Genomic DNA, 144,179 nt, shown 5'->3' with positions numbered 1-144,179 from the left:
CAGGCTTGGTGGCAAGGTGGCAGGATTCCGAGAAAGAGCGAAAGGGTGTGCCGTCACTTCCCCTGCCTGCAATGGCCAAAGCAAGTCACAGGCCCGGTCCTTATTCAAGGGGCAGGAATCGCTTTCATCTCTTAACACTCTCAGTGAGAGACTCTGCGAGCTCCCGCTGCAAAGGGAAGCGTGAGAAGTTGTCTCTGTGCTCCCCCAGCCAAGGGCTTTAAGGCCGGCTCCGGGCAAGGCTGTGTGGGCTGGAGCAGTGCCGTCGGTCTGCTCTGTTCACTTCAGCCTCTGCCGGCTGTTGGCGCAGCAGTTGCAGTGCCCACGCTCAAGTCTCGGGAAAGGACAGCCCTCCGGTCACTTACTGCTTCTCCGTCTCACGGACCATGTGGCTGTGACTAGGCCATCTCTGTGGCCAGGGGCGTGCAGGGCACTGACCGGCTCAGGCTGGCCCTGCTCCACCCTGGCACTGGGCATGGGGCCCTAGGAGAAGCAGCAAGGCTTTGAGCAGGGGAGTGACGGGACCTCAGGTGAAAATTGGTGGCTCTTTCCAGGTAAAGGAACAGGCTGTGCTGGTGGCAGTGATAATAGGGGGACGCCAGCAGGCATCCACAGCGTGCCCGTAACAGAACATGGTTCATTTGCTGAGCCGCCCTTTGCTGCATCCATAGGTCACGCAGTGAGTTAGGTGAAGGGCCATGCATCCAGATTTGAACCCAGGCATTTAGATACCACATCCTGCATTTTGACCCGAATTATTTTTCCCAACACTGGGCATAACTCTACACAGTGTGAGCGATAGACGGTCCTGCCTGGTGCAGCTTTTATTTTGCAATAGGAATGCCACCCCGACGGCAGCTTTGGCTTTTTGTAACCATCTTCTACGTGTTGCGGGATCAATGCACTTTCACATGCTTGCCCATTCACCGAGGCATTATCTCCCCAAACTTCTTTGTCCCTGCTTATATTTGTCAACTTTACAATCCTTTTATTGCCAGCAAAGGCTTTGGGAAGCAACAAGTAAAAGCAGGGATTATAAAAGGATTCCTATTAAAACGTGCTTCCTTTGAGGCGCCGAGCACAATGCCCTCCGCTCTCCCCTTGTGAAAAGATGTGTTTTCTTGTTTAATTAGAACAGACCTCCATTCCATTAGAAGAGGGCAAGTGGGGCAGCAGGCCTGAGACTCCGGGCCCCAAGGAAGAAAGGGTTATTTATTTCGGCTCCAGCCCACTTCAGAGCGCACGCAACTTGGTGAAACCACCCGTCATATTCTGAGATGCATGAATGCGTGGAAAGCCACGTAGTGATTGGCCATAGTCTCCATTTTGTTGTTGGTTTTTGTTGCTGTTACTTTGCAATTAAAGCTTGCGTTGGAGAAGTGCAAAGCCAAGTATATCAATTAGGGTCCTAGCAGGAAACAGATGGCACACTCAGTTTGGATAATTCGAGGGGAGCTTGGTAAAGAGATTGTTTGCAGAGCCCTGAGCAGGGTTAAAGGAAACGACATGGGACTGTGTTGTACCCTGGTGTCAGCAGCTGTGGGGGACTGACTCGCTTAGAACAGGGCTGGCAGACCGTGGCCCATGGGCCACATCTTGCCCACTACCTGTTGATGAAAATAAAGTTTTATTGAAACACAGCTATGCCCCCTTGCTTATGTACAGGGTGGGGCAAAAGTAGGTTTACTGTTGCGAGTACACAAAACACAGAGCTTATTCTTTTATTATTATTATTTTTAACATGTCTTTATTGATTTCAGAGAGAGGAAGGGAGAGGGAAAGAGGGATAGAAACATCAGGGATGAGAGAGTCACCGATCTGCTGCCTCCTGCACCCCAGCCCCCCAATCGGGGGTGGAGCCCGAAACCCCAGGCACGTGCCCTGACCTGGAATCAACCACTGAGCCACACCGGCTGGCTTGTATTATTATTATTTATTAATTATTGTATTATTTTCCACATGAACAGCTGTGAACCTGCCTTTGCCCGCCCTGCACTACCTGTGACTGCTTTCACATGCCAAAGGCACAGCCGAATACTTGCGTCAGAGGCTGTATAGCCTGCAACACCTCAAATATTTATTATTTGGGCCTTTATAGAAAAGATTGCTAGGAGAGCCCGGACAAGATATGATGAGAGCTGGAACTTCCTTAAATTTCACACGTGGCCGCCTCACTAGCCTCACCCTGGTCTCGGCCTGGCTTGCCGACCCTGGATCCGGAGGGGAGCTCTATGAAGAAGGCTACCCGGCAGGTGCGGTGGCTTTCCGGAGACAGGTGCACCCAGCCCGGGGCTGCTCTGCAGACCGGGAGGTGGCCAGCGAGCCTCACTGCCTTTGTTTCAGCCTGTCTCTCAAGCCCTCACATGGCCTCAGGCCCTTGGAAGGCTCCGGGCCAGGATGCCAGTTAAGAGGGTCCATGAAGATCAGCATCTTGGGCACTGAGTAGCATGGAGAAGGAGGAGGAGATTGTCCTGGGGACAACCGAGGGCAAGGAAGGAAAGAAGTGAAAGAACCTGCTCAAGATCCAGCCACTGCAGAGTCTCAGCCTGGCACGGCAGGGCCGGTGCTGATCGCTCAGCCCCAAGAAACTGCCTTATCAAGATATCAAGTTGCGTTAAATACATTTTTTATTTGTAAGTTCTACTCAGCAAAGCAGGAAAAAATTGGAATAAAAATGGAATCCAAGGAATGAAAGTTGCCTCCTTGTTTATTCAAACAACACTCATTGTACCCTCCAAAGGAGAAGACGCATCCCAGGTCTGAGCTCTACAGAGGCAGGGTCGACCCTACCCTCTACACCCACACATCACAATTATTATTAAATGATGGTTCTGCGATCGTTTACTTAAAGTCTGTTTTCCAAATGTGGGCTCTGTGGTTCACTGATCTATCCCCACACCCAACCCAGTGCCTGGCATACAGCAATTGTTCGATAAATATATGTCAGATGAAGACTATGTGAGAGACCTTGAACTTGAAAATAGCACAGGATGTCTATGGGATGGAGAGGAGAGAAAATGGCAAATGGCAAGCATGGAAAGTAGTAACAGGAGAGTCCTCTTATCAGGAGCCCTCTTATCGGCAGGGTTGAAATGAGGAATGATTTTAAAAGACACATACCTTAAATATTTAAATTTTTTCTTAATTCAACACACACACACACACACACACACACACACACACACACACACACATTTTGCCAAGCATTTTGCCGAGCATTTGGTGTAGGAGGACTTGGGCCTTTTTTTAAAGGCTGCATTACATTGCTCGGGGTTCTAGGGTATCCTTCTTCCATAAAGCACACTCACAATGTATTACCTGAGTTTCAGTGTCATTTTCTTTAAAATGGAATATGAAAACTTTCGAGACTAAAAGCACATTCCAGGGCTGTTTCTGTATCATTCTTCACAATTTTCCTCAATTTTTGACAGATTTGCCAACACTCTGTAGTGACTTCCTTTATCAAATATTTCCAAAGCATCCAATCTAGTTTTCACAGAAACACCTTTTCCTTCGTTGCTCACATTGCATTAATGTACATATCACAATAATGAATGTGACTGAAATTAGCGGGTTTGGGGATGCACATGCTGGGTTCCTAGTAAAAATCATAGCAACTCAACCGATGAGGGAGGGACCAGGGACACACTGGAGAGGAGCCTGCTTGCCCTTGGCCTGCAACCTGCTGGGAGCATGGGAAGTGTGCTTGACAGGCTGAAGGGAGAGCTTTGGTAGATTTGGTGAATGTATTAAATGGGGTTTATTTAAGAGAAATTCTACTGTATGTAAAAGAGCACTCAGTATTTTTGAGCTCATGTTGCAAAGGACTGTCCCTTCATCAGTGACGTTTACCCTTCTAGCCTCTGACAACTCACAACAATCCCAAGAAAAACCCAAAGCAGAGAGTGGAGCCGCAGGCAGTGGACCACAATGGGGCTGACACTCTGGACTTTCTCTGGTGGTTTCTGCCCCAGCACAGACCCTGAGCAGTCATCTGCTGACCAATATACACACACCCATTTTCCTTTGGCCTGATTTTTGCCCAGTTACTTGGATCTCCCCCCCTCCCCCGACTGGTGAGGGAAAGGAAGCTTGAGTCCAGAGCTAGAGGCGCTGCTCTGGGGCTTGAGTTAACTGAAGGGCAGGAGCAGCTCCAGCCCTTCCTTGGAGGAAATATTCTGTGCTGGAGGGAAGGGAAGGTTAGCCATCAGGTGACAGGTGTTTCAGGTGACAGGTGTTCCAAAGCTAGCACTGCTACTTATAACCTTGGTGACTTTGGGCAGGGCACTTGAACGTTTATGTCTTTATTAAAGTAAATGATAACTAATAACTATGTAATAAATAACACCCATGCCCTACCAGTTGTCTGGAGTGAAAAAAATGCAGTGTACAGGTGTTACATATTTCCCTCTTCTTCCCTCTCTCCCCCTCCCTCCCTCCCTCCCTGCCTCCCCGCCTCCCTCCCTCCCCCTCCCTCCCTCTCCCCTTCCCTCCCTTCCCCTCTCTCCCTCTCCCTCCCTCCCTCTCTCCTCCCTCTCCCTCCCTCCCTCCCTTGCTGGCTCTCACTCTTGTCTTATGTTCTTAGATAAAATGTAGTACAGTGAAGCTACAGTCTTTAAAACCAAGCACAACCCCATCTCTTACCAGCTCGCAGGCCACTTTGGGCACACCACTTAACCCCGTTGTCAGGCGCCTTACGTAAAACAGGTGTTTATTGTGAAGATAAAATAATACGTGGACAAAGGACAAACGTCTGTTTCCTTCCTTAATCCGTCAGGTTCTCCTTTCTCCTTCCTCTCCACTAAAAACATTCTCCTTGAAGGGAGCAGCGAGGGCTTGGGGGGCAGGTGTGGGGCTGGAGAGAGAAACCATTTCTGCTTTTATCACACCCTCTACCTCCAGCCACGTCTTCAGAGGACACGGCCGAGGAAGCCAGAGTCAGCCCTGAGCACGCGAGGTCATCTCAAGGTCACCTCAAGGTGCTGAGCGTTTCCAGGGAATGCTTCTCCAGGTAGCTGCTATGCCGGCTCCAGAAAACCCTCTCCCTGGGGGGCCTGCCTGGGCCGCTGTCCTCCCGGGAGGGGCGCCGTGGGATCCGCCGTGTGAGCGCTTCTCGGCCTCTGCGAACATCCCAATTGCTGGGGACTGTGCGCTCCTGACGGGCCCCCAGATGACCCCAAGGCTGCTGGTCTCGGGACCACACTGAGTAGCGAGTTTCCAGGGCACAGAAGCGAAGATTTAAGGGCTGTGGACCTAAATTAGAATCTTGGACCTGCTGCTGGTGAACTTCGAGGCTTGGGCACAACGCTTGCCCGGTGCCAAACTCCGTTCCTCATCTGCGAAGCAGGCGCCACCTCCGAGCGCTGCTGCGACGCTTGAATGGGGTCCTACACCCGAACAGCTTTGTCCCCTGGGAAGCGCTGGGAAGCGGGAGCTTGGGCATCTCTTCTGGCTTCCAGCGCGGGCCGTCCCTCTGGCTTAGCCCCACGCAGCAGGCCTGGCAGCAAGTCTCCCGTGTGCTGTGTGAGCACATCCCGCCTCCAGAGAGGTTTACCTTGTGCATTGACAAGTGTGGGGGAAATGCGGGAGGGGGTGCCAAGTCTCGACCGTGCACATGTGTGCGTGGGCAGGAAGCTTGATGGGGGGGCTGGGGGGGTCCCCAGCTAAGGAAAGTTGGTTTTAAGTGCTCAGCCCGATGGCATCTGAACCAAATGGAACCTGTTAAACCAGGCCGCCAGCAGGGAGACCCTCCTTTTGCTTATGGGATGCGGTGATAAAGAAATTACATAGTTATTTGAGAGGAACATAAATAAAGATTAATAGGTTAATGAGTTATTTTCCTTTCATTACTAAGCTATTGTACTTTATTATAATTGCTTTGCACTCATTTAATTAAATTTGAACTGGGGCCAACACAAGATAATTTGTTTTCCCTGTACCGAACAATGAGTGTGCAGATTGGATGTACTGGAGCAGTAATCAGCCCTCTGTTTGCAACACTTTCCTACGCGGAGTCGACATTATAATTGATAATTTGATTGTTGCGGCACTCTGTGCAATATATTTTAAAGCAACATTAACATAATGGAAATTATGTTGTGAGCTTAATCTCAGCTTTTCACTGAGAGGCGATTATCTGGCTCCTCAGTGGAAGCCAGTGAGGGTGTGACAGTCTCCATCCCTCTCGGTCCCCTTCTCTCTTCTTCCCGCCCTCTGCCCCTCGCCCCCTCTGCTTTCTGTTCTCTCCCTCCCTCCCTCCTCTCCCTCCCCCTCTTTTCTGTATTTCGTCCATCCATCCCTTTCTTTTCTGTCGCCTCCGCTTCCCTCCCTGTCCCTTTCCTTCCTTCCCTCCTCCGGCAGCCACGCTCGCGCCCTTCTCCTGCCAGCTTCTCTGGCCCCACAGACGGAGGCAGGGGATGGGGGACGGGGGACGGGGTGCTGGCCGCAACCCCTCCTCAGCCGCATTTCCTAATTTTCAGACCTGTTCACATCGGGGACATCGGGGAGCAAAGGCAAACAAGGGCCTTTGCCACAAACAACCAAGCGAGGGACCATGCAAGGTGGTGGGCCCGACAGCCCGAAGCACACTTGGTGCTGCTGATAACCGCGTGGGATCGACTCCCAAGGGGTCCTGAGAGCACCCGGGCCAACGTGGGCAGGCGAGGAGCAGGCCGCAGGCGTCCTCTGTGTCTAATTCCCCTTCTTCCCCGGCACCGCAAACACCTTCTTGAAGAGATGCGGCCTCTGCCCTGAGGAGTACATTCTGGGACTAGCTCTCTTTGGCCCAAGGGTTTCGTGTCCCACAGTGGACACGAGGCGTGACGTTCTGTTTAGGCTCCCAGGCTGGAGATCTTGGGCACAGGTGGGGAAGCCTTGCACCCAGGTGACTTTGGCTGAATTTCCATAAGTCTGTAAATATTTGTTTCTGTGTTTGTTTTGGGAGGGAAAACACCTGTGGGGGCTTGGAAGCGACTGTATTTGTTTTGGAAAAGCCGAAGAGGAGGGTCGGGGTGCACTCTGTGCTCCTCTGAAGGGCGCAGGCTCAGGATCTGCTGCAAAGCTCCGATTGCTTTGAAGGAAAGCCTGCTTTGGACCTGCCTTCTCCAAGGCCTGGGGCCCACACTCTGGTCTTCCGTCAGATTTTCTAGCTGTCGGCGGACGGGCCGCGAAACGCCGCAGCCACTTTGGGGCGGAGGCGGGTTTGTCTCTGCAGCGCAGTGTCCCCCGGGAGCACCGGAGGGTCAGCGAAGGCTCTGAGTGACTTGGGTTTTTTCTCTCTCGACAGTTTTATTTTTGACAGAAAATTAAGCTAGAACTTATTCACACGCCAAATACCCAGTTCAGAAGCAGCACTTCTAAGTTTCACTCTTTACCTCACCGTGCTAAATATTTTATATATATACGTATATTTACCGAAAAAGGGCAGCGGGACTTGTGTTTTTACATTTTTACCTCCGCCTCACACACACGCGCACACACACACACATGCAGAAAAAACACCAGTTTGCCGGGATGGTGTTGGCTGGCCCCGGTTCACAGATGCTGTGTTAAGCCGGAGAGCCCGCCTTGGGGATGTGGTCCCAGCCCAGAGACACCCCCCAGTTTCCTGCATCAGCCCACGCAGGGCTCCCCGCCCCAGGGACACTGCCGAGGAAGCCTGCTCCCAAAGGGGACAAGGGCCGCAGAGTGGGGCGGGGCCGGGGAGTGTAAGAGCCAGGTGCTGGGGCGCACAGCAGCCCCCCCCAGGAAACCAGGGCGAAGGGCCTCTCTCGGTGCCAACCATGGGTCCCTGGCACCTGCCGTCTATACACACGTCATAGCGCTCTGGGTTAGTCAGCTGGGCCCCTCGGTTGGCATCTATCGTAATTTGGCTCCTAAGACAAGGAAAGTGCATGTAACTTGTTTGGAGATGATTCCAGTAAACCCCAGAGGGGGGCGAGGGGTTGGGACAAGGCGGAAAGTGAGCCAGTGAGGAATGTCAAGGCAGTGGGCCGGGGGCTCAGTCCTGTCCGGGAACCCCAGGGTTATCTCACTGAGGTGGGGGGAGCTGCGGTGTGTGTGCAGCAGCCCCGGCCAGTCATTAGTCCTCTGGCATTTCTGCCCTGCTGAGCACAGGGGCAGAGCAGGCCCTGGACACCAGAGAAGGATCTCAGGTGAGATCAGAGGCTGGCAATGCCCATGAGCCACAAGACTAAGACCCAAGGGGATGCGGGTGGGCGGCGCAGCATCCGCTACGGCTTCTCTGTAGGAAATGTCATTGGCGCTTATTCTGTCTGAGGAGGTCAGCTCCACAGTGACGAGGGCTGAGCCTCAGCCTGTCCGTGCTCCACGGCGCTCACCTGGGTAATCATGTTCACCACCCAGCCGGCACGCATGGTGAGAGCGATGCCCAGCCCAGCATGGCTTAGCGCCGCCCATCCCCCAAGGCCTCGCGGGGCGGGCACCCTGCATAATCTCCATGTCGCAGGGGAGGAAATGAAGGTAAGCCACCTGCCTAAGTGGTAGTCAGGGTACCCAAACTCAGTCCGCCTGGCACGGGGCCGGCCCTTAGGAACGCTGTTAGCGTCAGAGTCTGGAAGCTCTAGGGATCCTGCTCCCCCTGCCCCAGTTCCATTGGTGACCACTTCTCATGTGCCTCGGCCTGGGGCAAATGCTTTGCTTTCATGACCTTGTCTTAACTTGCTCATTGGGGCTGACAGTTAAGGACAGTGAGGTTCCGAGAGGTCACACAGCTGGTGGCTGGAGGAGTTGGGGTTCAGACAGAGGTGCCCACCAGACATCCAAACCAGGACGTCCAGATGCTGAGTTTTCTACCTGGTCCTCCATGGCAGGGAGTGGGCAGTGGTGAGGGAAGTCAAGAGGGACAGTTGCATCCCCTGACGTGCCCCAGAGAGAGCAGGGGAGTCAAGAATTCGGCGAGAAGTGAGGATCACTGAGGATATCACAGGCCGCCCCCCCCCCTCTGCTTCCTATCAGGATGTGGCACAATCGGGAGGTGGCTGCTGCTCTTTAACAACCCTTGATAAGGCCCAGAGTGCTTTACAATCTCCTTCCCCTTCACCCGGCATGGCGACAGGGCTCCGGGACCACAGCCGACCTGGCCAGGCTGTCCCAGGCTATTCCTCATGCACTTTTGTGAAAACTCACCGTCAGTGCAGGGGACTAACAGCACAGCCCCGTGTCATGCAGCTGGAGGCTGGAAGTTGCGTGCATCTAGCCCAACGCAGGGTGGGGGGGAACCGCCAGACCCTGCCCGGAGCGCTCCATCAGGTGGGGGGTGCTGGTGCAGATGAGGAAGGGGGGCCCGCCCAAAAGGCATGCTGGGCACTCAGTCGGTACTAGCCAGAGGCCTCCCTCTCTTCTTCTCTTCTCTTCTCTTCTCTTCTCTTCTCTTCTCTTCTCTTCTCTTCTCTTCTCTTCTCTTCTCTTCTCTTCTCTTCTCTTCTCTTCTCTCCTCTTCTCTTCTCTTCTCTCCTCTCCTCTCCTCTCCTCTCCTCTCCTCTCCTCTCCTCTCCTCTCCTCTCCTCTCCTCTCCTCTCCTCTCCTCTCCTCTCCTCCCCTCCCCTCCCCTCCCCTCCCCTCCCCTCCCCTCCCCTCCCCTCCCCTCCCCTCCCCTCCCCTCCCCTCCCCTCCCCTCCCCTCCCCTCCCCTCCCCTCCCCTCCCCTCCCCTCCCCTTCCCTTCCCTTCTCTCTTCTCTTTCTCTGTTCCTACTCCCCTTTGCCTCTTTATTTGCCCCTGTTCTTCCATTTCCTTCCTAGGAAGGAGCCCAGTGTGCTGGGGCAAGCACCAGGGAAACCAGGAGGCCTGGCTGCGGCCGACTTCAAACTAGAGGCCCCGGCTCAGGGCCTCAGCTGCTCACCAGCCAAGCAGCCCTCCCTCCATAACATGGACAGACAGACCAGTTTATGGTTTTGAAAAGACAATGGAATTTCTCCTATGTTATTTACATATTTGTGGCTGATTTTACATTAAAGAAATTCAAAATCATTGGCATTGCTTGAAAAACTAGATATGGTCGCACTGGACCTACCCCCCGCCCATGCCACTGTGGGTTGACACTGAGTTCTGCTGACCCTTGTAGGTGGGGTGTGCACTCCACACACACAGCCCACACTCACTCTGTCTCACACCCACCCTGCTTCTGGGCTTGTAAGAGGCTGGGGAAAAATATTATCCCAAAGGGACCTCAGATGCTCCTAAAAAGGCATATGGATGGGGAATTTACATGTCTGTGTTTTACTGCGTGAGAAAGACTGAAAACAAACAAACAACAAGGCAGTGTAACTCGGGGTGACCTTAGACAATGGCAGAAACGGTGTGTCCTGTACACGGTTCTCCAGGTGCCTCACATGTGGGGCTCACAGGCCCTCCACCCCGACAGCCAGGGGCTGTCTCGCTCACCGCAAGACGAGGAACCCGAGGCGCAGAAAGGTGGGGTGACTTGCCCACAGTCATAAACCTCAGTTTTGCTCCCACCTAGCCCAGTGGAGCTTTGCTCCCCTCTACCAGGAAGCATCTCCATCTCGATTTGAATACTACCTGACATTTCCCCTCCGCCTCAGCCATTTGGCTCCTCAAACCACTTGGCAGGTGTGTAAGGCAGCTGTTGCTAAACACCTTCCAGCAGATAAGGAACCTGAGGTGCTGAGGTCAGTTGGCATAAATGCAGAGGAAGGAGTGGACCTCCCTTTCCCCCTCTCTCTCCCCCATCTCTCTCCCCCTCCCCCCTCTCTCCCTCTTTCTCTCCCTCTCCCCCCTCTTCCCCATCTCTCTCCCCCTCTCTTCCCCTCTCCCCCTCTCCCCCTCTCTCCCTCTTTCTCTCCCTCTCCCCCCTCTTCCCCATCTCTCTCCCCCTCTCTTCCCCTCTCCCCCCCTCTCTCCCCCCCTCTCTCTACCTCTCTCTCTCCCCCTCTGTCCCTCTCTCTCTCCCTCTCTTGAGGGGGACACTCTAATACACTCCCTGCTTTTTAAAGAAAAATAAAGGGACTGGGAAAGGAGAGAGCCAAGAGCACCAAACCCCAATCTTGCTCACTTTGCAAATTTGGACACATCAGTCCTGAATTTTGTTCTCTTTTTCTCCCCCCACTTCATTTCTTTTCACTATAAAGACAAAGAATACTTCGGGTTTTCAAATCACTGCATGGACTTCTCAGTCACTCTTCTCAAAATACAGAAAAGGCCAAGCGGGTGATGAGGCCTCCTTCTCAGCGCGGGATACTGAACCAGCAGTGGAGCCAACAAGCCCGCTGTCGCTCAGCGGCTTAGACACGCAGCTGAGACTGGACCCCAGATCGCCTGGGATTCCCACCTGGGCCCCTCTAAATCTCTCAGAAGAATCGCTGCTTCTGTTTCAGGAGCATCTGCAATGTACCAGTCATCTCCTGGGTCCTTTATATACAAAAATCTCATCAATCCACAAACTATACCTAGGGAAGGGTATTGCTGTCTCCATTTCACCACTGAGGTGAGAAATGCCCAGGATGCTGCCCAAGCTCATCCCACAGGCCCGGGTCTGACTCCAAGGCCCACTCCCCCCACCAGATTGATTCTGCAACAGAAATAAAAGTCCCTAATGCACCCCGTCCACCAATAGTCCTGTACATTGGGATCTTTCCTTAATGCACTTATCCCCAGCGACCCCTCCTGGGTGTTTGGGGTTGCCTGCGGGTCCTCCGGGACTGTCCAAAGGTTAGATAATGTTTGGTCCATTTTGCCGTCAAAGAATCTTCAGCAGTGAAAAAGGAAAGACATCATCCTACGCGGAAGCCAGTCATGCACCCGAGTCAGCGCTTGGCCCTCCATTCAGCTTACAGCGGCCACTTTCAATGTCCCTTTGAAAGGGACCAAAGCTGGTTTAAACTGAGTGAGGAACTTTCAGGAAGCAGAAGGCCCACGCCACACCCTTGACGCGGTGTGCCAGGGGCAGGGAGTAAACATTAACCAGAAGGCAAACACGGAAACATCGGAGCGAGCGGCGGGGGAAAGCCGGCCCGGCTGGTACCGGAGCCAAGCTCCACTCTTGGAGACCAGCCAAAGCCTTGGTTCAAATCCCTTCTCTGATACGTACTAGCCGCGTGCTATTAGGCAAATTACCTAACTGTTTTTAGCCTTAATTTTCTCTGTAAATCTGGGGGGGATAATATATTCCTGAGTCATGTTAAATAATATCCTGTACAGAACATGTTAGGAGAGTGCCTGGTATTATTACGGGCTCAATCAATGATAGCTGTCATTATATACAATTAAACGACAATGAACCTATTTTCAGGCTCTCTCCTCTCACATTTCTTTGCTATACTCATATTTCAAGAAAAAGTTCACATAGGGATTTTTACGATGGCTTCCTTTGCAATTTCTAGAGCATGTCCTCTGGCCACTGCATCAGGTCACATCCCCTACAATGGGAATCTATCATCCCTCACAATGACAGTGGCTCCTTTATGATGAGCCAGGGAGCCCAGAGAAGCCCCGAGGAAAAATGATGTGGCCCTTGGACTCCGCGTGTGGAGGAGGGAAGGTAGGCCGGACGCCAACAGGGTTTTAGAAATATATGCGGAGGGGACTTTTGGGAGAATGCCAGCCATCGATTAACCCAGAACTCAGTCCTGGGGAGGGACATCCAGGTCAACCGATGTCATGCAGAAATGAAAACTGGCAGAGACAGGGAAATGGCAGCCACAGGGCTTAGAGAAAATAAGCTCCTGGTTCGTGAGAGGCAGCGTGAAAGGCGACACCAGTTCCTCCCGAGAAGAGAAAATGAGGGACGGTGCGCACCGCCTGCGACGGATGCGGTGATTCTGGCCGGGCACCTAAGTCTTCTGTGCCACTTTGGAGACCTTACTGTGAAAAGGAGACTGTGCCACTAGTGACGCGGGGCACTGCAGCCCAGGCGAGCCAGGCTGGCGTCGAGGGGAGGGGAGTCCTGGAGTGACACAGCATCCTGAAGAGAAAACAGGATAAAAGCTGAAAAGGCTGTGGGCTTTCCCCTTACCTCCGTCCACCTACCTTCCCAGAAACCCAGACGAGGCAGGGAGCCCAGGAGAACTGTGTTTCCGAGGGCGTTACAGAATTCAGGCAAGGAGAGCCTATAGCGACCATTCTGATGATTTGGGGATAGCACTGAATAATTGGAGAAAGGAAAAAAAACACACCTAAGAAATACCAAGTGATATGCTCCACAACTGGCTTCAACCCTCACTCATTAGCTGTGCAACTTTGAGCAAGTCCCTAATGTCTCCGAGCTTCAGGGGCAATGCAGGGCCCTACCTTATTGTGTTTTTGTGAGGATTAAAAATAACAGTGGATATTAAATACCTAGAATTGCGCCAGCCGTGGAACAGGCGCTCACTAATGATAGTTATTATCATCGCAGCTATTATCAGGTTGGTCCCCATAGCTTTCGTGGAAGATGGCCTATGTTTTACACATGAGGAAGGTTAACTATTTTACCCAAGGTCACACATATTGGAGCTTGTATTTGATCCCTGGTTTGTCTACACATTCCCTCCCTTTCCTGCCTCATGGCAAGTGATAAAAGGAAAGATAGAATCCTACATACAAGCTAGGTGTAATCCATGCTTCCTTCATAGGTATATTTTTCTAGGAACCTAACTAATTAGCACATACTGATATGATTGCTACACCTATAAGGGCTTTGCAGGCCTCAGTAGAAACCCTATTTATATTTGGGGATCCCGGGGAAATGAACATGCTTAGAAGTTGAAATAAGTGGGGCCTGGGGACTACATGCACTACAATCGGGTGAAAGTAGCATTCGAGGCGATGGCTTGGAGAGAGAGGGTTCAGCAAGTGCTCAGGGAGCATCCCTGAAGACTCACAAAGCTCCAGCGGGCGTGGACCGGTTCCTGCCCTCAGCAGGCCGACTGTCCCCTGGGGCATCCGTGCATACAAGCTGCTCTCCTTAGGGTCCGTTCCCCCTTCTTTCTTGCTTGGAGTTCAGTGTCTAGGTTTCGTTCAGGACAGTCTCGCCCCAACAGCAGATCACGCTTGGCCTAAAGCCATCCGAACAACCCATTTTCCTTTGTCAGTGATACGTCGGGGATGGGTGTGTGACTCAGTTCTAGCCAATGAGATGTAAGTAGATGACTCTAAGAAACTTCTGAGCTCTTTTCTCTGTCGAGAGAGACATGTGAGAAGAAAACTCCTCCCATGGCTGCTTTGTTCCTGCTTGGTATGCTGGTGTGAGGATGTGATGCTTGGAGCCATAGCAGCTGTTTTGCAATCATGAGGCGCAGAGACACTGCTGATACATTAGGAATGGCAGATCAGGGAGGCAGAAAGAGCCTAAGTTCTGTGTGGCATCATTAAATGTTTGTGCCAATCCTGGAATGACTTACTACCCTATACCTTGCTATGTCAGGCAACTAAATGTTTTTATTGCTTAAACTATCACTCTTGGTTTCTGTTACTGTACAGGGCCTGGGTATGTATGTTTTAAATATTTCCCAAATCACCTTAATAGGGTTAGGGTTGAGAACCATTTTTCTACCCGGTAACAATCTTAAGCATTATTAGAAGTGTTAGAACTACTCTGATGAGGAAGAGTGAAAATATCTCAGAGAGGGCAGTGTGTGCTTTTCCCTGGGTGGGACGGGTAGGATCTGGGTCAGTGAGGAGGACAGAGGATGGTATTTGAGTGAGCAGAGCCCTGAGGAGCACAGGCTGCCTGGGGGTCAGTCAAGTATCTCTCTTTGGCTGGACCACAGGGTATGAACGGAGGGAGAGGAGGCTGGAAAGACAGTTTGGGGCCAGAAAGGGTGTTGGATGGTGGTTTAATGTTAAGGACTTGATGCCTGACACTGAGCTAGTGGTCATAGGTGACGATGAAATGCTCCCAAAGCAATTGTGAACACAAGGAACACACTTGTGAAACTCTCAGGGAAACAAATACGCTACATACAATGTAATTAAGCTTCCCAGGGGGTGTCTCAGGGGGAAATAGGCCCGGAATATCAGAGTCAGGAGAGAAGGGTGTGGTGTGGAAAGGATCATGGGCTTATAGGGTATTAGTCCCCGAAAGATACCGACTGGCTCAGTGTCTGACTTTCTAACTGATCCTGGAATTTCATTTATGACGTTCGTCCTTAGGAAATGAGTCATTTGATTCTGTCTAACCTCCTCCAGAGCAAGGATATCACTAGTTTGCATCTATCATTGGACAGTTTCAATGATCGCTTAGTTTTTTATTACATTATCCAGAACCCATCTTCTCATAACTTCAGCCCACGGACCCCAGCTGGCCCTACCAGTGTGGGTGGGATGCGCTGACGGCCCCCGGACTCCACGTCCAGCCCCCTCCCCGGCCTCACAGTGGGCGAAGCACGCTCCCCTGACCCTGGGCTTCGGGGTGGCTTGGCTCGGGCAATCGACGTGTTGGTGGCTATGATGCCAGCAGAGGCTCGGTGTGTGCCCCTCTGGAAAGACCCTTTTGTGCTGCTTTCATCACTATGAGAAAAATATTCCCCGGGGCACCTACTGATTCCCAAAGAAAAAGAAACATAAGGAACAAAAGGGAGCCCAGACCACCCCCCGCGCCAAGCGCAGCCAGGCCTCCATCACATCAGGCCAGCTCCCGTTCCCCGGTGGGCACTGAGACGGGAAGAGACCTGCTTATAAGCCAAGTGGCACTGATGTGGCACAGCCGCGAAGGACGGGCTTATGCCCTTTCCCACCTGGCTGCTCTTCAAACAGACGGCGGTCACTAGTATTTGCTGAAAACACTACGTTTTGTTCTCATCTGTCTCCAGTGCTGATGACCATTCTTCAGGTGACATGCTTTCCACCCCCCTGGGGGCCCCGGTCACCCTTCACTCAGAACTGAGCCCCGCGCTCCAGGGCAGCGTGCCCCTCCCGGAACCTGAGGATCCTCACGGCTCCTCCGCTGCAAAGAACGCTTTCTACTGTGGCCTAAAATCGCCTTAAATAGGAAAGCAGCTCCAGCGTTGGATCACATCGAGCTTTGGGTTCGTCAAAACCCTCCTGTCTTTTCTGCCTCCATTGGCGTCAATCCAGCCCCCAGCCCCTGCATTTACGCAGCTGACTTTTTGATGTTAAAGAGATAACTGTTACTTTTCAATTGTGTGGGGTTGGTTTTGACCTACTGACCCGGATTGTCAATACCAACTGAACCCTTATTCTGCCACCAAACATAGCAAGTATTCCTTTTCTGTTTATGCCCCCCATAAATCTGGCGAGTGAGTGCTCCTGCGGGGTCTCCGTTCAAATCACGGACGGAACAGGACGGGTGAAAATGGGACCTTGCGGCCTGTCTCTAGGGACTTCCAGGTTGAGTGTGAGTGCGGCTGGTTGAAATTGGGAACCAGTCTCTTTGTAATTATACAGTCACCCTACCTGTGTTTTGGCATGCTGACCACAAGAATATCATGAGTGGCATGGCCAGACGCCTTGCTTAGATCAGCGTTGACCCGTGAAATAACAATAAAACGCGGAAATTTGTTGGTACAATATGATCTGCTCTTGGAAAACCGATATCGGGTCTCAGTAATTACTTCTTCCTTTTTCTAATTATTTCCTCTATTCTTGTATACTGTTTCAGAGGAAAGTTTAATAAAAGACCTAAGTCATCATGGTTAATATAATCGTGTGTGACCATAGTGTTGCAGCCCATTATCAGCAAAACTATGTTAGTTGAGCTCACTTTTTGTTTTGTTTTTGTCAAAATGTTATTTCTATGATTTGAATAGTCAATAAGTGGGAACATTGTAAAAAAATTATATACAAAAGGATAGAGAGTGAAAATAGGTCCCCCCACCACAAGTCTACCATTCGGTTACTAGTTTCTTAAGTATTTTTCCAAAAATATTTTATATTCTATGCATACATACTCTTCTGAATGTTGCTTTCACATGTGGCCCTGAGTCTTGGTGACCATTTGTATTAGCAAACCTAGGCTGGCTTTATTCTTGTAATAGCTGTGCAGTTCTTCACTGTATGGATCAATTTTGTGTTGATGGCTATGTAGGTAATATCACTTCTTTAACAGAATCTAAACTCTAATATAATCTAAAACCTTAAAACAACAACTGTTTTATTTGTTCACTACTCTGCAATCTGAATTGGGTTTGGCTGAGTAATTTTGTTGGTCTTGCCTGGGGGTCATTCCCATAGATCAGCGATTTTCAACTGGTGAGCCACAAGAATTTTTAAACCATGCAGTACCTGACTACTTAGTCAGGGGCCCTGCCCTCTTTTCCCTAACATTGTCAATAAATTAAAAATATGACAGCCATCAGAACAATAGCTGTCCAGTGTGAATGAATAAAAATTATACCCATTTTGCCCTACCCAGTTTAGCTCAGTGGTTAGAGCGTCGGCCCTTAGACTGAAGGGTCCTGGGTTCGATTCCGGCCAAGGGCATGTACCTTGGTTGTAGGCTCGATCCCCAGCCCCAGTTGGTGTGTGAGTGGGAGGCAACCAATCGATGTGTCTCTTTGGTCAGATTGGCTAAAAATATATTTTTTGGTGTGCTGCAGAATTTTAGCAATGAGTTTATGTGCCATGAGATGAAAAAGGTTGAAGAGATGCATTCAGCCAGCAGGCCAACTTGGGGCGGGCTCAGCTGTCACACTGGCATGGCTGGTCTCTCATTCGCACCCCATGGAGTCCCAGGGCCTCCCTCTTTCCTCGTGTGCCCACCGTAGCCTTTCTGTGGCCCCTCCAGCAGCTCACGGCTCCCGAAACCCCCGAACCTTCTTAGAGCTTAGGCCAGAGGCCGGCCTGTCCGTACCTCTGCTATAGTTTCTCGGTTGGGCCAAGCCACAGGCTTAGCCCAGGTTCAAGAGGAAGTGACTTCACAAGGGTGTGGCTTTGGGAAGATGTGGTTCACTGGAGTCACCAATCTGATTGGCCACTGCAAGGGATTTAGGGGAAACTTACTCGTTAAGGGATCAGGGCTCCCGACAGGTGTACAATTGCCTTTTATTGGATTTGAGATATTTGGTTTGAAGAGATAGTTATACTTTTTAATGGCTGAAAATCACTAATTTATATCATGGAGTTATAAGAGAGTTTAGAGAGATCATCCAACCCTTCCCCTTCACTTGACCGATGAGAGATCAGAAAATCAGACAGTTTAAGAGACAAAAGAATTACAGCCTTCGCCTGACTCCTGGTTCCAGGGTCAACACTGCCATCTTTATATTCCTCCTTTCTGGCTGCCCACTGACGCCCCGTCTGTGGGCTTCAACCCATTCGGTTCCTACTGAGCGCCTGCCGTGTTCCAGGCACTGCTCCCGAAGGCTGTGATTTCAGCAGGGGAGTAATCCTGGTCCCACGTACGTGAATGAAGCTCTGGAGCCGGCTTGAAACATCTCATGAACCTGCTGATGCTCACCTCCAGCTCCATGTTCAGTGCCGTCACGTTGGTGGCCCGAAATTGGCCACGGTGGGAATATTTACAGCGCAAAAACTGGCAAACGCTATCAATCAGGATTATTTTTTATTTCCCAAAGAGTTGTTGTTAAACATTTACCAGCACACACTGGACTTAGTCTTAAGTCGCATTCTCTCTCAGGCTGAGAGGGCTTCCATGACCGAAGTCCATGCTGACTATAGGTATGTGTATTGTCATGCATTGATTCACTCATTCAGTGAATGTTTATTGATCAACTACGTTGTTACAGGCAGGAATGTGGGCCTAGGGTTGCTAGATCTGATTTTTTTTTTTTTAAAGAGAAGCTGGTAATCCAAATTTTTGTGCAGAATGCCCCAATTTTTAAATGTGAACACAAATTCAAAAAATTTTAAAACTATTGCCTGAGCCAACCTAAACACCTCTTTAAGTAATATTTGTCATGGGAGCCACCAGTTTGCAACCTCTGTTCTAATCCTAACAAAAGTGTATCACGTCTAGTCCCCAGCCTCTCCACTCTTCCATTCCCAGCAGTCTTGCTATGGTTCAACAGCTGGAAGTCCCATACAGCACTACACCCGTACCCTGGGCCTATCATGGTGAGTTTTAGATGCGCATCCTTTGCTTAAAGACCTTTTGGGGCTCCCTTGAAATGCCCACTTCTCTAGCCTCACATTCCACTCTCCACTAAGCTGCACTGGCCTTCTTTTACTTTCCAGAACAGCCCTTGCTGCGTTTTGCCACAGGCCCTTTGTACCTGCTGTTCCCTCTTCTTGGAACCCTGCATCTTCACCTCATTAACTCAACACAAAGATGATTTGCTCAGGGAATCTCCACTCTCTTAGACCAGATCAAGTTCCTCTCATTTATCTTGTTAGTCCCATATTTTGCTTTTTTGTAGTGTTGTGGCAGCCACAAAAATGCACTTCTTAGATGTCTTACCGAGGGGAGCCTCGCTGACGGACATCCCGAGCTTCTGGACTCTGAACCCACTCCCGCCTCTCTTCTGAGGCCGCACGTCCGTAGCCGAGCACGGTAGGAACACCGTGGCAGGTCCACGCTTTGGCAGGACTTCGCTAGAGCTGCGCTGCAGGCTAAGACCACCCCTCTCCCTCCCCCACAGAACTGCTTCACGCTGATGCCCCTCCCAGTCTTCTCTAGCCCCCTCCCCTCACCAATAAATCTCTTGCATGTTTAGTCTTGCCTTAGTGTCTGTTTCTTGGAGGACCTGAACTAGCACAAGCACCTGTTATGGTAGTAAATTTATATTTATATATGCAATATTTGACAAATGCTTACCTCCCAGCCTACACTATGAGGGCAGGATCTGTTCAGGGATGTGTTTTTTGTTGGCTCACTTTCTCCCTTCAGGTTTTGAAGTTTCCACCTGCACCGTGAGAGGGGTGGCCGGGGGACTCCGAGGCTCCTCTAGCTTGGGCAGCCCTGGATTCCACAGGGAGTGGGCAGAGGTCAAGGGAAGAGCATCAGCTTTCTTGTTCCTTTCTGCATTCCCTGTATCCACCACAGCGCTGGGGACCGAAGAGGCTCTCAGGGAGTCTTGCTGGAATGAGGTAATGAAGACATGAATGAAGAACGCCTCCTCTTTCCCCTGGGTACACAATGTTTCGGGGCCCTAATCTGTGCTGGTAGGGAAGTCAGGAAGCAGCTGTTTACCTCCGAGGGAGCGGCTGGGTGATGTGCCTGTGTAAACAGCCATGTACCCAGGTGTCCAGAGGAGCAACCGAGAGAGAATACACATTTATTCCTTCCCTCACGGTAATGATCCAGAAACCCCAGCTTGTTCCTCTGTGTTTTTCCAGGCACTGCTGGAGTGGGAACCTGTTACTTATTTTTTTTTTTTCTCACCTGCCCGGGCAGATATAGAGTAAAGGCAGGGGATCAGCTGCTTTAAAAGCTACTAGGAAGGTTAAAAGACAGAAGTAGCAAAATCAGCTATACCTGTAGTAAGTAGTTAGGGGAAACACAAAACAAAAAATCTAAAATACGACGTCAAAAACAGAGCGTGGGAGAAGGGAAGTAAAAATGTAGCACTTGAAGAACGTGTTAGAACTCAAACGCCTATCAGCTTAAAATAGACTGCTATATATACATTGATATATATAAATCTCATGATAATCACAAACCAAACACCTACAAAATATACACAAAAAAATAAAGAGGAAGCAACCCAAACATAACACCAAAGAAAACCATCAAACCACAAAGAGTCCAAGAGAAGAAGGCGCAGGGCAGAACTACACAAACAACCAAGAAATAACTAACAGCCTGGCCAGCGTGGCTCAGTGGTTGAGCATCGACCTAGGATCCAGGAGATCAGGGTTCGAGTCCCGGTCAGGGCACATGCCCAGGTTGAGGGCTCGATCCCCAGTTGGGGGCGTGCAGGAGGCAACAGACCAATGATGACTCTCAAATCATTGATGTTTCTCTCTTTCTCTCTCTCCCTCTCCCTTCCTCTCTCTGAAGTCAATAAAGATATATTTAAAAAATAATAATAATAATTAACAATATGGCAATAAGTACATGCCTATCAATAATCACTTTAAATGTAAATGGACTAAATGTTCCAATCAAAAGACATAAGGTGACTAAATGGATAAAAAACATGGCCCTTCTATATGTGATCTAAAGGAGACTCATTTCAGATTGAAAGACACACATGGATAAAAAGTGAAGGGACGGACAAAGATATTCCATGCAAATAGAAACAAACAGCAACAACAACAAAAATCCGCAGTAGCAATACTCACATCAGACAAATAGATTTGAAAACAAAGACTGTAAAAAGAGACACAGAAGGGCATTACATAATGATAAAGGAGTCAATCCAAGAGGAAAATATAGCATTTGTTAAATGGGGGAGCACATAAATATATAAAGCAAACATTAACAGAAATAAAGGGAGAATTTGACAGTAATACAATAATAGTAGGATATTTTAATACCCCACTTACATCAATGAATAGATCATCCAGATAGGAAATCACTTAGGAAATACAGGCCTCAACTGACACATTAGATCAGATTAACTTAACAGGAATATATGGGACACTTAATCCAAAAACTGCAGAATATACATTCAAGTGCACATGGTACATTGTCCAAGATAGATCACATATTAGGCAGAAAACAAGCCTCCCTAAATTCAAGAAGACAAACCATATCAAGCATTCTTTCCAACAAGAAGAAAACTGGAAAAAATACAAATGTGTATACTAGAAAACATGCTACTAAACAACCAATGGGTTAACAAAGAAATCAATAGGGAAATTTTAAAAAAATCTTCAGACAAATGAAAGTAGAAACAAAATCTATGAGAGCAGCAAAAGCAGTTCTAAGAGGGAGGTTCATAGTGATACAGGCTTACTTCAAAATACAAGAAAAATTCCAAATAAATCATCTAACTTTATACATTAAAAAAAACTAAAATAAGAACAAACAAAACCCAAAGTAAACAAAAGGAAGGAAATAGGAAGGATCAGAGAGGAAATAAATGGAATAGAGACAAAAAAAAAAAAAATAGAAAAGATTAATGAAACTAAGGGCTGTTTTTTGAAAATATAAATAAAATTGATGAACTTTTAGCCAGACTCATCAAGAAACAAAGAAAGAAGTCCAAAATAAATAAAATCAGAAGTTACAACTGACACCACAGAAATACAAAGGATCATAAAAGATTTCTATGAACAATTAAATGCCAACAATTGATAAATTTCTAGAAACATATGACCACCCAAGACTAAGCTAGGAAGAAACAGAAAACCTAAATAGACCAATTACTTATAATAAAATTGAATTAGTAGTTTAAAAACTGCCAACAAATACAAGTCCAGGACCACATGGCTATACAGGTGAATTCTACCAAACTTCTTAAAAAGAATTAATATCTCTTCCTCTCAAGCTATTTTTTTTTAAAAATTGAAGAAGGAGCACTTCTAAACTCACTCTACAAAGCTAGTGTTACCCTGACACCAAAATCAGACAAAGACACTATAAAAAATGAACATTATAGGACAATATCCCTGATGAACATAGATGCAAAATTTCTTTTAAAAATAGCAAGTTGAATTCAACAATACATTAAAAATATCATACACCGTGATTAAGTGAGATTTATTCTAGGGGAACAAAGATAGTTTAATATTCACAGATAAATTAACATGATAGACCACATAAACAAAATGAAGGCTAAAAATAGTATGATTATATGAAAAGATGCAGAAAAAGCATTTGTAAAATTCAGTACCCATTTATGATAAAAACTCTCAACAAAGTAGTTAGAGAGGAAACACACCTCAACATAATAAAGGCAATATATGACAAACCCAATGCTAACATCATTCTCAACAGTGAAATCTGAAAGCTTTTCTTCCAAGATCAGGAACAAGACCAGGATGCCCATTCTTATCATTTTTATTCAACATAGTATTGGAAGTTCTAGCCACAGCAATCAGACAAGAAAAAGAAATAAAAGGCATCCAAATTGGGAAAAACTAAAACTGTCACTATTTGCAGATGATATGATACTATATAGAGAAAACCCTAAAGACTACCAAAAACCTATTAGAGTTAATAAATAACTGGTAAAGTTGCAGGATACAAAATTAATGTACAGAAATTTGGTGCATTTCTATACACTAATGACAAATTATCAGAAAGAGAAATCAAGAAAACAATCCCATTTACAACTGCATCAGACATGATGAAATACCTAGGAATAGATTTAACCAAGGAGGTGAGAGACCAGTACTCTGAAAACTATAAGGTATTAATAATAAAATAAAAAAGACAAATAAATGGAATAATATATACCAGGCTAATGGACTAGAAGAATTAATATCATTCAAATGTCCATAGTACTCAAAGAAATATGTATATTTAATATAATCCTTATCAAAATTCCAGTGGTGGGGAGATTGGCAAGATGGTGGGGAAAAAAATGAAAGGCATCCAAACTGGAAAGGAGGAAGTAAAACAATCATTATTGGCAGATGACATGATATTGTACATAGAAAAACCCTAAAGACTCCACCAAAGTAATACTAGATTTAATAAATGAATTTGGCAAGGTAGCAGGATAAAAAATTAACATCCCAAAATCAATGGCATTTTTATACACCAGTAATGAACTCTCAGAAAGAGAAACTAAAAAAAATTACCATTTACCATCGCAACTAAAAAAATAAGATACCTAGGAATAAACTTACCCAAAGATGTAAAAGACCTATACTTGGAAAACTACAGGACACTGGTAAAAGAAATAGAGGAAGATTTAAACAAATGGAAGAATATACCATGTTCATGAATTGTAAGAATTAACACCATTAAAATGTTCATACTACCAAAAATAATCTATATATTCAACACAATTCCTATTAAAATACCAACAGCATGTTTCACAGAGCTAGAACAAATATTCCAAAAATTTATGTGGAACCAAAAAAGACGCCACATAGCTGCAGCCATCTTGAGAAAGAAAAACAGAGTGGGAGGGATCGCTTTACCAGATATGAAACTGTACTATGAAGCCATTATAGTCAAAACAGCCAGGTATTGGTACAACAGGAGACATAGATCAATGAAACAGAACAGAGACCCCAGAAATCGACCCACACCATTATGGTAAATTAATATTTGACAAAGGAAGCAAGAGCATACAATGGAGTAAAGACAGCCCCTTCAATAAATGGTGTTGGGAAAATTGGACAGCTACATGCAAAAAAAAAAAAAGTGAAACTAGACCACCAACTTACTCCATACACAAGAATAAACTCAAAATGGATAAAAGACTTAAATGTAAGTCGAGAAACTATAAAAATCCTGGAAGAAAACATAGGCAGTAAACTCACAGACATCTCACGTAGTCAAATTTTCACCAATATATCTCCTAGGGCAAGAGAAACAAAGGAAAAATAAACATATGGGACTACATCAAACTAAAAAGCTTCTGCACAGAAGAAGAAATCAACCTTAAAATACAAAGGAACCCCATGGTTTGGGAAAACATATTTGCCAAGGATACATCTGATAAGGGGCTAATTTCCAAAATATACAAAATACTCATACAACTGAACAAGAGGAAGACAAACAATCCAATTAAGAAATGGGCAAAGGACCTGAATAGACACTTCTCCAAAGAGGACAGACAGCCAAGAGACACAAGAGAAAATGCTCAACATCGCTAATCAGAGATGCAAATTAAAACCACAATGAGGTATCACTTCACACCTGTCAGAATGGCTCCATCAATAAGCCAACGAATGACTCCTGCTGGCGAGGGTGTGGGGAAAGGGGAACCCTAGTGCATTGCTGGTGGGAATGCAGACTGGGGCAGCCACTGTGGAAAACAGTATGGAGGGTCCTCAAAAAATTAAAAATGAAACTGCCAGTGATCCCACTGATCCCACTTCTGACCCAGTGATCCCACTTCTGGGAATATATCCTAAGAATCCTGAAACACTAATCAGAAAGAATGTCTGCACCCCTATGTTCATAGCAGCACAGTTTACAATAGCTAAGATCTGGAAGCAGCCCAAGTGCCCATCAGCAGATGAGTGGATAAAAAGCTGTGGGACATTCACACCATGGAATACTACGCAGCTGTAAAGAAGGATCTCATACCCTTTGAGACAGCATGGATGGACCTGGAGAGTATTATGCTAAGGGAAATAAGCCAGGCAGAGAAAGACAAACATCACATGATCTCACTTATATGTGGAATCTAAAGAACAAAATAAACTGATAAACAAAATAGATCCAGTGACATAGAAGCATGGAACAGACTGAGGAATCTCAGAGGGAAGGTGGGGGGTTGGTCGGTGAGGAGAGATTAACCAGGGAAATTATATGCATAAATTCATAACCCATGGACACAGACAATAGTGTGGTGAAGGCCTGGGGCAGGGGGTGGGTACAGGGTGGAAGGGGTCAATGGGGAAAAAAAGGGGACATCTGTAATACTGTCAACAATAAAGATAAATTTAAAAAAACCACAATGGTATTTTTTACATAACTAGAACAAATAATCTAATTTCTTTAAAGTATCAATCGTGATTGTTTTAAAATCCATGTCTAAGAACTCCAATATCAATATACCCTATCATCTATTTTTTTAGTCCTGTGATTTTGTCTCCTGAAATGACTGGTAGTTTCAAATTAGATACCAGGTGTTGCGCATTAAAAAAATTAAAATAATTTGAGACCCTGGGTAACTTTATTTTCTTACAAAGAAAATTTGCGTTTACTTCCTGCAAACTGCATAGAGGCAAATGATCTAATCCAATCATGGGTTGAGTTTATTAAAACCGGACTGCACTCTTTGGGAGCACTTGTTTATTTCTGGTTCACCTCACCTTTCTTTCTAGGGTATATAGGCTTTTGTGGATGCCAACTGGGTTCTGAACTCCCATGTCCCTCTCGGTTTGGTAAGTCTGTCTTCTTGCTCAGCTTCTCTGCTCTCAGCCACTGCTTATGAATCAAAGACCTTGAGAGAGTGGGGGGGGGGGGGGGGGGGGGCGGGGCGGCAGACTGAATGTTGAGCTAAACTCTTTGCATTTACCTTTGCTCCAGGATCTTAGCCCCTCAGGTCGTTACAGCTTTGGTAGCTCTTCGGTGCCTTTAAACCAAATCAAACACTTTAGCTTTTCTGGTTGTCCTTGGCTGATAGACTAGTGTGCGGGATATATTGTTACATAGGAAACGGAAGTTTTAAAGTAATATGTGTAGTACGAGCCTATGTTCCTTGAAATAAAGATATTAATCATTAGAATACACACAAAAGTCTTAAAGAGGAGTCAGCGAACAGCTTCCAGTGGTTACCCACTATGCAGTATTTCATTTTCTACACTACACAGTTTTTGGGGTGTTTGGACTTCGGTTTTCAGTGAGCAGCTATTCCTACATATGGGGAAAATTACAGGGTCATTTCAAAAAGTAAAGAAAGAAAAGTGGCATGGAAGACAAGGCAGCAGGAAAGTAAGCTTGGTTTTTCCTGTTTCCTCACTTGGGAGAGCCAGGCTTGCAGAATGGCCGGCTGGCGGGGAGGAGAGTAGCCTCACGCTGGACCCCTGCTGTGCTTCACAGCAGCTTCCCCTCGCTGGGCCGCAGTGTGGACAGGCCTCTTGGTTCAGGGATGTTCCAGGTTGGTGAGCTACCTGTAGCGACGCAAAATTACTTACTGCTTCTTATGTACTTGATCTGTAAATAAAAGGGAAGCCGAAATTATAGGCATCTTCCGACTTGAAGAAAACATTTACTTAGCCAAACTAACTTCAGCGTGCAACTAATTAAAAAGAACAGGAAGTTCTTAGAGTGACACAGGCCCATAGAGTGCTCCAATTTACATAAAGGCTCCCTTTGAAAACTCCATTTTTTTTGCAAGTGAATACTGAAATCCGAATTTGGTAGTTAATACTTCTCTGAGCTAATTTTCATCTTATCCATTCTACTTAGGTTTCTAACCCTTTTATGATCAGTTTGAGTCTGAATTTCTCTCCACCTGTGTTAACTAACATTTCCATCATTTTGTCAACTGAAGATTCAGTAGGTATGTCTTCTATGTCCTAATTTAAGTTATTTATTAAAATGTTGGAAAAATAAAAATAATCAGAAACAAGGGCAGAAAAAAATGAGACTTCTCTGCAGGTTGTCAATTATAAATCAACAACACCTTTTGTGTGTGATTGTTCAATCTACTTCAAATACACCTGACTACGCACACTGTAAATGTTTCCACATTTCCCCCATTCCTCTAGGGCTGCCAAATATTTTATTCCCATTCAGATCTTCTCCTTGGTGAACTAACTTAGTCATAGACGGTAAGAGCCAGCCCTTCTGTACCTGACCACATTAGATTGGACCAAGGATGGAGAAACTGGACCAACTGGATTTTCTATCTCAAGAATTTGGTAAAGAGTTAATATGAGAGTAGGTCTTAAAATTTCTTATCACAGCCCAGCAGGGCATGGCTCAGCGGTTGAGCATCGACCTAGGATCCTGGCGATCAGGGTTTGATTCCCAGTCAGGGCACATGGGCTCGATCCCCATTTGGGGGCATGCAGGAGGCAGCAAATCAATGACTTTCTCATCATTGATGTTTCTATCTCTCTCTCCTCCTCTCCTTTCCTTTCTCTGAAATCAATAAAGATATATTTTTAAAAAAATTTCTTATCACAATAAAAAAATTGTAACTGTATGAAGGGATACATGTTAACTAAACTTATTGTGGAAATCATTTAGCAACATATCCATATATCAAATCATTCTGTTGCACATCTAAAACTTATGTAATGTTGTATGTTAATTATATCTCAATAAATCTGGAAACAACAACAAAAAAAGGCATGGAGCCTGAGTCTGTCTGCTGTAGGGAGCCAAAAAGGAGGGTTATGTGACGTACAGGCTGAGACCACCACTGTGGGGCACCCACCATGGCCCTGTACAGCGGAAAGTGGGGGCTGAGCTAAGGCAGGAAGAAAGAAGCAATGCACACACGCTGAGAGAAATAGAAAGTTGAGACCAGAAAGAGAGGAAATGATGACGAAAATAGTTGCCTGTTGGCATCCCACTTCCCATGAGGTCTAACTTTATAACCTGCACTTTGATTTTGTGAGGTTTTCTGTAGTTTTAAAATAAACTCCTTTTTTGGCTTGAGCAACTGTTATGGGCTGAACTGTGTTTCCCTCCCAAATTTATATGTTGAAACCTTAGCCCTCAGTACTTCAGAATTTGACTGTATTTGGAGAGGGGGCCTTTGATGAAATGATTGAGTTGAAATGAGGCCATTAGGGTGGGCCCTGACCCAATCTGACTGGTGTCCTTAGGAGAGGAGGAGCTTGGGACACAGGCTGGGACACTGAAAACGTGTGAGCACAGAGGGCCGACCACGAGAAGAGGCAGCGAGAAGGCAGCCGTGTGCAAGCCAAGGAGCGATGCCTCAGGAGAAAGCAACTCTGCCAGCACCTTGATCTGGGGCTTCCAGCCTCCAGAGCTACAGGGTGTTCCCAAAAATACACATACACACTTTGAATAATTATAAAAGCAGTGTTTATTAAAATACATTTCATTGTGAAAAATGAGCTATCAGCTGTTAAAGTGTGTATACATTTTTAGAGGGACACCCTTATTTACAGAAAATATGTTTCTGTTGTTTAAGCCACCCAGCCTCTAGCGTCTTGCATGGCAGCCTTAGCAAACTAATATAGCAAGTTTAAGTGGGTTTGAGTGCTTTCAGGGCATGTGACAGAAAACTTAGACTTGACTGTATTGAAGAGTAAGAATACATGTTATTCCCATAACTAGAAGTCAGGGGGAAGAGAGCTCCACGGTTGGTTAATTCAATGACTCATGATATCGTCAAGGGTCTATTCTTCCCATGGTTCCCATCTCAGTATGTCAGCTCTGACTTCGGGCTAGATCCTTTCATGCTGACAAGGTGGTTGCAGCATTTCTAGACGTGACACTGTCCGGAAGATGACATTATTATTTATTCTTGAGAGTTTATTTCAAGAACAGAAAAACCCTTAGAAGCCCCCTTACCTCTTTTGCACACATCTCATTGACTGAAAACGTATCACAGCCAAAGGCTAAACTCATCACTGGCCGTGGAAATGGGGCCATTATGGATAGGATCTACCTTGGAGAAATATGGCCCATGAAAGAGCGTGGGGCTGACATAACATGGAGATGGGTGAAGCAAAACGAAGGAGAGTTAACCTGGAGTAGGTAACCAGCAGCTCTTTTGACCAGTGCTCCCTAGATAGCAACTGGATGTAGAAGTTTATCATGGAAAATTTTGACAAACGGGTTCTTGAACCAGAGATACTTCCTTAATATTACTCCTTTGATCTACTGATCAATTAATATATATGAACAAAAGCAAATACAAAATAAGTTTGGATTTTTGTATTTTCATAATCCTATATAATTTACTGAGTTTGTATGCATTTTCTCATTTGCTACAGATAACAATTTTACAAACATGAGAAACTGTGGCTCAGAGGCTTAAAATGATTTGTTCAAGAGCACCCAATATTTACTCCTGAAACAGTGGAAAAATGGCTAGGGGGCAATTGTCAGTGAGTAGTAGTTGATTAGAGTAGAAATATAAGGTAATAAAATTATAGGCATCTAGGTCAGATTATGAGGACCCTGGATGTCAGGGGGAGGAGCTTGAAATTGACTAGATATATAGTAAGACCTTAATTTGAGGAGTGATATGATGCAATGATATTTCAGGAAGGTTGGTCAACCACTGGTTTTCAAAAACAGTTAGTAGGTGGCTTAGCTAAATAGCATATAGCGACCAGACTCAATTTGGATTCATTTATTTTCTTTCAACCAATGTTTATTGAGTATGTACCCTGTGGGAGGCCCTGTGTTTAGCAGTGGGGATCAGGGAATGAGCAAGGTAGACAGGGTGCCTAGCCTCGAGTCAGTTAAAGTCAGAGGACCTGTCTTGATCTGGCTGGGCTACACTGCAGCAACAAATGAGCACTGATATCTCATAGCTCGACATCATAAAAATACATTTTGATCGTGGAAATTCCAAGGCATGAATGGCACTCCTCTACTTGTGCCTATGGCATCTGGAACACTTGGCTTCCACGGACACCACAGTCGGGCAAGATATAGATATATAAACATATATATAAACCATGTAGGATGCATATATATACATATATATTCATATGGAGGATGCATACCAGCTTTCATTGTCTCAGACTGGAAGTGACACATGTCAACTCACAGTCCATTGGTCAAAACTGGTCCCATGACCCCCCCACTGACAAGGAAGGTAATACACGGTGTGGAGGGGGCACAGCACACGGGCATGTAATAAACAGTCACTGTCTCTGCCCCAGGATTTTATATAAATACCTCAGATGAAGGTCTGTTTCTCCTTTATTCGCTTATAAAGTTCAGCTACGCAGGGAGGGGCTGCATAAGCATCGTTTTCCTGACGCCTTCGCGGAGAAGAGAAGGTGCGTGTGAGCCCGGCTGGCGGGCTGTGGGGAGGGAGGCGATGGGGGTAACAGGTGGGCACTGAAGAAAGGCGCCTTTCCGTCCTGTGCCCGCGGTGATGCAGCAGGAAGGGAGATCTCAGCTTGCATCGCGCTCTCCTCCGCGCCACGTTTGTGCCTTTAAGCAAGTCCTTAGCTTCCCGGAGCCCGCTGCTTCAGCTTAACAAAGGGACCCTATCTAAATCCGAGAGAGGTCACGGGACTAGAATACAAGCATGTACGCTGATGTCTGCGTCGCATTGCAACAGGCACACGGCATGAGCTCACCACGTGCTGAATGCATCTGCTGTACCGGGTTCGAGGCCCAGCTGAGACAGAGCCCGGCCCTGTTTCTCGTGCCATCTTCCACGTAGCCTCGCCCTTTAAACCCCCCTGGGCTTCGCTTCTCACGCTGTCCCCAACCCCAGCACCTTGCCTCACCACGTTTATCTCTGCGACACTCGCTCACTCTCCAGCTCGACAATTGTACTTGCTGTCGGGGAATTTTGATACGTCTCTAAAAACACTGTTCCCACACGACTGATGGCATTATTTCAAAATATTGGGGGCCCCTCCTCGCCCGACCACTCCCTCCGGGGGCTGAGACTTTTGCCTCATTGACATCACGCTTTGGCCAAAGAAAAAGAGCGGAAAGGACGTGAGCAGAGGCTGTGGCCCGCACAGCGCGCTTCCGCTGGTCCCTCCTTGGCCACAAGGCCACGGCGAAGCCTCTGCTTGGCTCTGGTCCTGAGGCGACAGCGTGGAGCGGGGCAGCAGCTGGCTGGAGGAGCACAGGCCTGTGGATGAAAACGGTCCTTTGTGGGGGCAACTCATCGAGCAATAGGGGTGGTTACTGCAGCGCAGTCTACCCAAGGATGGCTCGTACAACCCCAGGTCCCCACACGTCCGACCTCTTCTTTCTAACTGTTGTGTTCAAACCTCCAACCCCTAGGGCATTTTTTCACCCCTTATCTGCCCTCAAAGATTTCTACTTTCAAATGCTTCCTCCATGAAGCTTCCCCTGGTCAATAACCTCTGCCTTCTCTAAGCAACACCCACCGTGTTATCTCTAATCATATCTGTAAGTCAATGTTTGTGGACTGCATTGGGAAGGGTGTGCTTCTCCTGTGGCACTGATTACAATACTTCATTCACTATTACACTACTTTCTCCACGTCTTTTAATGTTTACTGTGGACAGGGATCTTTTCTTATTTCCATTTCTGGAACCTCAGCACCACATTACTAGAAAGACACAGTAAACATTTGCTAGACAATAAATGACGTGAGTTTCAGTTCTGGGTAAGATGGAATAATCTTTTCTATGCTCTCTCCCACGGAGCTCAGCTACACACTTGGTACTTCAAGCACACAGTGGGAACTCACTTGGAGATATTTCTAGATTAAGAGAGCTCAGTCTTTCAGTAAAACAATAGCTGACACGTGGGTTTGGACTGAAGAATGGGTTTCTTTAGACCAGTGAAATGCAAAAACTTCTGAAGCTCCTCTCCCTGGGTCTGCGAATCGGCCAGTCCCACAGATGTTAACCAGAAAGTTGGACCTTCAGTGGCTATAATTTTGGAGTTGCCATTGTCACCACTAGTATGTGGCCAACAAAGGTTTGTAGGGATCTCTCCAAATGTGTGGCTGTAGCATCCCCAGTGAAGTTTGGGGGGAAGATGGGCACAGACTCATAGATACAGAGAACAGACTGACACCTGTTAGAGGGGAGACAGGCTGGGGGGCTGGGTGAAAACGGTGAAGGGATTAAGGAAACACACACACACACACAAACTCACAGACTCAGACAAGCGTGTGGTTGTTACCAGATGGAAAGAGGGGGGAGGTAGAAGAAGGTAAAGGGGGGACAAACGGTGATGGAGGAGACATGACCTTGGGTGGTGAAGACACAATACAATATACAGATGATGTGTTATAGAACTGTACCCCGAAACCTATATAATTTTATTAATCTATGTCAGCCCAATAAATTCAATAAAAATAAAAAAGACAAATATATAAAAAAGAAAGTCAGGGAGGGGCACATGATGAGGACCCACGGGTCAGAAGGAAAAGCGGAGGAAGGGGGAGTGTATGCATGTCATCTGTATATCTTGTGAAACTGTCTTCTTTTCACAGTGAAAAAGACACTTTGAGGAACAGTAGAGGGTCCTTCCTAAAAAAACAAAAAACAGTTATTCACTCGTGGGGAGAAATAAAACAGTTAAAGACGTAATCGAGCTGGGCAGACAGGGCAGTAACTAAGCGACTTGAGGGGGGATCAGATTTGGACTTTAAGGTCTGGGAGACTCTGGGCACCCGTGGAATGTGCTGCGGGTTAACAAGGGAGGAGGCCGGAAGCAGGGAAAGAAGGAGCAGGTGGGAGCAGAGGCCAGCCTAGGACCAGGAGGGGTCGCTTTTTACTAGATTTTACCTCCCGATGTTTCAACTAGGCACCAGTTCTGAAGAGCCTTCCATCATGATCTTCATTTCCCGCCTGCTCTGGGTTTCTGGGGTGTGGGTTGGGGTGGGTGGAGGAAGGGACCGGCAGTGCTATTCCATCGCACAACTCTTGGGGGCACTGTCCACACTGCATTTAGGTAACAGGAGGAAGCTGTGCTCTCCTTTCCTACCAGCAGCTGTCGCAAGGAGGAAACACGTTTTCCCTGAGTCGCTGGTCGAGGCCACCTATCTATTTGATGTCTGTGATGTATTTAGCCATTTTTCCAATTCCCGGAGCCCTAGTTCAAAATTTTTAATATTCTTTCCATCATCACGTTGTTGACACAGGACATACTGCGTAGATACAACTAAGTGATTTTACCTGCTGGCCTTAGAAAGAAAAGCTCTCCTGCTAACTACTCTCACTTTCTTTTTTAGGAAAGCACACATCCCCTAATCTGACTGGTAAAATATTTAATATTTTGGATACACGGCTTTCACGACCATCCAAAAGTCAGGCCGCGTGGACAATGGGACCCCGGGACTATTGTTCACTGGCCACAGAGCCACGAGGTGTCTCTTTCTCTGGGGTCAAGAGGTCAAGCCCCCCGCATTAATTTCGCTGAGTTTCTTTATTGTAAATATCAAACCAGGTCATTTATTTTCATCTGCGTGTTTCCGCGCGCAGGTGGCTGGGGGCTGCGCGGGAGCCTGACCCGCGTCCAGGACACGGGCGTCCGGGCCGAGCAGGACGAGCCGGAGCTTCGTCACCGCGGGATGCGCACCTGGGCCATTACTCGCAGAGCAAACACTCCTCTGTTTGGCAAGCACAGATCTATGCAAATGAGGGCAGATAATTTTGCTGCTCAGTCCTCGGCTGTTCTTTGATTAAATGCAACTGTTTCCCATTTCTTAAGAAACACAATCTTTATTGGACTCGGTTCTTTTCTCCGTTATTTTTACAAGTTTATTGTTCTACGGTTATTAAAAATAACACGGGTATAAATGAAGCCCAGAAACACGGGTGCTTATCCAAGAAAGGATGTCATCAGAGGCTCTAACTAGGAGAGATATTTATGCGCAAGGTACACAGATTTGTCACAGAAGGGTTTAATTATTATCTGCCTAGTGATAGTCTCTCCCTCCTTAATGCCCCTATAGCTGTCCCCCAGTGAAGAATAAAACATGGACTGACCCCCACCCATCCCTAAGAGGGTACTGGGTCCTCAGCTTTCATTGTTCAGCCAGTGGTCTTTGTGGGCACCACCCCAGGGCCCCTTTGCTGGAAACCCTCTGAGCTTCCTGATTTTCACTCCAGTATAAACCTCCTCCCCCATCACTACCTTTGTTTCTTTGGGGGGGAAAAAATTCTTTTCCATTTGAGCAAAATAAAAACTACCCAGTATTTGTTTCTGGAGTGTAATTATAAACTTCATTGTACATTTTTCCTGGCTTTGATGCTTATCTTGAAGAGTTCGGTGAAAATAAATTGTTTTTATGAAAGCAGAGAAACCATTTGATAAACAGGCTGTCTCTGAAAATTGTTCCTGCAAAAGAGGTCATTCTTTCACTTTAAAAGAAATAGAATATATTTCAGAAAACAGGCAGGACCACAGTTAAGGATTTCTGTGAATAGAGGTTTGTTTTTTTTTTTAAAGCAGGGAGTAAACACACTGAAAATTGCACACCTCCTGACGGTGTTGAGTGTATTGGTTTTTAAAATAGCTTTATTGAAGAGCTACTTAGGTCACAAGCAAATACTGGCTGCCTTCCTCTTTCTGGGAATGAATTCTCAGCCCGGTACTTTTTGCTACTAGGATTTTGGGGGTTACCATTCCATAATTACTATATATCTGTCAGAACCCATGGGTGTATCTATTCTTAGTAAAAATAATAGTCGGCTGGGAAAATGATTTATTTTCTAGAGCATTTCTTGTGCCTTGTAGCACAGACACCAATATGGCAAAGTGAATGGCAATAACATGAGATTCAACCTCATGCACATAACTGAAGATATATTTATTATCATATATGGGAAGTACACTTATTTTCCCCCCATTTGCTCATGTTTCTATATTTTCTCACCTGAGTAAAAATATCAAAATACTCCACATTTCCAGACCAGAAATGTTTGCACCCATTGAAAACGCACACTAACAATGACAATGCTTGGGGATTTTTTTTTTCCGCACTGTAATTCCTGTGCGGAACTCTCTCCTGGTGATTAGTTTTTGAGCCTGTGCTGGAGACTTGTCATGAGGGCCCAGGGTCAGAATGCTTCCTCCACACCATATGGACGTTCACTGTTGTGGGAGCCTTGGTCTTGACTTGATTTTATCTGCATGTGAGCGGTGATTCTCTGACATGAAACTCTCTTACGTTTCACGGAGATGAGTTGTGCAGATACTAAGAATCCATGCTGGATAGAAACCAATGAAGGCTTTATGACATGAAGCCAAATTCAGATATAAAACCAAACATAAGACATTTTACCAATGTAATGCATTAGCTGTTACTATGGGAATAGATGAGAAGAAACTTGAGTAGCTCTGGCCTTGTTAATTTCCATTTGGAGTTGCTGTTAATTTGGCTACATTACATATTGCAAACAAGGATCATAATATTTGGATAGGACTTTTCATCACCAAACTCAAGAAAATTAAACTCTATCCGATGCTTAATAGTATCCTCACCTCATTGGGGAGGGCAGGACACAGAGGAGTTCAATGACTGCTCATAGATCCTAAAAAGGGGGGAGTCCCAGTAAGATCTTTGGTTATATAACTCCGCAATTTTACTGACGTTCTCTTAGGGACTTTCTTGTTTAATGTGGAGCCAGACAAAATAAAGAAATAAAGTTTTCAGTGTTCTGTCAAGATGTAAAATAGTTTTCTCATTGCAGGTTGTGTATTTTTTCTCATTTTTTAGAGATCCTTGGATGACTCTGACTATTCAATTAGAAACATCAAGCTAATAAGGCAGACTTTTGACCCAAATCATAGAAATACCCTACAAGAGTTTTCTTATGTCCAGAAGCTGGATTTTGGCTACACAACTGATTCTTGTGCTGACCTTCTAAATCAATAACTGTTAGCACTGTTCAGCATAAATTCAAAGCATGTTTAAGATATGTTCTTGGAGAAGTTTCTTCAAATTCAAGGCTAACCTAGTATAAAGGAAACCTTTGTCTATGGCATTTCAGAAACCAAATTGCTGACAGACTGAAAAAGGTGACAAATAGCGTGATTGTTACAATTGCATCAAATTTTTTAAAGCATCATTTTGAAGTTTTTAATGGATGATCTTCTAATCCACTGGAGCCCTCAAAATTAGATGGTATTGTGAATGCAATGGAGAGTTTAATCAGATCAGTTCTAAATGAAACTGATTCTAGTTTGCGTACAAAGGACTGAAAACAGCAGAGTGCAAAAGACCCCCTGCACCCTGTCGCCACCCCCAGCTTGTTTGTGCATATCCGAAGCAGAGTTCCTGGGTTCAGTCTTCTCAAATCTTACCTTTACCAGCTTCCCTGGAAAAGATATTCCGCTATTAAACATTGTTTCTCCCCCGCTTTCCATTTTCCCCTTCCCATTTATCTTTCTTAAGTGAATATTTATTCATCGCGAACCACCTAAGTGCAAGGCATGATCCAAGGTTCTTGGGATACAGCTGTGATCCAGGTGGGGTTCTTGAACAGTGTGTCTTGCCCTCTCCCCTCCCTTGAGATTCAGCTCACAAATACCAGGGAGGCACAGAGCTTGGCATCCCTCATAACACATACAGGTGAGTGTGTCTATCAGGATTGTTTCTCTCAATAGTAGTGGCTGAGTCAGGACAGTATCTCCAGGTGACTGCATGGGACAGAGCATGTGTACATGTGTGCATGTGAACATATGTGTATGTGTGTATCCATGTATGTGGTGACCAATTCATAGTCTCCATTGAGGACTTCCATGTGGCATTTGGGGATCCTCTTTCTCATTCACAAGTGCCTCACACAGTGTCTGGCACAGAGCAGTCACCCCAAAATAGCTGCCCAGCGCCTGGGAAGTCAGCAGCCTCCCCAGATGACCCGCTTCTATTCTAGGAACTTTTGCATTGTAAGGGCCTCAACATACACATCTTCAGACAAACCACAGTTTCTTTGCCCCCTCTCCTTACTCAAGATCTACACTTTGAATTTTCGCTTACCTTGCCTCCTAAGTCATCTTCATCTTAAAACATTCACTGCCAGAAACTGTTTCTACAGAAAGGCATTTGCATCTGAACAGGGAGGGGGATTTTAAAGGTAAGCCTTTCCCAAAATTTCAGCCAAGAGGCTGTATCGGATACGACCGTGGATCCTTAACTCCTGGGAGCTTCCTGGGAGTCTGGCTTGTTTCGAGGCTCCACAGCACAACGCTGAGTGCAACACGTGTGCCCACATGCAATTCCGGATCTCGCAGCTAGTGGGGCTGCCACTGCGAGTGTTTGTATTCCTGATCCGCCAGGTCTGATTACAACTACAGGTCTATTCTCTCTGTGACTTCGATTATCCTTTCCTTCGCCCTCTGTAATCAAGCTCAGACTGCTCCAGACGCACACGATAGCCGAGCAGGTGAGGAATGTGAGTGTGCCAGGAAAAACTCTGCTTCCCAGTCTTTTGGGCTCCTTTTAACAACTATCTGGGAAAAACGAATTTCTCTTTTGGTCCCTCAGACCAGCAGGCTGCGCCTCTCCTGTGGCCAGATGCTGCACTCTACACCATTGTTAAATACTAATAGTGAAACTTAAAAGATGTTCTCTTGCGAGACAACAGGTGGCCACTGCAACCTCCAGCTCTGATTGGTGGAAAGGCCACAGGCGCGCCCAGTGGCCCAGAGAAAGGGCCTCCACTTCTGTGTTTCAAGAACCTGCTCAATGGGGTGTTGTCCTGATAATATCTCAGCTCACTGCCAATTTGTGCAACCCGCTGGGCCATTAGGGAGCGCCGCTGGGTTGTCAGTGTTAAATGGAGACTGGGAGGGGAGACCAAAGCTTATTGGGGGGTGGGAGGGTAGGGAGGGTTGGTGTCAACCCAGGCACAATGTGAGCAGTTGTTCTGTTCCTGAATACACAGGGCTGGCTCTCCTGCAGTCCCCAAGCACACGTTTCTGCTAAGAGACGAGCAAATACACAAACTTTCACCTAATTGAAGTTTATTTTTCCTGCTTGGTTCCGGAAAGATAATATTGAGTGAAGGTACATACACAGGTGTCACGAAGCCCAAGTGCCTACTTTGGAGAACAGAAAAATTGACAAACCCATATGACCCTTGTCTGACAAAGTTCAGGCCCTGGGTCAGCAACGTGTGATCATGGGACAAAGTGTTAGTGACTGTCAGCTACAAAATTTGTAAATTTCACCCTTCCTGTTCAAGTACCTCCTAAATCACCAAATTGGGGAAGGGACTGTCTGGAGGGGATACTTTCCCCTTACCCCATTGGTTCTTCCGGCTGGTCAAGTAATTCAAATGACAGCAGACTAACAGGAGAAAAATTAATTTTAATATGTGCACATGGGGAATTCACATAAGCATGAAAAGCCCAAAGACAGGGAGGTAAAATGAGGTATAGATGTCATTTTGGAGAAAGGCGGGGGAGGTAGGCCAACATTTGGTAAATTCTTGCAGGGACACCCAGAGACAATGGGACACAGAAACCGATTTTGTCCCTGGAACCTCCCAGTCAGTCTGCCACACTGAATTCATATGTGGTACGGTGATTATGCTAAGGTTCCCTTCCTGAAGAATTGCAGCCACCCCCCATCTGAATCTCTTTAGGCAGGTAAGGGGGAGGCAAAAACACTCTTCCTGAGTTTGTTGAGCTTTAACTGTTTTCGTCTCAACATAATCTGCACATTCCAGGGACAGGGCAAATCTCAAAACCTCTCCCTAACTTCTCAACTCCTTGAGAAGTCCCTTCCTTCGCCAGGGCTGGGGGCCACACTCTCAGGAACCCGAGGCACTCAGTCCGAGGGGGGTGAAGAGCGGAGGGGTGCAGCTCGGAGCAACAGAAAGAAATGAAGACGGGTGGGTGAGTTCAGTGCGAGGAAGCGAAGCACCCAGAACCTTTTAGGAAAACGGGGGCATTTTCTCCCAGAGCAGTGAACGATCTGCCTAGATCCAGTTACTCAGATGCCTTCCCAACACAAACAAGAGCAACGAAAACACGAAGGGAACCGACACGAGGCTTAACCCAGGAAGCCTCACGTCTGCCTACCTGTGAAAGGTCAGGCCCGACGCCCTACCACAGGTGCACGTGGGCGGGTCCCGGCTACCCCGAGGTGCTCGTGCAGGTGGGCTGCTGGGTTAGGCGCCTCCGAGCAGGACACAGAAGTGGGTTTAGAGGAAACCGGGGACGGCACCCACGAGCCATCAATGGGGTCGAGGAGAGGAAAACGATGGGAAACTGGGGGGGACGGAAGCCGACGGCGTGGGGTGCGGTGGCCGAGCCGGGGCCGCAAGAAGGGGCGGCTGCCAGGCGGGGGGGGGCACGGGGCACGGGGCTGGCGGCGGCCGGAGCGGCCGAGGGAAGGAGGGAGCGAGGAGCGCTCCGAGGCAGCGGGGACAAAGAGGACCGGGGAGGGAAGGGGGGCGAGGTGGGAGGAACAGGGGCCCCGGAGAGGGGGCGGCCGAGCAGCGGGCGACCGGGAAGCCGCGGGCTGCGCGCGGCGCGGAGTGAGCGGCGAGGGGCCGCGCGGGGCAGGGGCCGGCGGGGCGGGGCGGGCGCGCCCGGAGGCGGTCCGGGCGGAGGAGCGCACCGGCGGGGCGGGCGGCGCGCCAGCTGCCCGCGGTGGGAGGGGCGGAGCGGCGGCGGCGCGGGGAGGGGACCGGCGGCGAAGGCAGGAGGGGGAGCGAGAGGGGAGGGGCCGGGCCCCTTGTCTCCGCGGCTCCTCTCCTCAGTCCGCCCGGGGAGGAGGAGGAGGAGCGGGGCCAGCCGCCGCCGCCGTCCCAGCCTCGCCCGGCGCACCTGAGCTCTCCGCGCCGCCCCGGGCCCCCGCGCCGCGCCCCGCGCCCCCGCGCCGCGCCCCGCGCCCTCGGCGCCCGGCCCGCGCGCAGCGCTGCCTCGGGGTCCCGGCGGGGCGCGTCCCCCGGGCCGCCTCCCGCTCTCCCGCGGCTCGCGTGGCCGCGCCTTTGTGTGCCGCTGCCGCGGCTCCCGGGCTCCTCGGGCTCCGACTGCGGCGCCCCTCCGGCCCGGAGTCCCGCCCGCCGCCTCGGACAACCCCGACCGGGCGCCCTCGACGGTGGACCTAGCGGCTTAGAGGAGGCGGGCACCCGCCCCGGCGAGCCCCAGCGTCGGCCCCCGGCCCCGGGCCCGGCTCCGGCATGGATATGAGGTTCTACCCCGCGGCGGCCGGGGACCCCGCCGGCCTGGACTTCGCGCAGTGCCTGGGGTACTACGGCTACAGCAAGGTGACCGGGCCGGGCGGGGGCGGCGGGGCGGGGGCCACCTTCCCATCCCGGGCGCGCCCCGCGCTCCAGCCTACCGCCCGCTGCACTTTCTTTCCCTTTCTTCCCTCTTTCCTCCCCTCTCCACTCCTTCCCCTCTGCGCTCAGTCTCTGTCCAACTCTCCCTCTGCTCTTCCTGCCCCCTTCCCCCCGCCGCCTTCCCCCTTTTTGTCCCTCCGCCGGCACTCCCCTCGCTGCCCCTCTGCCCTCCGCCTCCCCTTCCACCGTCTCCCCCACCCCCAACCCGCCGGCTCGCCGCGCCCGCCCCGAAGGAGCGGAGCGCGGCCCGAGGCTGGAGGGGAGACGGGCGTGCGAGCCTTTGTTGTTGTTATTAGTAAACACGGTCGCAGCTCCCTGGGGGCGGGGGGCGCTGGAGCCCCCGCTCCGTGGTGCGCCGACCTCGCCGTGCCGCTTCCAGCCCATCCTACCTCCCCCTGCGCACGGAGAGCCGGACCCCGGCCGCTCGGGGAAGGAAGGAACAAACTTTTGAGCGTGCCCTGGATGGGGGAGGGGGAGGGGAGCGGGGGACCCCCGCAGGTGGCCTTTGCTACCCTCTCTGGCAGGGCGCGTTGAACCACTCCTCTCTGTTGGCACGAGCGACTTCTCATCTTTAATTTTTGGGGGGAGGGTGAGTTTTGCCTTTCGGGGAGATCAGGGTTGGAGACCTGCACGCCACGCCCTGGGTCACCCCACCTCCTCCATGTCCCCCTGCGCAACTTGGAGGACCGAGCTTTCCTGGTGGCCGAAGGTGGCTCCCAGAAGGGTGGCCGCGCGGCCGCGGGCGGCGAGCCGGCGCGGGAGCCGCTGCCCTCCGGCCGGGGCGGCGCGCACCCCGGTCTCTACCCTTCCCGACGCCCGCGGGGCCAGGCTTTGGAGGAGGCATCACCCCGAGGGCGGTATTCCGAGAAAGAGCGGTGCCCCGATGGCTCGTGCCCTCTCAGTGCGGGTTTTCTTTCTGCCCTCCCCTGCTCTCCCCTCCTCCCCCCTTTTTCTTCCCAGTCGTAGTTTGTTTACGATTGCTGGGATCACCGAGGAGGAGATCGGAGCCTGCCCGGAGAAAGGTGCCGCGCAAAACTAAGGAATAAATAGCAGGAAGGGGGGCTGCGTGGAGAGCGAGGGGCGGCGTGCTGCGCCCCGGCTGATGGAGCCTCGTGTTCCTGTCTATTTGTTTATACTCCGTGCCCAACTCCAGTGCTGAAGTTTGTGAAGGACTTCAGGGTCTTTCTCCCGCACCCCGTGCCATCGTCGCCTCGTGCCTGGCACCGAGGGGCCTCCCCGCGAGTGCAGAAGGAAGGGTGGTTATTCCAGGGTGCTTTAACCCTCCCGTGGTGGGGGGCAGTCACGCTCTCGGGATTCCTGGGGTGATCCGCTAAGTATCGAGGGCGAAGCAAGAGAGGGCCCTGCAGCCAGAGTTAAGGTTTCGTGTCTGTCCTCTGATTTTGGATTTCCTCGGGTTATTAAATGCTTTAAGAAGTCCCCAATGTATGCTCAGTGAGGGACTCAGGCAGCCTAATTAAGTATGTAGTCTTTCAGAGACTCCACCTAATTGTTCCAGTGGGGTATTATTTATCTCTTTCCAAGCCAGCCTCTGTACGCAGGCCCTGTATGACTGGGCAGGCTCTTATTTTTGGAAGCCATTACCTTGCCTAATGTAACTACTTTCTCTGATTTAAGATCAGCAACACTCAAATGACACCAAAATAGAAACCTTTTGTATTAATCCAGTCACTGCAATGCGTGGCAAATCTCTCTGTTCCCTAGGATCCCAAGGGTACTTCAAGGGACCAGAGGAAATTCTGGGTGTTTTGTGTCCCTTTTTATTTTTTGAGAAAGGCTATTTTCAGTGCATTTAAACTCCAAACATTTATTTCAGGGAGGGTATAGGGAAAGCTCGAGAACAGTCATTTTTCACTGAGGTGCATGTTTCACTCCAGGAGCAAGGATGCAAGTTGGTTTACTATCCTATTTTCTGAATGCAGCTATTTGCCTGAAATAACTTGGTTTGGTAGTAATTCAGCAGTCTGATCATCATAAGTGCTGTGTGTACCCAACTTGTGAAAGTTAGTGCTCAAATTGGTAGAAATCAAATTGTACTTATTTTAAGGGATGTTTGCACTTAAGTCCTTGCAAATTCACACACACACACACACACACACACACACACACACACACACACCTTTAAACTGAGCCGCAAAACTATATTTCCCTACTCTTCATTTCAGGAGCGAAAAAGCCAATTTTATTCCCTGTAATTTCTCTTTATAGGGAGAATGGAGTAGAAGAGGAAGTATTAACTTTATGGGTATAAAACAGCAAGTGCTAATTAAAGGTTTATAGCGTTTGTTTCACAGCTAACTTGTGTGTCTGAAGTGGTGCTGTTCAGTATAGGTTTATACTGAAAATGTAAAAACTAGCCTACAAAGAAGTGCACTTACTTTATATGGAAATACCTGTAATGGTTAATCTCTTTGAGACTTAACTTAATGACGTGTATTTTCTTTCTGGATGGGAAATGATGGATTTGAAAGACAGTAGGTTTCTGCCCTTTCTTGTTTTAATGACCATCTGGGAAACTTTAGGAGAAATACAGAGCCCTCTGCTCCAGGCTTAACAAGTGAAATGTTAGCACTTATCTTTAAATTTATTTACAAACCGTGAATAATAGGGTCTCATTCATCTCTTTAACAAATGACCAGGCTCCTTTGTATAAATTATTTGCGTGTATATTATCTTTACATTCTGTGAGTATATGGATCCTTTTTAAATGTCAGGGCTCATGAAAGTGTACTCTGTCTATGGAGAATGGATGAAAGAGTTTTGAGGGTTCAAAAGTCCTTGCAAGTAGCAAAATAACTTCAAATAAAATATAGCCAGGATCATTAAAATCAGTTAATAATTCATGAACCAGCCACTGATGTATAAACTTAAAGTCATCTCTGTTTTCTAAGGGCTAATTTCCATTTTATTTTCAAGTGGAAAAATCTGTTTGAACAGTTCTTTTTCTGATGTGGCCAACAGATTAAACTAACACACCCAACACACACACACACACATTTATAAAATGCCTTATGTTACTCAAGTGACTTGGTGACCCATTATCCATATATCTAGAATTTTTCTTTCCCTGGGTTTAATTTGTCTTTTCACCAGTAAGAAGGTCATGTACAGCATTTCAATTGGCATGTAATTGTCAGAAGTCTGCCACCCCAAAATAAACTATTGTATTTAATGTGGGTGTAAAGTGAAATTACGCAGTAGGTTAATAATGAACTTGGACTAAACTCTAGTTACTAGCTTTTTCTGCATATTCGTGGAGTCCCCCCCTTTGGAAATATGGCTTTTAACTTCTTAGCCTATGTAGAATAGTCCTGTGTTTGTACTCCTCAGTCCCCAGCCGCGCTTTCTAATTATCGTGCGTGGTATTGATCACTCCGCTTAATGAAGACGTTCTGATGTGAGTGCTTTCACTCTCTCTCATTGAGCCTCTCTGTCTTGGTCAGCTTGAAGGGTAAGAGGACCTGAAAGGTAATTTGTCATTTGTCTATCTTCCTGGAGACTGTGGTTCAGATTGAGACCATATTGAGAGGGGGTTTGATTGAAACTCTTCTTAGGTTGAAACCTCGTGAACTTGACACGTGGGAACTAATGATTTCATTCTAGGGTTTGGAGTATGGGGGTGTTGAGTTTTGAGAGCAGATGAGAGAGAGATTTCAATATTTTCCCATGTCAAGTTTTCAAAGAAGAGGCTGAAGCCCCATTGTGAAAGAGAAATATGACTTTTCTAAGGACCTTAGACAAGGGGTTATAACCTCAAGTGCCTATAGGGACAGCCAGTTACCCTCCGTGCAGACAGGGTTTGAGGTCTCGGGAAGATGTGCCCTGTTTACAGGGTCAGCCTTGTCCAACATTAGTAGATTGTTGCCATGCCAACATTTGGGCCCAGTCTCTCCACATTTTGTAATTATTTTTTCAAGAGAATGATAGTCTGGATTTTTATGTGAAATATTCCGAATTTTAAGTGTTGGCAGGAAATTAACAAATAATTAAAATCGTCCTCTGGGCCCCTTAGAATGTGCTTGTGTACGGCTTCCTTGCCACTTTGTCTTACACAAACTCATATGCAGACAAGGATTCAAAATTCATTTTTTAGTAAGTCATTTCCGGTTTCTGTTCAGCTCTAAGGACAGTTCCAGTCCCATGTCCCGCTGTATGGACAATTCCGTTAAGTGAGTAGAGAAAGTAGAAACTAACCACTTCCAATGGGATTCTATTCTGATCACCTGGATTCTATCCTTGGCCAATTTCATGGTCTCAAGTCAATGGGCTGGTTCTAGATCAGGGGTTGGCAAACAGCAGCCTGTGGGTCACAGCTGGCCTGCTGTCCCTTGTATAGTCTGTGAGTTGAGAATGGGTTATATATTTTTAAATGGTTGAAATAAGTCAAAAGAAGAATAACATTTTATGACTGAAGACTACATGAAACTCACATTTGTGTCCATAAAGTTTTATTGGAACATGGCCCCACTCCTTTGTTGACATGTTTCTGTGGTTGCTTTCATGATACAGGTGCAGAGTTGAGTAGTTGTGACAGAGGCTGTATGGCCTGCAGAACCTAAAACATTTACTGTTTGCTCCTTTCCAGAGAAAGTTTGCCGACTCCTGATCTGGATGGTCAGAGCACGTGATGAGCTTTCTTTGTCCCAAGCCTGAGTGGTAGAAAGAAAATCTAGTTAATAAGATGGAATAACTGGAAAGATTGCTGTCTCAGAGAATGTTTCTCAAAAATGCTTCTAGAACAGTGGGTTCCCAGCCCTAGCTGTTCTTTAGCCCTGGCTGAGTGGGAGAAAGCTTCTTAAAAATAGTCCCGCTTGGCCTTTCCCCAGACCACTTCAGTAAGACTCTTTGGGGAATGGGACCCAGCAGCAGTAGTTTTAAAAGCTTCCCAGGTGATCCCAATGGGCGGCCATGGTTGAAAACCTTGATTGAGGCAGAGGGTCCTGCTTTGGGTGATCAGCCTCGAGGAGCCGGAGGAGCAGGTAGAGAAGTTTGTTATTGCCGTAAGGAAGACAAGACTTCTGGCAGAAAGGTTGGTTCCAGGTTGGCACTTGGGGCCCTTTTTAGACCTTGGCAGGTTCCAAGCACTGTGGATCTGGGCTCCCCTCTACATCGTATCAGACATTAAAATGCATCCACATTCTTCATTTAATATGACACGATACCTTATCTGAGTTGATTAGTTGCATTTTGTAGACATTTAATTAGCATGTGTTAATTTTAATTTTGTAGTGTGTGTGTGTTGTATGCACAATTAGTTTTTTTCTTTTCACATTTTAGATGTTTTTATAGGCCCTCGAGAAGCTCGTAGTTCTAAGTGTCTGGTTTATAGTGACTAATGGATGAAATATTCTTGCTGCCAGTAACTGGAGGCCCAGAGACTCCCCGTTTTGCCACCGGGACAGGGGGATGTTTATGAAAATCCTGTGCTCAGTAGAGGCTAGCCTGCAGTTGGCCACAGAAAGTTAATTTTAGTCATTTTAGGTGAAGTCAGTGCTTGTATGTGGCCACAACATTCAAAGTATGTGTAGGTATTTCAAGAACTAACTACTTCAGGTCATAAACTGTCAAGGGGTGCGCTTGTGTGATCTACACAGTATTTTAAAATATTCAAATAATTATCTGTATTTAAAAACCTTTGCACGTAGATCTTGATTTCCAGATTTTCTTTAGAAAAACACATAAATTTGGCCAGACTGGACCTGTACCCTCACATGGCAACATCTGCCCCTTGCCCTGCAGATGCCCATACCCTTCTCTGTTCCCCGGGGCCCTTCCACTTCTTGTTTCTCAAACTGCATTCCTTTTGGATCCCTGGGGGCTTCGAGTTTGAAAACTTTAATTAAGGAGAGATGAAATTAAACCAACAAAAAATGATGCTCCGACCGAGTGAAACAAGGGCACTGTCATTGGAGAAATACAGACCAAGTGTTCCTCATGGTATGTAGGTTAGCAGATGAAATGGAAAAAAGTGATTTGTGACCATGTTGTAGAGCATTGTTTCTCAAACTTGAACATTCACAAGAATCACCTGGAGAGCTTCCTGTGGCACAGAGTGTTGGACCTTAGTCCCGAGGAGACTGCAGTACAGGCGTGGGGTGGGGTCCCCAGGTGACGCTGATGTGGGGTGGTAGCACAGCACAGAGGGCCTTGAGTGGTAAGGTAAGAGGTGTGTCCTTTGTAAGTGCATCAGTTAGAATGCTTTGGGCTGCAAGTAACAATGTTGAACAAACGGTGGCGTGAACTCTAAGGAAATTTGTTTACTGACAAGCCTTTAGGTAGGCAGTGTTCGGCTGTTTTGGATGGTTCAATCATGTGTTCAAGGACCCTCTTTGCTTTTCTTTCTGCTCTGCCATCGGTGTTCCAGCAGCCTCCTCAGGGTCACACGTTGGCTGTGGTGGCTGAGGCATCACATCCTCATGTGATAGCATGCAGAGCTGGGAGCAGGTGGGGCGATAGCAAAAGACCACTTCTCCTTCTGTGCGTCTCTTACCAAGAACAGCAGGCTTTCTTGGAAACAGTTCCACTGGACTCTTTTTTATCTTACTGATCAGAAATGAACCACCTGTTCACCCTCAGCCGATCATTGACAAAAAAGGAGACTGCTGTGATTGGCTTAGACCAATCCCATGTCACCCGGGGCTGGGCACAGTGTTGCATAAGCAAAATTGATGTTATGCTCTGTTAGCAAGGAAGAAGACCGTTGGAAAGAAAACCAATAGGGTCTACAACTGAGCACATGTGAAGAATTTTTAGTGGGCCAGGGGTGCAGTCGGAGGTGTACTTTGTGAATATAGATCTAAGCTTTCGACTAGACTCCTGTAGCCAGACAAGAGGTGAGGGTTCCGGTGAGGGTGCCGTTACCCCAGTGAGCTAAAGGCGTGAGAAGGATTTGAACTGAGGAGGTGTGAGTATGTGCGTGGAGGAGAGAGGGGCACTTGGGCCCTGGCCAAATGGTAGGACCTTGAACAGAGGTAGAGAGGTCAGAGGAGAGTTTGGTTTTGAGGGAAAGATAGAGCTGATTTTGGGTATTTTGGTGGACTCTCCTCACAGAGACATCAAGTAGGCCCTTGTACCAGTGCCCTGGAACTCAAGAGAGAGCTCAGGGCTGAAGAACCAAAGTCGAGAGTCTCCCTGTGTGCGGTCAAGGGACTCCTCAGACAGTGAGGAGTCGAGGGTTGCAAAGGACATAGGCTCCTTCCTGCGGGTTGGCTGGTGTTTGCTAGTTCAGCTTCCCTGTTAGAGAGGAAGTAATGTGCATGTGGACTCAGAAAAATTTGAAATTCTACTGTACCATTATAAGAATGATATACACAGGAGTGAGAGAGAGAGAGAGTGTGTGTGTGCGCACTTGGGTGATGATATATCCTTTCTATCTTAATAGTTCTTTGGAAAGACACATTCTTAAATGGTTGTTCCTAAGTAGGAATGATGCATAATTTGCAATAACATAATTTAAAGCCCTGTCAGCCACTTATGAATTAAAACTTTATGTTTCTTTTTTTGTTTATGTAAGAGGTGCAGTTTCTAATAGGATTTTGTGACTTGTTAATGATGTCAAGTGTCTTGGAGAATGTTTTGAGTGTGGTTGATAAGGAAGGACAATGTTTGCTAAGCATGTTTATAAATTTAAAAAAATTTGAAGGTTCAGTCTGCGCTTTCCAAAAACTAGAACACACACACACACACACACACACACACACACACCCCTTTGTAAAGTATGAGTAGAAGCTTTTATTTAAGGTCTGCACGAGCTTCTGACAGGTTTTATCTTCTCCCTTTGTAGTGGATCATTTTATTTTCTTTGTTTCCCAAGTTAGTACCTTAATCCCTTCCCCAGGGAGGCCAGTTCTCTTCTGTATGTTCCATGCTTGTGTGAAACGTACCAGCCATTGGAACAGGGCCCTTTTTGTATGTCTAGTGTTCTGTCTTTAATCTTAATTTGACTTTGCTTATAAAAGAATAATTTGAATGTCTTGATAATCCATAAGTTAAACAAATTGGCCAGCATCAAGAAGTATTTGGATTTCACTCTAAATACATATTTGAATGATATAAATTCATTCTTCTAGAGGAGACAGGTTTCAAGCTGGGCCTTCTATTCCAAATGTTGCCAGTTGAATTTGGCCTTTTCTGCATTGACTAAATTGCTTACATAGAGGCATTATATTAAATATGGTGATGGGAGTGAGTTTTTTAATACTTTAAATTGATGATGTGGAAGCCACTGCCCCATACCGAGAGATTTTCTCAGCAATTTCTGTAGCTAATTTGTAATGAGCATGAGATTTTGATGTACTGTAGAATAACCAACGTTTTACACTTTCTTTTCAAAATCTTCCACATATAGGAGATAGAAGTCCCAAATGCTGACCTGACTAGAAAACTTTTATGAAACATGTATAATTGATTGGAAGTTGATTTTTCTTGAAAAGAGCATGAGTTAAATCTAGAAACACTGAGCAGTTAGCACACCTGGTAGCTCTGTTTCGCTGCCCCTTATGCCTGCATCTTGAATGAGAAGCTCAACTATTACTGTTTGGCTTATTTTAAAAATTCTAATAAAAATATTTAATGGAGAAGTGGTTAAAAGTGTTGTTATTAGTGAAAATCCTTTTGATTGCAAGTGGGAAAAAGTCCTCCAACTGAGTTAAATAGGAAAGAGATTGTCAGTTTTGTTTCAGGTATTGCACAATCCAGAGTTTCAAGGGTTGTTATCAAGACTTTTATAAGGTTTGCTTTCATCAGTTTGGCGTCTTTTATCAGTCAGGCCCTCCTCAGGTGACAGGCAGATGTCCTGAAGCAGCTCCCAGTCACAGCCCCACAGCTCAACCTCCCCAAGAGGGAGAGATTCTCCTTCCCACTTGTTCTAGGACCTTCTATGAACCCAGTCTCATTGGGCAGACTTGGGTCACAAGCCCAGTCCCAACATCACCCATCTCAGGAGTGGGGGGGTCCTGCCATCGCCTTAGAAACCATCTGGGCTAATTGTTCCAGCAGTGGTTCCTCAAAGGAAGAGCAAAATGCCGGTGTCATACTGAGGGACAGTAGGTGTGGAGTTGGAAAAAAGCCCATTTAAGCTGCTAAATGAAGTGGAGCTTCACGATTTTCAAGATTTCTGAGGATCTGAGTTGTCCATGCTGCTGCTACTTTGTGGAAACTGGAAATAGCCTGAGCCTATTTGATACAGATATCATTATTATTATTAATTAAGTACTTATTAGGAATGCACTTGTTAGGGGCTGAGATTAAATGTGGTCTGCCTTCAAGAAACCTCTAGTTTGTTGGGGAGCAGATGTGTATGTGTTAGTGTTCATGAAATGTTTGGGGTGTGTGTGTGTGTGTGAATATGTGTACATAAGGGAGATGCTCTAGGCTGAAGCTAGTGATCGGTGTAGGTAAATGTGCTCCAGGAGCAGATTGGATGAGGGAGAAGGTCCCTGAGGGATGTTGTTACCAGGTGATAGAGCTCACAGAGGCCGTCAGGTTAGGGATGGACAAGTGGGACGACTGGGCTCCAGTGGTGGGAGATGTGGTTGGTTGAGACCAAATTGTGGAGGCACTAGGATGGGAAAGACCAGAGGTTTTATTTAGTAGATACTAGTAGAGCAAATTGTATGTGTGTAGGTACATTGGCATGTGCAGGTGTAGGTGTGTATGTACGTAGATGTTTATTGAACGGGGGTGGTTAGCTAATGAGAAGGCATTTTCAGGACGGAACCTGAGAACGTTTGAGGGAGACGTTAAAGAGGCCTGAAGAGAGAGTGATGGAGTAATGGGTAGGGGGGTTGGCTGGCCTCGGAATGAAGGCTGCAGATAAAGGCAACTTAGCCTTGAAATAAATGCTTGCTAACCGTTCTTTGAAATGATCAGAAGGAGAAGATGGGGAGACAGGGGGAAAGTGGGCCGGGAGGGAGAGGGAGAGGGATGAGACTGGAGTGCCCATGCCTTGCCTCTTCCCCCTCCGCCTTGCTGTAGGGTCTCAGTGCCCCAGCCTCGCCCCAGCCTTTTGCACTTGTTTTTACCTCTGTCTGGAACCCTTTCTCCAAAGATCTTTTTTCTCAGTATTCATATCAAAGCCTTCAGGTGTGGCTTGATCATGAAATAATACCTAAATATTTAAAATATTCTTGCTCCCACCCCTCAGTCACTATCTCCCTCCCCTCATCTTTGTGTTTATAGCACATGTCTACTTGAATTTGTGTCTACTAATTTAGTCAGATGTTTCTTGTGTACGCCATTCAGACTTCTTGAGGGTAGGGACTTCTGGTGACTACTGTATGCCTAGCATCTGGAACAGTGCTTGACACGTAAAAGAACATGTGATAAGGAATGAACCGGAGGTGACTAAAACTATCGTTCAGAAGATCTAGTTGTTGTTTAATCTCTGGATAAACATATGTTGGACCTACTATGTGCCAGGCACTTCTAGGCAATGGAATGCAGAGTTGAATAGTCACTTGTCCTGTCATGAAGGAGCTTGCCTGCAGTTGTAATGATTCCTGTTAGAAGTTTTTAAGCTTAAATTTTATTTTCAGTTTCCTCCATCAGTATTCTGTGTGTCGGGGATGATGGGAATGGAGCAGGGGAAGGAAGGCAAGGGTGATCCTAGGGGATCTCGCCTAGGCAGGAATGAGAGGACAGAGGAGAAGGGGAACAAGTGAAGGAGCAAATGGAAGTGGCTCCTCAGTCCAAGTGCTCAGGCTGGTGAAGAAAGGTCAGGGAAGGGGAGACTTCGGTACAGGCAGAGAAGAGCGTGTTATTTAGCATTCACCAGCTAGTAAGAGAAAAAATAATAATTTAAGCAGCAGTGGCTTAAATGAGGCAGATGTTCCTCTCTCTGTCCCCTAGTGAAGCATAGTTGGGGGCTGGTGTGGTGGCTTTGTAGACGGCTGGGAGTCCAGCTCCCTCCAGCTTTCACGTGACCCCTGTTCTCATGGTTCAAGGTGGGGCACCAGCCGTCACCCATGGTCCATCCGGGAAGGAGGAGGAATCGTCACGGTAAAGGGAGGTTTACAGAAACTGCCACATGGCATTGGCGTTGGGATTGGCATGTATTTCACTGGCCAGAACCGTGACACATGGCCATGTCTGTGACTGCAAACTACCCAGGAGACGTGGTCTGTGCTGTGGCTGCCCATGTGCCCGGCGGAGCACTCAGCTGCTGTGTGAGAAGGGGTGAGGGTCGGTGGGCACAACAGGAATTTATAGCAGGTGCACGGGAGTGAGCGATGGGTGAGGTGTGTAGGTTTGAGATTTTGTGTATAAACTACAGTGTTCTATTTTAATGAGCTTCATTCAATATTTTAGTCTTCATTTGCTCCTTGGAGGGTCTTCCTTTGGTGATGCACTAAGATATCTTTTCAGTTCTTTCTTTGGTTTATGGGTTTTACTTAGGGAATGCTCAAAATACCCCATGATTTATATTCTTTGTAGGAACTACAAATCCTGTACTAATGTTAATTGATTATACCTATATTTTAGGCCCGGATTTCTCTTCTTTGCAGAATACTTCTTGAATTTTCATGCTACCATTTCCCAAGTCCTAAGTGTTGGTAACAAAGTTTTGAGCGCTTGTCAGCATTTTCCAAAGTAGATTTTCTTTTAACGTTGATGCTTTTCTTTTCTGATCAAACCCAGCTTACCTCTCACTCCTCATATCCCCACAGCCACCGAATCTTCTCCCCAGGAAATTGGCAGCCCTTTAGGGTCTTTCTCATTTAATCCGCAGGCCCCTCTGGCTCGCCCTCGATCCGTCCTGCAGGCTCAACTACAGAGTCACATCGCTGTCCCCTGTGCCTCGCAGCCTCCTGCGCAGTGTGCTTTGTGTCATCTTTAACGGCAGTCGCATTTCTCAGCTTCAGGATAACTGCAAACTGTGTCCACTTTCCTTGTTAAAAATGAGCGCTGCCTGAATGTGCTTGGGCCTTGCTGCAGAATCCGCGCGTTCAGCTCGGACGTTCTCCACCGTGGGTACAGCCCAAGTCCCCTCCAGTCCCCAAGTCGTGTTCAAACCAGCCCACCCTCGTTCTTAGAGGGGACCTCTGATCTCCCGCTTGATGAGCAGTGGTGATCTTCTGTGATGTGAACCGCTCATATGTCATCCTCACTGGCCTAGAATCCAGTTCTCTCTTCCGAAAACATTGTTGGAAGGATTTATCCCAGACTAGAGTCCAACAATGTTTTCGTTGAATTTTCTGAGTTCTACAGATGATTCCTATCTTTGCTGCTTGGTTCCTTTCTCCTTTGAATGTGCACAGGTTTTCCAGCCTTTAGTTTGAGTGCCACCACCTCCCTGTCATACTTTTGTTATCACATCCACATAATAATATGCTTGACCTTTCTGTTTGACTCACTTTTTCAAACCCTTAAATAAATTAATGTGGAATTAAGACTACTACAAGTGGAAAATTCTATCACCTTCCTTACCTAGAAGAAAACCCTAAAAATAAACACCAGGGGGGTAAGCGGTATTTTGGAGACCTTGCTTCCCCAAGCTCTGCTGTCTGTCATTTGAAGACGGGGCTTTGCGAGTGTTGGGGAGCGTTGAAGGCGGGTTAGCACCAAACTGCGACTTTGTCTCTGATTCTGTCTGGGGGCTTGAGAGGGATTCAAAACAGAATGGCTTTCCCCCGGTCTCTGTTAACTCATGGGGCGGTGCTTCTCGAAGCTGGGTGTGCACGCAGGGCAACTGGGGACTGGGTTAAGGTCAGCTCAGCGGTCTGGGGTGGGCCGGAGCCTTGGTGTTGCCGGCAGGGTCCCAGGTGATGCTGCTCTTGGTGGTTCCTGGCCACACGTGCAAGTGTCGAGTTTCGAGAAAGGACTTTCACACTTTTTTACTTTTGTCTGACTCTGAGGACCCTCTCTCTATATTTCTGAACAGCTTCTCAAACAAGAAATCTTTACCTAGGGTTCCACCTCTCCCTGACTCTGGCCCTCCTTAACGCCTTGTGGTCTATTTCTGCTCCTTGTAAGAATACTGAAAATATCTTCCCTCTTTTCTGGTGAGCTCTGCTTCGCCAGACGAGACTTCATTCATTGTAGAATATGGAATAGCTACTTTAGGCCAGATACTGGACTAAGCCCTGGGGTTATTCTCTTCTGCTGACTCCTTGAAATCTATCTCCACCCTTACACCTCTCCCCATCTCCCATGTCCCTGGTTCCCTAAATGTATTTGGATGCTTGGATGGCTTTTGCTCTGTCACTGTGTCTGTGGCTTTCCCTCTTCTTTCCAGCCATTGGGAATGTCCTGCAGAGCTTGGGTTTTGCCCTTGCCTCTGTATTTTTTTTCACTTTATATGTGGATCTTATTTTCTGCCTTTAGCTGTTCCCACTCTGGGTTTGTATTGGTTATCAATTGCTGTGTAACAAATTAAACCCCATGGCTTAAAACAAAAAACATATTTTGCTTGTGATTCTGCAAGCCAACAGTGTAGGCTGGACCCGGTGGGGAAGTTCCCTTGAGTGTTTCCGGGCTATCTAGGAGGCTCTGCTTCTGGAGCTTGGCTGGGCTGTCAGCTGGGTCCCCTTTCTGTCCCATGCGTGGTCTCTCACCTCTGTATGCCGAGGCCTGCACAAGAGCCCTCATGGTGGCAGCATTCTGAGTAGTGCTCAAGAGCCCTTGAGCACAGTCTAAGAAGGGTCTCACCCTTCCTTCTAGCACATTCTGCTACCCAGAGCAAGTCTCAAGGCTAGCCCAGGTTCAAGGGGAGAGGAAATAAACTCCATTTCTTGAAGGGAGGAGCTGCAGAATCACCTTACAATGGGGCATAGATACAGGGAGTTAGGAAGAATTGTGGCCATTTTTGCAACCTACCCCAAGGCCTCACATTTTCATCTCTAGCTTCATCTGCATTTCTCATCTTCTATTTGGCAGCTCTCTCTTCAGGATATCCCCACTTTACTGTCTGCCATCAGTTCAAGTCTAACATAAGCCGTGTGGCCACATGCATTGCTTCTACCCCTCAAAATTTCTCATCAGATTTTCACCATTTATCTCAGTGCCTCCATCATTTCCAGATGCAAGAAATAATTTTGATTACTTGGCTTCTTTATTCCCTTAGGGCTTAGGTCAGTGAAATACAGCACAGGGAAAGCAGTCAATAATGTTATAATAACTATGCTTGGTGCCAGGTGGGTACTGGAAATATCGGGGGGAGCACTTTGTAAAATATGTGACTGTCTAACCACTATGCTGTACACCTGAAACTAATACAAAATAATATTGAATGTCAACTGTAATTGAAAAATAAAATAAAAAACCTCATTTGGTAACAGTCTAAGACGATAGGATATAAATTCCCGCGTGCTGGTTGTATTGGCTCTAGTATATTCTTAATTTTCTTTTTTCTTTGCTTTGGTTCTTGTAAGTATTACCCCTGTTTTTGGAGTCAAATTTACTTTCAAGAGTGAGTCACCCCCAATTTCTGTGGAGAAAAGCAGCTTATGAGTAAATACTTAAAGCACTTTTAAGTGCAATGAATATGTTTGTATAGTGTCAAGGATACTCCGCATATCTTTCTACAAGAGAAATTTCCACATTGAAAGTGTATGTGTTGTGTCAATATTGTAAAGCTAAAAAACAAACTTACTCCTCCCCTATTGGTCCTTTTTTATAGGGATGGATGTAATTCTCAATTTAAAGCATTAGTTAAAGTTTTACTTACAGGATATTTCCCCCAGAATTATAGAATCTATTGAAATGACGCAAATAGGGAAATTGCTACACTCCCAGAGCCCTTAAAAAATGATGTTTGAACTCTTAGATTATTAAAAAAGTATGAATTCCTGGAAGTTCCCATCATGCCATAATCAGCACCTGTCTTAAGGAAGGTGCGGGTTTAATTTCACCTGAAGACTGCGCTGATTCCCTGCCCTGGGGCCCTCCCGTGCGGCCCGCATCCACGTTGGCTGCCTTGGGGGGGGATCTGCCGGGGAGGGAGCGCGCCTGGGGCCCTGGGGCCCGCACGAGCCCCGCCCGAGGTGAGAGGAGCAGCTGACGGCCTGTGCAACCCGCCGCCTTGTTGGGTGGCTTTCAAGGGACTCACCATTGCCTCGGGGCCCGGTTCTGTTTAACTAGCTTCCTGAAAAGCCGAAAATGTTGTTCTGGTGCCTTTGGAAAGCAGCCTGACCTGTTCCCCATCAGGTGGTGGTTGGTTCTGTTTATCTGAGGGTAGATCCAGGAGATCTAATGGATTTCAGCGACTCCAAACACCCAGCAGTTGGCAGGCTGGTGGGGCGTGAGGGCAGAGGCCCAGCGAGCCCCTGTCCAGCACCCACGGCGGGTCCCTGCGCCTCTGAAACGGGCCCTGCTCTGCTGGGTGCTGGGTGGACAGCGGGGAACCACACAGAGAAAGCCTTGCTCTGTGCTCTCACCCTCTAGGGCTTGTAAACCCAGCCCCGACATAGGACTGTTGTGTGTAGTAAATAAGCTCACCGTGGAGAGAGTAATTACAGTATTTACAAATAAGGTTGTTGTCAATATTGACTGTAACTCTGCCCATATAAGCACTTCACTAATGTTGGCTATTGTCATGATTATTCTTCTATGATATTTTTATCCTAAGCTCAGGGAAATTTCTTAACATCTGGATAGATTGCTGAACATAGACCATGGGAGAAGAGTCTTACCTCAGAATATCCTGGTATTTTAGCAGAAGCATTAGGAGCAGTGATAGATGGGGCCTCTGTTCTTAATGTATAACTTGGCAGGGTTTCTCAGCCTCACCGCTACTGGTGTTTCGGGCTGGATAATGCTTTGTTGTGGGGCTCTCCTGTGCATGATAGGATGTTTAGCAGTATCCCTGGCTTTACCCCACTAGAGGCCAGTAGCTCCCCCAGTTACGACAACCAAAAATGTCTCTAGACAAATCGCCCCTGGTTGAGAGCCAATGAGCTGGAGGAATATTTTGGAAAAGTTTCTGGTTTTGTCATTTAAAAAGTGCTAACTGGGATGAGTTACTCCTTTGTTACAAAGGGCATCTATCTAAATTTAGGGCATTTCTTTCTCTAGGGCCCTACGGAGCTAAAAGGAGCCTCCGTCACTGCGTGTTCCTCAAAATAGCTAAGAAGGCTAGCGCCCCTTTTGAGTAGATGGTCACCAGGGAAGAAGGCTTCTGGACCAAGTGAAAGAATTACCTGTCTTGTCACCTGCCAACTGTTTTCTTTCTTCTCTCTCTTTCTGTTTGACAGTCTCTCTGGGTTAGTAAAAATATTTTTAGAATTTACAAAGCTGTGTGATTTTTGTGGGTTGAGAAGAAAAGGTCTGTGTTCATTAGAGGGAAAAATTGCCCATGAACTGGGGAATTGGCTCCGTGAGGGCCCACCTGTGTCTGTAGGTACCTGAACTAAGTCAGTCACAAAGCTATTTGGGATGAATTGTTAAACCACCACCAATGACTGGTGCCCTGTTGTGATTGTGTTAGAAGAATAGATAGGACCTGGATGTCAGGATTTATATGTCTTGTTCCATTTCTTCTGAATTTGTGGGGCACACTCAAGATTGTTTCATGTGTTTGGTGGTTCTTAGTGTATCTGCTAGTTTTTTAAAGTCTTGAGTCACGTGAACCCTGCACTCAGAAGTCTCTTCTTCATTCACTCATTCCTCCAGGATTCATGGACTGGCTACCGTGTATGGCATGGGCCGCATAGAAGTTTGAGAAATAGCTTTGGCTTCCAGACTGTGAGTTTCAGAGACTAGTGGCCCATCATGTCTTTCGTTTGTTGCTCGGGACCCAGCCCTAAGCCTGCAGTGTAGGCAAATCTTAACACCTAAATAACTAGTTGCAAGATTTTATGCTAATATTCAGTGTCCTTTGCTTAAAGATTTTATAGACCGATTACTTGACAATTTTTTTCAAACAATCGACAGAATATAGTAAGGAAGCCTGTGGCAATGTGTATAAAAGGACAAATTCCAAGAAAATGGGTTGTGCTGGTCCAGCATTCCCAAGCAGTAAATCTCAAAGCTCCTACCTGGTTGATCTTTCCCAAAGCACTTGTCACCGCATCCCTTCCCTCTCTGCCATGCCTGGAATTCCCAAAGGGAAGGGGGGACTGCCGCAGGCAACAATGTCCCCCTCTCTGGCTCTGATCAGGGTTTTATTGTCAGGAAATCCCCCTTTTCAGGGACTTCATTGTGTGCATCCTCTAACCAGCCCTCTCTCAACACCCCCCCCATCCCCTGCCAACCAACGATTTCAAGGCTTTATGGAAATGAAAAGTTGCTCTTCACAAAAAAGATTGGGGGAGATAAAGTGATTAACACTTATTTTGTTCGGGAATCCATCCGAGCTAGCATCCTTGAACACTCATGTGGCTTGTTGGAAGGGTAATCTCTTTCAGAAACATTGGGCAGAATTGACCAATTCATTATGTATGTAAGTCTGCTTAAGAATGTTTAATTCAGTGAGCCCTCATCTCCTGGCTTCGTAATCTCCTGCCTTGGCTATTCTGTTCTCTTTGAGTTTCTGCAACTCATTTCTCCCCTGATTATTGAATCTTTCCCTGGACGTTTCAGGCTTGGTGGAATTTCAATGAATAGATTTATGGAGGAAAAAAAATTCCATACTCTTTTAGTTGGTTGTTGATGACTGGATTGTTCTGGGGTAATTAAACTTGAGGAACGACAAATTTAGGCAGAAAAGCATGAGACAACTTAAGCCAATGGGAATGTTGGAGACTGTCTTCAAGGCAGTGGGAAATTCTTGTAAAAAGTAGCTACTTTGGACATCGGGCAGTTCCTGTCGGGCCAATTCTGGAAGATCTAAATGAGAGCAAATGAACAGACCAATATTGTCACTATTTAAAGATAGGAGCAAGTAATTCAGTTGTGGGTGACTTTCAGTGGGATGCATTGCACATTTTTTCAGTTTCTTTGGTGTTGTGTGTGTGTGTGTGTGTGTGTGCCCTCATGCACCTGCCCCAGGGGACTCGGATGGCCCAGTGTCGGGACGCGGCGGAGGCGTGAGAAAAGGCCCCCGTTTCGTTCCTGCCTTTGTACTCCACGCCCCACTATCTCCGAGAGCACGGGAGCAGTGAGATGAATTCATAAATGCCCGACAGTAGCCACTAATTTGAAATTAGCGTTTGGCCCGCTAGGTGCTGGTAAAGTTACCAGTGGCAGTGGCCCGATGCCTGAAGTAGAATTTGATTTATCTTGTTTCGTGTGTGCTCTACTGTCTTAGTAATTCGGTAGGTGCTCTGGGCTCCAGATAAGTTTTCTTTCCATTTCTTTTCCAGTAGGAGGGCTTCAGGGGAAAGGACAGAAAAAATAAACAACCCCACAAACTTATTCAAGGGGATCATTTCATTACTATAAGTGCGTGGATGGCGCCCCTCCCCCAGGCACCCACCTCTGCACTCATCGGAAAGATTCTCATTTTATTCACTGATCTGGTTAGGAGGCGTGCGATCAGCACATACAAAGCATGGAACCGTCAGGTTCTGCAACTTAGTTGAAAAAAACAGCCCCCTATACCTCTCCCCCCTCAAATGTCTTTTATATTTTTGATACCAGAATAAAAGTAGATTTTTTTTTTTAAGTAATTATCTGTCCAGCTAAAGAAGCTTCTTTGGGGAATTTTACCTTAACAGAAGAACGCCCGGGTGGGGGTGCCACAGAAGGGCAGAAAATGGGGTTCCCAAAGAGGAGATTCAGAGAAGAGAGCTGAGGCCCATTGCGAAAGGTCTGGTCTGTCATGTTTCAGGGTTTGGGGCTTATCTTTTAGGTGCTTTAGAGCTCATCCTGCACCAAGGTTGGGCTTAGATTTCTGTTCAGGGGGCTGGTGGCTGCAACTGGTGTGGGGGCTGGGCTGGGGAGAGTGGGGAAGGAGGAGTGGCCGTGCTCTTGTCGCAGGAGTTGCGTCCCGGGAAGGGCGTGGAAGTGCTCATTTCCTCTATGTCTTGTTCAGGAAGTCATCGGAAATCTCATTAGGAGACTTTGTAATCATGTACACGTCCCCGGGGTGATTTGGAGTCATTTGCATTTACTGCTCCCTACATGTAAATCATGGTAATTTTAGGAAGAAAGAATTGCAAACATCTAAAAAATTCATTTGAATTTATTTCTCAAGTTCCATCTTTAATAGATCCTTCTCTTTCAGGCAAGCTCATGTCTTATCAGAATTATTTTTTAAAAACTGCAACAGACCACTTTGAGGCCCTGTTGGATTCAGCGAGTTATTAAGTTTCACATCTTCCAGGGTTTATTTTTTTTCTGATGCTGTAGTTCAAGATAATGTTTTTTTAATACTACATGCAGAATTCCAGAGATTCATAATAGCTCATGACATCTTAATGTCCACAGTGACATTCCGCTGGCCATAACCAACTGTGATAAACAGCTCTGTACTCCGTAAAGGCGACAGCCACCAAGTGAAATGCAGGAAGACACAGAGTCCCCCAGTCTCATGAATAATGTTACAGACCCTGAATGTTAATTTTGAAGAAAACACATGCTTATATTTAAAGTTTATGCTTTCAATTCCTAGTCCTTTTATTCTTCCAGGAAAAAAAAAAAAATCAAGCAGCTATACTTTAAATGAATTTAATGAACTGCAAAGAGTGACATTTTCACTATAAAAGTCACACTTCATTTAATGAGTAGTTAAATATTGATGCTATATTAAAATACAGGCAGAATAAAAATGGCACAATGGATTTCAAAATAGGAATTCAGGGTTCTTTTATGCTGAAAATTTCATGAACTGAAAAAAAAAATTGTTCATCGGAGTGTCTTCGTAAACACCAATAATTCCGGTGAAACGGCGTATTAGCCCACAGCCCATAAATCCCAGTAGATGAACTGAGGTAAGTCTTTCTCTCCACTATTTGATCCTACGTCAGTCTTTGTCGCCAAAGGACCCAGTGATGTTAGATGTGGCTCCTGTCTTTGATGGGAAGGCTGCCAAAATGCACCCTTTTTGAGTCCACTTGAAGTCCTGCCCAGCCTTACCTGGTGGCCACCAGGGTCTCCTTGATCTCATCTCCTAGGCCTGGCTCAGCCTGCTCTGCACACAGTGGTGTCCTTGTTACCATTGGGAGCTCCACGCACGCTCCCAGGCACACTCCCGTGGCAGGCCCGCCTCCAGATATTTTCCTGTCTCACTTCTTCATTTTCTTGAGGCCCCTCCATGGTGCCCCTTTCCCAGGAAGGCATTTGCGACCACCCCATCCAAAATCGAGCCCCCTTCCCCGTCTCTGATATTCTGCATCACCTGTCCCTGCTGCTTTTTTCTCCAGATGCTTGGTCTTAAGATACACCCTATATTTCTTTTATTGATTGCCTGTCTCTGCCATGCTAGAACATTTCTTGTGAGGGCAGAGATTTTTGTCTCTTTTCTTCATTGTTTTATCCCTGTTGCCCAGAACTGTGCCGACTAGTTCAGGAAGAATTTGCAGAATGTACCAATGAATAAAGGAAAGCGTGTTTTGAGACAAAAGTGGGATTTTCAAGGGAAATATTCCCCGTGGTAGTTGGAAATGAGGAACAAAATATCAGGAGAGATGCCTAAAATGTAGATTTGGGAGCTACCCGCACGGATAGGGTGACCAACTCATCCCGGGCTTCCTGGGACTCTCCCAGTTTTCACATGGAAGGCCCGTGTCCTGGGAACCCCCTCCATCCTGGCAAACTCGGATGGTTGATTACCCTCTGAACTGAGAACGTACTGGAAGCTCTTGGAGTTTGCAGGAAGACAGAGCTCCCAAACCCACGTCCATAGACACTGGGAAGACGATACACTGCTGCAGCTGACCTGCGGGGGCCTTGGTCAACTTAACTTTGGCCCTTCTAAAGGGTGGTTGCAACTCCACCTGGCCAGCTGTAGCTCTAGGGAATTGTAGACCTGTGTCTGAGCTCCAGAATTTTCAAGGGGAACTAGAAATTTTGATTCTGTAATGTTTTCAATTTTTGTGTTGGCAATTAATTGGCAACTGTCGAAGGATTGCATATGGCCTGTGGGCCATCTACATCTGCTGAAGTAGACCTGGGCTTCCAACTCACTGGGACATGAGGACTTAATTTTAAGTCCTAAATGAAGAGCATAGTTATTAAATTTCTTTATTGTTTGGAAGAAAGAAATATCCGTATTAGCTGTAGGTAAAGTTTTTATGCAACTTACATGGGATAGTATTCATATTTGTGGAATATTGCCAAGAATGATTCTAAGCATTTTACATGTCATAATAAATTTAATCCTCAATAACTCTATAAGGTAAGTACTATTTAGTGTTCCAATTTACAGATGATGTCATAGAGGTATGGCTAGACCAAATAACTCATTCAAGGTCACAGACTAGGAGGTGATAGAAATGGGATTCCAACAGCTGGTCCCGGGGCCTGTGCTCCTTCCCCACCTGCTTCTCAGATTTGAATGAGCACCAGAATCACCTAGAGGACTTGTTAAACTCTAGATTGCTGGGTCCCACCCTCAGAGTTTCTGATTTCATTGATCTGGGGTGGGGCTCAAGATTGGCGTTTCTAACAAAGTCCCACCCAGGTGATGCCGCTGCTGATCTAGAAAATCTCAATTTGAGCACCACCGTTCCAAAGCCTCTGAAGGGACCTGGCACCGCTGGAGAGAATATACCTGCATCCTTGGAGCTATGTTCACTCCATCGATACTCTGGTGATTACGGTGTCTTCTGCCCTGGCAGCCATACACTATTGTAGAACCTATTTCGTAGGCGTAAAATGGGCTTAGTGGAAAGGAAGCACTTCCTGCACCCCTGTAGTCCTACACAACTTACGCTACATTTCATCGCAGCTGAATGCCCAAGACCTCTGTATTCCCAAATGTCCCACAGAGAAACTGGGTCTGGCCAAGGACAGGAGCAGACACTAGGGTGAGCTGGCATAGGACTAGAGGAGGTCCATGGTGGGGAGCTTCTACCATTGGTGGGATGGGACTTGATTTTTAGCTGCAAAGATATGTCATTAAACCACAGTAAATTACATAGAAAACATTTCATTTCTCTGTCCCTTTCAGTCCTTCTTAGTCCATCACTGAGAAAAATCTCAGTGTGGTGCCAGTATGTCTTTAACACCTAACGCTCGCTTATCTCTTTTCTACAGAGAGATTGAGAGAGGGAAAGGCAAAGGAAGAGGGGGGAGAGGGAGGGAGAGAACGCAGGACTCGGTTACAGACCCTTCTGTAGCGAGTAGTTTGCTAGAATTAGTTGGATTATCTTGCTAATATTGCATTTCTTTTGGTGATTGTATTCTACTTATGTCAAGGAATACTGCTTTTTCCACTTAGGATACAAAATTTTGCCTTGTTAATATAAAGCACAGTTGTTTTCCAGACTTCGCAAATTCTAAAAGGTCTGAAAAGCGAAGTTAAAAAAATAAGTTGATGACAACACATTTGTAGCAAAACCTGAGCTGGACTCGTGCGAGGCTGTTTCTGTCCTGTACGCATGTCCCTTTGTGTGACATTCAGGCATTTTACTGGGTTTGATCACGGGGTGCTGCCCCAGACCACTAGAGGTGCGATGCAAGGGATGGGATGTGCGCCGTAACTTCTCTAACTGAAAGACTCTCAACCATCAAACGCATCTGGCCCCAAGATTGCGGCTAAGGAAGAACGTGGACCTGCTTTAAAGGGCAGATCTCATCGAAGTGGCGCACAAGTCGTCGAGCCGGCGGCATGACCTGGGGGGGAGCTGTTTTTTGGGGTGAGTACATTAACACGAAGGGAACGTGCATAACGTCTGACGGATTCCACGGCGCTGGCCTTCTGTAGACTGTTGGTAGTGGCCGCATCTCTGTTCTATTTTGCATAAGGTAAGGTGCTAGTCCTGCTGCTAAGCCCGATTTTTGAAAATAAAAGCTTTTCAGGAAAGTTATAGTATAAGAAATGATCCTATTTTTACCGGAAAACTTAAGATATTCAACCACGAGCCCGTTTTTATTTTTTTTTGTTTTTTAAAATTTTACTTTAATTGAATTTGTTGAGGTGACATTGGTTCACAGAACCATACAGGTTTCAAGTGTACAACTCAATAAAACGTCATTTCTTTTAGTGGTTATATCCTATTTATGTACACTGCATGTGCACTCAGTGCCCCAAGCAAAGACTCTCTCCCTCCCCCTTTCCCCCCTTGCCCATCTCCCCCTCCCCCCACCCCGCTTTCCCCGTGGCCATCACCACGCTGCTGTCTGTGGCTGTAGGTTGTGCATGTATGTTTTTTTGGCTAATTCCTTCACCCTCTTTCATCCAGCCCCCCAAACCCCTCTCCTCTGGCAGCTGTCAGTCTGTTCCATGTCTCCCTGCCCAAGAGCCCATTTTTAAATAGATTTAGAGATACTGTCTCAGGATTTTATAAAATACACTAATTACTCTTACGGATCTGCTTTTTACGTTTGGGTTTTTATACCAGTATACCTCATAAACCGGGCCTATCTGGCATGCGACGCCTGCGTTTATAGTCCAGTTTCTGTCGCCTGTGGGGCCATCGAATGTGCAGGCCGTTTTCCTGGCCCGGCTGGTGTTTAGGAGGCCTGTCTCCTCAGTGGCAAAGTGCCGATTGTTCAGCCCCCACACCCTTTCTTTTGTGAGCGAGGCCTCACTTCTTCCCCCCGTCCCGTCCAGCCGAGGGACAGACAGACGGGAGGGAGAGAGACAGGCGCAGGTGCCCCCGGGAGTGAGGGCCCTCGCCTGGAGGGGGACCCGGCCCGTCAGGTCGCACGCTCACACTGGCGGCGTCGATTTCAGTGCCACGTGCACGGGCTGATGAACGTCCCCTGGGCTTTAAACAATCTGTAGCCTTCAAAATATTTGTAGGTAACTCAAGATAGTTTGGCTTATCCATCTCCCAGGACACTTGGTGGGAGAGGAGTTGGCTTCATGCTCCTTGAGTGACACTGTTTCTCTTTGATCTTCTTGACCACAGTTGTCCCCAAAGTCGTCCTCACGGTGAGGGGGGGGTCCCTGATAGCCGATGTTTTGTCCTTTTGTGTTTTCTTGCAGCGTCTAGATCCAGGCTCATTAGTCATTGTCCTTCGTGTTTACACTCAAGCGTAAATTTTGGTAGAAAAACAATTGAAATGATTTACTCAACCACCGAATATTAATGATCATCGAAACATGATTCAAATCAGAAACATCCTGTCACGGCCGACAATGTTTGGAAAACATTCCTTGTTTCTCGTGCTTGAAATCTGTGAAGTAGAGTAGTTGTTTTTTATTTATATCATTCAGATGGACGTGAAGCCTCAATTCTGAATTACTGTAAGCTGCTCTTCATCTGTGTCGTATTGCTAGCATTGCGTTTCATCAAAGTGAATGTAGATATTTAAGAATTATGTTGCTTGTGCCAATTCTTGTAAATCTTAGAATTCTGGATGGGAATATTGATATTAAAGTGGTGTTAGGACGGATACCATTAGCAGCAGTATAGAGAAGATGTTTTATTAAATACTAATTTCATATGTTATTTAACAAGTAGCCAGCTTTGGACACATTAATCTCTCTTTTTAATTCAAGGTTGATGGCCTGGGTCTTCCATATTGTATCCCTGAATGGGCCATTCAATAACTATGCAAAATATCTGTTTCTCCCGCGGGTATTTGTGCGTTGATATATTCTGATCCTTATTAAATTTAAACAGGATCAAATTTATACAGCTCCGGCAGAGATTTATTAAAAGACACTGAACGGACAGCTTGTGGGAGTGCAGTGCACTGTAATAACATATGCCTTTTACCAGAGAATAGTAATTATTGAGACTCAAATAAATCTGTAGGAGGTTAAGTATATATGGAAAAGATATCAATTGCAGTTCTTCAACACTAGCCTGAAATACTGTTTGAAGATGTGTTACTGTGCAAACTAGCAAACCCCATCCTTTTAGACTCCAAATATATAGCAATATTTGAAATGCAGGTTTTTAGGGATGTTTTAAATTCCAAAAGGGGGATGGGAATCCAGCGTTATCAGACATGTTACATGTGTTTAAGCATACTCCGTCTGTAGAGGCACCTGTGCTTTACTTTGCTCTACTTTTTATTGACTAAAATGGAAAGCACATGTATTACAGTTTGCAAGAACATTTTTTTTTTTTTTTTTGGAAGCAGAAACTTGCATTTCCTTTGCTTGGGAGTTTAGGAGAGGGATCACAGATGGACTAAATAGAAACCTTTTTTATACCGGTAATAGTTTGTATTTTTCAAATATTGCTTTGTTCTTAAGGTTGTCTTTTCCTATCTATTTTCAAAGCAATCTTGGTGTGATTAATCTGATCGAAAAGATTGCAGTATTCCTCATTTTGTTGGTGTGATGGCATCATGAGGGAGAGTTAGGATTTTAAATACTGAACATATAGGTAAAATACATATAGCTTTTCTGTTCTTTCAGAGTCCCCGTGGTTCTAATGTTTTATCCCTTCATAAACTATTTAATATGTTACGTTTGTCATCATTAGTGCTTTTGTGTTCTTTCTATTTATAGACACTTCTGGGGGCTGGCCAGGGCACTACCAAGGACAGTCAGGCTCTCATATGGCAAGAGATGGCTTTGCCCTAACAGACCATCCTGGCTTTGGCACCCCTTTCTTCTGCCACCAGAGTCTGAGTTTCTTTCTCTGCCTGACCCTTGTATAGAAGCAGAGGTATAGGGGGAGGTGGGCCATTCTCTCCTGGTCAAATCTTTGAGTGTCAAGTGAGACTAGAATGAAGGGTCAGGAACCAAGGGAGTCTTTGAGTTGTGGCACCTAGAGGAAGTGAGTTAAGATACTCGAGGAAATTTCCCAATTCTACCCTAAGTTACACTGAGCATTGATAAAGAATAGTTAGGGCGGAGAGGGGAGATCTGTTTTTTGCTTTGTAGTAGGATGTCTAACTTAATTTTTGTACTTACTATTTATTTCTTTTTAAAAAAATTTGTTAATGATTTTTTTTTTAGGGGGGGGAAGGGGAGAGAGACACACACAGAGACATATCGATGTGGGAGAGAAACATCAATCAACTGCCTCCCGACCAGGGATCAAACCTGAAAGCTCAGTATGTGCCGTGACTGGGAATCAAACCCATCACCTTTCAGTGTATGGGATGGTACTCTAACCAACGGACCCACCAGGCCAGGGCTGCACTTACTGCTTCTTAACACATAGTAGGTGTGCGTATGTGTGTGTTCTCATGTGCATGTGTTTTATAAGAGAATCACTATTTACTTTATTCATTCTTTGTAGTATTATATTGGTCCTTATGTGATATTTGTGTGTACATGACGCTCTAGGTAGGCACTCTATAGAAATTCCTCTTAGGTGTCATGGTAATCAGGGTGTGTGTGTGTGTGTGTGTGTGTGTGTGTGTGTGTGTGGTCAGATTCACTGAGATATTTTTTACATATAGTAAAATTTGCCAGTTTTAAGTTCTGACAAATATGTACAGTTGTGACAATCGCCCCATGATATAGATCATCTCATCACCTCAGGAAGTTTCCTTGTGCCCAGCTTATCCCCAACCAATGATCTGCTCTCTGTCTACATGATGCTTATACATTTATCTTTAAGGCAACTAAATTAAACCAGTAAGTATGTAAATGTTTATATAGATCCCTAAGGAAACCTTTATGATTAGCATATATGTTTTATTTTTTCAATATTTTGTTCAATTTTGGTTAGGTTGAGTCATCAGAAAGAGGAAATGTCAGATATTTGAATAAAATGTTTGTATCAATTACAGTGAAAAAGATAATGCCCCAAATTATTTGTTACTTAGAAAATAAGTATAATTGGCTCTGTTGCCAACTTTTCTCCTTTACTTTTGCGTGTGTATGAGAAAGATTATTCTGAAAGCTTTTAAGTAATAAATTCAGTTCCCTGTCTCCTGCAAGTCAAATTTTTATTTATATGTCTATTTTTATATGGGCAAAATATTGTAGTGTTGGTCAGCTCCACAAAGTTCTATAGACCCAGTTCCTGAAGTTTGAAAATAGATAAAAATATTAAATGATACAATTTGTTAATTCCAGTGTGTTATTAATCTTCAGTTGATTTTCTTAATTATTATATCTGTGATCATGTTGGATATCTGTGTGCAGTTTGAAAGTTATTTTACATTTCTGGTCATTTGCTATACCAAGACTGGATCAGAAGAGCTCAGATGTCCTTTCAGTTTTAAAATACATAAATCTTTGAGTTCTTTTAAACAAATATATGTCTGTATTTGGTGTGTGTGTGTGTGTGTGTGTGAGTGTGCATATAAAGATTCATACATACATGAATTATAAATAGAAAAGAAAATGGAAAAACCCAAAGCGATTATGTTGTTGATACCTTAGTTACTGTTTTAGAATGTTTATTGTAAAGATAATTAAAATAAAATGCATCCTAGAGATTGCTTATACCAGCTGGAAGGGTGAAGAAGAGGAAAGCCAAGTAACATTTTTGCTACAGGTATCTTTAATACCAGTAAAAATACCATAAAAAAGGGCAAAAGGAAAAAATATCAGCTTATCCTGTTCTTCTGTTTTACCTCCTTCAAGTTTATAGAGTCCCACAAGCCACTAGCTTCATAAATGCCAAGCTCTTAAATGCTTTGCAGTAACAAGGGCAGTTCTTAGTGTTGTCGGAACTTTTGTTTGCACCTGGTGTTACCCTTGATCACTGAATAATGGAGTGATAATGACTGTTATTTTTAAACTAAAATATAACATCAGGGGAGGATGAGAGACACATAACGAACGCCCGGCTTCCCCAAGGGAGTAGGGAAAATAAAGTGTGAGCACGAGAGAACCGTGGAAAGTATGTTCCGTCAGCTCTGCAAACGCAGAACAGGAGCCACGGCACGGTTCGTCCTGCAGCTTGAAAAGAGTCAGACTCCTGGCTTCATAAAGATGAAAATTCAAAGAAAAACCAGTAGCCTTTGGACACCAGTGAACTGGGATTAAGGACCCGGCAGACTGGACCAGCACAGTTGTTCAGGACCAAGGACAGAGGCGCAGCCTCCCTCCCCCCTGAGCGCTCTGGCTCGGGCCCACCTGCTTCTCCGGCTGGGGCGGCAGGTGCTGCTTGAGTGGCTGCGGGGACAGAGCACGGTGGGCCGGGCTCTGCTCTCACGGGCTCCTGTTCTCCTGGGTTCCCTTGCAAAGCTGGCTCTTTTGTAAAGTTATATGTTCTTTCTCTCTCTGGCGCTTGCCTCCTCCAAGGTAACTATCTCGTGTCAGTACCTCTCAGATCTCAGCCTACTGGTGGCCCTCCAGGGGACTCGTCGCAGGCCGCCCGCCTGCTTCCCGCCTCTGCCGTTAGAGCTGTCCTTACCTCCTGCCTTGCAAGCATGCTGTGAAGACAGTGCCTGCTTCCCTTGTGTTTAGACCTGCTTGACCGGCCAATGCATTGTGCTGTGAGTAGTTTCGTGGTTAAGTTTACCAGTTGGATTCTTGCTCAAAAGCAGTCATGTGGAGCTAAGTTTGTGAGTGTTGGCTCTTGGTTTATGGCTGAGATGATGCCCAGAAACACCAGGAAAAACATAACAGTGTCTAATGAAAAAGGTATCTGTTTAGGCCCCAATAATATGAAATTTGTTAAACTTGTATATATAGAGGCAGTTTAATATCATGAAAAGACATGGATTTGGAGCCTAATAACCATCGGTTTGACTCCTATAATCGCCACTTATCAGCTTTGTGCCTTTGTTTACATTATTTCATATTCAATGAATTATGATTTCTTCAGAAATAAGGAGATAGTAGTACCTACCGTATGTCCATATGAGGTTTGATGAATGTAAAGCATCTAGAAAAAATATGTGTAATTCCCTGCCCTCCTTCTAAGTATTTTTAATGAGTCAGGGTAAATGACGAATAAATGGTGATGGGAGGAGAGTTGATTTGGGGTGCTGAACACACACTGCAATAAACAGATGATACTATGGAATTGTACCTGAAACCTATAGAATTTTATTAATCAATGTCACCCCAATAGATTTAATAAATTTTTTTTAAAAAATGATAGAAGAAATAAGTACTCAACTAAAGGTAAAAAAAAAATTAGTGAAATTCCTCATATTTTGAAAGTTCTACCTTTTAGATTTTCAGTTTTGGCTTTTCTATCTCAATTCTAGGTCACTCTCCTTTTGCTGAGTAGAGTTAGTTATAGAACTAGAATAGAAGCAACACAGAAAAATCATGTCACTTTTATTTCAGAAAAGGACTCACATTTCCTGAGCCCTTACAGGATCCTAGGTACTTTGTATATATTATCCCATCTTAACCACAATAAGTAGTCCTCAGCATATTTTCAACTCTTATCTCATCTAGGCTTCTGTAATTTTCACTTGTGCCTTTACCCCTGCTAGTTTTAGTTTATGAATGTTCGAGGAGTATGGACCTGGTCCTAGATACAGAAATACCTATATCTCTGTACATTGAGTATACGGAGAAGAATTGCTTATTTGTCATCTTTGTGATGAATATACTGTACATCTCCAGTTAGAACACAAAATGTTTCTACAACACAGAAGTAACATTGTATTTTATTTATTGATTTTAGGGAGAGAGAGAGAAAGAGAGAGAAACATCAATTTGTTGTTCAACCTACTTGGTTGCTGCTTGCACGTTCCCTGACCGGGGATCAAACCTGCAACCTTGGAGTATCGGGGCGATGCTGTAGTCAGCTGAGCTACCCGGCCAGCGCCAACACCGTAGTTTCTGTTGTTTGGAAGATGGTGCTCCTGATAGCGAGGACTCTTATGAGCACGGGTGAAAATGGAGCACCAGCTGCCTTTTCTACAGTATATGCCCTTAGTGGGGTTCTTTGGGTAAGGCCGTGATCCATGCAGACTGTTGGTGTCTCCATCTCTTTTTGCTTAAGCCCCTCAAAGAACCAGTTGCTGTCTGTTTGCAGATTAGCCACCTTTCCTTGTGGCCCACTGCTATTGGTACACAATGCGATAGTATGAACAGACACAGAGTTTGGAATTGCAAAAAGAAAATTGATAAACTTTTATTTTTATTTTTTTAAATTTAATTTTATTTTTTAAAATATATTTTTATTGATTTCAGAGAGAGGAAAGAAGAGGGAGAGAGAGAGATAGAAACACCAATGATGGGAGAGTCATTGATCGGCTGCAGCCCGCAACCCGGGCACGTGCCCTGACTGGGAATCGAACCCCGATCGCCTGCATCCTAGGTCGACGCTCAACCCCTGAGCCACGCCCAGCGGAGCGAAAATTGATAAACTTTTGGATGTTAGGTGTATTAATTATTCTTTTTGCTTACCTTGCTCACACCCCCTTCTCTAGTCCCTTCCTGTCCATGCTCAAGTCACCCCACTCCCTGGCATGCACACTGCTTAAGCTCTCTTAGCTTTCCTTTTTGCGTTTTCCTCCTAAATGCCAGGCACATTCCCAACTCAGGGCTTTTACATGTGTTCCTTCTGCAAGGAGTGCTTTCCCCAGCTCCTTTTCATCAGTTATGTCTCAGCTCAAAAATGTCACCTCCTCTGAGAAACCTTTCTATTTCCCCTCTCAAAAGGGGGGAATCCTTCTCACCCAGTTATTTTAAGTAATGTAATCTTACTTTATTTTCTTCCCCTGAAATTCTTATTTATTACCATCTATCTTTGCCTGTCTGCACTCATCAGGGCCAGGGACCTTGGTCCCTTTTGTTGCTAGCTGCCTCGTAAGCAGGTAGAATAGTACTTGACATATAATATAAATAAATATGGCCTGTGTAAATATGTTCTAGGTAAATAGAAAAACAGGCTCATGATGGTTGGGCTATCTCTGGAGTAAAGTTCCGGATTATGGAACATTTGGGGGCTGGAATCAGTGTGAGGGGGTTGAACATAATCCGTTGGCTTTGTACTTTTCCCTTAAAACCCTTCCTGGCACTTGGACAACGATTTCTCAGGCACATCTTTGTCTCTTTAATTCAGTTGAAAGAAAATCATTTTAAGCCAATATTTCTGTGTTCTTTCCAGAATGTGCCCTGATTTCTGGGGTACATTCTAATGCTATTTTTATGGTAAAACTATCTTAAAAATGAATCACCCAATACAGTCAAAGGGACACAAGCCACAGGGACCGTCACTTTCTCACATTTGATCCCCTGGGAGGGAGGGATGAAGGCATTAACATTTTTAAAATGTTTGCTCTTAGCTATACTCTTTGGTTTTAAGTGTTCTCTGAAATTATAAAGTCAAATACAATTTGATGCTGAATTTCTTTTAAGCCTTTGGAAGAAGGACTGATCGTTTTCAAATTTCTTAGGACCTTTAGGCTCCCTCTTCCAACTGTTGCTGGATCCTTCACGTCTGCTCAGAATAACTTACTTCTCTGGAGCTCTCTGGGCCGCTCGGGGCCCCTCTGTTCCTTCTTTCCTGCGGACACGCGTGGTGAAAGGTGCAGATCTTGCTGCACGAGAGGAGAAACGGAACGTCCACATCGAACGCCTCCCCTGCTCACATTTACTTTAACATATCTTCTTATACTCACAGTTCTTTTCTATTACAGACACCTCTCTTCTTTTTTTTTTTCAGTATACTGTACATTAACTTTGCTATTTTAGTGGCCTGAATTGAGAGCTTTTTATAGGATGTACTTTGTTCTAATGAATTATAATTCATGTTCTGTTGATGCCCAGATGGTCACAGCATGACGTGAGGGAGTCTCCTTAAGTTTCCTCCTTGGTCCTCTTGGTGACACCCCCAGGCATTCCTGAAGGCACTTTTGTTTTCTGAGAGCCACAGAGGTTCCAGTCCACCTCTCCTGTCCCGACACGTGGAGTCAGCTCTTCTCCAGGGAACTGATTCCTTCAGGAGAGAAAAGCAGTACAGACTCAGCTTTGGATGCTCTTCCATTCAGGTCCCCTGGAAGGAGAGATGACTCCCTGTTAGGCCATTTTGGGGAGAGTGCTGGAAAGATAAATTTTTGTTAAGGTCATGTGTTCAAATAGCTATTTCCAGTTTAAACCCGGCATTACTAGAGCCACTTTTTATTTTCAAATATAAATTTTTTATATATATTTCTGCTCAACGTACCTACTGTAAATTTTTAAGGCCTTCACCCTAAGAATTATTTTTACTCCTTTCTCTTCCTTACTATTTAACTTTTATTTTTATCGAATTTACTCATCTATCACTTTATGGACATAGACATTTTGAGATTATCCGTGCTTGTCACAAGAGAAGAGAGAAAGATGTAAAAAGGAAACTTGCATTTTAACTTGTAAGTGGCATCATTTTTAGCAAGGTTTGTATCCCTTGGAAATGCAACAGATACATTCTGAGGTGCAGGGGAAGGCTGTGGGTTTCCAGGGATTGGAGGAAGATAGTGACTTTGTACTTGGAAGCTCCACCCTCATCATGGCCAACAGCAGGTACCTCTGGTTTCGGGGAGGAATGGGGCCGGGGTCCCTGGAGATGTCATCTTGCAAATACCATGACTCGCCATTGTAGCGCCAGCTCGAGAGCCAGTGCTGTGGGTCTTAGACTTGGGACTTGCCAATTCAAAGTGAAAGGTTAATTACTTTAGCAGGACTGCTGTTGTCAGTCATCTTCAATATATAATAAGATGGTATGCTAGAAGTGCATTTTAACCAATGCCAGCGGTTAATGTGTGTGTACACACTTAGGCATTCTGCGTGATTGTGTGTGCACATGTACACACACACACACACACACACTGGGCCACATTGCATTATCTGGAGGAACTGTGAGTGGGTGTGTGTGATTGGCAAGTGTGAAATTGAATTTAATATGAGATTCTCTGGCTTAGGTAAAATATTTGGAAGAACGTTGATAGCGAAAAGCTGTCTAGCTCGGGAAAAAATGGCTTATGTGTTTTGGGAGCAAGAGGTCTGAATGTTAAAATTTCATGTAAGTGGCGAAACATTTTTAGAACCATACTGAAGAATTTGGTTTTAGTGGGAAAACTTTAATTTGCTTAAAACATGAGGTACAAGTTATTAATTGCACCAAAGATAACATACTAATTAAAGGTTCGTGTATAGTTGTCAGAGGTTAACAGTGCACACCACAGGCTTGGAATAGAAACTAATTATGTTATGTTCTCTGAAAGGAGTATTTTTACCCACTCATCTAAGATAACCTTATTCTAGTACTGTGTTTTTTTCCTTAGCTTGGAAGGAAATCTTTTAGATGTTCTTTGTAATAAAACTGCAGTGATAAGCATCCGTACCCCATGACGAGGCTATATAAATAGCTTTACTTGCAACATTAGCTTCAAGTGTAGCTATAGAGCTAATTCATAGTATACATAGTTAACATTTATTCCTGTTTGCTGCTTAGGAGAGAGATACACAAAGTGGAACTGGCCTAAACTTTATTATCCTGGGTTGAAAGAACATCACAACAACCAGGAATTTTGGAAATACTCTAATGCTTCTTTTTGAATTACTTTATCAATAACAATCAGTTTTGGATTATTAGTATGCCAGAGATTTGGGCTTATTCATTCTTACTGCATTTTAAGCCTCTTAATTGTTATATATGTAAATATACATATATATATAACTGTACACATGAACTTAAATTATGAAATGTATTTATAATATGAGTGTAACTGATGAATACATTTAAAGACTCATGATACAACAATCACCTGTTTACCCAACACCCAACTTGATCAAAAGTCATGTCCTTCTCAGTTGCAACTTTCTTCATCTCCACCCCCATAAGTAGTCACTTCTCTGAATTTTATATTTATCATTCCCTTTTTTTAAATAGTTTACCATATATCTAGTTACCCCTCAACACTATATTGTTCAATTTTGCATATTTCTGATCTCTGTAATGAATGGAATAACACTGTACATTTTCCTTTCTGACTTGCTTTCCCCCCTCAGTATTATTTTTTGGTAGCCACCTAAGAGGATGCATGTGGCTCTACTTTGCTTGTCATGGCTGTAGACTATTCCATTGTGTGAATGTACCGTTTCTGTCCTGGACATTTACATTTGTTACAACAGTTTGCTATTATGAGCAGTATCCCTACAGGCATCCTTGTATCTGTAACCCAGTGCAACACACCAGAGGGGTTTAGGGTTGAGAATGCACTTGATTAGGTAATAATGAACTGTTTTCCAGAATGGTTATACTGATTTATACTCCCACCCACAATGTATCTGTGTTGGACATCGCCTCCAATCAGCCTTCATCATAATGTCTCCAGCTAATTGTATGGTTAATTAATTCTCTAATTAAATCAAAGGGAAACTTTCCTCCAGCTTGTAGGAGTTCCGCTATGATAGCATATGTCTTAGTTTACAGTGCTTAGTCAAAAGCGCTCCGTGTTTTTGATCAGACGTTAAGCATGTTCAGTAACAAACCTGAAACTCATTCATCATGTTGTTGTAGTTATGCAAATGCCGGGGCCTCCGTGGGACGGAGCTGAGTCACCTCGTTTACGGTCACCCCTTCCCGGGACCGCCTAACATGCGTGGGGTCATTATTTCCACACAGTGTAATCGAGATACCCAAAAGAAAAAAACAGTATTAGCCCTAGTCACGTGTAGTTAAGATCGTGGGTAGACTAAACGGGACCTGATGGATTTCATTTCTTAGTTTATTACTCCTGGACTTCGGTACCAGTTCTGGACTAAACGATACTTTGGGCAATCCATGGCTTTCCTTTGCTCATTTAATATGGACGTAATCAAGTTTATATCGTTTTCCTTGAAAGCAGTTGGTGACAGGCTGCTTTTCTAATACTTGCCGCCGCGTCTGTGACTTAGTGTGCTTGCTGAAACGCGCCAGCCGGGGAAATGCTGAGCGACGCGCCGCCGCGGCTGTCCCGGGAGCGCCCTGCCGCACGGCCGGGCCGCACCAGAGCCCTAAAGCCTCGCTTTATTTACTTATTTTATCATTTTCCCTTTTTATTGAATTTATTGGCGTGAGATTGGTTAATAAAATTATATAGGCTCCAGGTGCCCAGTTCTGCAGCACATCACCTGTGTATTGTACTGTGTGCTCACCGCCCCAAGCCGTCTCCTTCCATCACCACCTATCCCCCTTCGCCCTCCCAACCCCCCTGCTCCCCCCCTTTCCCCGGCCATCACCACGCTGTGTCCGTGTCCGTGAGTTTCTCTCTCTCTGTTTTTTTGCTCAATCCCTGCAGCCCCCCAGCCTCCCAGCAGCTGTCAGCCTGCTGGATCCCTCTGAGTCTGTCTCTACTTTGCTCGTTACCTGAAACACTAATTCAAAAGTCTTGCTTTATTTTTAAATGCAGATTTTGCATTCTTTTACATAGCATCTCCATGTTTGCAACAATACAGAAATCCTGCCTCCCTCTCTTCCCCCATTCTTTGAGTAAAATGGATCTTCTGGGCCCTGGCCGGTGTGCTCAGTGGCTGGGACACCGTCCTGTACACCCAAAGGTTGTGGGTTTGATCCCTGGCCAGGGGACATATGGGAGGCAACGGATCATCAGTTCTCTCTCTCTCTCTCTCTCTCTCTGAAATCAATAAGCATGTCCTTAGGTAAGGATTAAAAAAAAAAAAAGACCTCCTGGGAAATTACCAACTTTGTTCTGTAACTTTGAACATTTTTACTACATTTCTTAGGTATCTGTGTACCCCAGCGAGAAGAGTGGGGTGCCACACATGAACTATGGGGGTCTCGTCACTTTGGGGTCCATGACCGCTCTGTCGGCAGCTCTGAGCAGTTAGAGCAGAATCCAGATCTCTGTGGGTGACTCTCATCAAGGCTTCCAGCTTCCGAGATCCGTTAGCCTCCCCATAACCTCCCTGGAGAATTCGACACAAACAATACTGCGTTATAAACGGTGGCTCTTTTTAGATGAAGCGCATCGAGAAGGGCGTCCTAAGGAGAGTCAGAGTTCTAGGAGGAGAATGTCCGTGTGTGACTTAATCCTGCTTTTGCATCTTTAAAGTGATTGTAAGTGGTACTCCTTGGAGCTCTGCCCCGCAGCTCCCCCTCCCCGGTAAGGGTCCCCTCACCGCACCTTGCCTGCAGCCCGCAAAGGGTCCTGATTGCCTTACGCACCTGATCAATATGCTTGTGGAGATGAGCATCTTATGGAAGGGGACGGGCCACCGTGACCCTATGGTTGATTTTACCACTGTCCAGAAAAACCCCCGATTTTCAAAGGACCAAGATTCCACGCGCCGTGCGTCGCAGCCCTTAATAACACACCCAACCTATGCCAGTCCCGTCCGCTGTGTTGCGTGGCACGGTGGGTTGACCGGAGGGCAATGATGACTATGTGCTTTGAATTCATACCTTGTCTCTTCTTTCTTCACCTTGGACCTGGCTTCTGCCATTTGGAGAAAATGCCCCTTTTATCTGTCCTACGTAATCTCGTCTTTCGGTAGCTAGACCTCTGGGGTCTTGGGGGATGGAGCTTGAGCATTTCGTGTTTCAGGCCTGTGCCTAGTGAGACTTGCATCCAAGAGGCACTTGTGCTTTGGTTTTAGGCTGAGACGTTTTCATTGTGCTGTTCCCCAAATTCTTGGATGTAGACAAAATAGGCTTAGAGGTTAATATTGAGGCCCTTCTTCTGCAATGATTGTAATTTTGACTAGGAGTATCAGTTCAAGGCTAAGTTAATAAAACTCATCATTGAGATTTCAAATAGGTTTAGATAAAAATTGAGCCATTCCTAGAGATTCTTAATTCTTGTGATATAAAAGGATTAGCTCATTGAATGTGATTTTGACTGTTCTGCATTCTCTAGAAGGACCTTGGGCTTCTCCAGGAGACCATTCTCTGGAGGCCAAAGCAGTTTGTGATTTTTGTGGCAAAATCCAGTCATCAGCTTCATGAAAACCCAATCTAGTTATATTTCCAGCATCAATCCATTTGTTTCATGCTTTGTTTAGAGACCTGGGCATTCAGAATTTCTTATAACTAAAGACACAGGCAAACAAAGAATCCCTCTGAAGGAATGCATTAGCCAGATGATGATTGTTATTCAAATGAGAGGTTAATAAAATCAGCCTCTTTGGTGGCATAAATTCATCATTAGATAATCATTAGGTCTTAGCTGCATTGATGACCAACAGGAGAGTAAGAAGGTTCAGGGACTCCTCGCCAGACTTTTTCTTTCCCACACGTTCTTTGTACGTGATCTTCACTGTGTTGCTTCTAGAAGTTTCTCTCCTTTTTTTTTTTTTTTTTTAATATCTATTGATTTCAGAGGAAAGGAGAGGGAGAGAGAGATAGAAACATCAATGATAAGAGAGTCATTGATCGGCTGCCTCCTGCACGCCCCCGACTGGGGATCGAGTCCGCAACCCGGGCATGTGCCCTGACCGGGAATCGAACCGCGATCGCCTGGATCCTAGGCCGACGCTCAACCGCTGAACCATTCTGGCTGGGCTCTCCTTTTAATACATGCCAGGGACTGCTGCTCTGTGGGGCTTCCTGCCCATCTCCACTCCCTGTCTCCCTGGATGTAGTGCAAGCCTTGCTTTCTGTCCCTCACGCTTGGTCCTTTCCTTGTCTAGCCCAGTAGGCCTTTAAGCACCTCCTTTATCCCACCAGTGAAACAGACCACATCTCTGCCCCCCTCTGACCCTCACGTGTGCTTTGAAATGTCGTGTGAGCAGGAGAGAATGTAGCCCCGACTGGTCCCTTCCACTCGCGTGCCTGCGGGGCCCCCGTGCACAGACATCCCCCGTTTCTCTCCATTTGTAGAGCCTGAGCTTCTTCACGCTGGGCCTGTCCACCCTTTCCCAGCAACAGACATTGTTGCACAACCAGGAGCGGCTGGCATATGTTGCCCTCATTTTCAGCGTTGCTGAAAGACACTCTTAATCCCTGGATTTTCACGACCTGTTCCTTATTAATATCTCCTCTCACGCTGTAGTGAATATGAAAGTGGCGACTGGGCTGGAGAGCAAATACCAGCGTGCGACTGCTTGATTTGAAAAACAACCGTACAGCAGCTTCGAAGCGATGTGTGCTTACCCGACGGTTTGCTCTTGGAGTATTGTTCCAGTGTATTGGAACCGGTTAGTGTAAAATATGTGTATTGTTCCCAGAAACACATCCTTTGGTTCAAGTCATGTAAAATAAAAGCTCTTGCTATTTACTTTTTATTTCTTATCTTTGGAAGTTGGAGAAAAACAAATTCTATAGAATGTTGTTGAGAAAAACCTATTAATACAGTTTAAATTTTCACTATTATTTTCCTTTGCCTTACTTTTTTATAAAACCTTAAAAGATTCAGGTTATACTTTAATTTGGAAATGAACGTAAAATTTTGTCACTTCCCTCCCTCCTTTCGTTTCTTTCATTTGCCCATCGATTTCATATATGAGTAGCTGCCTGTGTTGCCATTTTGCTGGGTATTTTCGTAACATCATTAGCGATCAGGCAGAAGGGAGTAGTCATAGGGTGGGTGTAGGGTTATACTTTCTGCCCATTCGCTTGTCCAGGCCTCATGATGAATGACCCTGTGAGGTCAAGACAGTTTTCATCTCGGTTTCACAGATGACAAAACTGACACGTAGAAATGGTAGGTCACTTGCCCAGAGCCCCACAACTGCCCTGGAACCCAGCCCTGTTTGATTTCATAGCTCAAGGCTCTTTCTTTATTCTGCATTTTCAAATTTATGGAATCTCTTCAATGAAAAAATTTTTTATGGTGGAGAAGACTACAATAAACATCAACCGTAAAAAAATAAAAGTAGATACAAATATTAATTTAAATCAGGGGTCATAAACTGTAATCCATGGGTCAGTTGCCTGTTTTTGTAAATGAGGTTTTATTGGCACACAGCCATGTTCACTCGTGTACTGACCACCTTCTATGGTTGCTTTTTGCTACAGCAGACAGAGCTGAGGAGTTGGCAACAGACACCATCCGACCCACAGAACCTAAAGTATTTACTCTCTGGCCCTTTAAGAAAGAGTTTGCTGACCCCCGATTTAAGTAACATGAGAAAATACATTTTTATTGTTATTAGTGTTAGTATTCTATTGCCAGCAAGCCGATGTTGTATTATACTTAATGCAAGAAGCAGTATTATCGGACAACTGGAAATTTCCAAAAACGGAGTTAACTAAGGTCAGTCTTCATTAGATATCATGGATTCCTATGTTAATCTCTCAAATTTTTGTAGTAATTGTAAAATACTCCCTCTTCTCTTAGTTTTGCTAAAAGTTATATTTGAGAGATCTTTCTGGAATTCTTCATTCTGAGTACAGTGTAATAACTTGGTTGAATTTCAGTATTAAAGATTTTCTTAAAAATGGTACAGCTTTCCATGCAGCCTGGGTCGGGGGGGTTTCCCTCTTTGCTGTTGGGGTGTTTTCTCCGCCTGTGCTTTTTGTTACGAGTAGACCTTTACCTCTGACGGACAGTTGTTTCCCTTCCTTGAAGACCTTGTAGGTTTGACTTGCGTAATGTTTATTCCTGCTGATCTTGCTGGAAACTGACTCACTGGCTGATATATAGGGGAAGACATGCAGAAATGAGAATTAAACCTGAAGCAGGGAAGAGTGTGGTTTTCCCACCCACGTTGGATTTTCCTCTTATTTTTTACTTTGAAATCTTGCTCCTGAAGGGCTGTCGCTTTTAGTTTTGTGTTGCTCCTGGTACTGCACACAGGCTGGCAAACAGTAGGCGCTCAGGCAATGCTTAGCTGCTGGTCTGATTGTCGGGCTGGAAGGAACTTTCAGGTAAAAGAGGCATTTCAGTCTCCCAGACAAGCACGCATTGATAAGCTGCCCGGGACAGTGTGGCCACTCTCTCTCTTATTGACACGCCCACGGTTTATTTGGTGGGTGTTCAGCTTATAGGAAACCGTAATATCCTCTCTAGCAATTGCAGGGTGGTAAGAAGAGTTCCTGTCTCCCCAGGAAGGCAGGCAGAGGGGTCTTAGTCAGTGGCATTGTTGTCTTTTATGGATTCTTCTAGATAGGCAGGGCTGTCAAAGGAATGTTTAGATTAGTGGCTTAGGGCTGTAGTTTTCCCCAGTATGGTCCACATGGCTTTAGGATTGGAGAAGAAAATATTAGTAATTCTATATTTTCTATAATAATTTTTGATATGTTTTTGAAATATCAGAATAGGGGTAACTGTGTATATAATTTATTAATAAATAAACCTGCGCAGACTGGGGGTATTGTTAGAGAGACCATACAGTAGCGGGAGTGTGGGCTCAGGAGTTTGCTTGTCCACATCACCGCGTGTCCTTGGCCGGGGTCCTCTGTAGAATCGTGCAGTGGTGCCGCCTGCCTCCTAGGTGGTTGTGAGGAATTAATGGGTTAGCATACGAAAAGGTTTTGAACTGCTTGACACCACGGGTGGGTAGGTAAGTAATGTGAAAGTATTGGCTGTTATTTATATAAACATCTTTACTAAGGCATGTGATAAAAAATAATTGGAGACTCCTTATTTAGAATTTAAGATTTCAGAATCAAACCATTTTTTTTTTCTTTCAGTTTGAATCTACCTGTGTGATTGTGGACAAGTTGCTTAACCTCTCTGAGCTGTTTTCCTTCGCAGCAAATGGTGATTGCAATAATAATAATCCCATATTTCACTGACTGAGGCACACATTTTTTTTTTTTTTCATATTTTAACATGTAGTTGGATTGTATCTTATAATCGGTGGCATCTTAGATTTTATGAAATGTGGTAGTTTCTACCCTATAAGGTGGTTATGATGAATACATTAGATAGTTAATAGGAAGTGATTAGATAATGCCCAGCATAGAGAAGGTGCTCAGTGAATATTACCTGTTATTACTGAGTCATACTGACATAGGGATTATCCTGAAAAGGAAGTGAGAAGGCCACATGCAGTCGTGGTAGTTGGAGGGTTTTGGAGACCAGCCCTTGACATCTGGTGGATTTCAGCCTTCCCAGCTCTTGGGAGCACTCCTGTGGGACCCAGCTTGAGAAGCGTGGCAGCATTTTAGGGTTCTCCAAACATCTTTTTGGAACATACCTCTCATTTAGGGGTTTTTGGGTTTTTTTAAAATCAGAAAACCGTGAGGGATCGCTTCTCAGCCTTTGGGCTAAGGGCAAGTGCGTTAATACTGGACCCTCACACGACTTTAGGTAACATTATGAGTACTTGGAACACCCGCCATGAAAGAAAATGAAAGGAATACCTCTGAAGAGACCCCCGGCGGCTGGATTTTGCACGTTGCTGCGAAGTGGATGCCGCCCGGCCTCCCGGGAGCAGCTGTCTGCGCCCTGGGACGGGCGTGGTGGCACCCAGCTCGCCCCTTGCCCTCTGGCTTTCTAATCCCCCCCTGTGATCCTAGTTATAAAACCTAATTTCCAGGAGTCTTGTGAGTCGTATTAGTAGCTTTGTGTTATAATAGCAATTTTATATTACATCAGTATTCATTTTCACTCTTACGGAAAATCAGATCAGCACCTCTCTTATATGCCGTTGAAATGGGAAATAATGGGACTGAAATGTAAAACTCCTAATGTGATGAAACTCGCTCATTGTGCGAGGGTAAGAATGGCCTCCTCTCTTGTTCCAGCTCACTTGAAACTGTGATTGAGGAAGGAAATGGAAAGCATTTCTACATCTGTGATAAGGCCGGCGTATATCCTTCATTTGAATACCTAATTGTCTTTTTATGGCTCAGGGGGTGCCTGTTCGCACACTCGGAGGCCTTCCCTGCCACCGCGGTGACGCGCTGGGGAGCAGGGGCCTGCCCGGCCCAGCTTCCTACCCTGGTTTCCCTTTTAATCATGAATAACATTTGATGTCTCTCTGCTTCCAGAGCAATTGTTTGCACCCACTTTCATGCTCATCAAGGCCTTCTTCTGGCTTTTCGGAAAAAAATAAAAACATAAAGAGCACATTTAGGCTACATTGTTAGAAAGTACAAGCCCCCCAAAGGTTCTGATTTGACAGGGATGTTGGGAGGCAGGTCAAGTAGCTGCCTAATGAAGATGAATGAAGAAAACTGTTGGTACCGGATCACGAGGGGGCTCCCGGCCCAGGTTGTTGGAAGTGTGATGGAATCTCATCGCTTCATTTATCAGTGTCATATTTGGGCTAAAAGTGAGCAGTATTGTTCTCATTTCTCCCAGATGGATAGGTCAACTTTAATATTTATTGCTCTTGTAGAACATTTGTTTGATGTATTTCCATTAGCTAGGCAATAATAGAAAAGCAGTGGAGAGAAACATAAAACAGTTCCCTCTCTATTCAGTTGAAATACAGCGCACACTAATGTATGACTACGGCTTGAAGTGCCATTGATTTCCCCCCTTTTGGTTGATGACATGATTGTATATATTAAAGATTCTCGTGAAAATAATGGGGGAGGCAGCGTGAATAGAATATATATTGAGAGCAGCTGGCGGGGTATAAATTGTGTTGTCTTTTGATTTTCATGATTTGGTCATATAATTGGCGAATTTCTCTTGGCTATATATTAAATCCTTAGCCCGACGTCGGATTTCAGAATTGGGAATGTGCAGTAGATTGCGTCATCCTCTGGTTCTACAGTGATTCTCAATAAAGCTAGAATTATTTTCACATGATGGAGCCGATTGTTTTCAGTCGCTGAATAATGTTGATTTTTTTCTTTATATCTTTGTGGGAGAAAAAATACCTTGTTGTAAAAAGTATTTCCCCCCACGTTTTGATGAATATATTAAAGATAAGACCCTCAACGTGCAAAAAGATTGGTTCTGCAAGGACATCCAGCTCCCGGTTTATTAGCTGATGTTCACATTCTGCAGGAATCTGAATGTGGGGACGTTCTTTTACGCTGTGGAACAAACCTAGCTCTTTGTGAGGTAGGTGTTGTCTTAAGTGCAAAGCAAACATCCTAGCCATATGTTTCTATAATTTAAATTAATTTGGTACAGTCATACTGTTAATCTTTAGTGACTTGTTGATTGGCATTTTGCAGACATATTTCTGGAAGGCTCCCAATACCATTTTCTGCAGCCTTTCTGGCAGTAGCAAAGAGCAACATTTCCACAAATTGGAATCTTGTACAGCACTGGGAAGCGAGCCAAGATTTAAATTAGACAATAACCTCTGCTCTGTGTATAGCTTCTATTTTTCAGCTGTAGGCAGAGTGATTTGTTTAATACAGTCAGCCCTGTAGCATATAATAGACTGATATATGAGTCACTCCTTGGCAATGTGTGTTTCTTAAATTTATATAGATTGAACAACTGGTTGGTAATGTACTTAGTTACAGTTGTACAAACAATAACTATTAGCAGGGCTGAAACAGGCCTGGAAAAGCTGCACTGGGCTGGTATTTGTGGGGATCCTGAAGTATTGCCGAATTTCAGAATAATTCCCCTTTTGAAGCTAAGGGAGGCTCTATTTCATAAACCTGAGTGTGCTTTTTTTAGCAAAGTAGCAATAAAAGTTTTATGTTATAGTTTTCTGTTTCTCATTTTCTATTTGCTTAAAATTGAATCAGGAAACCTAATTTGCTTCAAAAATTAAACCTAACATCAGTCTGCATTTGGGGCAGGATCGTTGGGTTGTAAGGTTTTTGTGTTTTGTTTTGTTTTTTAAACATTTGCTATTTCTCTTAAAAGAACCCTGGTATCAATATGTGTTTTTCCTTCCTTTTTCCAGGTTAGATTGTCACTGGCTTTAACTGTTCGTAGGTTGAAAAAGATCTTTCTGAACAGCTCCAAGTTCAGTTCATGTTTATTTAAAAGATTAAAAATCATTAGCCAGATCTCACTTCTTTTTTGTCCAAAAGAAAATCGATTTCGCTCCCCATGAAAGTAGGATCTCAAAGAGGATACTCAGGCATACTCAGATAGGGGCGACGGAGAGATCTGTTTGTGCAGCTAACAAAGCGGTTCTGTTTTCTCCGCTGAACGTTTACTTGGCCCCAATGTGAACATTGCTGAGCAGAATTGTCACCTGTCTTTAGAAGTCACTTGTTTTGTGAGGCAAAGGGGACTGTTTTGATCTGAAATGTTTTAATGCCTTTTTTTTTTTTTTTTTAAAAAAAACAATACCCCACTTATGCCAACTTGAGCATTCATACAATAACGCACCCTGTAAATATTGAACAATACAAAGACATCTTTCATAACAGTTCATAGTGGGCTGCGTGTGCTCCGGGGAAGCCAAGCAGTAGTTAGTGGCAAATGATATGCCAATCAAAAATTATTATTGCGCGTCTAACCTGGTATAATGCAGCCTCTTATCTGGAAGTGTCAACTTGATAGAAGCCAACTCTTTGTCTTCTGAAGTTAAGCTCTTGTTTGCCCTCAGTTAATGCTGTCTCCCAAAGGCTCATTTGAATTGCATAAAGGGTAATCTACTTGACACTTTTATACATTTAAACAATCTTGATTATATGGTATTTTGCATGTGTTTTTAAGCTCCCAGTTTCTATTTTGTGTGGGCTTTTAAGTCTTCAGTAGAAAAGAATGAGAGAAAGTCGTAGGTAGAATCTGATACTCTTTTGTGAACAGCGTTCGGGAAAGTAGGGTATAGAACCTCTTTTCACGGGGCTGGGGTTCGTGGGGGGAGTGTGATCGGCGTTGATGATGGGTGGGGGGTGTTTCGGAGTTTCTCCTACCACAACTCTAGCGAGAGTCAATGGAAGAAAATGTAGTACTCCAGTTTCACTATACTGAAATGGAGATTTATAGATAACCTTTTGCACTCCCCCCCCCCCCCCCGTGATAATTTGGAGAACTTCTAGATGAATTTTTGGGGAAATTTGAGGATCAAGTGCCTTGCTGCAAGAATTTGGAGATTATATGTGTGCCAGCTGTGCTCTGGAAGGGCAGGGGTGTGTTTAAGCACCGGGGTGGGCGTTAGGAGCACACCATCTGGCATCAGGCAGACTGGCTTCAGATCCTCTGATCACCACATGTGTGTGCACTGTGGGACTTTTGAACAAGATGATAAACCTCTCTGTGAGTCAGCTTCTGCATCTGCAACCTGAGGAGAAGTAATACTTCCCTTAGAGCTTCTGATCAAGGGGAAAGGTACCTAAATATCAAGAAATGTCGGTATTAATATGGTCTGTCTGTTAGCTGCTTTAGATCTAGAGAGATTTGGAAAAGCTGGTCCAGAGTGGTAACTTTCATGTATACCTTCCTCTCACTAGCAAATTATTTGGTAATTATTAAGTGGAAGGTCACATGGCTGTTCTCTCCATATCATTGGAAGAAATGAATTTTGAAGAGAAAATAAGGCATCAGGGAATTGCATTTTGAGGAGAAAGGAAGATCTTCTGTTTCCAAATGTACTTTCTGAACTCCTGACTCCTTTGAAGGCCATATTATGATGTCTTTAAGGTAAAAGAGTTTTCTTCATGTCTCTCATGAGCTGAAAGACAGTAATAGTCCTTCAAAGTTATCACCAGGACTTTCTTCATTCTCTTGATGAGGAAACAGGAGCTTAGCGGATTTAAGGAATTTGTAAAGAGCTTACATAACCCCAGCTGGTTGGTGGGACTTGAACCTGTGACTCCCAGTCAGCAAGCCCATGCCCTTTTCAACCACAGCAGGCAGTACGCCTTTTTAGGAGAATAATTTCTTCATGGAAATTCTACTGACCACCCCCTCCCCCCTGTACAGTTCTGGGAAGGGTATTGTCATAAGTGAGCTAATTAAACCCTGTTGGCCATTTGACATAAACTCTTGTACCCACTGGTGTCTGGATGGCTCAGGTGGATGGTTTGTCACAGGAAAGCAAGTAAACTGAAAAACCTCCTCTTCTCTAGTATCATATAATCAGGTTGGCAATAGAACCTGCATTTGGTGTAAGAGAACTGAATAAATATTTATTGATGGGGCCTTAAAAGAGTGATGTAACCGAATGTAAGTGAATGTAATAGAAACAATATGTAAGCGTTGAGAGAATGATTTTTGATGGACATTTTTATTAGTGAGATGGATTTGATCAGAGATTTGAAGGACAGAAAGACACAGAATGACCTAAGTAATATAGAACCATTGAAATGGTCTCAGAAGCTTTGAAAGGTAGCCCTGGCTGGTGTGGCTCAGTTGGTTGGGTGTCATCTCATGCACCAAAAGGCTGCCAGCTGGATTCTCGGTCAGGGCACATGCCAGGATTGTGGGCTCCATCCCCAGTTGATCGATGTTTCGCTATCACACCGATGTTTCTCTCACTCCCTTTCCCATCCTCTCTCTCTAAAAATCAACTTTAAAAAATCTTTTAAAAAATTCCTCTCTTAAAAAAAAAAAATCTATGGGAAGTAGAAATGAATAAAAGGGACATGATGCCCTGTCAGAATAGCCTAACAAGCTGTAACAAGTGGACCCAAATACAGAACAAAATAAGGTCAACACAATAGAGGCGTATTTCTTGTTCACCTGTACAGCTCAAGGTTGGTCTTGTTAGTGAGCCTAGGCTGGGGGAGGCTCTGCTGTCACCTCTTAAGTGCCAACCGCCAGCTGGGGTAGCAGGCTGGGGGTGGGGAATAGAAGGTGGAGAAGCCACACTGTGTCTCCACTTGGGCCCCACAGTGACACACGTCTTCTCTGCTCACGTTACGTTGGTAAGACCTAGATGCATGGCCCCACCAAAGTGCAAGGGCTTAGAAACAGCCAGTGGCTCTCTACCCTGGAAAGAGGAGCATGACTTTTAGAAAATAATTAGCTGTTGCTGCCTCAAAAGTCAAGCAGAGTTGTCTTCCCATATTTGAGGATTCTTTTGGGAGTTGGAAGAAAAGATTATAAAGTTATTCTTAAAAGAAATGTGGGTAGAATGGTTTGAGGGAATCTCGGATCATCAGTCAGAATGTATCTGCTCTCCTAAGGTAGAAAATTCAAGCCTTCCAATGCTGGTGAAGATAAATGTTTAGAGAGCACGTGCCCGCAGGGAGAGGTGCAGACACCGGAAAAGCATCTGCAGGATTGACACTGAGGGTGAGAAGGTGGCAACGACTGGAGAGCTGTCTGGGTAATTATGTGCTTAAAGAGATAGGCGTTTGGGAAATAATTACCACTTCTTCCAAATAAAGGGGGAGATTTTGTAGGAAAGATGAGGTTTCGCGAGGTGGAAGCAAAGGCCTTGGGTGTTTAGATGAAGAAGTGGTGCGCGTTCCCTAAACCAGGCAGTTTCTGAGGCCGTAGGCGGGCAGGATGGGTCTAAAGAAGACACTGAGGAAGGTTTCTTGTGAGAATAGGGGTTGGGAAGGACAGAGGAGTGTTTAGGGTCATCAGATATTTATAACCGATTGTCTTTGTTCTTGCTGGTAAGGAATTCTCTTCAGATGACACTCGGTATAAACGTGTTTTATTGCTTTTCATCTCACTCTGGTTTATTTACACATGTATTTTTTAATCTCTCCTGGGAACTCACCATTACGACTTTTATTTTATGGTCCAATTTATGGATATGCTGCACTTTAACAAAAAGTGTGACTCGCACTTTTCCAAAGAGCTGGTTTCTGAGAGGGAGAGGGTGGGAGGGCATTGGGGTCGGGATGGGATGGCTGGGCGTGTGAGTGTGCGTCCAGTTAAATATTTGCTAACCCTGCCTTCCCTGGCCTCTCCCGTGCACAAGGCCTTTGGACACTGCCCCGGAGACCCGCGACCCTGCCCCTCGCCCGGTTGGAAGCCGCTGGTTCAGTCGCCTGTTCCTCTCGTGGGACGGGAGCCCTTCGCAGGTGTGAGGGTCACAAGTCAGAGGCAGGGGCAGGGACAAGCTCTGTTCTGCCACTTGCTGTGTGTTCAGTGGAAGCTCAAGGTACATGTTTGTTCCATTTGTGAGCAGAAAGGGGAAAAACCTACCTGTTTTGCCTTCAGAAATATTCTTTTGATCTGACTGTTCTCGGAACGCAACCCGGGGTGGACTGTTTAGGGTTTTTTTTCTCCCAGTTGGGTTGTCCGACCTACCTTGTGCCTCTCATGAAAACAAAATTGGGAGTTGATGGAGTCTGTTCTTGAGGGGAAAAGCAAAGCTGCATTTCATCAGCCTGCAAATCAGGAGCAAAGAGTGGGCCTTTTATTTTTCTTGTCATATCCAACACCTGGGAACACGTGGAGCCCCGACTCAGCTGGGAAGGGGAAGAGTGACTGAATTTTGATTGGCCATCTGTCTTAGGTCCCAGACACAGTACATGAAAATTCAGTTTCTCGTGAACATGCTACATTCTAATGTTAAGGAATTTTTTTTTATATAGATTTAAAAGTGATGGACATTGACAATAGCTCCATTCAAAAGTTTTCAAAATATTGCCAAAGTCATTTGATAACCTGAATTCATCATACAATATTATTGACTACATTCCCTGTGCTGTGCTTTCCATCCCTATGACGGTTTTGTAACTGCCAATCTGGCCTTAGTCCCTTCCCCTTTTTCACCCAGCCCCCCGACCCCCTCCAGTCTGTCTCTTCACCCATTAGTCTGCTTTCTGTATCTGAGTCTGTTTCAGTTTGGTTTGTTTGTTTATTTTGTTGTTTGGACTCCACAGAGAAGTGAAATCATACGATAGTTATCTTTTTCTGACTTATTTTCACTAAGCATAAGACCCTCTAGTTCCATCCATGTTGTTGCAAGTGGTAAGATTTCCTTCTTTTTGTGGCCGAGTAGTATCCTGAGTCTTTAGATGTGCCCTGAAATGACGTGTCTCCTGGAGGAGCTCACGGCCTAATTAGGGAGAAAGAGGGAGAATCCGATCGTATACAGTGTGAAAGACTGTGGGCATCTCGGCAGCAGGGCTGCCACCCTGCCCAGGAAGGACCACAAAGTGCAGGGTCGGGGCAGGAGGGGCGAGGCTGGCAGCTGGAGAGGAAGGGAAAGGAACGGAGCTGGATGGGTAAGGGGTGTCGGCTTGTGAATGGCCGTTGTCCCCGCTAAAGAAAGGACTTTGTAATCATCCAGCTGTGGGAGTCTTTGAAGGATTTAAGCCTGACGGGGACATGAGTAATCAGATTTCCGTTTTGGAAGGCTAACCCTACTGGAAGCGATTGAGCAGTTTACGCTCTCGCCATGCCTTGGCATTCTGTGTAGCTGTTAAAAAATCACATCCTGGAAGGTGACGGTGAGGAAAGTGGTTGCAGAATATCTTTACGTTTAAAAAGTGTATTCAGTGTATACACTTTGATCCCAGTTTTGTTTTTAAGATTATATACACCATAGGGAAGAAAAAACAAAGAAGACGGGAAGGGTCATGCCAACATAGTGAATGATTCTCTTGGGGGTGGGGAGTGAAATGATGTTTCTGTTAGTCATACATTCCAGTATTTTCCTTTTTTTTTTTTTTACAATGTAATAAAATGTGATTTAGCAGATGAATGGAAAGAAGGATAACTCCAGACAGTGTGGAGGGTGGGTGAGCAGGGAGAAAGGAGTCTGAGGGCTGGGGAGGCCCGAGGAGTTGGTGGAGCTCAGTGACCTTCCCTGGGGGAGGAGAGAGGCTTAGCAGGTAGAGGGGTTACTCACGGGGGACACGCTGGAGGTTGGAAAGGCCAGCGCCACAGCCGGGTTCCTTGAATTTGCGTTGCTGGCAAGGCCTCGTGGCCATCCTCAGAAGGAGCTGGAAGCTCGCAGCTCACTGTGTGACAGGTGTTTAGACGGAGAGTGTTGGCGGTGCTGAGGCAACCGGCGTGATGAATGGTCGGAGCAGTGTTAAGAAGAAACTGAGAAATCTTCTGGGAGATAAAGAAGAGCTGGCTGAGAGCAACTGTTTCCAAATGAAAATACTCTTTCAAAGAGGGAACGGTTGGAAGTGTCAGAGAAGGGAAAGAGATCATTTGAGACAGATCCTATCGAAGTGTCTGCGGGATTTGGAAATCAAGAGTCTACAGTAGACATAAGGACAGCAGGTTATTAAATAAAGGAGCACAGATAGCAGGAGGGTAGGAGGGACGAGAGACCAAGGCGGGAATGGAAACTGGCTTAGTGCGATGAGGGGTGAGGCTAGTTGAGAGGGGCTCCCTGGCCTTGGCTCTCCCTTCCCCCAAGGACGGATGGGACTTGAACATTTTTATAAGTTGAGGGAGGAAGCAGTGAGTGGGAAAAGTTGAAGAATCCAGTGAGAGGGAAATTGATAGAGCCAAGTCCGGATGGGGGCACATTCTCTTGGCAGAGGAAGGGAAGGGGTGACTTCAGGTGCTGGTTTTGGGGTGACAGCTGAAGAATTACTTGTCTGAGAGTCAGTTTTCTTGGTGAGGGACAAATTTCTTTAGCGGAGGGGTGGGTGAGGGTTGGAGCAGAGAGCTGGATGGGAGGGCAGGGGCTCAGCAGAACTGCTGTGGGAAGTGGATAGGCAGAGCTCTAAGGGACTGCTGAGGCCGAAACCTGGCAATGGAGAGATCACGCCTGTCCGTGGACGTGGGCGAGACAGGTGAAGGGGACCAACGGCCACAGACTTCCAGTTATTACGGAAGCAGGCCGGGGGGATGTAACGGACAGCATGGGGAGAATAGTCAGTAGCAACTTCGTATGGTGGCAGATGGTAACTAGACGTAATGTGGTGGTCATTTGTAATGTAGGCGCCCAGCAACTATGAAGTACGCCTGAAATTAATAGGGTATTGAATGCCAGTTGTGCTTCAGTTGAAAAAAGGGTCATGCATATGGGAGACACGTATTTTTAGTGTCCATGTATCCAAGGCTTATTAGCCTTTTTTTGTGTGTGTGTGTCTACATGTATGTATATATATGTATGTCTATATATGTGTATGTCTGTGTATGTGTGTATCTATATATATGTATATGTGTGTGTCTATGCATGTATATATGTGTGTGTATATATGTATGTATATGTATATGTGTGTCTATATTTGTGCCTGTGTGTGTCTGTGTGTATATGTGTGTGTCTATATGTATGTATATATGTGTGTATGTGTGCATCTATATGTGTGTGTGTGTATATGTGTGCGTGTGTGTGTGTGTATGTATATGTCCCTGTGTGTATGTGTGTGTGTGTATGTATGTATATATGTGTATATGTTTGTGCGTATGTGTGTGTGTATTCCGTAATGCAGGCTCATGCACGTCTGTTGAATAAATGAATCCATTGTAGATTTTTGCAGGCAATTTTCGGGGGTTGATTTTCTGGGACCCAAGTAATACAATGTCAGGATTTGAATCCCTTACCTTATGTCTTACATTTGTGACCTTTCTTTTTTCTCTTCCATGATTATTTCCTCTTCCATGAAAAAAAAGAAAGTTCATGAGAGAATGAAAAATTAAATCCAAATAATCACTGTGTTCCTTCTGTGGATAAAGCATTGCATGTCGCTGGCCCTGCAGAAGAGTCACAGGGGACAGGATGGTCCTTGCCCCGAGGCTCCTGGTGGGGGGTAGGGGGTGGGATAACGCTCAGGAAGAATTCTTTATTCTCCGCACATGCTGACTGCAGCTTGAGGTGGGAAGGAAGGGCTTCGAGGAGGAGGAGGCAGCAGCTCTGGTGTCCTGAGCTGAGAAGGTTGCCGCAGGAGAGCTGGTGTTCGCACTGTGCTGATGAACACGTGGAACTTCACTGGAGGCCATAGCTGGGGGCTTGCGGTGCAGGTGAAAGAAGCAGCATTTCAGAGGGAGGAGGTGGCCTGAAGTTGGGAAAATGTGGGGTGTGTTCAAGAAAGAAAATATACACCAGAACGTATAGAGAGAAAGTATATTCAGTTAGCTACTTATTTTCAAGTTTGGAAACCTGGAAGTATACCTTTTGCTTACTTTATAGAGCTGACAGGACCTCGGATGAAGGGGCAAAGATTCAGTGTGGGTGTGAGCTTCATTCTTTATATGTGTCAGAATGGGGGGCACTCACTTTACCCGATTAGTCATTAAGTTTTTCATTCCAAAAATTGCAGACTTGTAGGAATTCACATTGCTCCGTAGACAAATGTGCCCATTTAAAAGTGCCCCAACATCAACATTTATCAAACCAAATTGCTTTGTGAGAAATAGTTTCCAATTTTATTAAAATTTTCCAGTTAATATTTCATGCATTAACTTGAAGTATAAAATCTAGTTTGATTCTCTTGTTTATAAAACAGTATTGAGAAGACACATGACCATGGTAGTTTCAGGCTTACGAATATGTTGTCCCAGAGATAAAAGCAAGCCTTTTTTTTTTAAATGTCTTTATTGATTTCAAAGATAGGAAGGGAGAGAGAGAGAAACATCAATGATGAGAGAGAGTCATTGATCGGCTGCCTCCCGCATGCCCCCTGCTGGGGATCGAGCCTGCAACCCGGGCATGTGCCCTGACCAGGAATCGCACCCCGATCTCCTGGATCCTAGGTCGACACTGAACCACTGAGCCACGCCCGGCCGGGCTAGAAACAAGCCTTTTAGTCCTGTTTCTTCTAGTAGATGTCATTTTCTTCTGAACACATCTGGATAATTCCTCATACTTCAGGGTGTGGGGTGTGGGTGAATAAAATTGGAGACAGGAGGTATTTCTTACTCAGTACATGTATGTTTTATTTTGAACTATCCCTCCTCGCATGTTCAACTTAAGTCTTGAGGCAAAGTCATTCTATAGTGCCTTTAAATGTATGACATTTCCTAGCAGTGAAAGGGCATTGGCAAAGCTCATTTTGTTCCCCTTTGTTACAAGAATGATGAACTAAATGTGTTTTATCTCTTTCCTTCTTTGTCATCTATGACTCAGCTGCTTCGGTGGCCCTTGAGCTACTGGTGCTGGGCGTGGAAAGGCCCCATGCTTATCCCCCAGCCAGTGCTTCCAGTTCATTGGCAGGTGAGGCCTTCTCACTGATCCCAAATAATGCATCTTCTGCTTTATCATAAGAAAATCTTCTTTGTCTGCTTGTTCTAAGGAATTTTCCTTTGTAGACGTTTGGACTCTTATTTGCCTATTGAGGAATGATTTTGTATGCTTACTATTTTTCTCCCACGTAAATCAAGATCACTCGATGGGTGCTCCCCATGGTTTCCTGCTGTGTGTAATTGGGCCTCAGCGCAGCCCTCTCTCTCCCCACTTCCCTGTCCTCCCGCTGAAACTGGACTTGCATATTTGAGTTTCCCTGGATCTGGTTCTAAGTCATTGGATGTCTGTCTGTCTTGTCTCCACAACTCCTTGAGGGCAGCTGGGACTCTCCCTGCCTTGTATGTCCAGTCTGTGCCTTTGTGAATGGCAAAGTTTTGGCACCAGGAACTCCAATAAATACAGTATTTCAGCTTCCGAGTTTTTGCGGTATGTGACATGTCTGATCCCTCTCTCTTACTGAAGCCTCCTCTTGATGTCAGGAATGTCACTCTTTCTAGGCTGTCTTCTAAAACTCTTGCCAGCCTTTCACAGGCTCCATGGCGGGATCAGTGTCCCTGTCATTAAATAATGGAGTTTCTCAAGGTCAGCTGTAGGCCATCCTGTGTCGGTTTTCCCTTCCCAGATCCCCTTCACGTTGATGGCTTTATTGAACATCTGCACCCATGAGTCTTACAAAAAAAAGTCTCCCTGTTCCAGACCTTTCTGTAAACCATAGACATCTTGGTGCCTCAGTTCCAGCATGTTTAAAAGGCACCCATGCCCGCCGGGCGTGGCTCAGCGGTTGAGCGTCGACCTAGGATCCAGGTGATCGGGGTTCGATTCCCGGCCAGGGCACATGCCCAGGTTGCAGGCTCAATCCCCAGTCGGGGGTGTGCAGGAGGCAGCCGATCAATGACTCTCTCATCATTGATGTTTCTCTCTCTTTCTCCCTCTCCCTTCCTCTCTCTGAAATCAATAAAGATATATTTAAAAAAAAAAGGCACCCATGATTCAGCCCACCACCCATCCCCGAGCCCGATTCCGTTCCGCGTCCCCTGTTGCAGTGAATGGCACTGCCGCCCATTCAGTTGCCCCAGCCCCAGCCCCAGCCGTGCCCCCGGGCGGCCGCTGCCCTGTCCCCTCTCTGAGCTCCTGGTCTCCCCGGAACCCGTCCGAGCCTCAGCGTCCCCCCCCCCCGCCGTTCCCACCTTGGCCCCTGCTGCTCTCGCCTCCCCTTCGGTCTGCCGCAGCGTTTTCCTTCTGGTCCACCGGCACCTGCTCGCGTTCATTCTGTGCCCTGTGCCCTTCGGGCTGTGCTTTGCAGGTGAGGTTTTACCGTATGTTTCCATATTCACTTGGTTGCCGTCTGGTTCCCTGCTCTGTGCTGTGCTCCATGAAGGCAGGGAACCATCTTTTTTGGTTCATGGTATATTCTCATTATTTTAGCGAACTGCCCAGCAGGCACATAGATGCCGTCAGGATGTGTTTGTTGTAAGACCGAGGAAATGACTGGACAGCAAATGTCGATTATTGCTGTCTTCTTATTTTCAGGATTTTTATTTCTTTACATGCTCATAGAGATGAAGGACATACTTCTTGAGACAGGTTCCATTGTAAATATTGTTTTGCCTGATTACAGAACTAGTCAGCGCTAATTTTAGAAAGCATAGTAAAATAAGTTTAAAAAATTTTTTATACTGTATGTGGTTTTGAATCATGGTTTTCTATTCTACCGTGACCATTTTCCTATGTCACTAAAACCACTTCAGAATTGTTTAAAATAAAATTGACAAATTTGAGAGACACAGCCTTTCTAGAATGCGTGTTTGATGCAATGAAACTCTTACAAAGACCTCGTTTACTTAATGAAGTTTCTCTACACTATTGCAGTCCATAAGGTTTGATGAACTTTAGGATCTGTTGAAAATTTATTACATTGTGTTTGGTGTCGGAGGTATGTTTTCTGCTTTGGTGCTGCTGCTTTGTAAAAGTCTCAGTTATCCTCGCACCTTCCATCATCCAGATTTCCCAGGACCAAGGTGGGGATTCCTTGGTCAGTATTTGTCACAAAGCAACACCTGATATTCCTGATGACCACATAAGGCATCAGCTTCAGGTTCTGCCATTAGAAATGAAATCTTGTCTCTTTGGCAAAGTTCCTTTTCTTGTATTTAAAACTGCCCTGACTGACAAAGGAGGCAACTTGAAAATGTTTCGCCCACCAGTGGATGGGTAGGCACATGCGGGTTTCCTTCCAGCTCATGTTTTCCAGAGAGGAGTTTATCATTGTTCAGTGCTGGGCTGAGGGGAGCACTCGGTGTTTTCTCAGCTCTTCTGGTCAATGCTAGGATCAAGAACTTGGACAGTATATTTCCTGTTATCTCTGAAGGGTTTATTTTCTCATGGAGAAATCCAACCTTTTATGTTGAGCGTATCCCTTTTATATGAACCTGTGTTTTTTTTCCCAGTAGAGCATTAAGATTTTCAGCTTTACCTCTCTATAAGCGTATTAACATCATTAAACATGAAGGAGATAGCTTGGGTGATGTGTAGATTTTGAGGGCGCCGTCTTCTGCGAGCACTTATTTTTGGTTTGGAGTCTACAGAGGGAACAGTGGGGAAGGGAGCGGCTTCTGGCCGGTGCCAGATGGACATCCCTCATGGAATCCGTTACTTATCCCAGGGGCCCTATTGTACCAGGTTTATTTTCAATATTAATCTTGATATGAAGGCAGCTGCAGTTTTTAAAAAAAATCATACCTCTAACTTATTTTTATTATGGCCAAAGTAATTTATAGATAGGCTTTATGATGGATCTTAGTTTTCCCTCAGTTATTAACCAGCACTGTGGAATGCAGAGTAATTCTTCCTTTGTGCCATATATATTCTTCCAAGAGTAGCAATGAGAAAAAAAATTCTCTTTCTAGGAATAGATGGAGTCAGTATAGGCTGGTAATGTGTGCATTTTATATGAGCCCCTGTAAATAAGGTGGTAACATTTTACTTTAAAGCCAGGTAGTTTGTCTTTTTTTTTTTTTTTTTTTTTGAGTTTCTAAGCAAAATCTCCCCCGCCTCCCATAGGTTGCATTTTAACTGGCACGTGTTGAGAAGGTTAGTACGTTTTTAGATTGTATTCACATACTGTCTTTAGCTGAAAATGCAGCCTCACTGATACCCCTTTGTGATTCTTTTAAGATTTTCCCATCTGTTTAAGCTCCTTTTCGGTCACTTTTGCATTTACAACTTGATATAATTTGCCTCTATATAGTTGAGTCGCTCTTCTGGAATAGAATTTGGTTTTTGCTGAAGTGCGTGAAATTTGATATATGATTTAAGAAGAGCTGCTTACAAATTGCTGTATAATCACATCTTTTTAAATTCATGCAAGGAAACGTTAAGGTGATCTTGAATGTATTCCTGTACAGCGGCTGTTTGGGATTCTAATAAAATGCCTCTCTTATTTAGGAATACTTAAATTCATGGTTATTTTATATAAAATGCTATAATAAGTTTGAGTTATACACCAGATTAGCATTGACATCTTGACTGAGTTCTACTGTTTGCCTTCAGGATGAAAGCCAACGGCCCTTACTTTGAAAGGATTTTATTTTATAGTTATGTTTAAGAAAACATTAGCCTCATACTCAAACTAATTAAAATATAGGTCTGGGGGGGAACTCTCTTTTTAAATAAATATAAGATATAAAATCTTAAGTTACAAATTTTAGAATAGTTGGTTGGGAGAAATGTGATTTCTTTCCCTCTTGTCCCAAGTCCTTAACCAAAGTGGGATTTAGTCTACTGTGAGCCTTTTTCCTAGTAAAAGACTTTAGATAAACAAATGAGCATAACTGGTAAGATACAGAGAACTAATGAAAGCTATACAGTCACCCATCTGGCAGAAAGTTGTCCCTTCAGAATTCAAGCAATCATAAAATCACAGAAAAATGTATTTAATCAAGATATTCTTGCAATGTGAGCAAAAGCCCTGCAGCCCTGGCACGTTGCAGTGGTTTCATATCTGAATCTTATAATTTCTTATCAAGTATCAGAGACTTATTTGTAACCTTTTGGAATTGATAGATATGACTTAATAGACATGAGTAGACCTCATATGCAATCCCGTTTGATTTAAATGATTATATATTCTGTATACTTAGGAACTTCTTACCATTGATCATTTTTGAATTAAGCAGGCTTCCAATATTGGGTTTGCCAAAAATGATTGAGACTGATAGAGAATATAGTCAACAATATTGTAATAACTATGTATGGTGCCAGGTAGGTATTAGCCTTATTGGGGGATCACTCCGTAAATTTTATAAATGGCTAACCACCATATTGTACACCTGAAACTAATATAAAATAATATTGAATGTCAACTGTAATTGAAAAATAAAAAAGTAACTAAATAAAAATGATTGAGGCTTGAAAATAAACACATTAAGTCACTTAACTCTTCAGGGAGAATTTATAGTTTATTGATTTTTTGTAAATGTTAGCCTTAGAAAAACATGTTAATCTACTTCTATTTCTTGACTTATTTGCAGCAGGGAGAAAAAGAGCAACTGAATATTTACATAAATGGAAAACTTCATAGCTGACAACCAGCTAGTTGATGCATATTTGAAACCCATTTAAGATAATCCTTGATTGCACTCAATAATCTTATAAACAGATCTATCCAAAGTCAGCAGAATGCCCACTTGAATAAAGAACGCCAGTTGTGTTTGGATCATGTAGAAGCGATAATCCTGTAATATTTATTTTAAAACACTTTATCTTTTGTTTATGCTTAATGTATGAATTGATCTATATAAGAGTTTCTCAGCCTCAGCACTATTGACATTTTGGACAGGATAATTCTTTGTGTGGGAGCTGTTCTGTGCATTGCACAATGTGTAACAATATCCCTGGCCTTTACTCATTGGTGTCAGAAGCACCCACTAGTCGTGACAATGAAATCTCTAGATATTTTCAAATGTCTCCTGGGGGGAGCAAAATCACCCCTAGTTGAGAATCACTGATCTATATACTTACATGTTTATACCTGTGCATCTGTATATTAGCATATTGGTTTTAGGCACCTGGACATGATGTGGCTTGACAGCATTTAATTTTATACTTTAGTGATCAAAGAATGGAAGACAATATAGGAACTCACTGATGTTTTGATAGAATTCATACTAAATCATAATTAGAGGGATTGAAATTAGAGAACGTGTTTGTTTTGCCATTGGTTAGTGGAGTTTGGTTACTGCACTAAAGAAATGTTATAATGAGTTAAGATGCTTTTACTTAAAAATGCTGAGGGACATTCTTCTTAATTTGTTTTTCCCTTTTTACCAGTTTGAAACTTCATGTGCTTGTGTAGGAAGTATGGCCCAGGAGACTTACTAAAACTGTTTGGTATAAATGTGTCACATTGTTAGAGGCCCGAAAGTTTGTTTTCAGCTGAAAGTCTCTAAGGTCCTTAGTCATTTGGTTGCAATATGAACAATAAAGTCTGGCAGGACCAGGAAAATAACTCAGATTTTATCTTCTATGACTTTCCATTTCTCTTTTGTTTTAAGGCTTGGTGTCCTCTGGCAAATCATCACAGTGGTTCACCTGAATTTGATGTGGCCCAAGTCGTGTGCACAGACAAATAAATAGCACTGAAGTTCCCTTGACCCATGAGAGCTGAGTTGTTACTCCTCCCAGGGATATTAGAATTTATCATGAGACTCAGCCCTTTCCGAACCCAAGTGATGTCCTGCTAGTAATGGAGATTTGCATGTCAGTGTCAGATCTTCTGGGGCCAGGGAAGGGGTCCTTCTGATTCTTACAGTGACATCAAAGAAAGGAGCCGCCTTCTCCATCCAGACGAAATGGCTGCTCTTACCTATCACTTCAGTGAACTTCAAGAAACCCAAACAGACTTTCCTATTGAGTATCCAAATAGGACCTTCCTATTGAGTACATTTCGAAACATTCAGATTGGCCTTCAGAGCTCTCCATAGCTTGGCTGCCTACCGTCTCTCCCAGCTTACCTCCATTTCTCTCAATGTCTGGCACCTCCCCTGCAGCCTCCCTGGCCTCTGCTTTGTCCTTTGCACAAAGCCTGCACACACTTAGGCCTGCTGGGGTGCCCCCTCCTCCTGCCTCCTTCCGTGGTTCAAGACGTTACTCAGATTGGCCGTTCCTTCCTCTAAACGTTCAGGCTGTTTGTCAGTGTCACTCATTGAGTTGGCCCTGAGGTTGATCAGTGTTTGTGCCCCATCACCCTGATTGAGTTGTCATCTCTTTAAAGCAACAATTATATCATTTACTGCTACTTTTTCACATCTTCAGAAAGGTAGATGTATTCCCCCAGTGTGTCCTGTTCATTAGCATCTAGTAAGTTCTTGCTTGGGTGTTGGTAAGGCTTTCGGAGGAAGGGGGAGATGGAGCGGAATTGCACGGAAGGTGTGGGCACTTAGCACATTTGTCAGCTTCGGCTGGCCTCTGCCCCGTGTGTTCAGGGGAAACCAGGCCGCCTCCCTCTCTGTGAACGTGGGTCACGCTTGGCTGCTGGGCCTATCCCAAAGATCGCTCCATTTTTGTTAAAAAGAAAACGTGCTTTGGGAAGCTTAGTATCCTCTCTTCTGCTTACATTTGTTTCTGATATTAAACAAGTGCAGTTGGGTTTTGTACTTCCTTGGTTTTTGTGTTTCAGTCCTTGCCATTTCTAACTAGTCCAGATGGTTCTGCAATTCACAGGCTCAAATGTGTCCAGATCATGCAAATCCGAAGGCCTCCCTGTTTGAGTAGGGTCCATATGTTTAGGCATTGTTGTTCCTTCTGTGGCTCCACAGAACGTGTTGGAAAATCCGACAGTGGCACTAGCCTTCCCTATGTGGTCCAGCTTAGGATGCTCCCATCCTGCCCTCTGGCCGTGAGGGTGGGAAAGGGGCCTATGGTCACCTACAAGTGGTCGCATTTTCCTGTGGCAGCCGCTGCTACATAAGCATTTCAGTAAGATACTCCTCAGATAGATGGAGAGGTTTATTTACAAAGGCTAATTGCCACCACATTAGTCTGCAATGAACTAGGCTAGTGCTTTTCAAATATTAGTGTGTTTTAGAGTTTCTGAGAAACTAGTTAAAAATACAGATTTTTAGGCCCCACAGCTTGGAGATTCTGACACACTAAATCCAGGGTGTGGTCAGGTAATCTGCATTTTCAGCAGGCATCTGGTTCTCCTGTGGTCCCTAGCACCACACTTTGAGAAACTCTGAGTATAAAGCATTTTTTAATAAAAACAGAGATTTTAATTAGAAAAATAAGAAAACCAGCTGTCAAATTTAATCCTCAAATTCATGCCCCCATTGGTGCTAGATTGTTGGCCTTCTATTCTCTCAGCTCTTTGCCTGCAGGCCCGAACCTGTGTTGTCCATTGAGGCTGGTTTTCAACTACCCAAGGCCCCATCCTGAATACCCTGTCCCCACCTGCGGTCAGTGCATTTTCTACAATAAAGCTTTTTTTTCAAGCTAAGTATCTCTAGCATTTAAACTCTTAATTTTATTAGGATATATATCTCTTCCTATGACCACTTTTTCCCCATAGGTGTGGTTTGTGGAGAGGCCCGTGGTGATGGATGTTTGGTTTCTCCTTTCACTTGAATTTCAAGTGATTGTACCGTGTCCTGCTTGGCTTGGAGAGCAATTCTCCGTATCATCATTTCACATCTAGAAATTAATTCAGTTGAGATTTATTGAATATCTGCTGTCTATCAAACATTTTTTCTTAGCACTGGGACATCAGTGTAAACAATGGACAAGACATTCTTATCATTAAGTTTACATTCTAGTGGGGCGAAGAGAAAGACAGTAAACATGTTGAGAAGTGTTACGGGGAAAAAAATCGAAAAATCGACGAGGGGAAGAGGGATAGAAAGTGCTGGAGGTGGAGGGCTGCAAAGGAATTTTATAGGGCCGCCAGAGGGAAGGTGGGATTCGAGGAAAGATGCAAAAGGAGGGAGTGAGCAAACCCTGGGGACGTTTGGAGGGACCACATACCAGGCAGAGGACACAGCCCGTGGGAAGGCCCTGAGCTGGGGGGGTGCCTGGGCTCTTGAAGAAACAGCAGGGAGGCCAGAGTAACATGAACAGGAGGGAGAACATTGGCCAGGGGTCAGAGAAGAAACCAGGGCCAATGTAAGGATTTGGGCTTCTTCCCTGCGTGACTAGGGAGACATTGGAAGGCTTTGAGCAGAGTGATGTGATCTGACTTAGATCTTCAAAGGTTGCCGTTGGCTGTGAGCAGAGAGTGCATCGTGTGGGGAGCCCAGCTGAGCTGGGACCCACGGGGAGGCTACAGCGATGACCCAGGAGAGAATAGATGGCTTGGGCCTGGGTGGGTCCTGTGGAGGGTGACAAGTGGTCAGCTTTGGGTATAACTGGAAAGGGGAACCAACAGAAGCTCTGGATGGCAGGAAGCGTGGATTCAAGCATGAGTTTTGGCCTGAGTCACCAGAATTGCGCCAGTTCCCATCAAAGGAGGTGGGGGACACTGTGGGTCGGGCAGTTTTTGGGGCGAGCATGAGGAGTCCCCTTTTGCTCTTGTGATTGAGGTGCCTGCTGCCACCCAAGTGGAAGCGCTGTGGCTGTTATATATGACTCGGGTGCTCAGGAGATAAATATCTAGGAGTTTTTAGCATGTGGGAAGGCAAATAATATTTTTGAAAATTTCTTTTCAAAAAAAGTCTTGCTTGGTGTTTGACCTGTTAAGGTATGTGTGCACATGAATACATGTGGGTGTATATAATTATAGGTGTGTGTAATTCTCTCTCTATAATTGTACATATGTAATTAGCAGAATTGTGTATGTGTGTGTTTGTGGATGCTCCTGCTAATTCTGCTTCAGAGTTCACCGTTTGCAGGTTTTGTTTCCAGATGCTACTGTTCACCCGCCCTTGGTATAACCAGTCTTTGTTCACTAAGTCATCCGTCTCCTGAGGGAGAGGGGGCTCCGTGTCCCCCCAGTAACCGCTGGTAGTATCATCTTGCCACGGTGGGCTTGTGTTCACCCTTTCGGGATGTTTGTCTCGGAGCGGATGCCACCGCCGGAAACGGTTAAAACTGGATCGTCTGCAGTAGGTCCTGTCCCGCCGGGTAGTCACCAGCCCGGGGGAGTGAACTTCAGCGCCGCCTGCCCGCCCCGTGAGCGCGCTTGGCACGCTCGCCCCACCATGGCACAGTGCAGCCTGACAGATGTCCTTACTGAGCCATCAAATTGGATGGTGTCTGCTAACAAATCTAATGGGGAAAAAGAAAAGAGAGTTTGAAGGATTATCATATTTTTTAAGGATTAAATTTATGCCATTTAGCTGTTTGATACCCTGTAGTTAATGCTGCTTTATTAGACGCCTGCGCGATTCTTCACGTGGTGTCAGAATAATTTCAGCGGGAGTGATGCGGGCACCGTCGGGCTGGGGAGCCGGCCCGTGGTCCCAGATGGGTCGTTGTCTGTGCCGCGCCCTGGCCGGGCTGCCCCTCGCGGCCCCGCTCGCTCACTCTGGCACTTCACAGGGTGAGACGGCCAGGAACACCATGGTCTTCAGGAAATTTTTAAAAAATCCTGCAGTGCTTCTTTCTAATTGATGCCCTTCATAAATTATATTTGCCGAGGCTGTAATTGCCCATCAGGCAGAAACAGGACGTGGACGTCCCAGTACAATGAAGATGTTCTTTTGTGAAAGGATGAGGGTGGAGGTGCGCAGAGTAATTCAGTGCTGCCTTCTAGTTACATCTTTGGGGATTGTGTCCTTGGGGATCGCACCTGTTAGAGCCTATCAGCGGGGAAAGGGCCCCGCAAATGCCCCTGCCTCTCAGTGACCGCTTCCCCTGTATGTAAGCCCATTTCTTTCATGTTTTTATATGCTCTTCAGAGCAGTTAACTCTCTGTTCCACCTGATGTTCGTTTAGTTTACGTGAAATGTTTTGTTTGGACTCTTCAAGTCTCCTGGAAGAACCTTATGTGGTTGAGCAGGAGATCTTTGAAGGAACAGCGAGTCACCGTCTAAAAGGCTGGGAACAGGCCAAATTAAGGTGACTTACAGCGCATAATTTAGAAATTCTTACTTAGTTGACTTGCAAAATGCATCAATGCTACCATTGTACAAAAGTAAGCTCTTAGCTTTTATAAGGATTCGAGGACAATAAAAGAATGTTGTCAGTAAAGAGTCTGGAACAAGGTTTCCCAAAGTGTGTTCCCACAGGGTGTTGTGGGGAAAACAAAAGGAAGGGCTCCGCGGGGAAAAAAAATATTTTGGGTGGGGAGGGGGTTACTGTCTCACACGTAAGAAAAATGTAAGCTCCGTCCAAGGAGGAATCTTATCGGCTTCCTCCCCATTTTATCTGCAGTGCCCAGCACAGTACCACATGGTGCCTTGAAGAATTAGCTGCAGGACTCCTCAAGGCCTTTAACTTTGCAGCTGGCATTGTGACTCGGAGAGGACCGCGGTCTGTGTCGTTCACGGGCTGCGGGGACCCTTTTCTACCCGCTGGGAAATTCTAGCTGCGAGTAAGATAAGATTGATAAGATTTAGAGTGGCATTGATCAGCGAGTGAAATATTCAAGGTTTGATGGATATTGGATCATAAGTGATACAGACTGTGAGGCAGGACGGATGTCCCACTTCCGTGTTTGTATCGGATTTGGGGCAAGTAGCTTGACTCTCAGGAGCCTCCGTTTCTTAATTTATAACATGGGGATAGTAATTATGTTTATCTAACTGGTTGTTGGGAAAATAAATTACATTTAGTTGCACTTAGGAAAATTAAATAATGTATGTAGAAGGCATTACAGGGCAAAAACACATTAACATGATTATTAGGATTATTACGGTCATCATCACACTCATCACGAAAACGGAAGTGATGGAGTTACTCCAGCTAGGATGGGTGATTATGAGACCCTGAGGTTAAAGTGGGATTTCTCCTTTCTTCCCTTCCTTCACAAAGCTTGGACTGCTTTGAATATGCCAGACGTTGTTGTTAGTTCTGGGGGAGCCAGTGGTGAACACAGTTAAGGCCCCTTCCTCCCTCAGGGACCTTGGATTTTTTGTAATACAGTGTGTTTACCAGTGTCACTATCTCCTAGAACATAAATTTAATTATACACAATTTAGTTGACGTTAATTGTTCTGAGGTCATTATATTAAAGATCTGCCCCCAAAGGGTCACTTTTTCTCTAAGAATCAGATATGTTCTTACACAAACAAGTAAAGCAGGATTCATAGGTCACATTTAAAAATAAAATAGATACAATTACACTAGCATTGCTAGATAAGGTACGTCACACAAAGAGTGGCGTCTCTTGCATCCTGATCAGGGTCACCACCACATTGGGGGGTCAGATATAGCAAATAAAAATGCATTAACACCCAGTTAACTTTGAATCACTGATAAAGAAAGAATACTTTTTTAGTATCAGTATGTCCCAAATAGTGCGTGGGACATACTTATACTTTTTTTTTAAAAAAGTTGTTAATTTGAAAGTCAAATTTAAGTGGTTGTCCTGTGTTTTATCTGACTACCCTCCCTCACCGCACCAGGGGCGGGGCCCCCTAGGCAAGAGGAAGGCAGTGCCCTGTAACATGTCAGCATTCGAAGCCACCTTTGTTGAGGTACTTTATCCCAAACAGAATAGAAACCTTTGCTTCTATTTGAAATGATTTATAACTGTTCTTGCCTGATTGCCAAGTGTTTCCAAATTAAAAGCTGTTAATTAAGGCCTGTATATATAGATACAAAAGATACGCAGGGAGTGCTCTGTGATTCCAGCTCAGTACTTCAGGTGAGAGCTTTTCAAATTACCTGGACCACTGGAGCCACCTGCTTGACTAAATGCAGCGCCACCATCCCGTGGCTCATCCTCACGCAGAGGTGCCTGCGATGTTACTGGTTTTTCTCATTTCTCCAGGGCAAATACTAATTAATGGATACAATTCACAGCTGATTAGCTGTAGTTTCTTCAGTAATTACATTCGCATACTAACTGTTCAGAAGAGGATTTCTAACCCAGTTCTTATTTCACTCGAAGCTTAATTTGTTTTTTGAATTGTTTAGGCCCTTAGTTTAATAGCCATTTTATTTTTCTTTGTTGTTTTAGGTGCTATTAGATAATAAGTGAGTTTAATCTTAAAAAAATACTCTGTGATAATGAGCTGTTTGCCTTAAATGGATTTCTAATTCCCCAACAAAACCTACATTTAAATAACGTTAAAGTTGTGATACAGGCTGTTTGGGGAGCCAGGATTGGTGCATGGAATGCACAGCGTGACCCAAGTTCTCATAAATATTTATAATGAACATGCGGAATGGAGGCCCGAGATTTTAATTCCAAGATCATTAATTCATCAAGAATTCCAAGACAGAAGCTATGCTTTTTCTTGCACATTTTTAATATTGTAGAAGCATGGGGAAAATGTGTTTGTGTTTGTGTGTGCATGTGTGTGCGTGTGCACCTGCTTGTGGGTGTGTGTGTTTTTACAAAAACAACTTTTAAATTCTTTTGAAACCCCTTTATTGAGGTGTGATGTACATACAGACAAACTCTGCGTACTGAATGTATGCAACTCCATAGTTCGGAGATAAGTGTATGCTTATTTTAGATATCACGTGCCTTCCAAGAAGCCAGATAAAGGCCTTTCTTAAGCACAAGCAGATACATCTTTTGGAAATCCTTAGAAAGATATTCACCCAAATGGACTGAGGGCCCGCTGTGTGGCGTGTGTGGAGGTGTCGCTGTGCAGCGTGGGGTTTTGCTCCCCTGGACCTTAGCAGCGCTCTGGACCCTTTCGGGTCGTTCGTATAGATCCTGCCCCGTTCTTGGGTCCCTGCCGTGTCAGCCCCGCTTCTGTGCAGGAGCCTTACGGGTTCAGTCAGGGGCTAGAGCCCCCCTGCAAATAGTTTTGGTGGGTTCATTGAGAGGATGTGTGTGGGTCTTCGGTACCTGTGTTCTGTTTATTCTCGCTCGCTCTCTGTTTCTTTCTCCCCCTGCCGCCCCCTTCCCTCTCCTTGGGAAGATTGTGCCCCTACTTTCAATAATTACTAGCTCTGTTTATATTAGAGAATGGATGTGTGCATTCCACCCTTTGGGGACCGAACCCATGTGTCATTTAATGCGTGAAAGGAAGGAAATCGTACACTGTGTAAAAAGGAGGGCGGCCTTTTACCATTTAAAAATCATGAAAATAATATAACTCCAGCTAATTATGCTCACAGGGCCTTCCATCTTGCCAGGCTGATAACAATGTTTAAAGCCACCAAATGTGCCCGCTCATACCACCCGAACCCAAAAACCCATTTCTGCCCAAATCCAAGTTTTACATTTTGATAACAGGTCTCTGGAAGTAAAGAGCTTATGTCTGAAATGCTGATACAGTCTTATTTGTGGTGGTATGAATAGGCTATTGTGTTAGGGAATTAAATAAAAATTGCTGTGTTCATAGGATCCCGCTTATTTTTTAAACCTCTTTGCACTTAATGTTACATTGAGAGATTAAATATCACTATTTTCAACAGCTCTGATGGATATAGATATCGTTTTAAACTCTGGAGATTTAAAAAATATTCTTTAGTCTTATTATTTATTTATATTCACACCACACCCCATTCACTAGAAAATAGAATTTGAGTCCTGGGAATTGAATTCTGTTCCTTTTAATTCACATCTTAACCTACCCACACTTGTGACATCTGTTCTGGAAAAGTAAGCTCTGAAATCCCAACATGTTTTAAAAATGTGTCAGGGTGGTTTGGGGGAAACTCTTTTCCTTCTAACCTCTCACAGATGCCGGTTCAACAAACAGCACCCGCTGCTCGCCGGTTGGCCAAGTGTGCGCGACTGCCTCGCTTTGCCATTGGTCTTCATGAGGGACCCCCGTATTCTCTGGAACTTGCAAGTTAGCGTGACCCGCCCGCGTTTTGCCGGGGCCCAGCCGCCGGCGCTGGGAAACCGCCCCCCGTCCCCAGCGCCCGCTTCTCCAGGCCCCACGGAGCAGGAGGGACGCCTCCAGGAGCCTTTACTGGGCTGTGCATTAACCTAAGACAATCTGTTTTCTTGCAGTTTGGAAATAACAATAACTACATGAACATGGCCGAGGCAAACAACGCTTTCTTTGCAGCCAGCGAGGTAGGCGCCTGTCTTCATGTGTCCCTTCGTGTTTTGTGTGTTATTTAGATCATTTAAGAGGCTGGAAGGGAAAAGCAAAGTATCAGATTTCTCTCTCTCTTACGAGACACAAGGTAACAACTTAGGAGGAGACACGAGAAAAACCTATTGGAAGAGAAAATAACCTGAGCGGCCTCTGTCACTTGTCCAAGGCCATTGAGAACAACAGCAGTTCACACACACCTCTTGATGAAGGGAAATACATATGCAGACAAAAGGAAATCCTTGAGAGTGCAGAATATCTATCTATGCAAACTGTATTGGTGCCTAAGCAGATGAGTGGTTATTTTGGAAACTAGGATGGAAGTGACTTTTGATAGAAAATATTAGTTTAACTTCGCATAGCTCTGGGGATAATCTCATTAAGTTGCCATGATTTGGGAAACGACGCGGCAGGACAGGATTATCATTCTTAGGTCTTCGGTGGGAGCGACTGGAAGTCAGTGTTTCGGTTTTTGTTAGATCCCCACAGCCTAGTACAGCGCCTGACACGCAGTAGCTGCTCAGTAAGTGCGGACTGCATGAATGAAGGGGTGAATGGCACGCTCCAGTGGCCACAGCCAGGAAAGCTGAGCGATGGAGCCTAAGGGCAGCTCCACATTGACCCCGGGGTTGTTTACCGTTTACTGGTGCCACTGGAACACATCCCTTCTTGTCGCTGTTTTTATTGAATTCCTGACTCACTCACTTAGGGCTGTTGTCTGGTCTCGTTGGCCTGCCCTCCAGAAAAACCTCGATCTTGATTAGATCAAGGGAATGGTTTCTTAAAAATGGCAGCCTGTGAGATTTAAGATTTTAAAACAAGAGCGAACAGTGAAATTCGTCCAAATGGGACCTCTTGGCGGTTCCTGCAATAAAAAGTCTTCCATTTCCAAATACATTCAAATATAGGAACTGAACTCGTTTGACCCCCGGAGAGTGAAAACCGTAATGGCTTTGTCGATGATCTTGGTCCAAGGAAGCAAGTCGTATGAAAGAAATTCACATTGAGAAATTATTTGGAAAAAACAGGGAATCCAGAATGAAGGGCACTTGTAGATGAATCATTTTTACGGTGACCATCATCTCTCTAAGCAAGAAGACAGCCCAGATAAGGGAATATTGTTTGGCACTGGCTGCTGTGTTGTTTGCGATAATGAACACAAACCCCATCTGTAAGGACAACACGGTGTTTCATTCTGTAGGATTTTTCCCTACATTTGAATCAAACATTGATGAAAGCTCCACTGCCAGCAGCTGCTCAGAGACAATTTAATTCCAGCTGTGATAATTCACCGTGTCAGACATTGGCTGTTATGTGTTGATACAACAGTTCTCCAGATTTGCATTTTTATCAAAAGGAACAAATGTTTTGAACATTTCAGTACAGATGGTATTTAACCGTGTACACTCTACTTTAACGTGTTCAAGGTAAACACTGAAAAGTCAATATCTGCAAGAAGTAATCATAGAAACTTGAAACGATTAATCTGATCTTGGTCACAAGGCACAGTGTCCAGAGTCAGTAACTTTTGCTGTTGTTGCGGATGCCATACACGGTTACTTTTATAATCTCAGATAACCAGTGTTTTTGTGACGCTTTTCTCTAGGGAATGCTTAACATTGTATTGAATACATTACTTCTCTTTAAAAGTGGTTAAAGATTTTAGCATGTTCTTGGTTATGTACTGTAATATAATTTTATTGTATTGTTTTACTAGGTTACGATATAGTAGTAGACTAAATTCTAACTTAAAATTATCTTGTTTTTTATAAAATGATACTGTAAGGACATTTATATATAGATAAGATAGCTCTCTATTCCTTAACAAAAATAAAAATGAAAACCTCCTTAATTTTGACTGCCTAGGGTAAGATGTGTTTATGTTAGAGTTTAAGAGGTAATTTTATGTAATGATTTCCCCGCACATCTTTTTTTGAACAAAAAATAAAGCCCGAGTAAATGTTAATGTGCTACATTATAGCATGTACCTAATTTCCCAATCACTGCATTAAATGTAAATTTATTTGTTTTTTTAACATTTTAATGAGCGGAAACTAATTTGGGAAGACTTTGGGCTTGATGCAGTAAAATCGAAATTGTACCTGAAACCAATCCCCTTCTCATAGCTATTGTCTCTGCAGATAATTCCGTGGGGACCGGGAGACTCTGAGTTTGAAATTCACACGTTTGCTTCGTGTTTTCTGTCTGTGTCATGATTACCCTGACCATTTTTAAAGTACTTTAAATATTTATTGAAATAATATTTCAAGTGTTAATTACAGTGGTAATGAAAACAGCCAAATGCCACATATCAAGAATGAGTGTTTATCCGTATTGTTAATGTGATATGTTAGATTTCATTAAGCAGTAATGGGGTAGCAAATGAGTCACAAATTACAGTTGCATCTGTTACTAGACCGCATTAGTGCCAAAATAACGGCAAATGCAGCCATAGGGTGACGTTCATTAGCCAACCACGTTGGCGGCCAATGCATCCCTTTGTGTTTGAGAACTCAGGGTACATCGTAAGAAATCAACGTCTTTTAGGGGTCATTATCAGAATAGATATGTCAGAAAATCTAATATTTCATTCTAGCTTTCAAATGTGTTGCTATGCAGTAAAGTTTTGCATATATCGAATCTACTGAGGACCTTGAGATGTTTGATTGTCTGCCAGGGACACCCATGTCATGTGACCCCTTTATCTCTGGTGAGATAAAAATAAGAGTTGACAGGTTCTGTATGTAAGAAATGTGTTTTTTCCCCTTCAGTTTGTTTCTATTTTCTCTCAAGTGGTTGTTAAATTATATCATCAATTCAGAGTTTGAATAATGATGATTTTCAGCTCTAAATGAGTTCTCTTAGCCAATTACAGCAGATTCAAATGATCTTGCACCAATTCATTCTTCAAAAATGTTATTAATAATAAATGAACTGTAAATTGAACCCTCTGAGCTAAGGATAAAAAAATCTGAGTGGTCCCCCAACCCCTTTACTCAACCAAAAATAATATTCTAGACCTTGACACCCCCCCAATCCAAGTTCAAGTGTAAGAAAGGTGGTTAGTGGGGTTGAGCATACAGTCCTGATTTACATTCAAAGGCCCTCTCTTATAACACGACCTTTAAGAACCTAAGTAGCAATAAAGCAAGCAGTGCATTGTTTACTCTTAGGTCTTGAGAAATAACATTTGTCTAAGTGAGCAGCCTCAGTGGAGCTTGTGTATCTCTATCAATATATCTCTATGCTCATTCTATAGATAAAATAAAATAAAAGTAGAAGACTGGCAGAAAATGTTCTGATTAATACGTATCAAAATATTCATATCAAAGGAAATAACTCTCCTTATAGTTTAAATAAAAGCACTGGAACATTTTAATAGATGCTCTGAAGATAGTTCTTATATACAACGTTGCATTATAAACAGTAACAATTTCCATAGAAGCATTTATTACACTTGGGAATATATCAGTAAAGAAGTTTAAGAAGCAAACTGCAAATTTAATATGACTTGTTTTATATGTTGTGACAGAAAGTAAATATGCGTAATGTTCACTTCTGGATTAATGTTGTGTGTGTGCACCACAGAATCGTCAGCGTTTTATGAAGCATGTGGATAATGGGAGCGGTTTGAGCTGTTTCACTAACATATCAATAAAGTGGCAATTTGTTATATAGCCAAATCTAATGTCGCTGCTGCTCCAACTAACAACAAAGACAGATGTTGCTAATTAAGTACGCATTAAAAAACTGTTAATACTGATACTCCATTAAAACCATATGATAATGAGACTTAAATCTTTAATCAGAATGATCAGCAAAACTTTATATGTGGAAATCTGTGTTTAAGATGTTTTCATTTGAGAAATAAATATTTGGCCTAGGTCTGTAGTGTCGTGCAAAGCCTTTCTTCTTCGCTCCGGGGAGGAACGAGGCATAGGAGCGGAGCGTGAAGGTGCCTGTGTTTTGTTCCCTTTCAGCAGACCTTCCACACGCCGAGCCTTGGAGACGAGGAGTTTGAAATCCCCCCGATCACGCCGCCCCCGGAGGCGGACCCCGCCCTGGGCCTCCCCGACGTGCTCCTGCCCTTCCAAGGCCTCGGCGAGCCCTTGCCTGCCCAGGGAAGCGAGTTCACGCCCCAGTTCCCCCCCCAGAGCCTGGATCTCCCGTCCATCACCATCTCAAGGAACCTCGTGGACCAAGACGGGGCCCTGCACGGCAGTGGGCTACACACGGTAGGCGGCGCGTCGGTGGCTCGAAGGCTGTCCGCTCTTTGCGCGTCTCGGGGCACAGGTTCGAGAGCCCATCCCCGGTATTTGACGAGGGGGCGCTGGGTTGGTTGGCAGGCCCATCTGAAAGAGGGTGACCCAGCAAGATCTTTCGGATCTGAAATGATTTTTTAAGGGTCAGACTCATTGGTTTGGAAGCCACCCGTCGCCCTGGCTTGTTGTTCAACAGAGAGGCGCACTGGCCTTGAAGGCCTGCCCGGGCGCCGCGTGGAAATGGGGGCCCTCGGCCAGGCGCCCGGGGCCTGCCTTGGGTGGGCTGGAACACCACGTTTGTGATTCACGGGCGGCTCCCACCTCAGATGAAATACCCAACTGTGATACGGAGAAACGGGAAAAGAATAACTGCTTATAATCAGCCCAGGAAAATATAGATCCGGTTATTGTGTGAAATACATCTAATCGTGTTATTTATTGTCATAAACATTGAATAAGGCACTCCAGAGAGCTGAGACGGCTAATGCAATCATTTTGTTTCTCTTTTTTTAGTTAGCAATTATAGTCAGCAATCACCAGAGTAAATCTCCTTAAGTATTTTAAACTCTTCTGCTGGGATTTTTTTTTTTTCCACCACAGTATATAAAGCATTTGTGTCTATCTAGGTGAGATACTAAGCAGACATTTTAAAACAGGATTAATAGTTTATAAGGCCTTTTTTTTTTTTTTTAACCCCGATAAAATTAAACAGATGTGTTGATATAACAAACAACAAATCCTATTGCTTGTTTACATATTTCTCTGCACATTTAGGACCGTGCCAGTGATGTTTACTGGGTTCATTGTTAATTCCCCAGATAACAACAGACAATTGCAAAATATGTAGTGGATTAGCGTGTGGAGATTCAGCGAGCGCTCTGAAATATAAGATTACTTTCCCAAATAGGATTGCGGCAACATAATTTTCTTTGCCTGTGATCTTTTGTGTTTGAACTGAACGTCAGGGTTTTTATTTTTACTTTTTTGCTGGAAAAAAATGGAGCCAACAGTCGGGAAGGGTCATTAAGTATTCATAAACGTTCCCCGCCATCGCAAATAATTGTTTCCTGTGGACTTTCTTACATTTTTGTCCCTTTGACGCTGGAAAGGAGGGTTCTGTCTCTGTTTGTCTACAATCAGGCTTGCAGTGTTGTGCCTGGAAAATAATAAAAATAAAGAGGGTGTTTAGTCACCAGGGGAGTTAGCCAGGGTTCACCATTACTCATCGATGCTCAGCGAGGCTCATTAAAGTCTCGGAAATAGTTAAAAGACCATATAATGCATGCTAAAATGTGTACTTTATTAAATTGGTAAATATTTATTAATAATATAAGAATCTGCCTTTAAATTAAACATCTGATGAATTACCTTCCCTTAAAGCCATAAAACTGTTATTGCTGCTATAAAAAAAAGTGTAAAGGAGGCATTTTGACTATGAAATTTCATTTCATGGTCAATCGAATTTACTATATTGGAAAGAACTAAAGATGGAATCATAAAATAATTATGATATTCACATACACTTAAAGAACAGTGCTTTCAGGGGCTGGCGTTGGGGGAGAGGACTCAATTTTTAATGCTGCTTTTGTAATGTATTGCTAATCACTAAAGCAGCTGAATTATTTCATTGATTTCTAAAGTATAAGTACATTAGCTAAGTGCAGGCTGTAGTCATGGTATTTACATGGACCTCATCACATCTGTCGGTGCCTTTCTAAAGTTTTGCTGAACCCAATGATATTTATTTTGGCTCGAAACAAACTAATCTTGTTGAGAAGTCTAGTAGAATTTCACCTTGAAGAAATGTCATGGGGTTTTAAATCACAAATGTTGGAAAAAATAAAATGTACTAGGACAGAATTATGATGAATACAATGTGTCGTTGGCTTTGTTCTGTGTACTGCTTGACATGCTCACCTATAAACTTGAATTGGGAATCGCCAGAGGCATGGTTAAAAATAGGCTGTGTCAAGGTCCCTCCCGGCCGGGCCCCAGTCGCTGGCTGTATCGTAATGCTCCGCGCGGCTCCTCCGAGATTTCCCCCAGGAAGGTCACCCGCAAATAATCAGCGCTTTATACATCACGCATTCGGCGCCCGCTGCCTGGCTGTTTCATACCTTATGCAAGTAAGAAGTTTGATTATCCAAATGAATACGCTGTCTGTTAGGGATTGCTATGGTGATAAGACTATCATATGAGAAGAAAGCCAGCTTGTTTATGTTGCATTAAACCAGCTTTTCTTCAGAGCCTCATTGGTTTTCCTTTAGAGAGAGTGACAGTTTGTCACGTTACTGATTAGCTGCATTTTTGTTGGCAACAAACACAACATGTTTATCTTCCTTCAATTTATGCCATTATATTTAAAAACAGAGCAGGAGCAAAAAGGGGGGATTAAAAATGAGTCCAATGAAACCGACTCGTAGATACAGGGAACAGACTGACAGCTGTCAGAGGGGAAGGGGGTTGGGAGGCTGGGTGAAAAAGGGGAAGGGATTAACCAAAAACAGCGGCAACAAAAACCCCACAAAACTCAGAGACCAGAGAACAGCATGGTGATTGCCAGAGGGAAAGGGGTTGGGGGTAGAAGGGGGTAAAGGGGGGGTAAATGGTGGTGGAAGGAGACTTGACTTGGGGTGGTGAGCACACAGTACAATTTACAGGTGATACATTATTGAATTTTACACCTGAAAGCTATATAATTTTATTAACCAATGTCACCCCAATAAATTCAATAATAATAAAAATAAATAAAAATACAAAACTTAAAAAAATGAGTCCAGTACTTAGCGTTCACATTTCACAATGCAAATAATGCTCTGGTATTCAAAAGCAAATTATTGAAACATTGAGTCCATGCATTTGTGACTTCATAGAAAACCCTCGATTTGCTTGTTGTGGATACGTGTATTTCAAAGCAGCATGTGGTTGGCAAGTAGAAATCAACAGTATATTTTGGTTAAAAAAATTCCTTACCTCTGTGCATTATTGTCAGTTTAGATGATCATCTGGAAATTATTTTAATCTGCAAAAGATTGCAATCTGAAAAATCTACAACAAGCACGCCAAAGGGCTTTTTTTTTTTTTAACACCTCTCTATAAACTGCCCAGCCTGCTGAGTAGCATTGACATCAGTAGTACATCAATTTCAGAAAGTGGATTATTTTTACTAGACAGCTATTGTGACATATTGGGTCAGTCATAAATGAAAGATATTCATGCAAGCATGCAATACTTGTAATGAAGTCTCACTCTGACCTTCTGTATGATTGATTCTGTAATTTAGTTTTCTCAGGCAGTGCCTGAAATGAAATGAAATCATGTTGAACAAGTTTTGAATACCCACAGTGCACCGGGAGAAGAAAAATCTACAGCCCTAGAGGCTTGAGAGAGAGCAGCTGAACGATTTATCTCTATGCTATTATAGCCTTTGCCAGCATTCAACATTCTTTTTTTTTTTTTCTTCCCTTATTTGGCTTAAGTACTTAATTCTGCAGGTAGCTGTAAATGGGAAAATAAAATGCTGTTCAGATTTAAAATGACAGGACAGGAGTATGTGCAGGGGACTGATAAAATATCTTGAATAGAACTGACCTTTCATGTAGCTGAAAGTTACTGGGGGATTCATCCTCATAATTACCATATAGATTATTTTTATTTCTTTCCTGCAATGAAACATTTCAGAGAGCAGTAGTGCTGATTGAATGAAAATTGAACTTGTTAACATTCTTTTCAGCTTAGCCTGTTGTACATAACAGAAGGTTAGCTTTGATGAATTTCAAAATTCTCTTTGATATCCAAGAAACAGACAGTAAAATAATTGTCTCTCGTCTGATATTTTGTATGCTCCCCCCAAAAGAGAGAATTTATAAAACACACTGATAATTCACGGACGTTTTCTTCATACATTATAGTTCGTGTTTCGAGGACTGACATTTTCTGTTTGATACGGCTTGGGATTTAATTGTGATAGCATATATTTATAGAAAATGCCACACTGGTGCTCTTGGAATATCAAACATAGTATTAGAAAATTGAAAAAGATGGTCGTAAGGGGGGTATATTTGAGTATGGTCATTTTCATACCTGTTAAGGAAAGAGAAAGAAAAGTCCTGTAGAAGAAGAGCATGCAGAGAAGTAAACGATAAGCTTTTAAAATATTCATAAGACACTTAAGTCATAATCTAAACAGATGTCATTTTTGACGTTAGAAGAAAATGGGATTTATCAAAATAAGACATCTCAAATTATCAGGCTTATGATAGAAGTTTTTATTTTTCATAGAACCCTCTACTATGGCTCTGATTTTGAAGTCGGATTTTTTAAATTTTTACAGAATGACTGGCATTTAGTTTTTATACTTTTAAAAGTCTTGCTTTAAGAGAAATAGCAGACTTTCAATTAGTACCTTGTTTTAGCAATGTTGCTTAATGTGTTACAGATAAAACAGTTATTTCATGGCTCATTAATGTGTTTAATGCGTGGAACGTTCTATTAAAACAAGCCCGTATTATTGTTATGAACATGTTCGTTGCCGTCATCAATAGAGCCTGCAGAGCTAAATTCCATAGGATGATTGCTTGGCCATTGGGGGACCACCAATTTCTCATACAAATTGAATGATTACTTCAGTAATGTTTATTTTTGGTCAAGTTGTGGTCAAAATACTTTTATGGTAAGTGAATAGGAAAGGCATGACTTAGAAAGCAAAAACTCAGTTTGAATGAATTACGACCTACCTGTTCAAATATTTACTGAATACCTACTAAGTGCTATCTATTGTTTCTAATGATTAGAGACTAAGTGTGCTATTTTTATAATTGTTTTTTTGATTGCCAGTGTCTTTTTCATATACTACAAAAATTCAGAGCCTGATTACTGCTTTAAAGATGCGTAGCATCAAAAGTCAACTTGAATGTAACTGTTACGATACCTTAACAAGGCCACAGACATTTTTACAAGCTACATTTCTTCTCTCTTTTTTTATTTTTTAATATGTTTCTGTTGATTCTAGAGAGAGAGGCAGGGGAAGGAGAGAGAGGAAGGGAGAGGAAGAGAGAGTGAGAGAGAGAGAAACATCGATGGAAGAGAGAAACACCGATCAGTTGTCTCCTGTACGCACCGCTGCTGGGGATCGACCCTAACACCTGGGTACGTGCCCTGACTGGGAATCGAACTGGTGACCTTTCGGTGCACAGGACAGTGCTCAGCCGGCTGAGCCACACCAACCAGGACCTTTCTTCTTTCCTTGTAGAGCAAACAACCTTCTACCATACATAGCTTAAAAGAAATATCCTTTATTCTTGGCCTGTAAACACCTACTGACAACACATGAGTGCTGTCTTTAAGGGTGAGGTAACTTTAGGGCCATCTGCTAAAGCGTGCTCCAAACTTCTACGAAACCCAATTAGCTATTGTGAAGTGTGACACGTGATTAATTGCTTGATGCATAACATTCAAGGAAAAGTGTTATTAGAAAGTTATGCTGTGATTTATTTCCATGTATCTTGTTTTTAACAGACATAATCTGTAGTTATCTACTATACTTATCGCCAGCACTTCCTACTGGCTCGGGACAGAGAGGCAGCATTTTACGTCACTCAGATTCCCGAGTAAAGCTGGTGTGGTGGCTCAGACATTTCCTTAGAGGGATGAGAGTTACTCTCCATACCTTCGCCCCATTTTCTTTTGTTCATAGCACTTGTCACCCTTTCAGATGGTTTCCTTTGCCTATCCTGTCCCTCACCTGTCTCGTTCTCTGCCGTCATCCTGAGGCCCAGAAAAGTGCCTGGTGGGCTCGCAATAAATATTTTATTTGTTAAATATATGAATGAATGAAAGGGCAGTGAGGAATATTTAATTTGTTTTTAGGAGCATAACTTGACGACTAAATAAAACTGGAGGGGCAGGGGTTTCAGGTATAAATGGCTGTAAAAATGAAATTCCTCTTTAAAATTTTTATTTTGGACTGATTACAATAAGCACGGAGCTGACTTCTTGGTAAAACAAAGGAGTTACAGGGTATATGAGTAAAATGACATTAAGTGTTTTATGTTAAACTCTTGAAAATTTTATTTTGCTAAGAAACTATTAATTAACTTTTGGGAAGACTGTTTTTCACAAAACATTCGTGTGTAGGTATGTTTGATTATAGCCCTGAGAGTAGTTATTAAGTAAAAATGATCTACTTCAGCGTAGATATCTCGATGAAGTTACACTTCGCGGTGTGCAGTCTGTAATTATCATCGGCATGCATTCGGCGTCACTATATTTGTTTCAAGGTCTGTTGGGGTTAGGACCACAATACTTTTGCATAACTGTTGATTGCAGTTAATTTGGAAATAAAATTTTAGCATTGTTATTGGACAGAACTAAACGTTTGAGCATAAAATTACTGGCTTCAACTTCATATTTGTAGTTCTTTGGTATTTATTAACATTAAGCAGGTTTTTTTTTATTGTTTTTGTTTTTTACTGATAATTGTCTCATGACTTCATTTCTCAAGAAGTATTAATTTAAAAACTAGCACAGTGACAGTATATTTAGTCCCAGTATTTAATACGTTTGGGTTATTTGCTTCTTAATTAGATATTATCTTCTATTAGGAAAACCTATCATTGGATCATTATTTGTAAAAGTAGATGGAACATACATTAAACACATCTGAAATTAGATTTTTAAATATTTTTACTGATAAAAATTAAATATTTTTAATGATAAAATCAACCCAGATGGGAGGAAGCACTTGGTAATGAGTAAAAATAGGTAAAATAGAATAATAATGGGTGATATTTACGATTTAAAAAATCAGATTGAAAGCTCATGTTCACGGTGCTGGAGGGGGGTGACTGAATTAAGGTAAATGCCGGGGCCGGGGGCTCGCTCCCCGCCAGCGGGACCCGGGCGGCGCCGGCCGAGAGGTGAGCGGGGAGGACCTGCCTGCACGGGGCTCCGCCGCTCGGTTCAGGAAATCAGAGCAAACCGCACCCCTCCCCTCGGCGGCCCCCACGTTCCGCGCGTGGAGCTGGCCGGCGGGAGGCCATCACCTTGCGGCTGTCTCGGCTTGGTGGCTTGGTGGCGTCCAGCAGGCCTGGGCTCGGGCCCACGCCCTGCCGCCTGTCGCCTGTCGTTTGCCCTGTTTAAATAGGACAGCGGACCTCCAGCCCGGAGCCTGGGGCAGGGCCCATGTGTACGCGGCCTCCGAGGGCATCGCTTCTGTCTCCTTCGTATTTATTTGGCCTTCCATTGATCCCCCGTGACCCCACTTTATTTACGCCCGTGATCTAAAGTTTCCTTTTAATATAGAATGATTCAGATGTTCGCAGTTTGCTCGCGTGATTGATGCTCGGTGCTGGACGGTTTCGGGCCGTGTAGGAAAGCGAAGGGCCACTGTCAGGATCCATCCCTGGTTCAAAACAAAAGCAAAACCACAAGCACCGCAACAGAGAGGCTCCTCCGTCAGGCGGAGGGGGAAGCGAGCCCCGCTGCACAGCCCCCGGGCCCCCCCAGGACCCCCAGGCCACCAGGCCCGGCTCGCTGGCTCCTCCGGGCCGGGGGGCGGGGGGATGCAGCTCGCTCCCTGTCAGAGCCCCGTCCGCCTGTTCTCGTGGCCGCTGCGACCGCAGGGTGAAGCCCTGGGTGCTCTCCAGAACGCAGGCTGATCCGTCGGGCTGGGTGTGTGTTGACGTTGGCATTTATGTTATTTCTGTAGAAGCCAACCTGTCTGCCATTTAGCTGGCTTGCCCATGAGTAGGACCGGGCAGTGTTTCCTGGAACGCATAACCCACTAGATAGATACCAAGCCTTTCAACTCCGTGGCATCGTCTACACGGAATAAAACCCAGGCTTCCTAGGGTGGCTACAGGACGAGTCACCGCCTGGTCATTTCCTTGCCTCTCCAGCCTCCTAGCCAGCCTTGCTTTTAGGGGCCCAGTGATAGCAGCCTCTTCTTTACTTATCCGTGATGTTCTTCTCATGCCCCGGGCCTTGGCACATGTTCTCCTCTGCCTAGGATGCTCTTCCTTCTTTTCTGGCTTTGTCACCTCCTCAGGGAAGCACCCCTTGATTTCTCTACCCTGCATGCTCTGGCCCATTGCCACCTCGCCAGTCCCATTGCATTTCACTCTTCACCTTGCCCGCCCTGCCCCCACCTGTACTGACCACCTTCTGTTTCTCAAGCATGCCAAGCTGTCTCCCGCCGTGGGCTTTGCACATGCTGTTCCCTCTGCCTGGAACATGCTCTTCCTCCTGTCACGGTCGGCTCACCCTCTAGACAGCAGCTCAGATGTCATCTCTGGGAGGCCTTTGCTACTGACCCAATAAATGTAGTCACCCTCTCACAAATATATATACTTTTTAAATAACATGTTTCTTTTCTTCACAGTGTTTATCACAATTTGAATCATGTTTGTGCACAGTTTTTCCATTTATGCAGATAGGACATAGGCTTTGCGTACTTCCTCTCCCCACCCCACCCCCAGATAATTTCCATTGTATTTGTCTAATAAAGTAGTTCTCAGAGGGGGAGTCTTCCCCCCAGGAGACATTTGCCAACGTCCGATCCCTTGTGGTTGTCACAGGCTGGTGGGGAGGGAAGGCTCCTGGCATCCAGCAGGTAGGGGCCAGAGGTGCTAATGAAGCATTTGCGGTGTATGTTAGGCCCTTCCCCCAACAAGGAATTATCCAGACCAAAACGTCAGCCCTGTGCAGGTGGAGAAACTGTTATCTAAGATCATCAGAGAGGACAGAGTGAGACCGAGAGGAGAGAATGAGGTTTTCCCAAACCATGAGCAACTTAGAAAATGATGCGCATGAACCCTGAATCTCAAATGTCATCTAAATGCGAAAGGAGTAAAAAAAGGTACAGGCGTTGGACTCTTGGTGTTGGATGGGGGAGTGGCAGCCTCTTACAAATCACTAGTTGCTTTGCCTTTTGGTGATCATTGGTAGTTTTTTCAAGATTTAATTTTAATAACTGAGAGGTAGTGATTTACAAAAAGGCATTAAATTTCTTAGGTTGTATCCTAAGGTGAATAAGAAATGTGTATCTATAGTTATATATTTCCTTACTGTGTCATTACTAGTAGGAAAAGTCGTGAGCTATTTTGAAGGAGTATGTATGAATTATTCTTGCCTACACGTTGTCATAGTGAATTTATTAGTCCATTCCAATTTATGTTTAATTAAAGTAATGTTTAAAAGAATCACACAGTAATTGTCAAAGATATGAACATGAACATTGGGTTCTGTGGGCGTGGCACATAGTAGGTGCTCCATAAATATCTTTAAACTGAGCTGACATCTTTCTCTTTTTAACTGGAAATCCTAAGATCAATGGAAACATCTCTTAAAGCTTACTTTTTTTTGGAAAATGATTGGCGCTGTTAAGGATTGCCAAGCTCCCCAAGGCCGTTGTTCGTAATCGGTGGGCCCAAAGGAACTTGAGTCTCTGAAGAGACATTTTTACCATTAATCTCCTTACACTGTAATCTTCACACATAGGAAGTTGTTATCAGACAGCTACGGACCATTGTAAACACTGGCACATTTTGATGCGTCGATTCTGTGGTTCAGAGGTTACTTGGAAATATTTTCGAGGCCCTTGGTGTATTGACCTATGAACAATAAGAAAGATAGGACTGGCACTTTGGGGGATTTGAAAACTACTTGGATGGCTCCTAGTTCTGGCAAGGCCTTGGCCCTACCACCAGTATTTTTCGGGTGGTTTTCACTCTGTCTCTGCTGTAGAGGAACCCTATTTTTTTTTTAGTGAAATTTTATGAGAAATCTCAATTTATAAAACAAATGAAAATGGAGTTACGTTCATGAAAGGGAGATTGTGGCGATGGAGAGCCCACAGGTTCATTTGTGTCTCTCTGCCTCCACCACGGAGGCACCATGGCTCCCTGGAGCAGGCTTTCCACCGAGCGTCACGGGCTAGCTCTGAGGCCTGGAGAACCACTCTGATCTAAGAACGGGTATAATAGCATCTAATTCTGGAGGCTTTTTAGAGGGTTGACTTGGATATGCATGTGAGGCTTAGCACAAAGCCTGGCGCATGGTAACATCCCGTAAGTGTTCCTTTTTAGGACAGCGAACCGAACCCTGGCCTTTTGTCAACAGCAGCTCACAAGCGACCAGGTCCACAGTAAAGGCATAAATTGCAGGTGAACTTTAGGGAGCACTGCTGAAGCCAGGAAAGCTCACTTCTTGACCTTCTGTTTGACTTTGAGACCCATCTCAAGTGCTCGAGGTGTGGCATGAGTCAATCAGGTAACTGTACATGCTGATTTTCATAGGCACTGGGGTCAAGAGAACAGAATAAGTCTCCTATTAGTGAGTAAGCTCAGCAAATCATATTGTCCTATTTTATGGCCAGGCCAGTTAACTAATTTATTAGTATACAGTCAGAATTAAAATGCCTAATTTAAATGTACTCTGGACATTGTTGGAAGATATTTTAAAACATTTAGATTTAAATAAGTCTGAAAGGACTTCACGGAGCATTCTAAAAGGTGTCTAAGGAGAGTAAAATTAAGGATGAGCTAGCTTCCTTCCCAGGAGTTAGGGCTTGGAAGGGACGTAAGCAAGCAAAGGTAGAACTTGAAAGGAAGGTGGAGGAGTGGACAGACAGCTCACATTTTTTAAGAGAAATAGCTAAATGTGCGGTAGAGTGCTCATAAAACATTAGGACAAATCGATAATGTAAAATCCACTTTTGTGATGCCTGTCTGCAGAGGGACTCCCGCCAACAGAATGTAGTATTTTAAGAACAGTAGAAGAGAATATTGTCAGTGAGGCGAGGAGTGGGATTGTTCTGATACATGCGACACATTTCTCCAGGATTCCACAGGCAATGGATAACTCGGAAATTGTTAAGAAATGGAAAATTTATACTTTTACTATTCAACCCTAGCAACGAGCGACAGACTGTCTTAACTATTTGTAGATCTTTTTTTATTAGATTTCCCAGACTAAATCAGTTTATTTATTTTGTTTAGTGTTTTTATAAATGGAAAAAGTTAAGATGTTCCCCTCCTTCCTCCTCCAGCCCTAAGCCCTTATAATGCAACCATTGTTCAGAGTTGGCATATATACTTTTATTTTTTCATTTTAAAATTATTGCACAACTTGCTTTTTTCACTTCCCATCTCTGGGACATCACCACTCTAGGTCAGTGGTTCTTGAATAAGAGGAATTTTGCTCCACCCTGGGGGGGAGGGGTGGGCACTATCTGGAGACATTTTTTATTGTGAATGGTGAGGAGAGGGAGGCAGGTTGCTACTGGCATCAGGGAGATAGAGGCCAGGTTTACTATAAACATCCTACAATGCAAAGGACAGTCCCCACAACAAAGACTTACCTGGCCCAATATGTTAAGAGTCAAGATTGAGGAACTCTGCTCTAGGTCAGTCCATGCAAATCTAATTCATTATTTTAAAAAGTTTCATAATACTTTGTGGTGTGGTGTGGTAGAGCATAATTTATTTAACTAGTTTCCCATTGATAGCTATGGCTTCTTATTTAGTGGCATTTCTATACTTAATATTACAAAACCAAGTGTTCCAGTTTAGTTATTTACAACTCATCTGTTTCTTTAAAGAGCCAAAATCTATCCTTATCAAAAAGACTCAAAAGAGGAACAGTTAAGAATATAGAGGCTTGTGTATAAAATTAGATTCTGGGTCACTGTGAGTCAAGAGAATTTGGTTTCAATAAAATCACAGGTTCACTTTAAATGACAAGCCTTAAAGTAAGTCATTTGAAAAGCATGTCTTCATTTTTTGATTCTTTGGAATTAAAAGAGCAACAACTCCAAAGCCTTTCGTGTGACTGCACAAAACCGAAGGCCGATTTCGAAGGGACGGCAGTAACTTTCTGAGAAGTGAATTCTGACGATCTGTGTACCTCCTTTTTATACGTGCTTCTAAAAATCCATTAGTACATTAAATCATGGTGGGCTGAACAAAAGAAAACAAAGCAGGTTTAAGATGAAAAAAGGGATATCCAATCCTAAAGACGGCGAATGACTTCCAGATGCTGTGGACGTTGTAATTCACAATGGGACTGGCCCTCTGGTTAACCACAGAGGGCTTTGCAGCAAGAGTGCCCCGAAGCAAACAGATGTTCGCTGTGTGCGGGTCCAGCCCGTGCTCGGCACATGTCAGATGCATTCCTGGAAGGAGAGGGGAGAGAGCGAATTCCCCTCGAAGAGCTGGGCGAAGCTCGGACCCAGAGCCTGTGAGAGGAGGGCGGGCCGCGGGGCGAAGGCTGGGCCTCTGCGGCCTCCGCCCCTTTCCTTGTCAGCTCCCTCAGGAAGAAGCAGGAGTTGGAAGGTTATCGTTCCTTCGCTGATAGTCTTTTAAAAGTTATTTTTTAAGCCATCCAGTGACACTTCTGTAGAGCAGTAGATCAGGCTAGATAATTTGGGCTTTGTGCTTTTGACCTTTCAGTGTTTTGGCATGAGTCCTTACAGTTAATAAATTAAGAGAGACCATCATCATGGGATAGGCCAGACTTATCAAAATTGCAACAGGTTAAATCTATCTGAGAAACTGCAAACATTGTAAGTTCATTGCTTTTTTTTATTGAGGTATAATTGACATATATCATTATTAATAGTTTCAGGTGTACATCATAATGATTCAATATTTGTGTGCATTACAAAGTGATCACCACAGTGAGTGTAGTTAACATCTGTCACCATCTGTAGTTATAAAATTTTTTTTCTGTGATGAGGATTTTTAAGATCTGCTCTCTTAGCAACTTTTTCAAACGTGCAATGCAGTGTTAACTAGAGTCCCCATGCTGTCCCTTACATCCCGATGACTTATTTATTTTATAGCTGGAAGTTGGTACCTTTTGCCCCCCTTCACCCATTTCGCCCACCCCCTCCTTCCCATAAGTGCCCTGACATTTGGGAAAACTAAACGTTGCTGTTGCCGTTTTAGGATCAGAGCCACACACAGGTGTCACAGTACCGGCAGGATCCGTCCTTGATCATGAGGTCCATCGTCCACATGACTGATGCTGCTCGCTCTGGAATCCTGCCTCCCACCCAGCTCACCACCATCAACCAGTCCCAGCTCAGTGCCCAGCTGGGGTTGAATTTGGGGGGAGCCAGTTTGCCCCACACGTCTCCTTCCCCTCCAGCGAGCAAATCGGCCACTCCCTCCCCTTCCAGCTCCATCAACGAAGAGGATGGTGATGAGTCCAGCAGGGTAAGTTAACTGCCAGGCACAGAACCGCCAGGCACCGGCACCACCCCGTGCTCGTGGCGTTGGGCGTCGTTCATGGTTTCTCTTCATGGATTTGGAGTAGCGTTTAAATTTATGATGATTAATTTTTTTAATTTCTTTTTTTTTAACTCTTTGACTTATTTTCTGAGTAACATGTACTCAAGCAGAAATTGGGAGATCTGGCCTCTCCCACTGGCTGGAAGGCATTGAGCAGGGCATGGACTCTGGTAGGCCCGATTTTCTGACTCTGATGGAGGGAGGGCTTGCAGTAGACTTGTGTTCTAAACATGCTCTGGTTCTACGTTAATGTCCATGTGAGTGAGTTTCATCCAGTTAGTTGGCTGAGTTGCTGCCCCATTTGACAACCTTGTACCTTCAATGGTGTTTATCATTTATTCAGTTCTAATTGTCTAATATCTTTGTGTTTGCCATGGAAAGTGTATATGATTTAAATACACAGAGTTTGAAATACAAATTTAGTTGCAGTCATGGCGTTTCTGAATGCCTAGAAAAGTGTTCTGTTTTATTAAATTTATTTATTCTAGGTCCACAATTACTCATTTCTTACTCATTAATTATGTTGTACACCTACTGTGTGCTTGGAATTTTACTTGGTACTGATAGGCTCTGGTGATATAAAGATTTATAAGAGTTACTACCCATGGGACTCCCCACTGGGGGTGAAGAGCCCCGTTGAAAAGGAGCTACAGATGCGATTAGTGGTATAATTGATGGATCCGGTGTCCTGACATTGTAATCCTTTCTGCGTGGGCGAGCTACCTGAGGAACACATTACTGGGGAGGTGGTCTCTGAGTTAGGTCTAAGAGGATACCTCAAAGTTTGTGAGGCAGAAGAGGCCAGCGTTCTGGTGGATGGAGAAATGGAAGCACAGTTGAACTTGTGGGTGTCATGAACGGTGTGATATGGAGGAGGAAAGGTTGGAGTTGGAGAAAGAAATGACTGAAATGTGGCAGCCTTTCCCCTGTTGGTAGCTGAGAGCTGCTGAATTATTTGTATAGTGGGATGGCAAAAGCAAGCCTATGCTTGAGAAAGATAACTTAGGCTATATATAGAACGCATTACGGCGGAGGGACCCGAGGAAAGGAAACCAACTAGAAGACCGTTTTAATGAAGTGTTTCATTTTAGCAAAGGAAGGAGAGGACAGGAGATGGCGGGTTAGTGAGTCATTGAAGAGGGGTATCATCGAGGTTTGATGACCCACCGGAATTTGAAGGAAGAAAAAGATAAATTGGGTTTTAGTTTGGGAGCCAACATGGATATCACATGAGAGGATATTATCCCAGAAGGAGAGGAGCGTTGTTCTTTCCCCATGGGGAAGATGAGAGTTTGGCATGTGATGGGTTGAACTTGAGGCGCTTATAGTTGAGTCTAGAACTCAGTTCATTGGAAGTACAACTATAGACTTGGGACCGTCAGCACATAAGCGTGAAGACATGGAAATAATCAGAATTTCTCAGAGTGTCCAAGGGGCAAGTCAAGGCCAGAACCCTGAGCATCACTTATTTTTAAGTAGCAAGTGGAAGAAGAGAATCTAGAGAAGACTGAGAGGCTGAGAGGCTGTGGGTAGAGTTCTGTTGTGGGGATGTCAAGAAGGAAGGCTTGTCGGTAGCGCCCTGTTGGCACCCACTGGACACGGGGCGGGCAAATGCACTAACAGTCTTTGCTTGCACAAGGACTCCAGCGAGGTGAAGTGAGAAATGACTAAGAAACTCAAGGGGTGTCAGGGTACAGCTAAGTGATAGGTGGTCATTACACAAATCAAATGGACACCTTTCATTTCGCTCACATTTCCACTGATTTTAATACTTACCTCGGTGCCAGTCTGAAATTGTCTTGTCTCCAGAGAGATTTTTCTATGTCTCCTAAGCTTGCTCCATTTTATGCCAGGGTCTAGGTTTTATGTAAAGACAAGAAATCCAGTTTCTCTTTTAAGCAACTTGGCTAAGGAAGGAAGATTAACTTTATCGTTGATTATGTCTCTCTGGGGTAAAGCTATTTCTTCAGCTTTTCCAACCCTTTTGAGTCAACTACAAAAAAGTTCCTTTTGGAGAATTAATTCTGAGCTTTTATTTAAGCTGTGAGATTCTTCATTTCTAGTTTGTTCTTAAAAGGTAACGACGATTAGGGCAAGTCAAGTTTCTCCAAGAAAGACGTTAGAAGTTGCCAGCATTCGAATGTTGTTTTTCAGAGAATGAAATTGAACACCTCTTATTTGGAAAAAGCTACCCTGGAAATTACTTCCATCTTGCCATTGGTCAGAGTATTATTGTTGGCGCAAACAGTGCCACATTTTTTTCCAGGAAAAGAATATAGATGTTTGACTCAATTAGAAAAATCTGTGTGTGTGTATGTGTGTGTGTGTGTGTGTGTGTGTGTGTGTATATATATATATATTTTTTTTTTTTTTCTTGTGGCTAAAGTAATATTTTTTTCATTGAAGGAAAATTTGGCTTCAAGTGAAACTCTGTCTCTAAGACATCTGACTCCTCTGCAAGTTCACATTCATTAACTAGAGTTAAACAAGTCTCACTTATTCTGAGAACTTAGAAAAGACTATGAGGTCTCTAAAATTTTGTTGAGTTAATTGTGTGAGTTACTGAAGGTGGCATTCTGGAGGAGAGGTGAAATATAACACTACCTGAAACATGTGAGGTACTTGTACAACGCTTGGATGTGGTTACCGCCCAACTAGTGCAAACAGTTAAGTCCACCTGCAAGTAGACTAGCGCTTTCCCAGCAGCTTGAGGCTTCTGCGCTCTCAAAGACACACTGCTTACCCGTTTCCTCCCCAAGAAATTTAGTAATTGGATTAAGTTCCAAATGTCCCTCATTCAGAAAGTAATGACAGTCTTGCAAAATTTGAATTAGGATTTAGGACTCAAGGCCATTAAAAGCCAATCTATTAGTAGCTTGAATCTGTCTCTGTTGATCCTGCCCAAGGCTGGCTTTTAAGGCAGAACTTTGTCAAACATTTCAGAGTTTTTGATGAAGTTAGCTGCAAATTGGTCTTCTGTAGAGCCATATTATAATCTAGGGGGATGAAACAACGTTGCTAAATCATTTTGTCTGCTTCTCTGGTATATAATCTTTGAAATTAGATAGTGGTAGCAGGTGAATCTGGAGGTCGGTGGTTCATGTTGTTGGAGGGCTGTCCCCATATCATGTGTAGGGTTTTGATCCCACAGAGCTTATATTGTGGGCACATGTGAGCATGTGGATGACAGTGTTGTTCTGGGCAGGCTTATTTACCAGATATAATAGAAATCTTCTTCTCGGTCTTCTTTTTAGCCCTGGTGAGTTTAACATCACTGTTGCTCTAGTACAGGTTTTTAATTTTGTGACTATCAATTTCTTTTCTATCTCATTAAAGGAGTTTTGACATTTTTACATGTCTTGTTGCCCTCTTCTTTATAAAATTACTATTTTAAAAAATTAAGATGACCTTACCCTTATTGTGCAAGTTTAGGGATTGTAGCTAATTTCCATTTGAGTTTCCAGAGACCCGTTGGCAAAGAAACATCCTGGCAAAATAAAAAATCAGCTTCAAAAAAGAAAAAAATCAATTCAGACCCATCCTACATACGGCATGTGACTATGACCGGGGACCTCATTTTAAATACCTGAATATGACCAACATCCTGAATATTATTTAGGTTTACTTCTAAAAGCCCTGAAAATGTAAAATATTTTGTTTACGTGTACATGTGAGGCCTCGAATGTTATATCCAGCATCGCCTGGTACGAAGGGTTCGGCCTTCCATTACTCATAACTGCTGTTTAGAGCATATGTTGGAAATACATTGAAGCTGCGCCTGGGTCTCATTAATCAGTGTTCTGAGTGCTAATCTGCCGTCCAGCGGGCTCTAAGCACGTCCCCCGCCCTGCGTGGTGGTGATCTGCTGGTGGCGCTTCACAAAACCTCTCGAAGGAACAGTTGCGGACCTGGGTAAGTCTTGCTGCAAACACATCCGAGGCACTGAATTTTCTTCGTGCTTTGCAGGCCATCGGAGAGAAGAGAGCGGCTCCCGATTCTGGCAAGAAGCCCAAGACCCCCAAGAAAAAGAAAAAGAAAGACCCCAACGAGCCCCAGAAGCCAGTGTCAGCATATGCCCTGTTTTTCAGGGACACACAGGCTGCGATTAAAGGTCAAAACCCCAACGCCACCTTCGGAGAGGTCTCCAAAATCGTAGCGTCCATGTGGGACAGCCTGGGAGAGGAACAGAAGCAGGTAAGGCAGAGCTCGGTCGCAGCCACAGTGCGAAAAAGCGGCCGAGTGTCCCTTGCATCCCCCGTGTCCCTTGCATCCCCCCTGCGTGGGTGGACACGCGCGCTCCATGCGACCGCTCCCCACGGAGGCCTCGCTCAGCCCGGCGCCGAGCAGCGCGCAAAGCCGCCAGCCCCGGGCGTCTCCAGGGTCGCGGGTTTCTCAGCTCCCGCAAGGCGCGCGGCCCGAACCCGGCCGGGGAGAGCCGCGGGAAATCGCAGGACCCTGCAAGCGTCAACTGTCCACGAGAAGCTCGTCCTTTTACATAACGCGGACCGTTTCCCACCTTTGCAAAGCCACGAGGCCGCCCTGCTTGCCTTTCCCGGGGTCACCTCCCTGCACTCTCCTTGGTCCCCGGGAGTTTCCAGGCCTTGAGGCCGCTCTGCGTGTCTCATCATTGCCCCGGGCATTTGAAGTTCTGTGCGGGGCTCGTGTGAAAGCCCGGCCCTGTGGGAGGCACTGAGACTGGCGTGTGGGGAGGTACTGCCTTGGGCCTGGTCTCGGCTCCTTCCCCGAGCGACTCCCCCGCAGCGCAGGACAGAAGGGCTTCCCTGGGGGTCAGTCCCACCCTGGCTCCTTGTGTGACACTCCAGGGACCCTTAAAAGGGTGAACTTTACAAAGCCTCAGGAGAATAGACCCCCACTAGTCACGACATAGAATAATTGTTTCGGGATTGGAGAGTGGGAGACCCTTGATTTATTTTTTCTTTACAAATCGTGAAATCATTTTCACCAGCTGGTTTTGTTGGGACGGTGCGACCACAGAAGTTGCCCGTTTGCTTGCAGTGAGCTGAGCGGCCCTGTGCAGCAGACTGATTTTCTCTTCCAGACATGCAACCCTGAGGGTCTGGCTAAGGGCTGCAGCTAAGGCTTCAGCTCCGGAGAGAAACGGTCTAACACCCAGCCACCGGGTCGCTGTTAGATGAAGCCCAAACCGTGTGTGATGTACTGGGAAGTGTAATGGAGCTCACGGGTCCCACTAATGGAAATCTCCCGTCTTTTACTATGTCTGACTCTTTTTCTCTGCAAAAGAAAACCAAGGCCCAGAGCCTCCCTCCTTCCTGTCTTCACACACTCCACCTGTTGCTGCTGTTTTAATTCTCTGATTTGGTACGGTTTAGAAACGCATGTGAGGGAAAGAAGACGTTGAAGGAGAAACTCGTTACTTTCTATAACTCAGCCAGTTGCAGCGAATTTCGTTCTTATTTCTACCTCTCTGCCTTCGCATGAGGTCCTCAGCTGTTACTCTCAGAATCTGTGCTACACCCTGAAATCTTTTTTGGGTTTGCCACAGTAATTGTCAAAATTGTGCTCCACTGAGGGTGCCTGGGTTTTGTTTTGGGGCGCGCGCGTGCGTGTGTGTGTTTATATTTATTAAAGCCTTGAAGACCAGCTTTTTATGTGAGTTATGTGAGTTCCATTGTGACCTAAATTGTGCAACAGTTACTTGATGGCTGAGAATTTGTGGTGCTAATTGTGGTCTTTCAACAGGTGTATAAAAGGAAAACAGAAGCTGCCAAGAAGGAATACCTGAAGGCGCTGGCTGCGTACAGGGCCAGCCTCGTTTCCAAGGTACACCTGCCACGGGGCCGCCAGGCTCTGGGAGCTGCCGCGTTGAAAACCGCTCCCGAGTATAGAAAACGTAAACGCAGCTCCCCTCAGACTTGACCGAAAAAGCCTCTTGAACAACTCACACATTTATTTGTTTCCATTATGGATTCCTGGTGTGATGGCATGAAAAATATGATAAATTGAACTAATTTGAGCTGGTAAATCAGAATTGTTTCCAAAGGATTCACTGATTTCTAGATGTGTGTTGAAGCTCTTCAGGCAAATTTTAAATAGCCTTTTATTCTTTCTTTAAGTCAGAGGCTGAGATGCGTGCTCATGTCCTTTGCTGAAGCTGGGAGGCATGTTTGTCAGGCATTTTTGGACATCCTATCATAAATTCACCAGTGGTTAAATTATTGCAAGAGAGGAGGTTGCATTTTTGACCAAACTGTTCTACATCATATAAATAAATAAACCTCATGATTATTTAAAATAAAATTATGCTCCCAGTACTGAACGAAATGACGTGTATATGTATTATACATCGAGTACGCATGGACCCTGATGTATTATAAAATGCACCAACATCCCAAAGCAAATGCCACTCTAGATTATTATTACCTCGGTCCAAAAGGAGCCTGAGCTATTACGTTATATTATTTTAACATTTAATTAACTTTGTCTTTAGCCTTCCCAGAATTTAGAGAGGCTTTGGGGAGATTAAATTGAGCTCAGGGTTTTTATCTTCATGTATGTCCTCTGGCAGTGGGGGATTCTATTTCATTGTCATTGTTTTTACCTACAGTCCCTCTTAGGGCCTATGGGCGTGGTAGGGGTAGGTAGCAAGGCCCTTTGAAAGGCTTGATCCGATTTTTCTCTTCTGGGCAGCTGCTCAGAATGTGATTGAGAGAGCTCCCCCTGTCTTTGTCAGCTGGTGGGGCACTTTCCACTTTATTAGAAAGAGAAAACAGTCTTCGGGTCAACAGCAAAACCTTTTTCTGAGACTCTGGAAGACACTAGTTGAAAGATACGATACCAGCTATGGCCTCAGATTTGTCATTGGCAGAAAACTGAATGTGGGCTGTTGATATTCAGAATTGAGGTGTAGTTGACGGCTAATTAGATGAGTGAAGCGAATAGAGTGATCATGAGCGTGTACTTCTCCAGCGGCTCATTCATTCCTTCACTTACCAGGAGCCAGCAGAGGTGATCTCCGTGCGCTGGAGCGTGGGTTATTGACCGTGCGTGGATTTCAGCCAAGAGCCAGTAACTCAGAAGGCACTAAGGAAATGGTGGCCGTGATTGGGCTCCTCAGCTCTGTGACTGACTTAGAAGGGAAAAGTTGCACATTGGGTACTAGACACTGGATTCAGAAATATTTTTAAATGGGATTCAGTGACTCCAAAAAGTCAATAGGACAGGATGTTAAAAGAATACATCTAAATTATTGTTTGCTTGCTTATATTTTCCTCAGGTCAGTACAGTTTAAGGGCATCCTAAATTTATATTCCGAGACCTGGCGGGGGCGACTAAAATTGCCCTCGAGGTAAAGGTTTAGAATAATTTCACCCTAAACCACAAGTGTGAAACAGCTGCTGATATGCTGATCTCCCCTGAAGCCATGTCCATTCGTGCAGCGTGATGACCAGCCCATCTCTGAAGAACCGGTTCTGTTCTCGGACCCCAGGGTTTAGAGAGGAAAGGTGATGAGTTGACGGCCCTCCAGAGGGTTGTCTCTGTGATGAAGACTGAAAATCAAACCATGGTCAAGTAATTGAAAGAAACAGGGAAGTGAGGATTTGGGGGCGTGTGATGTGTCTTCAGATGGGAAGGCGGTCATGGGACGGAGGCCTGAGATTCACCCCTGAGCCGCAGAGAGAAGAACTCGCCCGTGGAGCGAGGTTACGGGGAGACGATTCCCGCCCCCGTGTTAGAAATTTCAAGGAGGGTTGCATGGTCTGGACATGTCACTCGTGCCTCTACATTCAGAGCTGAGGGCTCACTCTTATGATGTGACTCTCTTCTGTCACTTTCAGCCTTCACAACAACCAAAAAATCAACGGGAGCTAATATGCAAGGATACCATTCGTTCAAACAGAAGCCATCAGCTATGGCTTTTCCTACACTGAGTGACCGTATCAGTGATTTTCAACCAGGATGCACAAGAATGTTTAAACATGCAGTACCTGACTGTTTAGTCATGGGCGCTGACCCCTTTCCTTAGGTCGTCAAATAGAAAAATGGCAACAGCCAACACAATAGGCATCCATTGTGAATGGAGCAAAATTATACTTATTTTTTGTCAGATTGGCAAAAAAATATATTTTTTGGTGTGCCACAGAATTTTAGTAATTCGCTCATGTGTGCCATAAGATGAAAGAGGTTGAAAATCGCAGATCTATGCATATAAGTACACTTCTCAGGTTCCTTCTAATAGTATATTTTATAAATCCAAGTAATAAAAGTCTAGACATCAGCCTTCACAATCATTTAAAGAGAGTGGAGATCAGCCCCATGCCTCCATGGTGCTCCCGTTACCCCTCCTCCCAAACCCTTAGCTCTGTGAAGGGTAAGAAGAGAAACAGTCTTCAAGAGAAATGATTTCAATCACTGTTCCATTAGCAAAAAATATTTTTTGACGAGGTAATTCTGGGTTTTTAGTACAAAATGTAATAGGTGGTTTCTCTCAGCATTAAGCCTAGCCTAGGTCGGTTGTTTATAAAGGTTATTCTGAGATTCTTCCCTCACCTAGGCCTGCTTTGGTAAATCCTGGAAAGCTTTGCAGATGGTTGGTAAACTAAACCATTTCTAACATTGTAAAGTACTTCAGTTTAATACCCCTGAGGAACTTGGTTATGTTGTTCTAGTCAAGTGAGCACTGTTATAAAGTAATCGTGCAAATACAGGCCTTTGATGTTTTCTGGTAGCAGGAGTTGTTAATAAGAATTTCTAACATTTACTCAGTCCTTCCCATGGGCCAGGCACTGTGCTAAATGCTTCATACAAACCAGTTAATTTAATTCTCAGAACCTCTGCACAAGGTAACTACCACACAAGCTCATTTTATAGATACAGAAACTGAGGAACAAATGGATGAATTCACTTTCTCAGACTCACAGAGTTGTTAAGTCGTAGAGGTAGATTTGTACTCAGGCCATCTGTTCTCTTGTGTGAATATTTGGTGGAGAGGTGAGCGTAGAGTTAAATACTGAAGAACTGTTGCTCTTAAATGTGTGTATCAGTCATCTATTGCTAAAGGATGGCTGTGTAACAAGCAGCTGCAAAGCCAGTGACATAAAAAGATAAAGACTGATGCCATTAGCGGGCTGGCTCTTCAGATTGAGGGCATGGTGGGCGAGATCAGCTGGTCCTGCGTATCCTTCTGCAGTCGGTGTGGGGTGCAGGGCCGGGGGCGGGGGCTGGACTCACTGCCATACGTGGCAGTGGCTGGCTCTTGAGTAGGGAAACTGGGCCATGTGCCTGGCGTGATGCACATGGCAGTGGCAGGTCCTGAGAGGCAGTGCGTGTGGAAGGGGGCAAGGGCTCTGGAGCCCTCCCTGACGCCCCATTCTGTGGAGAGGAGCAGCGGCACAAGGCCGGCCCCAGCGAGGAGGTGCGGAATTTGATTCTATCTCTGGGACGAACTAAAAAGTCACATGACAAAGGGCTTGGGTACAGGGAAGCATGGATAATGGTGCCCATACTGAAAAACACTTAAATATTTTAACTACGTGTGCATTTTAACATTTTGGACTTTTCTTCCCACCACGCAGGCGGCGGCCGAGTCAGCGGAGGCCCAGACCATCCGCTCCGTTCAGCAGACCCTGGCGTCCACCAACCTGACGTCCTCGCTCCTCCTCAGCCCCCCGCTGTCTCAACACGGGGCGGTGTCGGCGGCACCTCAGACTCTGCAGCAGTCGCTCCCCCGGTCCATCGCTCCCAAGCCCTTAACCATGAGACTGCCCATGAGCCAGATTGTCACGTCGGTCACCATTGCAGCCAACATGCCATCGAACATTGGCGCCCCGCTGATCAGCTCCATGGGCACGACCCTGGTGGGCTCGGCATCCTCCACCCAGGTGAGCCCTTCCGTGCAGACCCAGCAGCAGCAGCTGCAGCTGCAGCAGCAGCAGACCCAGCAGCAGCAGCTGCAGCAGATGCAGCAGCAGCAGCTCCAGCAGCATCAGATGCATCAGCAGATCCAGCAGCAGATGCAGCAGCAGCATTTTCAGCACCACATGCAGCAGCACCTGCAGCAGCAGCAGCAGCAGCTGCAGCAGCAGATCAGCCAACAGCAGCTGCAGCAGCAGCTCCAACAGCAGCTCCAGCTGCAGCAGCTGCAGCACATGCAGCACCAGTCTCAGCCTTCGCCTCGTCAGCACTCGCCCGTCGCCTCCCAGATGACATCGCCCGTCCCCGCCATCGGGAGCCCCCAGCCAGCCTCCCAGCAGCACCAGTCACAAATACAGTCCCAGACGCAGACTCAAGTGTTACCGCAGGTCAGTATTTTCTGAGGACGCCGCGGCAGGCGGCAGGCGATGGGCACTGGAGGCGAGCGGAGGGCGACCGTGTGCGGCGGGGACTCGTCGGCCGGCGTGGGTCCTGCAGAAACGCACCGGGCCGTGCGGTGCGCGCGGTGCCGGTCAGATAGGCAGAGGCCGCCGGGCGCCCCTCCGGCTGACTCTAAACCACTTCGTTTCTAAACAGGAAAAGCTGTGCTCTTTTATGTGATGCCTTTTTTATTTATTCAGGCTGTTCCTACAATATGTGAATCGAACCGGTTCATGGACCCCGGGACGCACCGAGGACTGTAAACCGGCCTCCCTGGGTCACAGGACAGGGCCTGTTTCTCCAGAAGTGACTAAACCGCACTTCCAGGCCGTGGGAACTCACGAAGGCCCCAAATTAAAAGCACAGTTGTAACTACCTGAATTATGAAGATTCCAGTTTCATACAAGCATTTGTATGACATGAATAGTTGATGGCATTTTTTTGTCATGAAAAAAAATAATGTAAATCACAGACTTTTGCCAAAGGTCTTATTTTTTTCCCCCCTAAATATCTCCAGAAAAAAAAAAAAATGCAAGTGACTAGATTCAGTTATTGACTCATTCCCACGTTTTCCCCATGACCTCTCCACGTCGACCCACCGTATGTGTCACAACACGTCTGACCACCGTTACCCATTATATTCATTCCCGTTAGGAGAAAGGAGTGTGAATATTATATTCTGTGTTTTGAGTGACAAGTTTCGAGAAAATAAAAACACTGTATTTTTAAAAGGGAAATGAACTTAAATGAGAACAGTTATTACAAAAGTTAAGATTTAAAAGAAAAGCAAGAGTTTTTATTATGACGTAATACTGGTAGAATATTTAAAAGGCGCACCACATCCAAATAATCGATGTAAATATTTTCTTTCAAAGGTGTAAGTTTTCACATCATGTGTTGTAAAGTTTTCATAAACGAGGCTTTCACGTAAACACTGGTGACAGGAACCATTCATTGCTACGTTGCTTATTGTGTTTTTACGCTGTTTTATACTTTTTTATGAGTTACGATAGCAGCAATTAAGTTGTTTGTATTTTGCTTAACTGAGACAAAAATGCTTTTATCTTGCTATAGAATAAACACGTTTCAGTAAAGACTGTGGACTGTATTTTGATGCAACAACCAGGAAACTGTTCACTTTTCAAATAAAATGATATGTCACATTTCACTTTTGGTTCCTTGAATACGTATCAGATGGGGAAATAGGCCACATACCAACTTTTATTGGAGCTCAAAATTGTCTTCCATTTTCAGTGGGAAATGTGACACTGGTAGCTAAGCATGTGGATGGCATGGCCCCCAATCAGGGCCCTTAAAAAAACACACACACACAAATGAAACATTGGAAATATCTTTGTGATTACCTTTTTGTTAGGTACAGAGGAAAAAGCAGTCGTCTTCTATTAGGGGCTGTAGCTGGCCGGTATCATGTTGTTATTGCTCTTAAAACCGATGGTGAAATGCTAATTCTTAAGCCAAAATAATTATTTCAGTGCCCACTCCTTCCCCCCTTTCCTTGCTCTTGACTGGCTCCTCTTTGAGAACAGTGTGACCACTATCCCCAGTTGTCTTGCATGATTAATTACAGCATCTGTCGTGTCAGAAGCTATAATGAAGAGGTCTTGATAAAAATTGCAAATTACCACTGGCAACAGTCTTAAACTGCTTATGATAAAATGAAAATTAAAAACAGCAAGTGTCAACCCTGACCAGAACCCTCATCTGAAAAAAAGAACAGAAGCGAGGGTGTGAGTAGTAGTGTCCATAGTTACCGTGTGTGAGGCACTCAAAAATAATGGACTGTGGATGCCTCGAAGTTGTTGCATTTCAAAGAATATTTACTGTATGTTGTGGGCTATGAATAATGAATTCAGCTTTCAATATTTCATAATCCTCTCGTACTCTGTAGCATGTACAAATATTGAACAGCAAGAGATTCTAATTATAAATTTATAGATTTCTTGCTGTAGAAAAATTTATGTCTAAATTGAAGCTTTTCATAAGATGCATTAGTTGACAGGTATCAGTGTTCAAACAGCCTTCGAATGATGCCTAATCTCATCTACAAGGGGGCAATTGTATTCCACAAAGAAGCGATCTGCTTGCATCAGACCCATCAGAAACAGAGCTGATGGTAAAAGATTTTCTGTGCATTGAAAATAACATTACATAACAATAAGAGCCATTTTACATTCTGTTGTGAAATCTTTAGACAAATGTCTTCAAAATTAATTGCTAGACTGCATGTGACAGTAATTGTATATTAGTTCTGTAATTGTCATTTTGAAAACCCATGAAGTATTGCTTGGGAAAAAAATGTCACTAGTGATAAGACTTAATTGCCAGTGAAGTCTGTTTTCAACTGTTTGCAGTTAGAAGCAGGTGTTGTAACATCTATTAAATGATTTTATAAATCTTGGGTTTTATCACATTTGATTAAATGCTGCTAAGCCACCGATGGTCAATTTCAAGGAAAAGATAGTTCAGTTCCTACAGTTTCAAAAATTAATCACCAGGCAAAACTATATATTATAAAACATCCAAAGACTTGCATCAAGAAAAGAATTCCCCCGAATTTGGTACCAAATTATTTTTCTCAGGATTTGCTAAGAATATTGTGAATGAACTTGTATTTCAATGTATACATGGGTCTCTGGTGCCTTTTCCAGCGAGTGCTTGGTGTGCTTGTTTTTGTTACAGGCCAGAAGTAAATCGGGGAATGGAACGTGGGCATGAGAAACGTGGTATGTTAGCGGGGCGCCTGACCCACCGCCGTGCCTCCCCCCGAGCGGCCTACAGGCCTTAGCAAGGCGCCCCCACCCATCCACTCGCCTTTCTCCCCCGGCCCCTGCTGGCTAAACACGTCCTCCGTGCGTTAACCTGTATGCCGTGTGCTGAAATAGCATACGGAGTTTTCATTTGTAGCTGACACGGGGTCATCGGTTCCCGGTCCAAGAACAAAAGCCTGAATGCCTTTGTGCGGCCTAGTTCCTGCGCTGCGACCACCTGACGGAGGTTCGGAGGCTTCTGGACAAGTGGCTTCATAGCTCAAGTTTAAGTAGGAGTCCTCCACCCGCGCTCAGCCGGCTGCAGGCCTCTGAATGGTCTCTTTCCCCTTTCTCACTTCCCCGAGCGTTTTTTTTTCAGCACTGGACTTCAATCTAACCTTTCCTTCCCCCCCACCCTCTTTGTTTGGCTTTTGTTTTGCAACAGCTGTTATTATCGTTTTTTGGTCAGCTGTGATTGCTGGAGGCAAAATAGGACCAGATGGTGTTTTGCTATGCATGAATGGGGACTTAGAGGAGTCGGGATTGAATAGGCCGAGCCTGAATGGTGTCTATGCACCACCTGCCTGCCTGGGCTGTGGCACACACATCACAGGAGCAGATCCGCCTCAGACCTACTAGCATCGGATGGGAAAGTGGGGAGCCGGGTGGCTTTTCCCCATATTTATTGATCTTCCATGCACTAGCCGAATAATGCAGTGTGCAGTCAATTTGAGTTAATTGGATATGACACAGCTTGGGCATGCCGTCTTTCACTCTAGAATTCTGGTTTGCTTTAAGGATTTCATTTTCTCCAGAGTAGACACACACATGCACACGCACCCATACGTGCCCGCGCGCACATTAACCGCAAAATTACTGGGCTAAGTGGGCACACGTTTAAAAAGTGTCTAACACAGTAGACTAAGAGAATGAGGCTGAGGTGTTAGGGAGCTGAGGACTTGGCGATGGTGTTTGTATCAGTTAATAATAGAAGGTAAAGAAAAGCTAATTCTGAGCTGGAGAGGGCCCTCGCGGTTGTAGATCGTCCATCAGATCCTGCACGTTTATAAGAAATGTGCCGTACTGGGAACATCACGCAGATACGCAACCAGGTTAGAATCAGCTTAGGAAATATTCTTAACTGAATACATTCTTCTACTCCTTCAAATACAGTTAGCGTTGCCCACTATCTGAAGTTACCTTGGGCACAAACACTCCCCTGGGTTTTGAGGCTGGTGAATGGGTTTAACCCACGTCGATTGTGATCCTACAGGTGTGTGGGTGGCGGTGCCCCAGCGTGTAACTGAGGAAGAGCTTAACCGTCCAGGAAATGTGGTGTTAGATATGCAGACAGACAGCTCCATTTGCCTAAGGCCCTAATTACTTAAATTTACTTCTGCTACATGCAAAACACTATGATAGGTCCTAAAGGAGCTGCAGACGTAAACACGACCTTCTGTTTACTTTGTACGTGTTTGAAAATTTCCATCATGGAAGCTCAAGAACAACATCAGGAGGCCTCCTTAAGTTAAGAGCCTTAATTATTTTTATTTTTATTGCAGTGGGTACATGTACTCACAGATAGAATGATCCATGTGCCAACAAAAGACTTGAAACAAATGGGGGTGGTTGTGCTTTTTCTAAAAAAATCTGAGAAAATTAAAATTTATTTGGAAAGGGAAGAGATTGCAATTGCGTAGGGGTGTTGGGGAAGCTGCATGGAATTCCTGGCACTTCCGACGTGCCCTGAGGGTTGGGTGGGATTTCGGTAGGCGGTGAAGTCGTATCTTGGTAGAAGTGGGAACTGTCTCCAGACAGGGCAGAGCAGGAGAAAGAACGTTCGTGTTGAAAGTACAGGCACCTTCCAGACACCAGTGGAGAACACAGCAAACTGGACACGGTGCTTTGGGGGAGGTGAGCAGAGGAAGGTGTTGGGAGGAAGTTTGGGGTCTTGCATGCCTGGCTGGGGACTTGTGCTTAACCAAAGCCACTGGAGGTGTCTGAGTAAGGAAGGGATGGCCGGGCTTGAGGGAATGCATAAAGGATTTTAACTTACTTTCAAGGGAGGCTCCCGCTGGCACGAAAAGCTGAAAGAAAACTGGAACAAGATTCCCATTTGAAAATGTGTCCAGTTTAATTACTCACACGCATAAATAAAGCTTTCGCTTCATGCTCACTCTCACCACTGCCGCCTTCCTGGTGCAAGAACACGCCACCGACAAAGCCAAATCAAGGCACTTTTTGGTGCCAACTGTAGAATAAGCCTTATCCTTACATTAGTGTCGCGAGGGAGCTCATTTTCTGTGTTTCTGCTGTGAAAAGAAGGCTATTTTCACCACTGGTAAAAAGCACCTCTTGGTGCTTGAACTCAGACGAGATGGGTGATGAAAGAAGCCCTTGCTTTGTTGCTGAGTAAAACCTCAGGCAGCACTGGGAGGGATGTTGGTTATGGTCTCAATTTAATTTCAAAGAAGAACCTTCACAGATAGAAAACGTGCGCGTGGATGTACACTTCCGAGCACAGGAATAATGCTCTTTTGTAAAACACCTCATTACCCCTCCAGTTTGTGCAGCGCCTGCCTTTTTCCAAGCCTTTCTCTGGGTGACCTCATTGAGTCCCCTCTCTAGACAGGCCAGTAGTTAACCTCGCGTAACAAATGAGGCAACAGGCCCAGAGGCAGCTGTGACTTGTTCCAGTATCTCTGCTTGTCAGAGGCACAGTCAGACCTGGAATGGGAACTTTCCCATTTGAGGTCTCCTGGGACGTCATTGACCCAAAATTTGTGTATGTATGACATACATACTTGAAATATTTATAGCTGTCCCACATTTGTACATAGGATGTGTAAATAAATATGTGTGTGGAACAGGTAGATGACAGATACAAATATGTGACAGGAGCCCATTACAGCACCAAAGAAAATCATTAATCCATGTTTTCCTCATGGCTAGTCAGGCAGTTCACCAGAGTGAATGCCACCTCGCCCACGTGTTCAAGGGGCATAATGCCACATGGCACTTCTTTTTGGTGTGAATTCTTTCCAGCCCGATTGTCTCTCTAACAAGGCCTCTCTGTAATTACTATGTATTCAGGCAAACAGCTTTGACTTGTGTTCGACTCGTAGGACTGCAGGTGCCACAAAAGTGCCAAAGCATCTTATTGCTCTACATGTTTAAAAAGAAAAGGCTGGTTTTAAGGAAGAGTGAGATGTGTAGGTGTCGGGGAGGTGTGCCTCGTTTGCACGATCTGAGGAATCCGGTGAATGGGTCCTGAGTGCAGGAGATCGGTGACAGCATGGGGGACGCGTCTCCCTAAGGGGTTACACAGTAGTGACCCTGGTTCTGCTTCCTGAGTTCCCCTCCGTCTCCAAGACCACCCCCCGCTCGCTAACGGGGCTGCGCTCTACACAGGCTGCCACTTGGAAAGGAAATACAGAAGTGAGGACCTCAGTCCTTCATCCCCTGTCCACAGGACTTTATTATTGCCTTGACTTTAACTGAACAGAGCTCTGAAGCGCCCTTGCAAACAGCCACTCGCTAAGATCGAATAGAGATGAATAGCAATTCCAGCAGATCCACCCAGAGCACCAGGCGTGAGCATTCTGGTGGATGAATTCTCGGGCGCTTTCATTTTCGGGGTGTTTGGGTGACTTAACAAGTCAACAGAGTTGTGGTTGATTTGAGGTCCAGGTCTTTGGTTTATTTTCAGATTTTTGGCCTACTTTTTCTTTCTGGCCACTTTGCCTTGTGTCCAAGGATATGTTGCCAAGTGGAATTCTTTTGGTAACACCCCTCATTATATGTCCCCCCTGTGACATGCAGAGGGGACCTTAATTTTCAGTTTGACACGATGAGCGGAAATGATACCCTGTTCCAAACCTGCCTTGACCGGTCATTTGAAAAGTTGATACAAGATCTTAGTCCGAATCCTTCAGGCCTGCTGCCCATTCGTAACCCTCTCCTCTGTAATTGGTGTTGAGTATGTGGAATTCCCAGGGGACAAATAACAGCACCTGGGGACATTACCTCCACATAGTCTGCCCCCTTGTGTGCTTTTTTGGATGCCAAATCAAGACATCCATCTTTGGCTATTTGGGCAGCTACCTGGAAGGAATGACACCATCTTCACAAAAACATTTTTATAGATTGTGTCCAAAGGCTGGCATTCCTAGGGTGCGACTTTTCATGGTCAGAACATTTTGGCCAATGAATGCAAGGACAGCTATAGCTCTTTGCAAAGTAGAACCCAATTCTGTGGAGGAGATGCACGGTCCTTCCCCATGTAGAAAAGAAATCATTGTTGCTTATGCTATTTGAAGGTAGCAATTTCTTACAAAAAAAAAAAAAAGTGTGTCTTCTCACAGCTTCTATCCTAAAATCTTGGTTAGCAAGATCGGGACTTATCAGGGGGAATCTTCAAGACTGAAATATGCCGAAAGAATGGCAATGATATCTGCTTCTAGATCCTCAAAAGCCCAGAAATGTGCTTCTTGGGCTCAACCAGCCTCTAGACACACTCAACCAGTCAAGGCAGAATGCCTTTTTAGAATGGGCACACGTTATCTTTCCCGGGTGGGGCTTCATTCCTGTGAGGAAATTTCTATTTATTTGCAGGTTATGCCTGAAGCTTGTTTATTGCCAAAGAACAATTTATTTGTCTGTTGGGGACAACATATGTACTGTGTTCACACTTTGAAGGTCAGACTCCCGACTAGGTTAGGTAATGGTGTAGAGAGGATTAAATTCTTGAACCCCAAATTTCAGAGATCAGTGATCTTTTTTTAAGGTGCTCTTCTCTTTCATTGTTAGAACCTTTTACATAGTGGGAGGCTTTATTTGGGGATTTCTGGAGGAAAAGCCTGGCACCCAAACACCGCTGGAGCACATCACCAAGGGAAGTTCAGAAAGCACCGCTCTTGGCCAACTTCAAGTGCTGAAGTCATCACCACACATAGAGAAAATGAACAGAGCTCCGCAGGGCCATTAAGCACTCTCAGCGCTAAACAAAAGCTCTGCAGAAGCCTTGCCTCGGTCCGGGCACGTGGACCATGATTCCTGCAATGAGCCTGAGCATACAGGTAACTAGGCCTTAAGTCAAAGAAGCAGAACGCAGCTGGCGAAGGAGGAGATCACTGGATTCGTGTGGTTTGGGGCCAGCGTCAGCCATGAAACTGCTTGGCCCCAGAACTAATAAGCTTCACTCTGTCAGCCTGTGTTCTGAGAACAACGTGGAGTTTTATGTTTGATACAGATGGTGTTTATATAGAGTCTACGAGCTCAGCGTGCGAAGTAGTCATAAAACAGACTGGGGCTCGGTATAACTATTCACAATTACTATTGTATAATTGGATGCCATAACTATTATATAAAAATATTTTAAGAAGTAGACTCTGCTCCTACTCTCACAATAGTTCTTAACAATAAGGGACATATGCTGTAAACATCGTAACATATTTTATGGTGTTTACAAACTTACACAAGGTTTGGCAGAGTTGCAAGTATAAAAGACCAGGTTCTGCTTCTTGCATACTTAGGTAAACCAGTTGCCCTTGCTCAGCTCCAGCAGCGAGCACACTCTCTAGTCACTCACCAGACTTCAGGAGCCAACGGCACGAGGCCACCCAAATGAGAGGGTCGATGTGGATACCAATGGTTTAGCAGTTAATAAAAAAGAGAGGAGAAATGGGTCTATTCTGTGGTAAGTACCCATTTTTTCAATTTTCTCCAAGCCAGCAAAGGAAAGTTCTGTTGGGTCAAACTGTGGCAACTGGCACATGGAAATAGCTTATTTTAATGTTTCTGGGTAGAATTAGTGAATCTACAGCTATCTGATCTTTATATATGTAAACGCTCATGTCTCCTAATAGGAAGAAAAGATGAGCCTATGTTCTGTCACTCCCGCCCCCTCCCAAGCTATGAAACAACTCACAAGAAAATTTATTCTAGAGTTTTAAGTGAATCTTCATTTCCTTACAATTGACTTGAGTGAGAATCTTGTTTTCTAACACAGGTGTAAGGGGCATGGACTGAAGGCAGCCCTCCCAAAGCCCCTCGCCCCTATTCATAGGTGGCATTGGTGGTTGGGCTTTTGCCTGTGATTTTTGAGGGTAATTGCCACACTTTGATGACTGGAGTCTTTATTGCCATAGTATTGGGGGCGGGGTCCCCACGTGTGCTGTGTTGTGGAGACGTGAGAAGACCTTTGCTGTCTCCAACGCGGATACCCACGGTTCCTAACGTGGAGGAGGGGTGGCAGCTGGAGGTCATTACCCTGTAAGCCCAGCCCGTTGGAGCACGACAGTGCCCTGGAGTAGTTACCTGCCAGGTAACAAGGAGCGAGATGCCTGTGGCCCGGCAGCCGGGAGGAGTGAGAGTT

General features: G+C 44.8%; 1 protein-coding gene across 2 annotated transcripts; it reads left to right on the top strand.

Moving 5' to 3' along the window:
- The first annotated feature begins 39,952 nt into the window (after window positions 1-39,952).
- Window positions 39,953-136,203, top strand: TOX3 (TOX high mobility group box family member 3). Of its 2 annotated transcripts, none has more exons than XM_087826914.1 (7): window positions 39,953-40,279; window positions 107,062-107,127; window positions 111,133-111,384; window positions 124,359-124,628; window positions 128,670-128,897; window positions 130,425-130,505; window positions 134,258-136,203. In XM_087826914.1, exons 1-7 carry the CDS (start codon window positions 40,193-40,195, stop codon window positions 134,996-134,998), a joined length of 1,725 nt encoding a protein of 574 aa, XP_087683040.1. In that variant the 5' UTR covers window positions 39,953-40,192; the 3' UTR covers window positions 134,999-136,203. The 2 variants fall into 2 exon arrangements, with proteins under 2 accessions (XP_087683040.1, XP_087683039.1); XM_087826913.1 differs by having other exon boundaries at window positions 111,130-111,384.
- Window positions 136,204-144,179: the final 7,976 nt, after the last annotated feature.

This window comes from Miniopterus natalensis, chromosome 18, assembly GCF_054644295.1.
Source record: "Miniopterus natalensis isolate mMinNat1 chromosome 18, mMinNat1.hap1, whole genome shotgun sequence".
NCBI lineage: Eukaryota > Metazoa > Chordata > Mammalia > Chiroptera > Miniopteridae > Miniopterus > Miniopterus natalensis.
Note: the sequence above shows the minus strand (reverse complement) of the source record. Positions and strands in the feature narration are given on the sequence as shown.

Bases quoted from the DNA above. Each gene is read 5' to 3' on its own strand.
- TOX3 (XM_087826913.1), top strand. From the start codon at position 40,193: ATGGATATGAGGTTCTACCCCGCGGCGGCCGGGGACCCCGCCGGCCTG. The intron at 40,280-107,061 runs GTGACCGGGCCG...GTTTTCTTGCAG, and splicing joins GGTACTACGGCTACAGCAAG to TTTGGAAATAACAATAACTA. The intron at 124,629-128,669 runs GTAAGTTAACTG...CGTGCTTTGCAG, and splicing joins ATGGTGATGAGTCCAGCAGG to GCCATCGGAGAGAAGAGAGC.